At 35.5% G+C, this 114,820-nt stretch overlaps 8 protein-coding genes across 16 annotated transcripts; 5 read left to right on the plus strand and 3 right to left on the minus strand.

Annotated features, from left to right (window-relative positions):
• Positions 1–4,950: 4,950 nt before the first annotated feature.
• On the minus strand, positions 4,951–29,279 carry LOC128265685 (ELAV-like protein 2). 6 transcript variants are annotated; one of them, XM_053001869.1, is made up of 7 exons: positions 29,142–29,279; positions 27,460–28,448; positions 9,940–11,003; positions 9,191–9,235; positions 8,861–9,118; positions 8,218–8,461; positions 4,951–6,409 (listed from the first exon to the last, which is right to left on the minus strand). In XM_053001869.1, the coding sequence occupies exons 3-7, from the start codon at positions 10,136–10,138 to the stop codon at positions 6,085–6,087; spliced, it is 1,071 nt and encodes a 356-aa protein (XP_052857829.1). In that variant the 5' UTR covers positions 10,139–11,003; positions 27,460–28,448; positions 29,142–29,279; the 3' UTR covers positions 4,951–6,084. The 6 variants fall into 6 exon arrangements, with proteins under 6 accessions (XP_052857829.1, XP_052857827.1, XP_052857830.1 ...); XM_053001867.1 differs by lacking the exon at positions 29,142–29,279 and adding an exon at positions 28,920–29,063; XM_053001870.1 differs by lacking the exons at positions 27,460–28,448; positions 29,142–29,279 and adding an exon at positions 14,204–14,906 and having other exon boundaries at positions 9,949–11,003.
• Positions 29,280–36,572: 7,293 nt separating this feature from the next.
• LOC128265697 (protein YIPF1) lies at positions 36,573–39,408 on the minus strand. The gene is made up of 4 exons (XM_053001889.1): positions 38,816–39,408; positions 37,817–38,023; positions 37,657–37,749; positions 36,573–37,245 (listed from the first exon to the last, which is right to left on the minus strand). Exons 1-4 carry the CDS (start codon positions 39,275–39,277, stop codon positions 36,952–36,954), a joined length of 1,056 nt encoding a protein of 351 aa, XP_052857849.1. The 5' UTR covers positions 39,278–39,408; the 3' UTR covers positions 36,573–36,951.
• A 505-nt stretch (positions 39,409–39,913) lies between these two features.
• On the plus strand, positions 39,914–41,894 carry LOC128265684 (breast cancer metastasis-suppressor 1 homolog). The gene is made up of 3 exons (XM_053001865.1): positions 39,914–40,314; positions 40,385–40,629; positions 41,205–41,894. Exons 1-3 carry the CDS (start codon positions 40,125–40,127, stop codon positions 41,550–41,552), a joined length of 783 nt encoding a protein of 260 aa, XP_052857825.1. The 5' UTR covers positions 39,914–40,124; the 3' UTR covers positions 41,553–41,894.
• A 204-nt stretch (positions 41,895–42,098) lies between these two features.
• On the minus strand, positions 42,099–42,843 carry LOC128265690 (probable 39S ribosomal protein L49, mitochondrial). Its single transcript, XM_053001881.1, has 2 exons — positions 42,700–42,843; positions 42,099–42,635 (listed from the first exon to the last, which is right to left on the minus strand). Exons 1-2 carry the CDS (start codon positions 42,754–42,756, stop codon positions 42,153–42,155), a joined length of 540 nt encoding a protein of 179 aa, XP_052857841.1. The 5' UTR covers positions 42,757–42,843; the 3' UTR covers positions 42,099–42,152.
• Positions 42,844–44,196: 1,353 nt separating this feature from the next.
• LOC128265700 (uncharacterized) lies at positions 44,197–46,596 on the plus strand. Its single transcript, XM_053001892.1, has 2 exons — positions 44,197–44,584; positions 45,639–46,596. Exons 1-2 carry the CDS (start codon positions 44,416–44,418, stop codon positions 46,499–46,501), a joined length of 1,032 nt encoding a protein of 343 aa, XP_052857852.1. The 5' UTR covers positions 44,197–44,415; the 3' UTR covers positions 46,502–46,596.
• An 813-nt stretch (positions 46,597–47,409) lies between these two features.
• LOC128265698 (FAD synthase) lies at positions 47,410–49,981 on the plus strand. Of its 2 annotated transcripts, none has more exons than XM_053001890.1 (3): positions 47,410–47,607; positions 47,997–48,641; positions 49,436–49,981. In XM_053001890.1, the coding sequence occupies exons 1-3, from the start codon at positions 47,596–47,598 to the stop codon at positions 49,742–49,744; spliced, it is 966 nt and encodes a 321-aa protein (XP_052857850.1). In that variant the 5' UTR covers positions 47,410–47,595; the 3' UTR covers positions 49,745–49,981. The 2 variants fall into 2 exon arrangements, with proteins under 2 accessions (XP_052857850.1, XP_052857851.1); XM_053001891.1 differs by lacking the exon at positions 47,410–47,607 and adding an exon at positions 47,678–47,825.
• Positions 49,982–50,724: 743 nt separating this feature from the next.
• Positions 50,725–53,633, plus strand: LOC128265696 (atypical kinase COQ8B, mitochondrial). The gene is made up of 2 exons (XM_053001888.1): positions 50,725–52,342; positions 52,406–53,633. The coding sequence occupies exons 1-2, from the start codon at positions 50,895–50,897 to the stop codon at positions 52,956–52,958; spliced, it is 2,001 nt and encodes a 666-aa protein (XP_052857848.1). The 5' UTR covers positions 50,725–50,894; the 3' UTR covers positions 52,959–53,633.
• A 473-nt stretch (positions 53,634–54,106) lies between these two features.
• On the plus strand, positions 54,107–106,967 carry LOC128265695 (ABC transporter H family member 2). Of its 3 annotated transcripts, none has more exons than XR_008268904.1 (3): positions 54,107–54,836; positions 67,964–68,032; positions 106,497–106,967. XR_008268904.1 is itself a non-coding variant. In XM_053001887.1 (2 exons), the coding sequence occupies exon 1, from the start codon at positions 99,100–99,102 to the stop codon at positions 100,729–100,731; it is 1,632 nt and encodes a 543-aa protein (XP_052857847.1). In that variant the 5' UTR covers positions 98,971–99,099; the 3' UTR covers positions 100,732–101,110; positions 106,497–106,967. The 3 variants fall into 3 exon arrangements, 1 of the variants encoding a protein (XP_052857847.1); XR_008268905.1 differs by lacking the exon at positions 106,497–106,967 and adding an exon at positions 81,839–82,860; XM_053001887.1 differs by lacking the exons at positions 54,107–54,836; positions 67,964–68,032 and adding an exon at positions 98,971–101,110.
• The last annotated feature ends 7,853 nt before the right edge of the window (positions 106,968–114,820 follow it).

Consider the following 114,820-nt stretch of genomic DNA (forward strand, 5'->3'; position numbering starts at 1 on the left):
TTTTTTTGATTTGTTGTATCTTAAATGTTTGTGAAAATGAGTTGAATTCGTTTTCTATTTTTTTTCTAGAATAAAATATGCAAAGTTAAAAATCCATTAAATATTATTTTGTCTTTTAAAAATATCCATCTTTTAAGAAAATAATCTGCTTTGTTTCCACTTTCTAGCTGTCCACGGAAAGAAATGCCAGGTTTTTGAGCTAAATGAGCAAGTTAAAGCTTGCTCGAGTTTTCAATTGATAAAGAGTAAATAATTCAAAAATGCTTAGACAAAGCTAAACAAAAAACACGATAACAATCTTAATGTTTATATAATCCAACTAAATTGCTATTTATGTCTATTTAGTGAGACCTGCATAGTGGGTTTCCCTTTTAAGTAAAAAGGTTTCATACAGAAATCCATGAAAAAACTGAAAACTCCTTATGCCATATCCAAAGTAATTGTGGGAACCAAGAGCCAAAAGTGTACAGGTTCTCCATAACATTTTAATACAAAATACTGCGTGTAGTATTTTAAATTATGATATATGTTCAAATAGCTGTCCTGAGAGGACTACAACATACATACTCTCATGTACCTTAGGAAACTTTTTTTTTAGCTCATAAAGATACAAACGATATACAGGTGTTTATAGATGTGTAATGTTTTGATGCTGTAGAAGTCAGATATATATGATATTTATTCCACCCAACCAAGAACACTTACGTCGTGAATAAATAATGTTAACTGCAACAAAAGCGTTTGATTTTCAAATAACTGCGGAATAAAAACAACTTAATATTTGGTAAATTTTTCATTCAATTTTATTTCATTTTTTTGTTGATTTCCTTTTGTCATACTTTATTTTATTTTGTATACCATTGCTTGCCGGCTTTTTGTTGTTTGGTTTTAGTTTTTGTTATCGAGTTTCATTTGGATTTGGATTTCGATTTTGTTTTTGGTTTTTTTTTTGTTTATGAAAGAGCAAAAGAGCGTAGAACAAAAACTAATACATACAATAATATACAAATATAATAATAATTTACATACATTCATATAATTTATACGTACGAGTATATTAAAATTTTTGTTTTCATCTTATCGTTTTTGTTTTGCCATATAAGTTATATAATAATATGCATCTAAATTTGTGTCACCTCGGTATCATATTCTTCATTGTGTGGGTGGGTATAAGAGTGATCTGTTTGTGTCTGTGTTAGCTAGCTATATTATGGTAAATACATACAAATATGCGCCTATCCATTTAGATTTATTGGAAGAGACCTACAGGAACCCACAGTGGCTTAATTCAGTATTATTCTTTAATTCGCCGAGTCGTTTTAATGAAAATAAGTCAAATTATTCATCGAAGGTGCAATTTTGGCTTTAAAAAATTTGAAAATGATTTGAATGAAATATGCTTATGTTGTGAATTGAATTAAAATATCGACTCTATCTGAGAGTCAGTGAATCAGTTTATTTTACTTGCAGCTTTTTTTTTTCTTTGCTTATCTTTTATTGTTAAAAACATTAACAAATGTGATCTAATTTTTAAAAGAAACACTTTTCAGGTAATGTGAATTTAAAGAATTCGCATTAAAATGTTTTTTTTTTGAATCTGTGAGGAATAGTTTTCTGTGAGTGTAAAGTACTGACTTTAGTCATCTCTAGATTCATGCAGGCCTCTAATACATATATTTTATTTAGAGCTTGTTTTTAGCTGCTGGGTGATATTAGGTTGTGGATTGTGTGACTTGGAGGGTGTACAAATAAATTGAAATAGTTCTACTCAGGGGCTACGAATACAATATCGAAATGTGATTAAGTAAGCATATTTAAAGTAAGGTAAGTACATGGGTATGCGGTATATGGTTAACTAATTGGATAAGTACCATCGCAGGGTAATGCATAAATAGGTGCTGCCCTTGGATTTGCACGAAAAGTATATATAATATTTGTAAGATACGCTATAGACAATAATAATTAGCATACACAATAAAATGGATAATAATTAATTAAGTTTGAAGCTGAGTTCAGATTTTTGTTTTGATTCGTGATCTTGTTTTTGCACATATATATATATATATATATATATATATATATATAAATATATATAGTTGACTTACATATATATATGCATAACGGCTATCGATTTTTCTTACGCACAAAATTGATTTAAATATTTTTGCGATTTTTGTTTTAGTTTACTTAGTTACTTAGTTTGGTTTGGGCGCATTCCGTCTGACAAAGCGGCTACGTATATCTTCTTGTCTTCTCCTTATTGTTGTTTTTATTTAAACAAATTTCTTGAATTTTGCAAATCATTCAACATTTGGTTTTATTTTGTTTTTTTTTCGTTTAAGTCTAAAGCAATTTTCACTTTGACAACTGCTTGGAAAAAGTCCCTCGACTGCTTGTGATTCACTGCTTGGAAGCTGTCGATGTTCAACTTGCACTGCTTACCGTGTTTTTTGCCTCAGGCGACCAATTATTTATTTTTAATATCTGGTTTTTTTAAGCTTTTTTGGCCTGTTGTTTTCTCTTATTTATTTGCATAATCTGTCGCATGTTTTATCCGATTCTTATAAACTAAATTGAAGTTTCATATTCGCTAATTTGCATGCAATCTTGACTTAACTTAGATTTTGGTATCGATGAAATCGCCTTAGGTATCTAAATTTTAGTGTATATCAATAAAAATGTTGGAAGTTTATTTTCGGGTGTTGCTTCGGGAGGCGTTGCTAAGTCGCTTCACTTTTCACTTTCGGGTTTTTCGGATTTCCATCTCCAATATCTTCGTTTTTTTTGGTGTTGCTCTGTTTCTGTTTTCGATTCTGTTATCGGGGCTATATTTCATATTATCGCTATCCTGGCCATACAAATAGACATGTACATCTATATATATATATAAATATGTATTTGTTGTAATTAATTGTTAAATGCATTTCATGCTTAGTTGATGATTTTCATTGTTGGGTTCAGTTTTAGTTTAGCATTCTGCTGTTTTTCACTAAAATTAATATCGAAGAACCATCGCCAACTGATCGGTGTGTGGGTTTGCTTATTTCTGCGTGTGTTTTTCTTCGGCTTTTTTTTATTTGTGTTTTGCTGCATTAGCTTTATTTAAACTAATATGCTGCGGTTAATATGGTTTTTTTTTTTTTTGGTTTTTTCGGGTAAATTGTAAATTGTAAGTGGCGGCGTAAGTGCCGTGAATGAATGTGACCGAGTCGCTGAGTTGCGATTTGTACAACTGCGTTCCGTTCGCCTCCCTCCGTCCGAAATATATATATATATATATGTATATATATATATTGTAAGTCAGCATGGGCCAAAACAGCCAACTCGCGCCACATCTCTATATTGCTTTTGTGAATGACACACGCGCCTGCGCAGCAGCGTTGCGGCGGTTATTTTGCGGATATTACTTGATTACTTGATTATTCCATATGCCATATTGAGTATTGAGTAGGTTAACTAGTCGCCGGGTAGTGGAAAACGAGTCAGTGCAGAGTCGATCGATTGAAGATCGATTTTGAAGTCCAAACGGCAAAACTGCTTGATATTGCAGCACTGCTTGCGAGCAGTTCTTTTTCGTGGACTTCCGGTCTTTCTCTGATTTCTCGTTTGTAGGTAATTTTAGGTATTTTTTTAATGTATTTCACATTTTACTTTCCTCATATTCCTTTGAATTTCGTGATACCGCAATGGTTTCTCTTGATTTTCTTATCCTTGTGTATTTTTTTGTATATATCGTTATATATACTTAATAAATACATATATATATATATATATATATATATGTTTGTATGTATATATATATATATATTTTAATAAATTTTACTATAAATCTTTGTTTAAAAAACTTTACATCATTTATATTATATATTTAAAAATTTGGTGTTTTCAATTTGCGCTCGCAACTTACTCTTAGATTGAGTTGTTTTGCGTTTGTTTTCCTTGGTTTTCCCTAGTTTTAAAGAATGCTTTCATTTTCTTTTTCTTGTATTTTTATTTTAAATGTTTTTCGCCTCATGGCCGATTGCCATGTAGATGTGGCCTGACCCTTAAGCCCTAAAAACACCAAAAAAAAGTTTGCTTCTTAAAAAATGTTCATATCTGCTCTCGTTTTCTTGTCGTCAGTTAAACTACAGACACACACATTGATTGTTGGTGGACTCTACTAAATGATCTTGGATTTGGAAACTAGAATATCTGGCTAAATATCGAATAAACAAACTTTGTTTGAAATTTATATAGATGCGCGTACATATAGCTTGTGTGTGTGATTAAATATTTATTTATATAGGCGTAAAACGTAGTTAAAACTTAATTATACCTAAGAGAGCATTGAAACTTAGTTTGTATTTTAATTATCTTTTTATAAATGCGAGTGCTGTTGTTGAGTGTTATGGTATGTGGTGGTGTGTGGAGCGGCTTCCACGGCTGAAGTTCCGATTTTTGTTGGTCATTTTTGATTTTTCCTTCGTTCCAATCCAATTATTTAATGATCACTTCAACTGTGAAAGCGTTTTGCCTGTAATATTGCCAATTTTCAGGTGGGTAGAGGTTAGAGCTGACAAAACATCAATACTAATTGATAGTGTCAATGAAAATATCGACAATATCGACCATAACGTTGATCGTTAGGGTCTTGAAAATTAATATAAACTACGAAAAATTTGAAGATTAGAATACTCGTATTTTGAAGAATATGAATATCATAACAAAGCTATGTATGAATTGGTTATTAACAACCAAATCTTGTGCTTTTAATTCACAAGCGATTCTATGATTTATCGATGTTTTGCAAGCTCAAGTTTAGGTGTGTGTGAGTGTAGATATTTGAGGAAAAAAAGAAAACAAATTTTTGTGTTTTAGTTTTTTGTGTTTTTTTCTTTTTTTTTGCATAGTTTTTGGAATAAGTCACACATTTATTTAATAATAAATATATATTTTTAGTTGTAGCTATGTTTTTTTGTTTGGTTTTACTTGGTTTCATTTAATAAGTTATAATAATTATAAAAATGGAATAATAAGTAGGCGTAATAATATATAATTTAATATAATATAATAAGTTTTCTTGGTTTCATTTACTTTGGTTTGCACTTGACGAATACGAATACGAATCTTAGACGACGAAAAAAAGGTAATTAAATCTGGTTACATATATATAATAATGGTTACGATTGAGTGTGTGGGGGTGCTCGGTTTTTGGGGTTTTGTTGTTACGTTTGAAGAATATATCGCGGCTTTATCTTCGATTTTCGATTTTCGTTTCGTCTTTGAGTGTAAATCATGGCGAATCGAATTAAATATAAGAGCTGAATAGCACTAGAATTAATGTAATGTAAGGTAAGGTTTGCAAATCGAACACAAAATACAATACAATACAATATATTTATGCATATTCATTATAATAAGTACTTAGGTAAGCTGAGAGAGTAATGTTGGTAAATCTTAAATCAATAGACATTAAATCATTTGGTTAGCTTGTTTAAATACTCTGTTTAATTGAATATAATCGAATTAAATTACATATACATAAGTTAAAAAAAATAGTTACTATATATTGCGACTTAGATCATTTTCATTCATATTTTTGCGGTTTTTTATTCTTTATTCTTTATTTTTCGTTTTTTGTTTTGTTTTTTCCTTTGACCTTAATATTTTCATTTGTCAATTTATAGACAGTTGTCTTGTTCATCTTTTTTTCTAAAGTTTGCCTTAGTTTCTGTGTTGTGTTTTTGGATTGCCTCATTCAAGCTTTGTTTTGTTTTGTTTTTTTTTTTGTTTTTGTTTTGGTTGCTTGGTTTAGTTAATAGAACTAAATTATAGAGATGGAGATAAATCAATTTTCACTAAGATTTCATTAGAATTACAATCATAATAATTTCGTTTAGCGTACAAATCAAATGATAGACATCATAATTCGCGCTAGTTTTCGCACAATTTCGACTACACTGTCTCTTATCAGATCAAATAGTCAAATATTCAAATATTCCAATATTCAATAGTCAAATAGTCAATAGTCTAGGTTCGTCAAATCAAACAGATCGTGGAGTATTGGAAAGGTCTAGGTCTAGCCCAAAATGGCGGGTTCGCCTAAGTGGTCTTGGTCTTGTTAGTCTTAAAGCTGACCTGGAGCACCCGATTTCCCAGGGTGTATCCGTTCAGCGACTGGATGGCCACTACGGCCTCATCGTAGTTGGTCATGGTCACGAACCCGAATCCCTTGCACTTGCTGGTCTGCAGATCGCGGATCACCTTCACCGATTGTACGGCCCCGAAGGGTCCGAATAGCTGCCACAGCACGTTCTCCTCGGTTTCCGGGGCCAGGTTGTATACGAATATACACCATCCGGATCCGGTCATCGCATTTCCGGGCAAAATGGAGTTGGCCAGTAGGTCGCCAGCCAGCGGTGAGTACCTAAAGTTGAGTTGCGATTCAAGCCGGCGATGAGATAAACAAATTATGTTAGTTAATTGTGTATGTTGCGAAGTGCAGTTTACATCAATATTCATTTTAGGTACTCTCCTAGGCCCTTCTTGACACTTAACCAAATGGATTTAGATCGTTCGATCTCTGGGTTTTCAAGGCACATGCTGACAAACAACGAAAATGGGCCTATTCATATTCTGTTGATAAGTTTTTTGATAATAAAAATATATAAAAAAAAAGTAGGAACTTGTTAACGTTAATGGTTTGGGTACCTCCCTAGGCCACACCTTACATGCTGATTAACGAAGGTTAAAATACATATACATTTCAGTTTTCCAGGCCCTTTAGTTTTGGATCTATTTTTTTATAAATTTACACTAACAAATTTGAAGTTACTTCTGTATATTTATTAATTTTGTATACATTTTTCTATTTTAAATTGTTTTTGCTTGCTACAAAAATAGCAACTCTGAATCTTGACTGAAACTATTAAAAGTTATATGTTTATAAATTTTAAATCTATTTTTTATTAAAAAACCACCAATAAATTAAATTGAAAAAAATATTACGCCCAATTTATTATTAGTGCAATCTTAAGCTCATTGGTTCAGTAATGTCTAGACATTTTGATGTTGAATTGAACACGATGATTTATTATTTTTAAGTACCTTCCTCTCATAAAGAAATATATAAACAAATTAAAAATATTGTTAAACGGTTATTTGGTTCATTATTATATTCGGAAAAAAATTAAAATCCGGATATAAAACTAAACAACATACTGGAATCAATGGAAACTCTCACATGCAAACGAAAAAATTAAAAGCCAAAGCGGTGTAGCAAATATAACTAAATGAAATACGTAATTGAAATATATACAAACGTTGTATATAAGTATCAACATTATTGCTAGACATTTATATAGATATTTGAATATATTTTTTCTATTTTCAGCCAAATAAATAAATTAACAAAATAACAATTTGCACAAATAGCGTGAAAAGACCAAGATTAATATGTTCACCTTCGTAGGCCCTTGTTAATCGCTAACATAGGACTCTTTCCAATGCTAAAAATGATGATAAAATGTATTTTGTAAAGACAAAGAAAGAAAGAAAAAATGGAGCAACAAAATGGTTTATACAATCAATACAAATTAATTAGTCAACGAAATTGCAAAAACATACGTACATACCAAAGAAAAATGAAGAAGTTATTTATCGTTAACTTAACTTTGAATTAAGTTTAATGAAAAAATGTAAATGTATGCCCAGGATTCGAATTTTAATGGATAGGGCCAATGGAATCGGAAATGCAATCGGACCAAAATTCCTTCAATCCTTAATTACACTATGTGCATATAAATATAAATAATCACCAATATTATATACTCAGTATACATGCTCAAAATAATGCTGCCCAAAGCTTTTAAATATGCTGGTTTTTTGGTAAATAGATGATCTTTGGATATGTAATAAATGCGTTTTTTTCAAAGCAATATATTTTCGGTTCTTTTGTTGTATTTTATTTTAGATTTTTGAGTATTTTGATAAAATATGAACTATGTTTGGTTTTTTTTAATGTTTAATCTTATGCATTTGAATTGTTTTAAGACCAAATTATTTTATTTTTAATTTTGTAGTATTTTTATAAAATACCAACTAAGTTTGTTTTTTTGTCGGACGCTTTATATATTGGTAGCCTTTTTTGTGAGCATTAATCCTGAGCCTCAAAAACGGTTTGTTTCCCTATGAAAGTATCTTTAGCTAAAGATCTTGGGATGATTTAATGCGAACCTTATGCGACCGGCGGAGGGCAGAGCTCCGGCCAAACGTCTGGTGGCCGCTGCCGCCTGGGGTGTCAAGTAGGCGGTGAGGGGCGGGGCGATCTGGGCCTTGGCGCTATTGCTCGGATTATTGGCGAACTTAACGGTGATCGGCTCGGCATATCCCTTCGGGGTCTTGCCATTCAGCTCCTGGATGGCCCGCTCGGCTTCGTTGCGCTGATCGAAACGTATAAAACCGACTCCCTTCGATAGACCTACAAAATAATAGAATTAGTATAGATTATGATAACATTAATTACACATTAAATAATTTTTCCAACATCTATTTTTATATGTTTTAAATTTAATTGGTGCAAGAAAAACAAAAAATCAATTATGTTTCTTGCAATTATTACAATATATAATTTTAAAATAAGACCAGCACAACTTGAATAGCTCAAAAGTTAATTTAATCAAAGGATTATATTTCAAGTTATAAAAATCATCGTCTTATTGTAAATATGTATTATAAAATTGAATTGTGATTTTATTTTAAACTTAAATCAATCTTATAAGTTTTGCAAAACCAACTCCAATTCGTGTTATCCCAAACAACATATTTATCGACAAGGTCTTATAATAATCATCATTTCCATCTTTCAAACAAAACTCACCAGAAATATTATCACAGAGTATACGAGATGTAATTATTTTGCCGAACGAAGCAAACATCCCCTCCAAGTCTGGTTGTGATAGATTTTTCGGAAGACCCGATACATATAAATTAGCACCCTTAATAGATTCTGAGCTTGGACGGGCGTATGATACTTTAATAACCTTATTCTGCAAACGCAGACCGTTCAGGGTGTTCACAGCCTTCTCAGCATCCTCGGCCCTTACGTAATTAACAAATCCATAGCCCAGGCTCTGACCTATATCGAATCGCAAAAAATGGCAGTGGTTACTATACATAATAATAATAGACATTTAGTCGGTAAACTAACCTTGCTGCAGTGCCGGGTTGAGAGCGGTCAACGATGCTGGCAAGACTGTAAATAAATTAACACAATCTTAGTTTAGATGTTAATGTAGTTACTAGATAAAAAAGACAGCTAAAGAATAAGATATAAAAAAGAACAAAAACATGCTTGGTATTATTTTTAAGTTTTAACTAACTTTTAAAAAGGCAAAGAAAGAATATTTTTTTGAAACCCTTTGTGATTTTGATTTTTGGATACTTAAACAAAGGTTTGAAACTGAGTAAACGCATTGTTGTTTGCATTTTAGAACGCACAACATGCAAAGAGGTATTATAAATATGAATAAATTGTTTACACAGATTCAGATGTTTACAATTTTTATAGTCTTAACAAATATGAAAAATTAATAATGGACAATATTGTATGTAAAAATTCGTATGTTTTTGTAAAAGTTCCGACAAAAACTGAACTTCTTTTCGCTTTCACTTGCCTATGTTATATCAATTAATTTTGAGATAAACTAATTAATAATATTTATTAAGAATTTTTCTAAAAAATGTTGGTAGAAGAAGACTATGGTGTTTCCTGCATGGACGCTTTTTTTAAATCTTTGAAAAAAAAAATGATACCAGTTTTTACAATAATTTGCTTGAAATAAACAAAACTTTATTAAATGTAATAAAAAAAAATTCAAGGACAAATGAGCTTTAAAAATGCCGAACACAGTATCAGGTATAAAGAGTAAAATACTAGAAGAATTGGTCAATATTTACCCAAATTACCTGAGACTTTATCACGCACCAGTTTGCAACTCTCGAGCTCACCGATGCTGGAGAAGAGCGATCGCATCTCCTCCTGCGTCATGGTTTGCGGCAGATAGTTGACGATCAAATTGGTGCGCGACTCATCATTGCTGCCGTCCACGGAGCCATTGGCACTGCCGTTCTTCACTATGTCCATGGCGTTGGTCATCCTGATCCTGATCCTGCCCTGATTTAGTCCTTTCGGTTAGTCCTAGTTAATCTCACTATCTCACTTCTTGGTTGGTTGCTTTTCGCTTACAAGTTAGGGCTGCTCGTTATGTTTAGTTTTTGGATTTTGGGTTTTTAGTTTCGACTGCGCTTTGCACAAGTCCCGCGTTTTAGCCGCTGCTTTTATATATATCGGTTTTTGGGGGTTTTTAGATCAACTACGATCGCGAAAAAAATGTATTTGCTTTTTAAGTTTATGTTTAGAGCGTTTGCCTGTCTAAAACTTTTAAAATTTTATTTATTCTTGAATTATTTTTGTATTTTGTTTTCGTTTAGATAAAAGAGTAAATTTTGCTAAATGTGTTTACTTCTTCTTTTTTGCTTCTTCGAATTTTAAAGGTTATTATGATCTTTAGTTGTAGTTTTTTTGGTTTTGTTTTTCGTTTTCTTTGTTATTTTTTATAAAATTGCAAAAATGCAAAAAGATAGCAATAATTTGGGTTTTCCCTTTTGTTATACTTTTACTAAATTTGCGCTGGTTTTTTTGGTTTTATTTGACTAGAACTTAGCTTTGGTTTTCAAATATACATTCATATATCGTATATATATAGTTAGTTGTGTTATCCGTTATCCTCTTGTATATATATACCGCTTGAATATGATTATTCGTTTATGTTTGCTTTAAATTAATAGTAGTTGGTTTTATTTGGTGGTGTTTGGTTTTTGTTTACTTCTCCTCCTTTTTATTCTTGCCTCGTTTGTTTCCCTTCTCGTCTGCGGTTAAAAAATCTACCTCTTTTCCGGTGATCCGTATCTTTTCTTTGATAAATGATGGCTGTTCGATTGCTCGCTCGTTTTCACTCAATCTGCAAAAAAAAAGTACGAGGTAATGTTATGTTAAGAAATAATGTTTTTGTAAATTTATAAATATATAAATTTTAACTAATTGCCATATTTTTCAAAAACAAAATAATCATTTTTAAAAACAAAATAATTTTATGAAAATGTCAACAGTCATGGATTTTGTTTGAATAAGTTGTTTAAACAATTACAATCAAGTGCTGTCTTAATTAAACCATTGTTTCAACAATTTAGCCATTACATTAGCTACCCATGTATGGAGGGACAATATGTTTAGATCATTTCGGTCGACTTCACACACACAACTCATTAATTTAGCTGCTTACTTTGACAATCTCTTTCAATGGTAAAAGCACTAGCTCTTTAGCACTTTTTAGTTGAAAAACTTTTTCGAATGCTGTCTCATTTTCGCGAGCCATACAACTTGCCAATATGGGTGCTGTTCCGATGAAAAGTGCTCGATAAGCGCGTTTCACACACGACTTGGCAAGGAATCCGAGAGACTACTGTCACCACCACAGCAGCACAACAGTGCGCACCATTAGTAAGCACCACCGCCCCCACCCCTGAGCTAATGAATTCCATGGACAAGGGTAAGTCAACGCCGAAATCTGTTTATCAAACAACAAAGCGACTCGGCTGGAGTTTTTTTCACCGCTTTTTGTCAGCATAAAGTACTCGCCTAATGGCTTGGAATTTAATTAAATCGCTGTAGGTAGATGCGATATGTGAATCCTATGTGTAATGTCACGATATATGATATGAATCGAAAGATGCTAGCCCTGCATAATGGTCATTTATTGCTCCCTCCACAAAATTCGGAAGTGAACAATGGAACGATTCGCAAGGCAATACGCCAGAATCCAAATCGCATTAAAAAAAAATACGTGTCAAATGGTAACTTGTGTTGATTGCAAAACAGGGGAAATTCCCAGCACGTAATCATCCATGGCAGTTTTTCTTTGAACTTCGATAAAATCACATTTGTATCGGAGATTAAAGCTTGAATTTCGTTGGACTCCAATATGGAAATTGTTATTTTTTATTATTAGGCAACTATTTTTGAAGATTACTTTTATTGAGATTTGTTATTTTTTGAAACTAAAAACTTTTAGCGAACAAATTTTATACTTTAAAGCAAATAATATTTTACAAATAAAGTAAACTCTTAAAATAATATACAAATATTTATGCTTTTATTATATATCTATAAATATTGAATTTCCAAGCTCATATCCTTGTGGCTTAAATACTTTTGTTTCCAATTGGAATTTCTTTAGGGGTTGAAAGAGCAAAAAAGGACTTCCTAGATCCTGGCCTCCGGCATCTGTGTGTGCGTGTTTGTGAAAGGACTGCATTGAAAATAGGGTAAAAACCTGACGCGAAAAACAAACAAACGGGCCGCATGTCCTGCCATATAATGTCCTGTCCTGTCCGGGGTCGTTGAACCCCCGTGTGCCTGTGTTTGGGTTTTCTAGTTTTCAGCCCGTGTCTTTTCCACATTTCCCACACCCGTGTTTATTTGCCCTTTTTCGCTCTGTGCAAGGATCGTGGCACGTTAAATGAGGTTTGGGGGTCCCAACAGCTGTTACTGCGTTCGTTGAACCCAATAAAAGGTGCAACACTGGGTTAAAAGCAAAATGCACTGAGCGAAAAAAGGGGAAAAAATAAATGATATATGTTTAGCTAGGTCCTCAGCTAGGTCCTCAATAAATAAAACATTTATATATTATTTGATGTTATGCAGCATAACCAGTTTTATTAAAAATTAAAAATTCTCACCAAAGAAATTATGATGGATAATTCCATTTACTGATAAGTGTGATGTGATTACACTAACATATCCTATCCATCGAATACTTGATAACATTATTTTTTTTTATTTTAAAAAGTGATTTTTATAAAAAAAATTACAAATCTATATAATTATAATTTATAATTATAATTTTTTTTTTTAATGGGAGACCAACTGGCCAAATTTTTTTTTTTTCATTTTCATAAATAATAGTTATAAAATGCCATTACCTTTCTTGCAGTGTATTTAGGTTGGGAGCGAAATGAAAAGAGCACTGCACAAAAGGCATGGCGAACAAAAGGAAGTGCAGTGAAAATGCAGCGGGGCGACTCCTCGCCCACAAGGATGCAGGATTCGAGCCGGGGACATCCTTTAATTGCACAGCATGGCGTGACACTGGATGAAGCAAACGGCCCCCTTAACCCCCTACTGCCCTCACCCATGGACGTGAGTGAAAAGATGATGGCGGAGGAGAAGCGTGTAAACGTGTAATTGACACTTTTGCGCCGATATCTGTGACCTCATTTGCGAATGTGTGTCGGTTGGCATTTGTCGAGGGCCTTGAGGAGGGTCAGGATACACACATGACTCCTCAAGTCCCTGGAAGGGAACGGGGAAGTGCTTAAGCGGAATTTGTTTAAGACTAATGGGCATTTTTTTAAAGCTCACTGAGTGTTGAGACACATTTCAAGTTTTTCAACGAAAAACACTTCTAGATAGCACATGTTTTTATTATTTGTACTAATTTAAATTTCCCAATTGGAGATGTTATAATGTTTATATAGTTTTGCTTTGATATTATATATCCTTTAATAGGGTTTTTTTTGGACCGTACATGTTAATTACTTTTTTTGACTCAATTTCAAAGTCGAGTTTTTTAAGTTTTATAGTACAGTTTTTTTATGCAGGTACTATAAAAGCATTATAAATTATTTAAAAATATTTAGAAGAATACGCTTTTGAAAGACGTTGGTAATTGTTTATGCTCATTGATAAAAATTCTACAATTTTTTATTTGTTTTTTTGTTATTGTTTTTTTTTTTATTACTTTTTAGTAAGCTTGGAGACTTAAGTTATTTTTCAGTAAACCGAGAACCAACTGAAAACAAGCAAAGTAAAATAATTAAGATATATATTATTAAGTAGTTTTATTAATATTATTTAAGGTGACATTTAATTTGTGACATTTCTCCACTCGTTTGCGGAACCTAAAATATACTTTAAGTTCCTTTAGCGGCTAGAGCTTGTATTATTTTGCAGCGCAACGAGAACGAAAAGAAAAAAAATAAAAGCTGTCATGGAAATTTACAATGGCGCCCCCCCTTATCGATTTATTTTGGCAGGCGTTTGGCTAAGAATTAAATATAGATGGCTGGATAAACTTGATTAGATCATGGCATTACCACTTACGTGCTTCGGTCGCGGTACAAAATCGTGAAATTCTGCGAGCGAGTTGCGTTTGAGAAGTACCACTGTCATACAGTGGTGCGTGCGAAGGAAGGGGAGTTGGGTAAACTGACTGACTGACTATATAATAGATGTATATTGATTGCACAAAAACTTTCTTTCGCGTCGACTCGCTCGCTCTTTCTCTTTGGCCTGTACGCTCCTTTGTCCAACGATTTCCTGGCTAAATATATGAATATATATATATGGGATATATATATATATATGGGATATGGCCGATGGGATCTGGCGTAGTTTATAGTAGACACTCGAGGCACAAACTCGAAAAAAATGCGAAAGAAAATTGAGATTTGACTAGGGTCTGTGTGTAATAACAATTGCAATTCTGCCAAGTGCTCAGCGACTTTTCCAAGTGTTCTATAGAGATATTGCACGATTATCGAAGTCGAGTCCCGGTAATTGCACAGCTTATTGCTTTGTTTAGTTTCTAGTTTTTGGTTTCTAGTTGTTAGTTTTGGGTAAAAAACCGAGAACACAACAAATTCGTAACTTAATATACATATATAGAAGTATATATACAACACAAAAACCGGTGCAGAGGAGTAAAAAATTATAAATGAATGTTCTCGAACGAGAAACACAACCGAATGGAATCAAAACCGAACGAAAGCAACGAACGAACACGTACGACTGAATCGAATAGAGGAATACAGCGCCAGGACTTGGGCCTTAGACCGATATCTCTATATATATATGTGTATATGTGAATCTACACATATATCCTAGCTGGGCTGGCCGTATCCTTGCATCCTTGTCGCCGGCCCCCAAAAGCGGCAATATGCGCAATAAGGACGAAGCGATCCGGCGGAACGAAAGAGAGCGAAAGCCGCTACCACCACCGAGTATCCTTGCACCAGTATCTCCCTCTCGCTATCCCTTTCCCTCTCTTTCTAAAGTCCTGCCGGTACACACCCTTTTTGGGAGAGCGGCAAGAGAGAGCGCACACCGCACACCGAAAAAAAGAGAGAGCGGAAAATGTTGGGTGGGTTGCAAATCGACGAGGTGAGGAAACAAGAGTCCTTGCACTTAAAAAAAATTTGCTGACACTACACGACAGAAATTTCGGAAAGGAAATTAATCTTATTTAGTTCATTCTCAAACTTATAAGAAATTATTTAAAATTTGAGGAAGTCATGCTCTAGTATTCAGAAAGGTTATTGTTTCAAGAATTTGTTTTTTTTTTTAATTTCAAAGCTCTTGGTAACTAGCTTAAAAAAGGAACCGAGACTAAATCAAAATACACCTTTGTTAAGAACAAAATATGTCAAAAATTTGCAAAATGACAACTTTAATAGTTTTACTTATAAAGTTAACTAAAAGTAAATTCAGGTTAAAATTCAAAACTGGTCACAATAATAAGTACATTTATAAAATAAAATCTATTTCATATCACTCATTTGAGTTATTTAACTAATTTTTTATAAAATATTACTATAGTCCACATATTCCACACATATTGTTAATTCTCTTAGATCTGATAAGCAAAGAAAAATACCAAGAATTTGTCTACGTGTACATTCAGCTGTTGGAGTGAGCAGGAGTACGAGAACTTGACTCGATGTGAATGATGCAAATTATATCAGACTAAGATAATGGGACAGGACCCTCCCTCTACAAAAAAAAAAAAACTCGAGCAATGTTTTTGTCTGAGCTTGAATGAAAACAGGAAAAAAATAAAGGGATTTAATGGTCATAAATATGGAGCTTTGAAATATAAGCTAACGGTAAACGCACCTAAAATCGCATTTATAACATAATATATAAATTATCTGTTCATATTTATACATATTTATACATCAATTGATAAAATATTCTCTGTCATTAGCACAAAAGTATATTTTTTTAATTAATACATTTTAATATTATCATAAAAAGTATTTTCATTGTCTTCTTATTTCACCTAAAGTGGCATATTCGCTTACTTTTAAAGAAAAATATGAACATAAAAGTTTTTAAGATATATATTACTTTTTTTTAATAGTAAAGGTAAATTTACAGAACTGATAACAGTTAATAATTTTAACCAATTGAGTATTATTTTATATTTAAGTTTTAAGTAACATCAATGAGTATTTTTAGGATATGATTTTTTTAGGATTTAATAGAAAACATTTATGGATAAATTCTGGAAAAACAGACTCAGACAGGCGAACAAGTTTTTCCCTCCTGCTGGGCTTTTATTTCCCACCCGATTTCATTTTTTTATAAAGACAGATGCAGTGGGAGAATGAGAGATAAAGGGAGAGTGAGAAAAGAACAGAGGAAGGGGAAGTGAACTTTTTCGGGGGTTGAGGTGAGGCTGAAAATAAAAGGGAGAGCACCTTGCAGGCTAGGAATATTAATCAGGCGCACACAGACATACACTTGCCCCATACACATACACACACAGAGTCCTTTGCACACACAGCATCTCTCTCACGCACACAGGCACATACGAAAATTCCTCTCACACACACAGCTTCCGTGTTATAAATAATGAAATTTCAGCATTTCGCTTGACAACAGCAAAGGGAGTTTTTTTTTGGGAGGAGGGGGTTTTGGGTAGAGAGTGGGTGCTTTTGGGTGGTGAGTGGGTGGTGGGGTGGCTGGGCTGCTGCGAGATTGTCCTTTCGCTCGAGTTACAACCGTTTGCTTCGCTCTTTTTTTAAGGACTCTGTGTACTTTTTCGCCATGTTCCTAATTTTCTTTGAATTTCCTTTGGCTTACGTTTTTTCTTTTCCTTTTGTTTCTTTTTTTTTTTTACATAGGCTCTTGAAGATAATTTTGTTTATCCTTTGACCCAATTCGTTTAATTTGATGGGAGCTGATGATGATGTTGTTGCTTTGCTTTTTGCGTTCGTTATTTTTATTCTTTTATTTTTTGCTAGCCAGAGATAAACGGTTCCCAGTTGAGTTAAAGAAATTATAAGTGGGCGCTGGGGCGTGGCGTAGGCTCGGGATTTCCTCACTGATTATTTTTGCAAGGAAACATATATCAAACGACATTAAGGTCAATCCATTTAAAATGCATTTATTGGGCATAAGCCAAAGCAAAACAGCAAAAGGGCTTCTTGAAACTAAACAAATTTTGTATTTTAATTATAGCTACAGTTTTTTATATATCCTTGTTCTAATGCTATTTTTTAACACTTAACATAACAATTTAATGCTCACTTATTGTGCACAGTTTTATACTTTAAAACATTAAAACAAATGTAATATTCCTTGAATTAATTTGATGATATGTGATTATAAGCTGCAAAAGGGAAAGTTAAATATCGATATTTAAAAAAAAACCATTATATTATTATATAATTTTTTTTTATTGGTTTTATTGGAGAAATTTAACGACAAAATAAAAAGAGTACAAAATTCAATAAGCAGCTTTTGAATTCTTAAAATAACTTAAGGTAAGGCAAGGTAAAATTAGCTCCCTATTCCTATTTTTAGCTGTCCACATAATTCGAAGACGAAGCAAAACGCAGGTCAACCCTTTGTTATAAAAATGTGGACATATGTCTTCATTTTCGTAAAACATTTTCCAATTCTAAAGTATACAAGGATGTGTCAAAATGTTGTAAAACTTTCGGACAGCTCGTCCCGAACCTGAAGAACCCGTTTTCGAAGGGAAAGCTAACCCGTTCCCCGAGACAATAGTAAAATAACAAAAACCGAAACAGAACCAGAACCAATCGATTTGCATTTTCCCGCTTCCCAAGTTATGTAACACTTTCGTAAGGGAAATAGAAAAAAAGGGGGAGGTCCCACCACCACAGCTTTGCACCACCACCGATGTGATCAAGCATCATTATCCTTGCAGCTGCTGTTCAAAAGGATCTTGAACTTTGGTTCAGTTCGCTGCAATTTATAGCTCCTGCGACTTATTGACATTATTGTGATTTTGCAGGGGTTTTCCCGTCTAGAATTTCGCACATTTTCCTATGGTGGAACATCAGTTTTGATTTGGCACACACAGGCAGCGAGGCACTGAGAAAATGGTCGTGTAATCCCGGTGTGTAAGCCTCAAAGAGGGTGGTTTCGATTTGTAGCTGGAGAAACGATTTTCCAAGCTGGGGGGAAATGGATTTTCACAGGCAATGGCTTAAGGAAAAAATATGAATTTTATTTTTATTTTCTTTAATGTTCTGATAAAATCATATTTGGTATAATTATAACAAATAAAATCATAATCTTTGAAATTATAAAAATAAATTTAATGGAATGTTTGTGCCTATAAGTTATCAAATACTTAATCTCTGATATGTATGATTTAACCATGTTGGATTTCCATGGGTTCCTAAACTGGTTAGCCCCTTTGAAAGTGTTTTTGCTTTTATGTTGAAGTAGGGGTCGCCACGCCCCGGGGCGCTGTATTTTCGATTGCCATAAAATTAATTTGCACCCCGAATTCGCTACAAATGATCGGCATTGTTGGAGGGTTCAATGCACCCAGGCACTCAATTGGAATCGAGATTGGGATTGGAAATTATCCGGCGATTGCAGCCAGGTAAAGTGGTTCAAAGCATCCAATTATGCAATGAATTGCAATTTCTTTACAATAGTTGTATATAGAAAAGAAAATTGTGCAATAAATAATCAATGATTTATTGAAGGTGTGCTTTTCGACATGAACATTATGCTCAGATGTTAGCTTTTACATAATAAATCAATAAGAATCAAAGTTTGCTTTTTGACAAAGTAATAATTTAGCAGTTCAGAAATACGCTTTTAATTTTAATTTAATCGGAAAACGATATCATATAGCTGCCAGAGGAACGATCGAATAATTCAGCTGAAAATCATCATAACTTCAATGTTTTTAAACATATACGCAAATAAATCAAAATTTAAATGTTTTCAAGAATATTTCATTTTTGAAATAGCTGCAAGGGTATATGAACATCGGCTTGCCGAAGTTTGCTTCCGTTCTTGTTTAATTTAAGATTTGACTAGTTTTTGTAATTAGTTGGCAACATAAACAGTATTCAACCCTTGGCCAAGGCTTCATTAGGCCACCACATGTGTGCGGCTTGTGTCAGGAACGCCATCTTTCATATCCCATATCCCATATATCCTATATGCGTGTCCATTATCCCGACAATAAGGGTGGCCGGCAAATGAGACGTTTCCAAAACCACTCGTCTCATAATTGGACAAACGGCCAGTCTGGGGATAATTAATGCAGCTAACGAGTTTAAACGAGAATAATTCTCCTACCAAAAACAGAGTGCAGCGAAACAAAATTGAATACGTGGGTAGCAAAATAATAATACTTTATATACTATTTATACTTTAATATCTTCACTGCAAGATATATATTGATACCTAAATATTAAAAACCCTGAAGAAAAAATTTGTTTTAACTTTTTCAAACGCTGCCAAGCTTATTAACAAACTCCATTTTATCTGGAAAATGCGATTATTTTGCAAAAACTTGGGAAATAATAAATTCTAATTTGGACCTACGTTCGATTAAAAATAAATAGTGTTACCCCTCAAATTTGGCCACAATAAATTGGAATGTATCATGAATTCGAGTGCAATACGATAGCTGATCTCAAACTATATATACATATATATATATATTTGTTGTGTCTATGTATGTGGACCGTTTTGTCACCTGACCATTAAGAGATAAGAGGAGCAGGAAAAGCGCAGCAGTCCACCGCCACAAGGATATCGGAGGATAATACACGTACGGGCACCACCTGCATGCTGCCTCTCTCTTTCTCTAACACCCTCCTCTCTTTCTTTTCCTATATCTCTCTCTCCTTCTATCTCGCGTTTGTCTATGAAGGATGTTGAACTCTGACACAATGCTATATATACACGAACAACAATTGCCGGCCGGTGGCCAAGTGGTCCTGCATCCTGCACCACCCACTTGCACACTGAGAAAAAAATGCCGCACTCGAAATCTTTGTCGGTTCTATTAATGCAAGGCTAGTGCATTTATTTATTTTGTAGTCTTAATAAATAAAAATCCATCACGATCTTTTGATGCCACGTTTCTATACATTTTTATGAGCAAACGGATTAATTTTTGTAAAAAAAAATTAAATTTTATCGCAATATCATTAGAAATGATTTATTTTTATAATACAAGTTTTTTCAAAGATTTACAATTTTTGATTTCGAAATGCTCCTTTTTATATAATTATTTTTTTAACTGCATTCAGCTCCAAGTCCTTACCTCTCTCGAATTCTCTTCATATTTTCCTCTCTCTTTTTAACCGTTATTCCCTCTCTTTCCGCCTGTATGTGTGACTGGAGGGTATGTGTATTTGTGGGGCGTTGTTTTGATTTTCCTAGATTGCGCAATCCAGCATTTTTTTTATCCAAAACCAGGAAGCGAAATGCCAGAGAGAGTGCTCTCTACTGCGCATGTAAGTGTGTTCTCGTGAGTATTTTGTGTGTGTGTGTGTGTGTGTGTGTGTGTGTGTGAGTGCGGGTGGGTGGGGCATTGGGTGCTTACGTGGGTGGCTAAGTCCTGCGCACAAAGCGCGGAAATTGAATTTGCGGCAAAGAGGACCAGAAAATGTAGCAAAAAAAAAAAACAAAAAATAAAAGTTGCTCCATTGCATTCCATATGTATACATGTGAGTATATTTGTGTGTGACTCTCTTTTTAGGTTTATTTGCCTTTGTATGTGTAGCATAACGACCGGCTTTTGCTTTGCCTTTGTTATGCTGTTAGCACATAAAATGGTTTTTGATGTTTTTCCCTTCTCTTCTCTTTTTTAACATTTTTTTTTTGCCATAAATTGCAACAGATATGTTTTTTTTGTCTATGTGTTTACATACCATAACAAATGGTATTAGTAAGTACATATCTATGTTCTTTGCAAAAAAAAAAAAGAAAAAAAAAAACGAAAAAAGCTAAATCAGCTGAAAGGTAATGAATTTAATTGTCCAGGCAGACATTAACAGCAAAGGGAGATTAGAAAGAGACAAATAATGTCAAATGGAAAGGGACAGAGGATAGGAAAAGAGAGAGGTAGATGGAGCGAGAAGTGGGTGCCTGGCATTAATGTAACAAAATCAAGAGAAATTAAAGCTTAATTTACATAATTGAGACACCCTTTAAAATTTGCGGGTGGAACAACATTTCCGAGAAATTGATCAACACAAAATCCTGCTGAAAAAAAGGAATATTATGAACTTGGGCTATAACTATAATATTTGATTCCCTTTTAACAAATTATTAATTTATTAAATCAATAGAAAAAATCGCAGGGATAAGATTATTTAAACTTAGTTGTTTAAATATATATATTTCTGGCAATGATTTTAAATTTACACCTTGATTTTTATTTATTATTTATTTTTTGGGGGGTGGTATTTGGTTTTTGGGGGGGTGGTATTTGGTTTTTTGTTTTATTTTTCAATATTTAAATATGTTGAATGCATAAAATATTATTACTTGTGTACCAAGCAAATTAAGTTTTACTTATTTTTGTTGGGGAACTAAAAAGATCTCTGCTGTTATTTTTTAAATACAAAATGTACAAATTTGTAATTACTAGGAATCTCTTTTTTTATAATTCGTGGACAGATGTTCCCGTTAACCAAGCTCTTAACAAACCATGTCATAAAAACATTAACAAAATTGTATGGTTCTACTGCAGCTGTGACCAGAATAAAAAAAAACTAGCGTTTTCGCCATGACTCTTATTCTTGACTTTTTGACTTTTTTATGACTGGACTGCTAATGCAGCATTTTTTTCGTTAGAGATTACTTAAAGTAAGTCTTATATAAATTTAAGTTTTTACCAACCACCCTTGAGTCCAAAAAAGAGACATGAAAGTTCCTTCACCCGCCACCCAAACCAAATAAATGACGTTTGGGTGGTGGTGGTGGCTTTTGTTTTTGTTGATGCTTGCCAACTTTAAAATTGCTTTTTAGGCAGAGGTAGGGGCGACGCAAAAAGAAAGCAAAAACTTTTCTAATTAATTGTTTAGCACTTCATCTGTTTTGGAAAAAAAAAAAACCGCCGCCATTGCCTGTCAAAATAAGTGTAGGGATATATATGGCTCGGATAAGCGATATTGTGTTTGGTTTTTTACACATTTCGCTAGGTAACAGACTCAAAAAACTGGTCCCGCCTGTATACACAACGCCTGATGCTGAAATCCCCAAAATATCCCTCCCAATTTAATCCAACCCCTTTTTTTCGATGCAACCGGATGCTGTCCATTTCAATTATCGTACGCGGGGCCCTCTGGAGTGGTGCTTGAATTTTGAATTTTTACATCCATTGTGTATACCGCTGGCTGATTCGTTGTTTGTCAGTTTGTGAATATTTGATGCTTCCAAACGGCATCACAAACAGCGGCGGCATCGGACAAGAAAATGCTCTACCTGAACAGCTATACACTCAAAGAAAGGGATTCTCTTCATTAATTATTTTTTAAGTGTTTGTTATTATGTTAAGCTTTGTTAAATATATAAACAAACGCGAGTAAAAAATGCTAAAACGTAATTAAAAACTGGTTTCCGTACATTTATCCCTCTTTAAGTTCTAAGTTTCAAAGTTTTAAATTAAAATCATTACCTTAAGCTGGCGTTAAAAAAAATTTTAATGTTAATAAAAAAAATATTAAAATTTAATGTAAATAAATAAAAATGCTTTTTAAAAATAAAGAAGAAAAATAAACTTATATTTATGTTAACATATATTGGTCGCAAAATCCATAGGCAAAAAGTAAAACTGCAAAACTAATAATAAGAAACAATTAAAAAGGATTTAAAATATTATTTCTATACCCTAAGGTTTTTTTTTTTAATAGTAAATCGATGTTTCTTTGTGTGTAGCTCATCGTCCAAGCGCCTGAAGCTTAGCGCCAATTGAAATATTTGTTTATGGATCTTCATGTGGTCGGATTTTTTTTAACAACTTTTTTCGGCTTTCTGGTGGTGGTTCACTGCACTCTGTTTTTTTTTAGATAGCCGACTGCTGCACAGACAAAAATTAAGGATAATTTTATAAGTGACATAACACAAATACCGAATACTTCACGATTAGGGTAATTTAACATTTTTTGATAAATACTCTTTTGTTATTTTTAAATATTTATTATATATTTATTATATATACAAATTATTTTTTCAGTGTATTAACTGGCCAGCGGTGTTTTTCGAGGTGGTTGCTAAGTTGGTGACGGTGGTTCGGTGGTGGAAAGCACGATTTTCCGAAGTGCACTTCAATTGCATTAATTAAAGAAAAGCAAAAGCGGCTGGCAAATAAACTTTTATCCCCTTGCATACTTTTTTGGGCGGGGGCGCACATTCAAAACAACTTCTCAATTTCATTTGCAGACTCCGGGTTTCTGTGATGTGAAAATCCCTCTTGTTTGTTGTCAACCGAGGATTAGTTAAGTATTTTCTGTTTTGGGGATAATGCCTTTGGTAAAACAACACTGAAGTACTTCGGTTGTTCAGCAGTTTTAGAGTCTCGAAAAGTTCCTTTTAATAAAAAATTTGCCTTTCGAAATTCTTTGTCACTAAAAAAACAATTGAAATTTTTAAACTGAATTAAAAAAAAAAACACAAGTTTCAGTTCACACTCTATTATCTTATTTATTCAAATATTATGAATATAATATAAATAAAACAAGCAGACTGCATAGTTTAAATACTTTTTTTTTAATAATTTCGGAAAACGCCTTATCCAAAATAACTATTTGTGCAAATTCTGTATATGATTTATTGACAAGAAAAATTAAAAATGGATTTGAACATTTTACAGCTTAAACTATACCTACCAGTAATTAATTTCTCATGTGCACAACTTTCGGAAATTGATTTCAACCCCATTCCCATGCAATATGTCCGCGAAAATTAATCATTTTCCGTAAAGTTTTCCGCCTGCATTTGCTTGCCAGCTGTGTGTAATCTGTGCCATTTAACACTGCTGCATTTCGCTTTTCTCTGACTTTTCCTGGCAATTTCCCGCTGGGGAAAAGTGGGAGTCGAATGGCGGTGAAAAAGCAGCGCATGCGTCATATTGATTTTGCTTCCGCTGGATTTTGTCGATTGCTGTTTCCGGCTCGAAACTTCAAAGGGAAGCGTCCAATTTGCCAAAATACAATATCCGAAAAGGCCAGCCATTGATTCCCAACACACATCAAGGAGTTTTCCTTTAATTTCCCATAACTTTTGACCTGCTCAAATGGCCTATGAAATTGAAATACGTTGCTCATACGCCACGTTGTCTCCCGTAAAATTATCTATACAATTGAAATAAGATTCTCCTTTTTAGAATGCAATTGAAAATTAGGCGAACAATTAGTTCAGTTTTCCATTCATTGTTGGACAAAGCGGTATTAATGAAAATGACAACTAATGAGAGGCAATGGGATTTCTCCACGGACGGAATGCAATTTACTATCGTCCGGGAATTGCATACAAATTTAATTGACTAAAGAACACAACAATAAGCCCTTAAGGAGCTCAAGGAAAATCGCAAATGGAAACGCAGGAAGCCAAAAAGAAAAACAAAAGGGAAAATTGAGAAAGGAAAAAGAAATAAAAAAAACACAAACTGAAAAAGGGGTTCCTAGGATGCGAAGAAAACTGGAAAATAACTCTTTGGAAATTGAATTTCTTTCGCTGAAAGCCTTAATATTCTTGGACGCCGACGCGTTTTTGTTCGACGCAAAACTTCTAATAGAATTTCACTTTACTTCAGTGCAAGGCAGTATGCGGTGGGTGCGTGGGCGTGGCAACGCGTTTTAATTTACAGAATCCGCAAAAGAAAACTGGGCAAAGAATACGGCGCACAAGATGGAAAAGGAAAATGAAAACTCATCTCAAGATTTTTTCCCAAGAAAAGTGAGCGTTGAATGGATTTTCTCTCTATTTTACTATGGAAGCAACAGAGTGAAAGAGGGAATTCAATTTCTGACAAGAAAGAAAATCCTTTGGGCTACAAATTTATGCATAAAACTACATACGCAGTTGCAGTGAAATAAAAACTAAGCTAGATTATAAAATATAATAAAGAAATCGTAATAACTAATATTTTAAAAAAATATTAAATTATAATGTAATATTTTTAAGGCGATTTATAATTTGATGGACATATAAACATCATTGGACTTTAAAACATAAATATAAGGAGGTATAAAAACCTATAAACCAATTAACTGATATTTCGAAAAAAATATTAAATAAATTAATAAAATATTAAAACCAAAATATTAAATTTAATTCTATAGAGTACGTAAGTAAATCACAAGAGTTTCAAAATCATTTATAAAGATGTCTCTGCAATATACAATATATTTTAAGTCCGGAAGCCAAATGAATATATTACGAAAGACTTCGTTCTTATATTTCATTGCATCCATTTAGACACATTTACAAATTATTTTAAAACCACACCGATTTCTGCTGCCTTCTATTTGCCTTCTATTTGAGTTGCTCTACTTGAGTTCTGAGAGTATTTTATCAAGAGTCGCCATACTAATCTGGGAAACTTGTCTTAAAGCTGACTCCGTCTGTTGGAATCAGTCAGCTGAGGCAAATCCGATGGTGGGTGACCGAACTTGTTGGCGTGGGGATGCAGATACAGATGCTGGCGGATGGATGATGCTGGCGGGCAGTGGCGCTGGCATGGTGGTGCCCAGCCACTGGTGGTGGCTCATGGCCAGTTCCATCTGTTCGAGGGTGGATGGACAAGAAAACTGCAGGCACTCGTCCAAAGTTGTGCCAGCATTTACATGTTCGCCATATGCCATACATATAACAAATGCTATATGCTCAGATGCTCGCAGGACGATAAACATAGACAGACAGAGTGAGACAGAGGCTGCATTCTCAATTATATACGTATTAAATATGGATGCTGCAAAATATGCATTGTCAGTTGCCCAGTTGCCGTTTGTGATATAATCCAGCTCCACCCATCTCCAACCAACCACTAGCCCCAACTTATTTTAATTTATTGTCATCGCAAATACCGAACGTATTTCGACCTCACTCTCTAACATTTATATCTCGTTTGTCAACGAACAGTGAACTTTTTGGCCAAAGTTGCATTAAAATAATTGATTTTTACGAATAATTGTTACGATTGATGTCATTGGAGAATCCCTATAGAAATTTATTAAAATTTGTCAGATATATATAAGAAAAAATCGGGTTCACATTGACTTGTAAAATTTAACAATAATTATTTTATTTATTGAAAATCTTGAAACGTCATAGAAAAACGAAAATATCAACAAAAATTCAGCAACAATGCAAACTTGTTTGAAAGTTTGTTGATTAAAAATTGTTTTAAAAAAGAAATAATAGATTCAGTCAGTTACTCCTATAAATTTAGAATAAGTTGACAATGATAAAACATACGACGCAGAATAAGACATTCAACGACAACGTGACTGCCAATCGCGACTAAACAAATGCAATTTTCTCGATTAATTTGTGCCAATTTAAAAATCGATAAAAATGCAATGAAATCTGCGAGTGGGAAAATGGCGACGTGGCCATTATGTGATTGTCAGCCAAGGATGTGTGTGTGTATCTGTATGAATGCAATCATGGCTGCCGAGAGGGAGGGAGAGGGAATGATTGATTGAGAGGGGAAGGAGGGCAATCATCATCAATGAAACAACAATGCAATCAGCGAACACAATTAATGCACAAATTGCTTGTCGAAGAGCTCAAGTGTAAACAGCGATGCGAGCAAGTGAGATGGCGATAGACGGACTACCACGAAAATGGGGGAAATTGCAATTGAACATTTTGCAATTTTCGCAATTTCAATTATTTTGGGTCTATTGCTAGAAACGATACTTGGATAATCACCGATGACTTTTTCAATTATCTTTATATAAGTATTTGACTTTATTTAACTTATAGGTGCGAATACTAGAATTCTCAAATCGTTTAAGTAGACATTTATTGCATTGCTAACTTTGGAACTGCAATCGAAATAACAATTTAAGAATTTATTGTTGGGTCTATTTTTAGATATTTAATTAGCTTTCCATTTTACCATTCTACCGCCAACTTTAAAGCTCTAACATACAGATTCTTAAATGTTCAAAGCAGACAATGCTAACTTTGGAACTGAAGTCAATATAATTCACAATTTGTTGTAATTGTTAAATTATAGTTCAACAGGAAAATTGCGTGCTATACAGATTCAAAATTTTACAATTACACTGCCGGCTTATACATACAAATTAAATGTTTATGTAATCAAAACTCACCTTAAAGGTCGTTGTCCTTAACTGATATTTTCGGTTTTTATAAAATATCACTTTACAGCTGATCTCTGTCGATCTCGTTTTTCCTCACGCTTTTTGTCCTAAATCCGCTTTTGCACTTTTTATTCTTCCTTATTTCTTCCTTTTTTGTTTTTAGTATAATTCTGGTAGCTCAACGTTGGATTTCTCATTTAGTTTTCGTTTATTCCGTTTAATTTGTTATTTTTTGATTCATAGATTTGGCAAATATTTTGTTAACCGATTTGCTAGTTTTGCTTAGTTTTTGTTATCAAGGTCTTTGTTTAAAAATATTTCGTCGTCTTTTGAAATCGTTGGAAGTCCGTTTTTCTTTTTCTTCGCTTGTTCTTGTATAAATATTTATTTCTTTTAGAAATTCAAGTCTTTATTTAAATATTACTTTTGTTTAACTTCTTTCTTTTATTTGTAAATATGTAAATTTATTTATTTGCGACAAAAAAACACTTGCTTATGGTATTTTTGTTAGTTAATATTGAGTTTGGTGTTGATGTTTTGATGGGGCCTTTCGGTGCGCACTGCGCCTCTACCCAAAATTCTATAAATTCAGTATAAAACCTTGTGGTATATATGGTTCCTATAGGCTATAGATTGATTGGCTAGACACTCACCGACGAAGGTAATCAAATGTTATCCGACTATATAATATATTTGATTCTAGCTAGCGCACATTTACTCAAAACAAATTTATGTTTGAATAAAAATTAATTACAATATACTTGTTTTTTTTGTATTATAATATGTTTTGTTGTGTGGGAGAATTGCTTTTCCCTAACGAATTTGGTCTTTTATCTTTGTATCAGTCAACAACACAAAAATTAATGAATTGGAAAAGTTTGATGATAGTTGTATGCAATTTCTTTTATTACGATTTTGTTTGAGATTTTTTTGCTTTTAATTTTGGCTTTAAGTTGATTGCTGCCAGCAGACTTTTGTGTTAATACGCTCCGAATTGGCTGAAATGAGAATAGAAGCGTTAAAATATGGTTAAAAGTAATTGTGGTAATTTTTTAGTATCTGAAAACTGGCTACAGGTAATTAGGTCGATGCCACACCCTTTCCACACGTACATACATACAAAATAGATACACTGAAAACAAAGTTATATCGGAAATGTGGTCCAAAATTTGAGAGCTTTAATTTTAGGTCTTGTAAACTAACAAAAATGTAAAAAATTACCTGTATTTAAGGAAAGTTTTAGAAATTTTCGTTTCCAAATATGGAAAAAATTAAATAATACCATTTTTACCATAACACATAATACTCAAATTTATAAAAGCTAAATAAACTTTACAATTGCCAATTTTGATAACCAAATAGTTACAGCGAATTTCTATTCAGGGTTTTGAATAATCTATAATTATTTTTTTTAAATGCTGTTATTAATCTTAGGCTAATGTTTTCTTCCTGTGTAATAATGTACTCACTTTTCTTGATCTTCATTCAATTTATTTTTTTATACCTTTCTTCTCTTAGATTCTAACTTGAGCTCCAATTCTTAACCTCGGATTGAGCTTATAAAAGGGATCGAAATAGTTACGAAATGTGATTCTTCTGGTATATACCGCTTTGATCGCGGATCTTACACTCACACGCACACACACACACACACATATACAAAAATATATAAAAAAGTTAAGGAGACGTACTGACTGACAGGAAGAACAGCGGCGGTCCTTGAAAGCCGGTATTCCCCAGGAATATTTCGCTCTTTTTGCCCCAGCAAGTTTGCTTAAGTGCTCCTCCTTCCGCCTTCTGCTGGTCCGATCTCGAAAAACGTTTGCCTAATATTTTTTGTATTGGTTTTTTTTGTTTTTTAGTAGTAGTTGCTTTGTCGTACTACGGAAACAAGGAGAAATCATATAGCGACGCAAATGATAAATCATATGAGTAGAATAATACGAAAACGCGCTTAAAAAAGATCCGCGTTTGCTGGATGCGCCGAAGACTGCTTGACTCGTACTGAATTTTTCCATAACATGAGAGAGAGAGGCGCTTTTCCGCAGCGACTGCGACGCCGGCAGCGACGCCAACACATCCTGTGTTGAGACTTTTCACCGAAAACGCAGCACCTACAATTCAGACAGGAGCAGAGCTTTCGGCCCAGCTTTTCCCGCCCCTCAGCTCGCTCCTCCGACTTTCCCGGCTCCAACTCTCCAGGCCAGCGGAAAATTCTCTCCAAGCGCGGTTTCTAAATAATTTGAAAATGCATTTTCCCCCGACAACGGGGGCGTGGTAACGAGGTGCTATTGTAAATGTGTGCCAACAGCTCGTCGTCTATATCCCATGTAATCTGTGCAATTCAGCTGCTGGCTACCTCCAAAAACAACTGGACATGACACTTGGAAAATAGATTTTAGTTTTGCGTTTTTTTTTACTTTTTGAACAATCTTTTTTGAACCTTTTACCTTACTTACTTTCTCAAATACCTTTTACCTAACCTAGATCCCAAAAACTAATACCTTTTTTACTCTCAACATAATTCCAAAACGATTTCTAGCATGGACATTTTTATTTTTAAAAATGTTTTCCAAAGAACGGAAGAAATTGGTACATTGGGACATTAGCTTCACAAAACAGTCATTCTTTTAGACGTAGATGCACGCCTAATTAAGTTAAGTTACAGCAAAAAAATGCCTTTAAAAATCGAAGTCTTATAAATTTAAAAATATATTTTTCAATATTAAAAATATCGAAAATATTTTCTAATTTAAAAGCTAATTATTTAAATTAATTATAATTAAACTCAAATGGTTGACATATTTGTAATTACATTTTGGGAAAAACTATGGCTAGCACTGAATATTAAAAATATTTGTCAAATAAAATTATATTTAAAATTACCTAAATTATTTACGAAAAAAACCCCAATTTTACAACATATATTGCTTGTGTAGGTACAAAAAGGAAGGAACAAATTGAGGAAGAAGGAAACAAGTGGATGGGAAAACAGTGGGTGGGGAAATAAATAGCAATGGCAAAAGCGATTTGAAATTGTGCAAATGTTTGCATTGAGCTTCGGTGCATTCGCATTTGAAATTAATTGAAAGACTTTGTCTCAGCTGCCGGCAAACAGGATACGGGCGCTGAGAAGAGAGAGACAGCTAGATGGGAGCAGAAAGAGACGACAACAGAGCGAATATTTGCAATGCAATTCATGTTCAACTAAGGACTCAATTTGCTTAAATAGGAACTGAACAAATATTAATATTCACAAATGAATTTATAATGAGCTGCAATTTAACGGTCTCGCCATATAAAATTGCAATACAACATTAACAATAGGATAACGTTAGGTAGGCATTAAAATTGAAATAATAATTGATACCTAAAAACTTAAAATTGTATTTCAATAAATTTAAACAGGATAATTTGACTCATACTTTTAAGATTCATGCGTCATAAAATTGCTAGTTAAAAGGAAGCCTTCGCGAAGTCATTTTTTTTTTAGTTCAAGAAAAGTATAAAGATTTTAACATACACACTAGGTATAAAATAGCAATTTGCCATCCAATCAGTAATATAAATTAATTAAATGGTAAACATATACTTGAAGGTAAAGTACTGCAGTCCAATAGGCATATTTTAAACATTCAAAATAAATGACTTTAAAATAAAATAAAAGTTAAGCATAGATACATTTGATAGTAACTGCAATCTAATAACCGCAATAGTCTGTCTTCTGCCATAATTATTTATGTAAAGTTGTAATTTGCCAAACTACCAAGTACTTAGCTTCAAATATATTAACATAAGATGCATCCTCAGACGATCCCCTTCCGTTATCCCACTTAAAGTTGAGGGCTCCCTTGAAGTCATTTACTTAGCATTAGGGTCATCAGGGGCCCGCCGGCTTTTCAACAATTTTAATAAATTAAAATTAATAATGAAATTATGTGTGTGCAACCCCACTTCACCTCGGTCGGAAAATCTAAGCCAAATCCCGAACTGGATACATAGCTGGGATGGGATGTCCCGTATTCTAGGACGAAGGATGTGCAGTCGCCCTACCCCAATCGCCTCCCAAGGAAAGCTCTTCGCTTTTCGCGCTGGAAAAGCTCTCGTAGGGGCGCTGTCCCGCTGGAGAATTTTCCGGGCCGTGTAGACTTATCCGCCAAAACCGATGGAAAATGGAGCAATTTCTGCATATGGGCGGCGACATTCGAAATTGTGTCAAACTGGGCGCCGAACACGCCCCAAAAGCACGCAAACCGGCTGCCGGCCGGCAGATTGTCCGAACTTTGCCCACGTACACTCACCCGGAGATATTGCCATCGATATATATATATATATATAGATGGGCAGTTGGAGATGAAGATACAGATAGTGATGTAGATGGAGATGAAGACATCGGCATGGGTTGACTTTAAGACGGCTGCCTTAAAGCCAAAACAAATACGATTTCTGGCGGGGATACACCCTAAAAAAGAGTTTTTGGGAGGTGCTACTAAAATATTGAAATCACTTAGATAATATATATTCCTACATTTCAATGCAAACTTTTACACACCTTTTTTCATTATTTTAAAACTCTAGTGATTTCTGTAGCACTCAGCTAAAAAAAAAAAATTATTTAACTTTTATTAATTATTTCAATTATTTATAAAACCATAATAAATTTCTTATTGCGTTGTAAAATTTGTAAAAAAAAATTTTTTGTATAAATATTTAATATATAATATAACATTGAATTGATCCAAATCGCTTTCAATTGTAACTTTTCCATTATTTTATTTGGCTTTTTAAATAGAAAAGGCATTTTTCTCTTACTCACAGTAAATTAGAAGTGGGTTTTATGCAACAAAGGCTCCAAACGTTTTATAAACTACAACTCTTGATAGCATTGCGGCATAATTTAAATAACAATCACAACGAAAAATAATAAACCTAAGCTATTTTTTAAACATTTTCAATTTGTTATTAACCATTTACATTTCAATTCAAAATTCACTCGAAGCAAAAAAAAAAAGGTTTACTTATTAAAGAAAATATATTTAGTATTAAATAATTAAATAATTTTGTTCATGGTAGATAGGTGGTTGGTAAACAGTAGTTTATATGTCCAAAAATAGTATTCAAAGTTTGAACACCTTCTCAAATTGTATTTTCCAAAGAAGAAAAAATATTTAACAAGAAAACAAGTTTCGGGAACCACAAACAGTGGGGTCTTTTAAAAATTGATATCTACTATTTTTCGGGGTGTGTCGCCTGGTAAATAGGGGTCTTTGGAGTGTAAACAAGGGGGTGGAGATGGGTGATGGTGGGTTGAGAGGGCAGTGTGGGGCAATAGCAGGCTCTGTCACGTAGTCGTCCAACTCGTACGCAAAAGTTGTGCCAAGTTCTCAAGTCAACATAGGACTCCTCGCCTACTCACCCCCACACACACAGACACACACAGACACAGACACACACACACGCACACCACACAGCCACTTAATTGAGTGCAAGGGGGCGGAAAGGATGTGGGGGCGTGGCAGAGCACATCCTGCTAGGGTACGTGTGTGGTGGTGTGACCCCAGGATATTCAGAAAATAGATGGAAATAAGGACGAGCAGTCACGAAGGCGAAAACAGGGGAAAAGGATTGCAGAATTAACCCAATAAAAGCCCGTTACAAAGATCCCAAATAAAAACTATTTAACCAATCCCCTGTTCTTTAAGGCTCTCGCCACACACGAAGCTCCAGTGAGTCGAACGCAAGGGAAATAAATCAATATTTATACTTCATTTACATCTAGTAGATAATATCTACCCATCCCCGACGTCTTAAAATAAGTTATTTATTTTCCGATTTTATTCATTTTTCATTACTTGGAATCATTAAATTTATTAAATATAGATTTTTTTTAACATCCCGATGATTCAAGAGATGGCATTATAAATAAAATATATTTTCAGTATTTCCTTCATATTACTTTATTTAGGCACTGAAATAAATTATAAATGGGAAATGAAAAAATACTATTTACAAAATTAATAAAAAAGAGACAATGAAAGGAGAAAGTCACCCTATCGGGGGAATATGTATATGTACATGTAGCTCTTCAAGTCGGTATCTGATTCTGAAGCAAAGAGATGCGGGCTTCAACAGGTGCTCGTTGAGCCGTGCACTTACCAATTAGCATATGCACTTCTGCCAGCACCCCTTAAGTCCACCCCCTTAACCCCAGCCCTCAACCCCTCAGTGTGCAGTTCCTTGCCGGAGACCAAACATCCTCACTGAAGTGGCGTTTTAAACGCTTCAAATGCATTACGAGGGCGGCTCAAAGGGGTTAAGTCACTCTCACACACGCACTCCTACACACATAAGAGTACACAGACAGAAAATATGCTCTCTAACGTTTTTTCCAATAAAATTTAACAGACAAATAAATTCTTATTTGGGTCCAAAAATATGATAATGGCAATGGGTAATTTTTATTTATTTCACACAATCACATGTTAAAGATTTGGGGTTGATTAAAAATGTAAAATAGATAAACTGAACACAATAATTTACTATTTTACGATGCAAATAAATTAATTTTTTTAAATTTAAATGCTTATATTCAATTATAGTGAATCTGCTTAATTTACTTGGGTTAAAATTTTTAGACAAAAGCACACATTTAAATTAATACAAAATATTTTTGCAAGAAATAAAAAAAAAAAATTTGTATATAAAAAATTTACATTTTTCCCAGTGCACATATTTTGATGGAAAGAGCAGGTGAAGAGTAGTAGAAATGAAGAGCTGATGGGATGGTGTAATTGCTTCAAGAGGCAACAAAAAAGGAATCACACAACTCGCTGCACATCAGCTAATTTCACTCCCTACCCAAAAAAAGCCGTCGGACAAATAAAAGGAATAAAGGATCGAAAGAGCGAAAGAGCTAAGGGGGCGAAAAAAACTTTTAACAGCCATCGAGTGACTTCCGTTTTTCCGGCGCCCCCATTCACATCCACCCACTAGAATGCTAATCAGCTGAATGGCAAATCAGTTAATCTATATGCCACCACAAATCGATAGAATCAGTGGCCATATATACATTTTACCCAGATATTTATGCGTTGCGACGTACAGACACTGCGCGAAATCAATGTGGTGATGTTTGCCGTCATTAATTCCTCACCGACCGACGAATTTATAACAATATAAAAATTCATTTATAAAGATAGTAATATTGTTTAAATCAAAAGTAGCCAGCAAAGAAAATGAAAATTTTAAAATTAACTATTGCAATTAAAATATGTCAATAACGATCAAAAAATGTACTAGCAAGTCATTGAGTTTTTAGAAAAAAAATGTGATATTTCATTAAAAAAAAATTTTTTATGTTTGATATTTCATTAAAAAAAATGATTACTGATAGTTGTAATATGAGTATGTACGGATAATTTTGTCGTTATACTTAGGTTAATTATTAGTAAGTTTCTAAGCAATAAAATTTTGTTATTTTATAAATGCAATTGTAACATATGTGTTTACACATGTATATATATATATGATTATTTGAGAAAATCGTCAGTTAAAGAACAGAGAATTATAATTAAAGTGTGAGTTACACAATTTGCACCTGACTGTTCGCCGTGTCTTATTATTTTTGCAGCAAAAACTTGCTTGAATATTAAGTTCGGATTCTGAGATTAAGTATACGCCTCGTAGATCACAATATGCAACGCGTTTCTATTTATTTTTACCTTTAAGTAAATGCGTTTTTTTGCAGAGAGAAATCAGCAAAAGGTATGAGGGAGATGAGCGATATATAACCATCTCACTTGCATAAAAAGAATGAACAAAACGATGCGTTTTGCGAATATTTGCATTTGAAATTGAGAAATTTTCTCTCTATAAATGTGCGTGGGTGCAAGTCGGATGAATACATATATGCAAATATTCATACATGCACAAAGAGTTTTGCACCCACACATGTGTGCCATGGCGAATATCTGTGTAGAAGGGTCCTATGTACGTGAATTACATACCAAATTTTATACGGTATTAACAAAATTTCGCATAAATTTATATTTTGATGCCCTAAACAATAACTTAAAAATAAATACATGAAAACCCGTTTATAATGAAGCTGTCTTTTGTTTATTTTATTTAAAACTTGTTCACTGTGTTTTAACACGTTTTATTCTTTAAACCTATTTTTATCTTCAAAAATACACTTATAATGTGGATAGTCTCAAACAAACATGTAATGTTTTAAATTAATTTTACTTATTGTTTTAAATATATGTAATATTAATATATGATAAACTAATACCAAAAATTGGTTAGGCAATTTAATGTTCTTTGACTTTTGCAATTAAGATGAAATCTTTTTTAATTATATTATTAATAATATTTTGTGTTTTTTATTTATAAGATATTTAGCTTAATATAAATTATTTTTTTCTATCAATTGTAGGTCAAGTCCATTGTTGGTCATTTAATTTAAAATACATTTTTAATAACAAACCGAAGTGAAAGAATCTCTGTAAAATATTTGTAATTTATAATATTTTATAGAATTTGAAAATGCACCCTGTTCTCGACATCGTTCACTACGTCTAAAATTTCACATTGCTCGAATAAACACGCCAAGCGCATGAAATTCACCAAAAGCATGAACAACGGCAGCAAAAACGATGAAAAGCCCCCGCGATCCCCTATATTGCTCATACAAGCCTGTATATATAGGTGGTTGTGTATGTAATGACACTACCACCAAAAAAGCTGGCCAAAATACCGTGCAGCCACCCAAAAACAAGCAAGCCAAAAAGCAACCCAACTCCCCCAAAAAACTGAAAACAAAACAAAACGAAACCAAACTCAGCATCCCCTTTCCACTGCCCATTTTCTATTTCACTCCATTCTCTCAAAGGACCTTCCTCCATATGGTGATGTTGATGGGAAAAGTATAATTTATTTTACCCAAGATAAAGGGAGCCACAAAATATACCCATCATTCAGGAAAGGTAAGGGTAAACGGTACAGAAATAAGAAAAATATATGCTTTAACTAACTTAATGTGGCTCATTTAGCAAAAATGGATCAGATTACCAAACAACCTTAAACTACCATCCATAAAATCAGGCTAAGATAATAAGCAATTTAAGTACATTGGATTATATTTACAGTTTTTAATGATGGCATGATTAACATAGTCTTCTGTCATTCTTGGATCTACGACACAATTTTTTTAATTTTTTACTACCCCAGCGCAAAGTTTTAGATACTTGTTTTTTTGGTTTTACACGTATTTCTACCACTAATTTAATATTAACATACAGTCGCCAAATTTTATAGAAAGCCAATACAAAGCACAAGACACGGGCTGCTTTGGATCAGTTTTGGCAGGGGATTATACGTTGGATTTATCCTGGACCATATCTGGTTCTAGCATGACCCTCTAACGAATACAATATAAGGACAACTTAATGTACAACAAATGACGGCGACGGTGACGAACTGGCATCCGCGGAATGCTTTCTAGTGGGACTGGTTTCCGTTCGCTGCGGTAAGGATGGCCTCGGTCACTTTCAGGGCAGCCGGAGGAGCAGGCGAAGCTGGTGCCGGAGCACCTGCAGCCAGCCCCGAATCTGGGGGATTGTGAAAGAAGTAGAGCAAAAATCCGGCGGCCAGCACCACATGGGCACTCAGGATGCCGATGATGAGGAACAGCGAGAACTGCGAGTTGCGCAGAGCAGGCGTCAGTACGGCAATAAGAACAGTGCCCGAAAGCAAGGCGGCGGTGATTACCAAGATCCATTGCAGCAGCGATACCTGCAAGGGATTGATAGGCATTAATCTATTTCTAACTTTAATTCAGCCAAAGATAGCAAAGTAATAGGTACATTTACTCGATGAGCTACTGAAAATTAATGTTTATTCTATTCTTGTTATCTCTTTTACTATCAACTCAAAATGTAACTCTGTCTATTGTTTGTTCTTTTGATACGTTTACCGATCATGTAACTAGTATTAATCAAGAATACATTTTTATAAAAAAATGTTTTGCACTTTAGAGAATAATTTTCTCCTCGTACTTTACACAGGAATGAGCAGTAAAGCTATACTTTTTTTGTTAAACTTGAAAGAAACAACTGGTACTTTAAACGGCAACCCAGCTTATAAATGTTATTGCTAAAGCCTACACAGAAATTTCCTATATTTCCTTCACAGAAATGTCCTTACATTGATCACCCAGAGAATGGAGACGGGTATATAGATGGCCAGGCTGTATCCGTAGATGCACATCAGCGACAGAAGGCTCGGGGTGTAGCTGGCCTGCAAAAAGACGTGAATGTGAGCGAGATGGATGGATTGGATGAATGGGAAAAGAACTCAAGCTTACGCTTTCCGTTTCGATGGCGTCCGCCGCATCCACGGGCTTCAGGCTGTACTTGAACAAGGCCCACAGAACGGCTGGCAAGATGTTGGCGTACAGGAAGATGCAGGTGGCCGCATAGGAGACCAGGTGGAAGTTGTAGTGCCAGAGGTAGCCATCGTTCGCATGGTGCAAGTAGCTGGCTATGTTGCCACTAATTGCTATTGAGAAAATCTGAAAACAGAAGAAAAAACATTCATGTGAAATAAAAACGTATTAAGCAGAGTCAACCAAGAGAGAAGGATAAGTAATCCTGTACTCTAGTACAAGCATACAACAGTAATTGACAATCACATAAATACCTATACAAGTGTTTTATCTCCTAATCGGTCTATAAATGGTTTAGAATGGCTTTTCTCAATAAAATGTCCTAAACAATTCTCCATATATCAAAATGATATATATACTTTCAAATAAGTTCTTATTTAACAAACCGTCTTTAATTATTTACAAAGAAGTTAGAAATCGCTTAGATGGTTAGATCCTATCTCCCTAATATCAACTCTCCTGCCGAAAATGACTTCTAATTTAACATGAATTCATCTTAATTAATAATTTATGTTGATTGTCTTCGACGAAATCTCCATATATCAAAATGATCTATATACCGTCAAATAAGTTCTTATTTAACAAACCATCTTTAATTATTTACAAAGAAGTTAGAAATCGCTTAGATGGTTAGATCCTATCTCCCTAATATCAACTCTCCTGCCTAAAATGACTTCTAATTTAACATGAATTCATCTTAATTAATAATTTATGTTGATTGTCTTCGACGAAATCTATTATTTTGGTTTGCAATCATCTACAAAGACGGTTTGTTTCTTTAAATACATGCAAAACTTGAAAACAATTACCAGATTACTAATAAGTAACTATCTAAAGTTCCGAATTTCTATCTAATTACGAATTCTTAAGGTGTCGATCTTGTTGGAAAGCCAAAAGGTTGATTGGAAAACTACCAACCAGGGTGACGGTGATCCAGAAGGGACCATAGAGGTCCGGATTCTCGCCGATGTTCATGCGCAGATAGTTGCCGGCCGCCCGTTTTGGGATCATGGAGTTGGCGATCCGCTCGAGGACCATGTAAGTGTCGACGTTGAAGAACTGCTGGTAGTACTCGATGGTGAGGAATGAAAGCCGCGCCCCACCGCCTCCAGATCCGTCCTGCGGGGAGCTCTGCGGCTGGGATCCGCCGGGGGAGCCGCCTCCGGAAAAACCCTGGGCTGAGGTGGTCATGTCGTAGATTAAATCCGCCAGCGGATCGCCGCGTTGACGCTGTGCGTTGGCACCACCACCACCAATGGAGCCAATGGAACCGCCGCCGGAAGAACCACCGTGCGTCGGCGAATTAACATTGATTTGGGCCGGGGCACCGCCGCTATAGTCGCGGAATTGCAGCAGATCGTCGGCCGTGGGGGTCTCCATTTGGATATTAGTTGAACTACCTGATTTGGGGTTCGCTTATTGTAAATATTACACGTATTTTCCACTTGGCCCCAAAAATTTTGCTGGCAGCGTAAGTTTATCGGTTATCGATAGCTGGCCACTCATCAGCTGCGTTCGTCACCTAGCGATGGCAATGTGGCGCCAAAAATGGCTAGTTTTTAGCTATAAAAAAAGTGAATACATATATGTAAAAATAACATGTATCAAGTTTTGTTTATTTCATTCAAAAGAAAAAAAAATATATTTTTAATATATTTCAATAATAAATACATTATATAGAAAGAAAAATTATATAAAACAAGCAATGTATAGTGCAAAATAAGCCAAAAAGTTAAGGAAATAAAATAAATTTAATAAAACTTAGCTTATATTGAGACGTTTAAAAGCAAATAATTATAATTTAATTGAAAAAAATTAGTTTAAAACCAATGAAAAGCAAATTATGCATCAAAAAAGGTTATAAATAACTCATATTATGTTCGGTTGCAAAACAAATAAAAATACATGATATTTTCATAACTTATTTAAAAATAGCCATATTATTTGATAATTAAATGAAATCAATTCTAGCCATTAAACGATCCGCGTGCGCTTTCCAACACTGAATTGCCCACGCAGCGCTGCCCCACACTTTTTCGCTACAGCTCGCAAGAAATCGTAGTTTTTCACAAAGTTTTCCCCACTTTTCCTACTCTTTAGAGTTGCAAAATAAACAAAGCAAAACAAACATAAGTGCTTGAGTCGGTGAGCACCTGCAGACCGTCACAGAATCGGAATCCCCGCAAGAAAGGCGTGCAGCGAGGAGAACCGCCATAGCCCCGTCGAAATGCCCGTGAAGAATGGAGAGTCCGACGGCGAAGGCGACGTTTCTGGCGGAGAATCGGAGCACTCGAACTCCAGCCAGGCACATGACACCTCTGACGAAGAGGAGGCCAACGAATGCGACTCCGATGACTCCTCGGAGCTGGATGCCAGCGAAATCGAGCGACGGCGGGCGGAGCACATCGAGGATTTGTGTAGGAATTGCCCGGACTTGGCCTGCAATCCTCATCCATCGCTCATCCGCAATCCCTTTTTTTCTTTCAGTGAGCCTGGAACGGCAGTTTAACGCCCTGAGGGAGCAGTACTACTTCGAGCGAATCAATCTCATCGAACGACAGTTGGCCGAGGTGCGTTCCGGCCGTTCCGAGGAGTTTGTGCAGCCGCAAAAGGAGCTGGACAAGATCTATCGCACCAGGATCGAGGTGGCGGATGTGCTGCGCAAATACCGCCTGCAGAACATCGAGCACAAGTACCAGTCCGAGGAACAAGCGGCCGTCCAGCACTTTGAGGTACACTCGGCGCTTTTTGGCGCCAAAAATTGCAAGGCCAACTTGGCGATTATATTATCGCAATCAGATTAGCTTTCAAGGGGTTAATTCTCACGTTTATGTAGCATTTACTTGTTTGATGATTAATAATACTATCAAAAGAGAAAGGACTAAAACAGAAGATACAATTTTCCATAAAATATTGCAGATCAATAGATAATTCGTTTATTTCCTGGGTGATTATAGTATCGTAATTAAACTAGCTATGAATTTGTGGTCGAATTGTTTGTATTAGGAATTACTTTGACAAGAAAAACGCGTTGTTTAAGAAATTTTTTAGTAATTAAAGGAATTTGCTTGAATTTTGCAAATTTATTGTAAACTTGTTCAATTTCTTAACAAGTTGCAACTGTAATAGACCTCTGCTTTGACTTTGTTGAAGAATTTTAAGTGTTTTAAATTTTTAGGGTCTAGTTTATGGTGATAAATAAAATATAAATACATGAATTAATAACTGAAATGTAAAATGGGTTAAAAAGCATTAATATTCTAACTGAGAAAGTGCGAAAACTTTAACATCTCCCTTCCATTTGCAGAGCGAGAAGCACATGGCGGTGGACAACCTGCGCGAGGAGCTGGTGGAGCGCATCCGACGCCTGGAGGAGGACCGCCACAACGTGGACATCTCGTGGGCCGACTGGGGCACCGACAAGCGGCAGAGCAAGGTGCGCGGGCCGGGGCGCAAGAAGGCGGTGACCGTCACCGGGCCGTATGTGGTGTATATGCTGCGCGAGGAGGACATCATGGAGGACTGGACGATCATTCGCAAGGCCCTCAAGCGATCCTCCTCGTCGGCCACCGCCGGCACAGTCACGCCCACGTCCGGCGTCACCGTGGGCGTTAGTCTGGCCGGGCTGCCGGCCATGGCCGGAGCCAGCGGATAGCGGTGGGGCGTGGCAGCTGCATACGCCCGCCTGACGCGTACCTGACGGCCGCGGCCGAGGAACCAGCAGCAGCAGCAGCCGTTGACGTAGATGTAGTTGCAGCGATATAATAGCAGTAGCCGTAGCAGAGCTCCCCAGAGCCCGAACCAGACTTATTCTATGTGCTAAGTTGGCCCCTCCTTCCTCCTACTCCTTCCTCTAGATTTTAGTCGTAGGGCCTTGCGCACCACTCTCAGAATACAAATCCCCCATCCAGACGATGTAATTTATGCTTAACGTTAAGAGCTTAATAAAAACGAACTGCAGCCAAGTGGGTGTGCGGTCACAAAAAATCATATATAACCGTCAGTTGTTGTTATACATTTGTACATTTAGGTTGAAATTCAACAGAGAGGATGCCCAAGATCAGTTTTGGTCTACGACAGCATACAAATCACAACATTGGGCAATGCTATTTATTCTAAAGTGCATATGAAAGTAAACTGAATTCGACAATTCATATTGTTATTCAGCCTCAACTCCAGTGCAAACTAACCAGAAATCGCATTTAAGTCAACAGAATAGAGTTTATTGCGGCAAAGGGAGGACATCTGGGTATCTTTAGAAGCCCTTCTCCTTAAGATAATCCCGCAGGACGTCCACATGGTCGCCATGGAAGTGGATCTGTCCGCTCAGTTCGTTGATCCTTGTGGCGCAGAGTTTGCCATTCCGCGACTGCTCGACCACCGCCCGCAGATCCTTTTCCAGCGACCAGATGTCTCCTTGGACGCGACGCACCACCGTGATCCTGCGCTGGCCACGAAACCGGGTGTGCAAATATACCGGCACCATGTGATTCTTGGTCCTGGCCACAAAGTATCCAGTTTCCGAGCCGTTTTCCCTTTGCGGCCGCCAGCCGGAGGGATATTTGGGCTTTTCCACCGGCGATGGTACTGTTTCCGCCGGCAGCAGGCGCTCCACATGACGCCACTCGGGCGGATTGGCCACCACCTCGACATTGGGATACTTGTCCAGATCCTGAACTTCGCGGGATGATCGAAAACTGGACAAGAGTGCCGGTTGCATGTGCAACTGCCTTGTGATCTGCACGTAAAATGTAACCGATTTTAGGCATTTTGTTACTGAATAGTGCGAAATAAGAGCTTACCTGACTCAGCTTTTGGCAGAGGCCACTACTCAGCATCAATTTCCCGCTGGCTGCCATGTTTTTCGGTAGAATTTTAAGCGATTTCCCAACAAAATAAAAAACTAGCAATTCTATTACATATGCGACCAGCTGCAGTGTTGGAAACTGTGTCAAAATTATCGATATTATTATCGATTCGTGGACTTGGCGGGGAACTATCGATGTTTTTTAAAATATTCCCGCTCGTTAAGCTTAAAATTATTCATACATTAAAAATAGCGTATATATTATACACATAAATTATTAAAGGCGTATACAAATAACTAATCTATAATATTACATGTAGGTATAGAACTCCTTTATACAATTTAAAGAACTAAACTTGAAAGTATCGAAAAAGTGTTAAGTGTTTTGTACAGAACAATGTGCCAACTACATAATACATTTTTGAAGACAATTTTTCAGTAAGCTGGATTTTATTATAACTTTAATAAAACTTTATTTACTATGATATAGGAAATATCCATTAGTCATACCTATAATAGGAAAATGTATTTAAACTATATGAAAGATCATGCTTTTTATATTCTTTTGAATAAAGATCAATTATGAATTCAGTAATTTAACAATTTTTTAGCCTAATTTGTGTTTGCAGCACTTGTTGTCTTTGATTGTTTTTGCTTTCTTTGCTTTACATTGCATGCAACAAATGCAGCCTGTGACGTCATCGCAAAAGCTTTTTTTTATTTCGCACACACAAGCACCCGCACACGCACACACACAAAGGTTGCAAGTGCTGCATTTGCATTGCGTTGCTTATACAATTTTTATTGCACTGCTGCAGCTGTTGTTTGTCGTTGATTTTTTCGATATGCGGTAATAGCGAAGTCATCGGGGTATATCGAATTAGTCGGCAATTATGTATCGGAACTCATTTTGGACTATTTCTGAATTTATTATTATAGCTGAAGCATGCTTATTGTTCACACAATACCACAAATAAATAAATAAAACAAAAGCTAGGAATAAAATTCGAATATTTCTATGATTTATTTTAAGTAACCTTATATTCCATAATATAGAATTTAATTAAAGTATGAAAAGATCTTTTTAAAAATATACAAATTGAGATCTTAAAAAGATTATTTGAAAAACATTTCACCAAATATTAAAACATATAAAAACCAACTATTTTTAAGCCACTTAGAATTTTATGAGTGCCATCGATTTTGTTGGAAATCTTAAAAATGTGGAGAGATAATGGTCTATGAAAAAATGTCTTTAATCCTAATCATGCTTTCTATCATCGATAATTTCGCATTGATGAATTGATGCATCTGTATATGCATATTGCCTTTCAAAAAACCCTTTTGTTTTTTTCTGTGTAAAGAATTTGCTGGTCGTTAGACTCCCCTTCTGCCCTAAAAGCAATACCACTTGTTGTTGCTGCTGTTTTGTGACAGCATAAAGTGTTTGCGCTGCAGCTTTTGTTGCTATTTGCAATTTGCAATTTGCGCGCAGTGGGATTTTAACGCTCAGTTTTGGTTGCGCGGCCGCTGCGAGCAGTTGTTGCTGGACTTGCTGCGTTCGCCCCCCAATTTTGTTTTCTACGCCCCACTGTTTTCTCCCCCTTTGGTTGCGCCCCTGAACGCGTGTGGTTTACGTTAGAGAGAAAGAGAGTGAGAGAGAGAGCGAGCAATCTACGGCAATCGACGTGCAGGAGAGCGGGACGGAGGCATGTGCTGGGTCACAATGGCACGCAAGGACGATCCCGTTTTTAACGTGCGGTTCGTGCAATTCGTCGAAAATCAGCCCTGTTTGTGGAATTATACGCATCCGGGGTACAGCAAAAAGGAGGAGGTGCAGAGGGCGTGGCAGCAGGTGGCCAATGAGATCAAGGACACGGGTAAGTCTATATAAAACAATAACAAGAAAGAAAAACAAAATCGGTGCAAAAACAATCGCTTTTCCGCCTCATTCTTCTTCTTCTGCGCCGCCAATTGCGTGCTCAATTCGCTGTGCGTCTATGTGTGTGTCTATGATGCAAGCTTTTTTGTGCTGGTATGCGTTTGGATCCAATGCAATTTTTGTTGTTTTTACTATTACTTTTGCTTGTGTAGGTGTGTCACTGTGTCGCGCAGTTTTAGCTTGCATTTTGTTGCTGCTCTTGCGTTTGCTTTTTGGTTACTGTTGCTTTTGCGTTTGTCATTTGCTTTTGCATGGCAATTGCTGCACTTGTTGAAAATACACTCAAAAAAAAACTAGGACAACGATCTTTTATATTTGATTTTTACAAAAAAGTTTAACTTCTAAAATATAAGGTCTATTGTTCTTATAAACTATAAATACATTAATTTATATGTCTGATAATTTATGATTTAAATTAAAATCCCTAAACAAAAGATAGTTAAATATTTTATCTAATTTTCCAAACCGCCCCCGAACACAGGGTAAGGCCAGTCCATAAGTTTTTTTTTAAAGATTTCATCCGGCTCTTAATGTTATAGATACGCTTGCGATTCTTTTTAAAACCAAGGTATCAACCGTTGCAATCCTCTAAGTATATTTAAATACTTGCAACATAAAAATGACATTTTGTTAGAACACCCAAAAAAAATCTAAATATTTTTGTATACTTTAAATCAAAACTATTTTAAATAGCAATACCAAAAAGTTAAAAGTTGTTATAGTAAAATTGTAAAAAATATTTGGCTAATTCCATTCGTTATTAAGTGGCAGTATAGAAAATATATAAATATAAATATATATATGTATATTATATGTGTATACATAATATATAAATAAAAACTATTTCAAATTAAACGTTTTTTAGGTAAATCTTTAAAAATATTTGAAAAAGAATTCGTTAATACTTGCAGTATAGAAACTACATGTATAGTTTAATTCCATATTGATCTAATTGTACTAATAGTGAAACTTTTTCCGCTTAACTTTTTCAGTGCGCAACTGTCGCGAGAGGTGGCGCACCATTAGGAGCAGCTTCCTCCGATCCTTGAAGCTGGCTCGCACACAAACGGGCCGCGGCAAGCGCAAATACTACCTGTCCAAGTACCTGCAGTTCCTCATTCCCTACACCAAGTCCCGTTCCTGCCACAAGCAGCTGCCGGCGGGGACCGCACCTGGTAACAATTCCGCGGCTGGGATGGTGCTCCGAAAGCCAGGCAATACCTCCAGTGGCATGGCCATGTATCAGCAGGATCCAAATCAGCAGGATGATGACGAGGAGGCCAAGGAGAGTGACAGCGAACTGCCGCTGGATGTGCAGGTTTCCGAGGAGGAGGAGGCGGAGGACCATTCAAGGCGGGATACGGATCGGGATCAGAATCGGGATCAGGAACAACAGCAACCCACCGCCTGTCTGCCGGTCCGCCTTCAAGCCATCAAAGTGGAGCAGCCCTCCCTCAATCCACATGCGAATGCCCAGCTGGACAGGCTCGTGGGCCATCATCCGTCGCTGGTCTCAGTGCCCGCCGCTGCATTGGGTAACCACCTGGACTGGACGGATCTGACGCAGTGGTTCAAGGGCAACGCCAATGGCAATGGCAATGGCAACGGCAACAGCAGTCACCTTAGCCACCTGAATCCACACAAGTTAGCAACACCACCGCCACCGCCGGCCACGCCAGCGTTGGGAGCCTTGACCGGAGGACCCATGTCCATTCCTTCGCCACCAGATGCCGACTACTCGTTTCTGATCAGCCTGCATCCGTACCTTAAGGAGATGAGCGGCAAGCAGAACCGACGATTTCGCCAGAAAGTCATCGGCCTCATCGACAATGTCCTGGATAACATAGATGTCTAGTTTGGGAAATAGTCTACACAGGGAAAAAGTCATAACAGTTGGAACAGTGATAGGCATTAAACAAAAATATCATTCGAAACGGGTTCTTAAAACTATTTTAAATCTTAAAATCTTAGCTAAAACGCCCACGGTCGGCTTGTTATAAGCCAATAATCATATCTCAAGAAAGTTTAAATCGGTTTCAGGAATATTTTTAATACGATTATAATACCTCAAATCAAAGTAAAAATGTTGATGTTATTTGAAATGAAAAGTATTTGGCAAAAATATTTTCTGTTTCTACACAATGCAATTTAAAAAATTAAATTTGATTAAATTCATAAAATGTTTACATATTTTTTACCGCCGACCAATAGATTTGTACCTTTTAGTATAGTATATGATAGTTTTTTTTAAATTATTTATGTATCGATTTAATGTTTAAAATATCACGAAGTACAAAAACCCGAATTTTGTGATATTTTCTCTCTGTGTAGAAACCACGAAAAACAAGGACGCAATTCAGAAAACACGCCCAGAGTAACGCCAACAGTGCCCATTTATTATATGTGTAGAGCGTATTTTTATCGTGCTTTTTGTTGTTGTTTAACACACACAAACATCAATTTGTTATATGTAAAATAAAAATTTAAAAAATTGAACATATTTTGTAATTTTTATGGATTTATGATAAAGTCGAAAAATGGTAACTTTTGCATGGATAGAATAAATATTCTAAAGAGAGAGTTTTGAGGATTTATTGTTTCTTTATTATTATTAATTTATATTATGGTCTTATTTTAAGGATGTGTTTATGAGATTCGTTATTAGCGAGTTCTGGAAATTTAGCTACTTTTTCAAATATTTAGCTATTTATCTATCCTTCATCAATGTTATCGATAATTCTATTAAAACAGCTGATTTTCCGATAGACCCCGAAGCTTCGAGTATTTTTTGTTGTGTTCGCTTTGATTGTTGCATCGATGTTGAAAAGCGAAAAAAGGAAGGCAAATCACTGGCATGGAATTCCAATTAACAAAATGAAATAATTGCATTATCGTCGCTGCGGAAAAATAGTTAAATGTGACAATAATTGTCGAGGCAACAACAAATACATGCGCTGTTGGGTAAGTGTGTGTGTGTGTTTGTGTGAGCGCCATGTGTTTGGCTTACGCACGTGTGTGTGTGTATGTGTGTGTGTGTGTGTGTGTGTGAGTGCTTGAGGTTTTGGTTTTATTTTGCTTACTTTTTCGATACGATTGTGATGTAATTTTGGCTTGCTGATAAGCCAAATCAGTTGAGCGTCAACCGCTGAAGCATTTACCACGTTATTAACAAAGTTGAAGTTAGTTAAATGGCACACAAACACAATGTTACATAAAAACACAGCCCTACAAGTGCCCACCAACACACCAACATACCAACATACCAACAGATTTCGGCGAAAGTTTTTGTTTATTTTAATACTTTGGCTTTTTCCAAAACGCTTTAATTGCGATTTTCTTCACATCGACAGCTTGTGACGTCATCGTGCTTGCTGGCCAGGGCACGGCCACGCCCCCCGCTACCGTACCGCCCACTGAGCATCATGAACCAATGCCGCCGGACCACAAAAACCGCCACAACCAGCACGATAATATCCGCAAAAACGGACACCAAAAAGCATTTGTTTATGCAAAAAAGGAGCATGTCGAACGGTCCAGAGGATCCGCAGGAGCCGCTGGATGTCCAGCCTCAAGATATGCCCACTTTCTTTGAAATATCCCAGGAGGATCGGCTGGCAATCGAGGAAAGGCAACGGAAAGCCTTCGCCTTCTTCACAGAAACCCTGCAAATCTACGGCGTGGAGGAGCTAATCTTCTGCTTCAACGGCGGCAAGGATTGCACCGTCCTGCTGGATCTCCTCATGCGTTTCCTCCGCCAGGAGAACATCTCCAGCGGTGACATTCCCATGTTGTACATCAAATCCGGCGATTCCTTCACGGAAATCGACGAGTTTGTCCAGCGCTGCGTTCGTCATTATCGCGTGGAGCTGGTGGAGTACGAGGGATCCCTCAAGGAGGCACTCACCCACATGGCAGCCGACATGCCACGCATCAAAGCCGTCTTCGTTGGCAGCCGGAACACGGATCCCTACTGCCAGCACTTGGCGCCCATGCAGGTGAAGCCAAAGAAAACTCCCTACTTTTCCATTCAAAATTTACAAGATTTATTACGGAATAGATAGGAAATCCTTAGGATGGGTTCATGATTTATGGTTGCCAAAGAAATCTTTATCTACATGCAGGCCTTAATGTTCAAATACTTTGAAAATTATTTATGATCATTGTCACAATTTTAAACTTTCTAATGTTTAGCAGATTTTTGTAAATGAAATCTTTTTTCTAACGTTCTCTTTTATTTTAATAATAGTTATATTTTGTAAAAATCAGTCTCGAATTCATTAGTCAATTTTATTATTAAAGAATCATAAGCACTGCCTTTATTATCATTGAAAGTAACATTTTCTTTTGTAAATATCACTCTGATATGCATTTCTAAATGTCATGTTTCTTGTAACCTAGATAAGGGAAGGGTGTACTTATAAACGATACTCGTTGTGTTTAAGGGTCTGTGGCTTATTTGCTATCAAGCACGTCTCATTTTCCTAAGTAACATTTGAAAAAACGTGATTAGAATTTGTTGTAATCAAATTTAAGCTACATATGAATGCCCTTCAAGTATTAACCTTTTTTTTTCAGTACCTATTAATTGATTTTTGCGAATCTCATAAGGTTAATGATTTTTTTTTTTTGTGGCAATTAGTCACCAAAGATAATAAAACATTTGAAAGATACTAAGTCATTTGAAAAATAGAAGTACTTACATCTTTTAGTTAAAATTCGATGTTTACATTCCCATTTGTTCTTCATTCAAAGGCAGTCTAATACTTTATAATTTCTTTCCTATTTCCAGCCCACCGACAACGACTGGCCGCCGATGATGCGTCTGAATCCTCTGCTGGAATGGAGCTACCACGACGTCTGGCACTACATCCACATGCACTCGGTGCCGTACTGCAGTCTGTACGATCGGGGATATACCTCGGTCGGTAATCGATCCAATACAATTCCCAATCCGCACCTCCGACACCTCAGAGATCCCGATTCCCAGTGCGGCTGTGATTCCGATTCCGGCTGCTCCTGCGATCCGAGTGGCTATCGACCCGCCTGGGAGCTGGACGATCCCGCCCTGGAACGTGCTGGTCGCCTGCCCAGGAAGTAGGACACATGGGCATGGGCAAATAAAGCGCTGTGCCAGTCGCATGGATGTAGTGCAATTGAAATAGCTTAAACTCTAGTTAGTCACAAATTGTATATATGTAGATATATTCGCTTGTGATTTGGATTTCGGTACACATACTTAATCTAATATTTTTTACGACCTAAGCTAGGCTGCTGAATAAACGTGGGCTCTGTCATCGGGCCACTTTCAGCAGGGTTCACTGTTTTTGTGGCGGAATATGCTGTTTACATATGGTGTCTAGCTTTTATGGCTATTGAGTTTTAGGTCGTCAAAAACGCTCTTCTTACTTTACGAGTAACGAACGTGAATTTTACATTTTGAATCTTGAATTGCTAACAAAAAATTAAATGCTGATAGCTAAAACTCAATTAAATGAAAATTATTTGCATGTTCAAAATTATATCGTCGTTCTTAAAAAAAAGGCTTAAAATACATAAAGTTATGGTTATTAAAAACAAAAGGAAAGCCGGGATAAAGGTAAAAATAGTAAAATCGTACTGAAACAGGCAAAAAAGCCAGAATTAACTTAAAATCGCGTTTTTAACAGCTCTGCCACAACATCGCTGATTTGTCAGCACTAAACTGTTAAAACGTTTGGAGTAACAGCTTTTAACCATAACATAGCTAGAATAGCTGGAAACTCTGTCCTGCTGGCATGTTAAAAACCAAAATCGTTTGAAATCGCTGTTAAGTCATCACTGCCACTGTTAAGAAAGGTAAAAATCGCCCTTGTGTCAGCTCTGCCACTGTTAATTAAGCTAGAGAAGCACTTAAATGATGCAGCTTCCAGTCTTAAGGTAGCTACAAATGCAATAAAAAGCTGATCTGCCAACTCTTTCACTGTTGCTTTCATCTAGAAGAGCACTAAATTGCACTGCCAATTTAAAAAAAAGGTTAGAAAACAGCTTTAAAGCTTTCAATAAAAAAAGCTGATGTGACAAATCTGCCAACCGGACAGCTGATTTCGCAGCTGATTTTCGGCGCATTTTCACAACATTGCGGGCTTCTTTCGAACATTTTGCGATCATTTTACTCGATTTACGTAATCCGGAGCAGATCGTTGTCGTGGTGAATCACCCCGGCGCGAAGGCGAGAGCTGCAAACCAGTATTGCCCCCCTCCCGCTGGCCATGTCACGATCCGCCCAAGAAATGCTGGCGCTGCTGCGCGGACTTCAAATCGTGATGGAGGCGTGTGGGCGCGAGCATCTCGCCCACGGTCGTCATCTTTGGAGCAACTCGAGCATTCGTGAGCTCATCGCCGCCAATGCCGAACACACGGCGCAGCTGGTGAGGAAATCTGGTCAAAATCCCACCGACGAATTGAGAAAACTGCAACTGGCACTCCAGGAAACCGGCGAAAGGGGCTACGTGGTGGCCAAAGGCATCTGTTCGCTCCTGGACGCCAAGGTTAAGCTGTCGCGCAAGGAATCGGGCACTTCGGAGGCCAGTTCATCGGCATCGGCCAGCGTCACGAAAAATAAACCCCCCTCCACGGTGCATAATCACAGCAACTGGGACGCCGCCAATCTGGATATATCCTCCATAACGCTGCAGGAATTCGAGGAGATACTCTCGCGCAGAAACAAGGATCGCAGTGTCAGTCTGCGCACCCCGGCCACCAAAAGCAGTCAGACCAAGATGGCCCAGGGGCCGGGCAAGCCGACGGATGCGGGCATCATTACCCAGGACACGGAGTATGTCAACAATGTGCTGCGCTTTGTGGCAGGCGCCAAGGCAAAGGATCAATCAGAGCCAGAACTAGAAGCAGAACCAAATAGGCAGCCCATAGATGTGCCCGCACTGAGCCAGGTGGCCAAGCAGCGGAAGGTGCCGTCGTCGCGCATCGGCAGGATGGCCTCCTTTGGCGGCCTGTTCGCCGGTTTGGGCGTGGGCACGCTCAGCGAGCTGACCAAGGGAGCCCTCGGCCTGGGCGGATCCACAACGATGCGGGAGGCCCTACTCAGTCCCGCCAATGCCGAACGCATTGTGGACACGTTGTGCAAGGTGCGAGGAGCTGCCCTGAAGATCGGCCAGATACTGAGCATCCAGGATTCCAGTGTGGTGTCGCCGCAGCTGGCCAAGGCCTTTGAGCGGGTGCGCCAGGCGGCGGACTACATGCCCGACTGGCAGGTGGAGCGGGTGATGAACACCCAGTTGGGGGCCGATTGGCGCCAGCGGTTGAGCCACTTTGAGGCGAAACCGTTTGCGGCCGCCTCCATTGGCCAGGTGCATCGGGCCAGGCTGCTTGATGGCATGGATGTGGCCATCAAAATCCAATATCCCGGCGTGGCCCAGAGCATCGAGAGCGACATCGACAATCTGGTGGGCATGCTCAAGGTGTGGGACGTCTTTCCGCAGGGCTTCTTCATCGACAACGTGGTGCGCGTGGCCAAGCGGGAGCTGCAGTGGGAGGTGGACTACGATCGCGAGGCGGAATACACGGAGAAGTTCCGCCAGATGATCGCCCCCTATCCGGAGTACTATGTGCCGCGTGTGGTGCGCGACCTGACCACCTCCAGTGTCCTCACCACCGAACTGGTGCCGGGCGTGCCGCTCGACAAGTGTTTCGACTTGAGGTGAGCGTGTCAGCATCTCCATTGCCAATCGATCCTTATCTAGACTCTTGCAATCTCTTGCAGCTACGAGCATCGCGCCCACATAGCCGCCTCCGTGCTGAAACTCTGCCTGCGTGAGCTGTTCGAGATCGAGTGCATGCAGACGGATCCGAATTGGTCCAACTTCCTGTACGACGCACCCAGTCGCCGACTGATGCTGATCGATTTTGGCTCGACTCGCTTCTACAGGCATGAGTTCATCCGCAACTATCGGCAGGTGATCATGAGTGCGGCGGAGGACAATCGGCAGGGCGTGCTGGAGATGTCGCGCCAGATGGGCTTCCTCACCGGCTACGAGACGAAGCAGATGGAGCAGGCGCACGTGGATGCGGTGATGATCCTGGGCGAGATCTTTCGCTACGACGGCGAGTTCGACTTTGGCAGGCAGAACACCACCGAGCGGCTGGCCGCCTTGGTGCCCACCATGGTGGCCCATCGACTGTGCCCGCCGCCCGAGGAGATCTACTCCATCCATCGCAAGCTCTCCGGGATTTTCCTGCTGTGCGCCAGACTCAATGTGCGCATGAACTGCGTTCCCTTCTACAAGGACATCGTGCTGGGCAAATTCAAGGACTAGTGAGGACTTGCTCCGTCCAATCTCTTTTGCCAAGTAGCAGAGGTAACACTTAAGGGCGCTTTATTTGTGAATGCAACTGGCTCCTTTCTTTTATTTTTTATCTGTAGTAGTAGTAGTAACACTTAAGTGCGCTTATATGTAAATGCAATTGGCGACTTACTTGGTTGTATTTGTTCTGGGAGTCTTTGTTCCGAGGAGATCCATGAAACAGCCAGTGGACGTATATTAAAATAAAAAAATAACACATAACTAAATGGGACAAGCTCTGCAGTTAGGAATGGCATAGCACAAAAGTTGTTAAGCAAGTGTAAATCTAACACTTGGTATTTTTTGTTGCCACAATGGTGAAATACATTTTTTTTAATTTTAAACACAAATTTGGGTCTGTAAATAGGTGTTAATTAAAAAGGTTCATAACAAAAAAAAAAAACAGTGTTTAAAAGATTATTTTGTAATTATATTAACAGATGAATATGAAATATATTTTAATATAGTTCATTAACAAATATTTTAAAGGTGGAATGTGTTCAATTTTACTTGATTATGTGTAACGAATTCAACCACTATCGTCTCTACATTAAAGAGATCTTAAAAAACCAATAAAAAACCTTTGGTTTGTTCCTTATTCAATCGAGTATTTCACCCACCGAAAAGTATGCACCTAAATATTTCCTTTATGAGCATCTGAATGATTTCAGAATTGAAATTGAGAGTTCTAAACTGTTTTGAAATAAAAAATACCTTGTTTACAAAAGCAATGGGTTTGCTAATTAAATTTTTCATTTTTTTAATCTTAGATAGTTTATAATAAAAATATTTACATTTTTAACAGATAAATAGCTGCCATGGACTTGGATTATTTATATATGCCTTATTTATCATTTATCTAACGTGTTTTTTGAAAACTTTAAGACCACATTTTCAAAAAACAAGTTATAATTTAAATTTATCTGAATAAGTACACTAAGTACATTTTGCTAACATGATCAGGGATTTTTTAACACCTTAACTTAAATCGGTTTCTATTCGATTTACAAGAATTTCAAGATTGTTTTTATTTAGTGCAGCTTAACATGACCATTTGTTTTCTTTATATCTAGCCAACATGATCAGGGACTTTTTAACACTAACATGATCCTCCAGTTAAAAAGCTTATCTCGTTAACCAGGGCGACGGCGTCGTATGGGTAAAGAGCACATGAAAGAGCACCTAAGAGCGCGAACCGATGCGTCAGAGAGACGAAAAAGCACTAAGAGAGCCAAACGAATATCAGCAACAAATTGAATTCCATTTTCATTTTCATTTTGTGTCGGCGGTTAGCAGCGTGAATATCGCACCGGAATCAAAAATGTACGAGAAATAAAGCAAATATCAGGGATGACAAAAAAGAAAAAAAAACGAAACTGCTACCGGGCGTTAATTATTTAATTGAATAATGAAGTGCTGGTGATCGAAGTGAATAGGATAATAAATTGTGCCTTTTTAGGATTTGTTTTTTGTTGTTTTCCAAACATACTAAATCATTCAAGTATTAATTGATTGCAAAATAGTGACATTTCATATTGTGCGCGCGCCTTTTTAAATTATTCAAACTTACGCGCGCCTCTCTCTTTATTTAACTTGAATTAATGCTATACTTAATATGATAATACCATATATGATATTGTTTTTTTGTTGTTTTTGTTGAGAGTGCAGTGCGTGTGTGTTTGTGAGGAAGTTATAGTTTAATGTTGGTTAGCTTCAATTGTCGAGCAACAAAAAAAAAAAATAAAAAAATAAAAATAATAAATAACACAGCATCACAGCAACACAGCAACAACAAAAGCAAAAAACAACAAAGCGATGCTGATTGATGTCACACACACCACAAAAAATAAAGTAAGTAGCAGACAATTGGATTTGCATGGCGAAGAAGAAGAGCGAAGAGCCGAGTTTATCAATGAAAGTGAACTGTGGGAGTTGTTCGTTTTGAGTGTGTATAAGTATTTACACACACATATTTATTCATATATATATATATTTATATATATATATATATATATATATATATATATGTATATGTGCAACCAGTGGTGCAGTCAAACGGGGGCTTTAGAGGTTATTAACCCTCCCCCCCATCCCCCCCCCGAGTGTCTTATATATAAGTATATCGAAAGAATATACATACGCATCTCTATTAAATTAAACATTTTATAATCAGAAAATTAAACGATATTCAAAGGGTTTTTCTAGTACACTAATTCATAGTTCGCTATAAAATACAATAGTATATAGTATCAGAGCAAGAAAAGTATATAAAAATAAAAAATCTCTATAATAACGAAGATTTAGTTATCGCACGATAAATATATCAAATTATATAAAGCAAAACTATGCATATATAGTTAATATTGAGTGAACTATAAAATCAAAAAATGTTCCAAAAATGTCGATTCCAGATTGAAAAAATAGGTAACATAGTTTTTGGATCGCAAACATCCTCCTCAAAAAATTGGATCTACGCTAGTGCGAGAATTAAATTAGACGTCCTCCATTATTCCATTATTGTAACGATGCTACGGGGGGAAAAGGAAAAGATTTGAAGTGGAAAATATACAACAAAATAGAGGGAGAATGAGAAAGGGTGTTAAGAATTGATAACAAAATACTTGGAAACTGATAGGCTGACCTTTGTTATCCAACCAATTGTGCTTACTAATCGAAGAGGCCAGAAAGTAAGAAAGGATTTTTTTTTTTATATTTTTATTGTTTTCATTGGAGCTATATGATATAGTCTTCCAATTTTTATGAAATTTACACCGTAAATCTGATATATTTACTATATGTCGAAGAACTAAAAATTAAATTAAAAAACAGCAAAGTTATAATATTTTTAATTTATTTTTCCGATTGTTCCTATGGGAGCTATATGCCATAGTCGTCCGATCCGGTTCGTTCCTTCTTATGTATTACCTGCAATAGAAAGCCAACTTTTGGGAAAGTTTCATGCAGATAGCTTTATACCTGATAGACTAGTTTGCGTAGAATCGGACTAACAGACGGACATGGCTAGATCGACTAATGATGCTGATCAAGAATATATATACTATATATATATATATATATATTTATCACAGCTTTGCAAACTTCTGACTGAAACTAGAATTCCCTCTGCAAGGGTATAAAAACATAGTATTATTAAGAACTAAATCTTTTGTAAAAATTATGTTTTATTGGTTAAGAAAATAGTTCTTTTAATGGAAAGTATTTCGATTTTCGATTCCATTTCATTCAGTTTGGTTAATTTGTTCATCATTAGGTATTTACATATTTGTTTAAATATTTGTTGTCTTTCTTTTTGGGCGCTATCAAAGCACGTTGAAAACGTCTTAATTATATATGGATTGGATGAATAAACTGTTCCATATTCACATGTATTGGAATGTGCGTGTATGGGGTATGTATATGTATATATACTTCTTGATATATATATATATACATATATATATATATGTGTACTGTCTACTTATATGTATGTTCAGAAATGCCGTTGCCAGCAGCCGCTGCAACAACAACAGCAATGGGAACCTTTTGATAATCATATCACGCAGTCCACTGATAATTCGCATTGTATTTGTTTGCTGTTGTTGTTGCTCCTGCTGGTTTATCAGCCCGCTCTCCCTCCCTCTCTTTATCACCGCCTGCCTCTCTCTGCTCGTCTCTTTCGATGGCTCTCTTTCGCGATCACCAGGTCTCTTTAACGGAATAATAATAAAAAGACACAGGCAACACAAAAAATGTCTAATAGTTGATTAATAAATTTAGACTACAGTAGATCCTCATCCAATGTTTTCATATCTCAATAACATTTTCTATCATATTCCGATTTTCTGCGATCTCTGCGCGTTATTTTGCCGTTATCTCCGTTTCCCCGGACTAATGGAAAGTTTCCAGACTGTGTTTACATCGGGCGGGATTATGGAGGGGAAATTATGGTTTTAGACCCAAGGGAAATAAAAGATCCCTGGACAAATAAATTTTAGATTCCAGGGAAATTTAAGATTGCTGGATAAATAAATTTGGCACTCGGTAGGCTTTTTGTTCTTAAAGTTTATTTATGAAATAAATAATAATTGCATCCAGTTTCCAGACTGTGTTTACATCGTGCGAAAATATAGAGGGGGAATATTGCGGTTTTAGGTTCCAGGAAAATGTCAGATTACTGGACAAATAAATTTGGCACCTCGGTAGGCATTTTGTTCTTTTAACTTTTTTATTGAAGACATTCGGGTGCATTATTATCCAGTTTCGAGACTGTGGTTATAATAGGCGGGATTATGAAGGGGAAATTATGGTATTAGGTTCCAGGGAAATTTCAGATTACTGGACAAACAAATTTGACACTTCGGTAGTTGTTTTGTTCTTTTAACTTTTTAAGAATGAAATTTTAGGTGTGTTATTATTCAGTTTCCAGACTGTGTTTACATCGGGTGGGATCATAATCCAGTTTCTAGACTGTGTTTACATCGGGCGGCAATATGGAGGCGAATTTGAGGTTATGGGTTCCAGGAAAATGTCAGATTACTGGACAAATAAATTTGGCACCTCGGTAGGCATTTTGGGCTTTTAACTTTTTTATGAAAGACGTTCTGGGTGCATTATTATACAAAAACATTTGCATAAATGATTTTCTGGGTACATGATCAAAAAGAGTTTGGTTTGTTGATAATATGCTTAAGTAATGTAAGAAATGCCATAAAGCATTTATATGTGCATCAAAGTTGTGCCTATATACACTCATATGTTACTATAAATGAAAGTTAAAACTTCTTTCGATATATAAACAATGTGAAAACTATATTTTCCGATATTAAAAATATTGTATGCATTGATTGCACAAACTTATCCCTATCCTGCGATTTCCTCACAAAGAGATGGAATGCCAAAATGGAATGAAAAATTAAGCGCAGATGAAAAAAATGATTCGAAACTATTGTGTAATTTACATTAACGAGCGGATGTCGTTGGCTTCTACTATATAATGAACCAATTACCCAGTTTGTCTCTTGATTCGATTGCTCTGCAGGCACACAGATACAGATACAGATAGAGATTCAGATACAGATACAGATACAGATACAGATACAGATACAGATACAGATACAGATACAGATACAGATACAGATACAGATACAGATACAGATACAGATACAGATACAGATACAGATACAGATACAGATACAGATACAGATATAGATAAGAAGATACATCCACAGGCCCGCAGATACATTTGTATGCTGTTCTGTTTTGTGCTTTTCGCAAAGTGACTGAACGAGATTTTTTGTGGCCGCGCTGCTGCTCTTCCAATTCCAATTTCAATTCCACTTCCAATTCCATTTCATTCATGTTGAAGACACCCACTTGAATGATTATGAGGCACTGCAGATGCTCACACCAACGATTACAGATCCAGATTCCGACTCAAATCCAGATACATATACAGATACAGATAGAGATACTTTTACAGGCGCTTATTTGGCCATCGTCAAGTGACGCTTCCGCATTTGCCGGTCACCCACGTGCCAAATGCTTCAAATATATTAAATCTCAGTTCTCGAATCTCAAATCTCAAATCAGTGCCTTCCCAGAAACGCGGGCTCCAAATTATGCGATCGCTAGTCGAGTAGCGGCTGCGCTGAATGCGATCGTAGATAAGATATTCCAAATTTGGGCAGCTTTATTGGGCATTATTTTTCTTTACAAATATTAATCAATTTTAACACTAAATTCTTTAAAAATGTTACCTAATTAAACATAGCTGATTCTTCATTAACAAAAAAATGTTATTGAAAAGACAAAAGTAATGAGGGTACTTTTTATATTACATATTTTATGTTACATATTTTAAAATAAATAAGCGAACAGCCAGAACTTATAAGCTTATTGCCAGTTTGGACTGCTTATGCTTTCAAATATTTTGCGCTTAAATAATATTTACAATTTTATTTCTTGGGTATTTTTTAAATAATTGTATAAAAAACAATTACAAACCGAGTGAAAAGAATTTTGAAAATAGGAAATTAAAAAATAGTATGATAATGACAAGGTGGTTCTTTATTTCCTTTTTAATAAAATTATTGCACATTTCAATTACCTAAGTCAATAAGATATTTCAGAAATTTATAAAATAAAATTTAAACATACTTTAAACATTGCTAGATAAATAAAAATAAAGAACAATTTTTAAAATAATCCAAAACTAGACACAACAACTATATCAATTTATAACTCACATAGCAAATGTTTATTATAAATCTTCCATCGAAAATTGGTCTGTTTCGAAAAGTTTTCCATTCCATTGAAGATAATTGAAACTTCTCAGTAACTTTTTCCATTCAGCCGCATGTTTGTTTATTTATTCTGGCTCTTAAAAGGAAAAGTTTACCAATCGGATTGAGATGTTGTATACGATACGATTGCTGATCGGCATTCGGACACAAATTGACCATCTATAATTGCTGGGTCTTGAGATGAGGGGATCCATAATTGTGGATTTCTTGGGGCTGCGCAATGGCAGTATATAATTGCTTGCAATCGAAACCTCTGGGATCCTTCAAACTAGTATTAGTTTGTGATTGGTAAAACTATAGTTGCAATTTCCTCGGCTTCGGTATTCCTCTTGCATATTCATGAGACCTGCAAAATGATACCATCACACACGTACTGGTTGCCGTACTTTTCGTTGCCGATGCTTGTAATTTTTTAATAACACTTAACAAACGCCTTGGACTTGGCATGTAAATTGTTGATAAATTATGTTTTTAATGGTGCCTTGCCGCTGACGTTGTCATTGTTGTTGTTACTATTATTGTTGTTGGTTTATGTGGTCAGATAACTGGCGCCAAAGATACGCAAAATAATTCTATGAGAATGGTGTGTACGTTAAAGCGACTTTTTGGTACCTCTTTATTTTTTAAAAGAATAAAATCCGTAATAATCAGAAGAAATCAAGTTATATATAATTAAAAATTATTTTAAATAATACAAATAATTGGCGTAAAATAATAAAAAAAGGTAGTTTAGAAGTTATAACAGGTTTAATTCATTAATTTTATAATTGTTATCTAGTGTATTTCTTAAGAAAATGTATAAGAACCAATTGATAAACAATTTATAGATTGCCAAATTCAATTCTTTAAATATGGCAATTAGTTTGGCGCCTTAGGAATAATTATATTTTTTCTACGAATAACAAAGCTTACTGATAAATAATAAATTCGCCGGAAAATGCATAGTTTTGATAAATTAGCCAATCAATCCTGCTTGATACCACCGACTTCTTTTCCCACTTACCATATGCTGTCTCAATTTTATAATTTAATTCCCATAGATGCACAAATCTGCGCCTATGTGTGTATGCTATAATGTATACAAATATATCTGCTGATCTGTGCTGGTTAAATGGTAAATATGTTTTGTTTGCATTTAAGCGCACCAAGAAAAACAAACAAACGAAGCTGAAAACAAAACAAAACGCGATATTATTTCCAAAATATTACTTAGAAATACTAATAACAATAAATTGGTTTTTGGTACGTTTTGTTTCAGCCAATACGTTTTAGATTTTCATACTTTTTAGCTATTGCCGCTGGTGTTGCTTTGGTTTTTTTATTATATTTTTTAACAGCAAAAAAATTTATAAACAATGAGGCACTCAGGTCTCTTGCAGAATGCTCGTTTTTTTTTGCCCTCCCAAATATTGGGCAAAAATTAAAAAGATCTCCATTGGCAGGCTAAATCATCTGTTTGATTGCGTTGAAGTTCCGCTGAGCTGGCTCATGCTATAATATATTTTTAGTCATCACGAATCTCGTTCGAAATTGTTACGATTGTCGTTCCTTTCTATTAGTAAATTGAAGAGTTGTTTAGCCTTGTGTTGAATATAATTTAAATATTTATAAGTTTTCAAAATATTTGAGATTTTATTCAGTAAAACAAAAGAATAATGGTGTTTTGAAATCACAATGTAATTTAATGTAATATTAAATACTTTTTTTGGGGTTTCCAACAAAAAATATTGAAAATCAAGATTTTCCTATTTGCTAAAACGAAAAATATGTTTAAGGCAAAAAGACTAAAAATATGTTCTAAATAAATTTAATAAATCTATAATATTTTTTTAAAAATCTGTGCTCAAAATCACTGTTGCATCGGCTATTCGAACCTAAACCTGATTGCCCGCCTATGTATCACATAATTGACTGCATTAGCCTGTGAGCAGCCAACAGATGGCACATCACATGCAATCCACATACCCCCATACCGTACTATACTAAAATCATACTATACCATATCCATATTATACCATATCATCGTCCTCCGATCCTCCGATCCTCCGATCTTGCGATCTTGGTGAACTTGAGCGCATTGCGATGTGCTCATATATTTCTGCCGTTGAGGATGGGAAAACTCGTTATTCGTTGCATTCTTCGACCGGCGGCGTCATCGATGATGCTGATAATGATAATGATGATCATATTAAAGATGGTCATGATGCAGTTCCAATGGCATAAGCCCGGCTCGATGATGATCGCGATTTGCCTTGGCATAACGCAATGCCAAAGCTGTTGTGCCGGTTGCTGCCTGCCTGCCTGCTTTTATTATATATTTGTATACCCTTGCAGAGTGTATTATAATTTTAGTCCGAAGATTGCAACGGGGAGACATTTCCGACCCTATAAAGTATATATATTCCTGATCAGCCATAGGAGCGATCGAATAATTGAGCTGAACATTATCATGGCTTCAATGCTTTTAAACATGCACGCATATAATTCAAAATATAGATGTTTTTAAAGAATATTTAATTTTTGCATTAACTGCAAGGGTATATGAACTTCGGCTTGCCGAAGTTTGCTTCCTTTCTTGTTTTTCTTTTGTTTTCTTTGTCCGGACTCTTGTCTCCGGGATTCCGTTCTACAGACGACCTTAAGAGGGGGACTTGGGAGGCCAGTCGGTAGACTGGAGCAAACCACATTTTGTATTTCCTACACCTGCCAAAAATTTGAAGTAATTTATTAAACATTTTAAACAAATTTATGTATATTATATCGTTTAAATTTTTTATTACGTATTTGAGGGAAGTCAAAGTTATATAAACATTTGGTTACATGATCAATGTTGTTACCTGAGTGAAGATTATTTTTTTAATTCTAATACAAATATATATTTTATTTGGGATGTAAATGCTACACCTTTTTTGCCAGAAAATATATTATGGTTTTTACTGCTTTTAATAAAAAAAGTTTTGTTACGGGCGATTACTCATGAAAACTTGATTCTTATTTTTAAAACAAAGAACCTTTCTGTAAAGTAAAATTAAAGTCAAACAAAGAAGGTTTTTGTAGGTCACAAATATTTATGAATCATTTGGCTGCACACAATCAAAATATGATTTTCTTTTAATAATTATATATATGAAAAAATGCAGAAGATGTAAACAAGTATTTGTATTGTTTTCAGAGTCTACTTTATTTCTTGGTTTTAATGTAATGTTTTTAATGTAAAAGAAATAAGAAAATAAAGTTATAGAATATATTTCGATTAACTTGGATTCATGAAATATTATCTAGGCAAAAATGCAGAAGATGTAAACAAATATTTACATTGCTTTTCAAAGTCCACTTTATTTCTTGGGCTTAAAATAGTGTTTAAAATGTTAGAAAATAGGAACATAAAATATATAGAATATATTCCGATAAACCTGTATGCATTGAATATTCAATTAGAGTTTCGTATTTCTTTCTGTGTATTTTATGCTCTTCGATCGCCCAGCTCCACATTGCGGACCTGTTGCCGCATAGTTTTTGGTTGTTTTTGCCTTTTTCTCAACCGGTTCGGTTTGGTCTGTTGCTATTTTCGTGACTCTGGATCGGTGCAGTCTCCGCTGGAAATGCGACTTACATAAAGTGAATTCATATTTACACGTTTCTAATATTGCCAGCGTTTCCAGCATTTTTAGCATTTCGCTTCTGATTGTGCCCAATTATTGAAGAGGTTCGTGCGAAGGCACTAATTTCGCTATAATACCAATGAAAGTTCACTTACCGCCTTTTAAGGTCGTTCCAAGGGGGCGGTGGGTGGCTGGCGGCGCTTCTGGGGGACTGGCTTTGACTCTTAATTACGCCCGATCGTCCCATATCAGTGCTACGTAATGAAAACAAAATATACAACAAGGAATGTATAAAAAGTCAACCAGAAAAACGTAATAAATTGATAAGGCTCGCCAAGCGAAAAATTCAAATCATTTTTCGAAAGAGAACGAACGAAAGATGCGAATGTAAAGAGAACTTAAATTATTCTTGAATATTTGAAACAACATTCACCCCTGGAGGATAAAGATTACAGAGCTCAGGGGGTTACATAAAAACATAATAATGATAGAGTTGACATCCATATAACATACAGTTGCGGTCAAAATAATAGTAGTGCCACCGCCCCTTATCTTTTAATGCTTGTAATTGTTATATTTGTAGTCAAAATTTTGCCATGATTGACTGTTCTATTAGAAGAGACTATATATAGTTGAAAACAAAAGAAAGTTTTATAATTTTAAATTATTTTATAGGCAACATAATCCTTTTTTACTGTAAAAATTTTGTATTTTGGAAAATATTATTTTTTTGCTGGATTTAAGAAAAAAAAAAGAAACCATAATTTTTCGAAAAAGAAACCCAAACTTAATAAAATGCTGATAATTCATAATTATTGAAGTAATAAGTCTGAGCTAAAAAATAAATTTATACGACGCGTGAGCTCTTTGTAAAAATATAGGTATTAAAAGATTACTTTAGATTATGAGGTCTTTGCTTTTGAAATATCCTCAAATCAAAAATTTTCAGTGCATCGGCTTAATTGTTGCAAGAATAGTTAGGTAATATGCCTTAATATAGTAAAATATTTTCACTTTTAAGGACACAAAATTGTATAATTTTATAGAATTATATATGGATGCTTAACAAAAATTATTTAATTTTTCTCTAACTCAAAAAAGCTTAGTCTATTAATTTAAATCATATTTGTGAATAAAATTTTGATTTTAGTGATTTAGTGATTTTTTTTTAAAACCACCCATTTGTGGGACTACTTTTTGATTATTTCCCCTTCTTGGGGTTTTTTTTATCTGTTCAAATAGTGTAGAACAAGTTAAAATCACCGATGAACTTTAACATCACTCGTTGGACTTTGCCCGCGAGCGAGAATAACAAACAAGTACGGTGGTCATGCCCATAGAAGAGAGTTCCCAAGAGAAAGACGCGAAGAGAGGATCGGGGAAAGAGAAACGCACCGAGAAGAGCCAGTACAAGTGCAAGTTGCACGTGCTGCGTCTTAAGATCCCAAGATCGAAGAGAAGTCCCCAAAGAAGTTGGCTTAAACCAGCCAAAACCGGCTGCCAAAAAGATGATAAAAACTAAAAAAGAAAATAAGAAATAAAAAATAAAAAAGAAACAAAAGAAAAAGAAAAAATAAAAAAGTAAATACACATGACATTATCAACGTAACGCGGCGATGGACTGTCAAAAAGTCTATTCCAAATTTAGAACAACTCCACCGTCGTTCTCCCTTTTCGTTCCCCAGACTTCTCCATGGTAGTAATATTATTCGGGTGTCAGAGACCCCCGTGGCCGATAACGTTTTATCAAACAAATGTTTTTTTTGTCGCCGACATGTTTGCGATTCAAATTCGAACTAGCTATATGGATTCAGTACATAGTGAATAATATCTGCGTCGTTAGATGCGTCTGAAAAGCGTTTGTGATCTAATAAATCCATGTGATAAATAGGAAACTATATTTTGAAAAGGTGTTGAAGGTGTCAATTTAATCAGAATTGGTTATTATTTATACTTAAATAAATAATACTCAGTTTTCTTTATAGTTAACAAAAAACAGCATTTTTTGTAATATACAAAAATATAAAAACATTTATTTCTTTTTCAATGTCTTACACTCACAAAAAATGGAATAGTAAAAAAAAATATCTGACTTTTAAATTGAATGTTACAAATTTTAATTTATGTGGAAAATATATGATCTAAAATAGTTTATATTTAATTTAAATGCATTTTATTTGAGTGAAATATGGCTTAAGTTTAAATTTAATTTTCAGATATTTAAATTAAATTCAAATATGTTCCAATTATTTTTATAGGAAATCGAAATATTAGAAACAAAGATAATAGGAATATGCGAATGAATTTAAATAAATTAAGGGGATCTGGAGCTGACCAAGTGAAGGTGTAAATATTTGCGTAATGTCACGAATAGTCGAAACTGAGATAGAAGGGCTTATTTGATGATCTCTGATGTTTACACCGACACTTCAAAGCAGCCGACTCTGCCATGAGGAATATCCCCAATAAAGAATAATGATATAGATATAGACAAAGTAATGGATAATGTGTGTGGGAGGTGGCAGCAGGTGATCTCGCATTCTTAGGAAATGTTAACGCTGTTTGCCGTTGGCAACAAGTTGTCAACAGCTTTTGAATAACAGGTTCTGGAACGGTGTTTGAACAGTACTTAATTTGGGCCAAATGTTGGGGATCTTTTTTTTCTTTATTTCACTATTGTTTGCGCCACACAAACACCTCCCAAAGATAATGGATTCGGCTGGGAGATTCATGGACTATCATCGGTTACTCAATATATATTGAATCTTTAACCAACCAATTAGTGACACAAAACGATTTGGTCGTAAAAAAAAAAGAATAACATAATAATCATAAATAAAAAATTAAACCCCAGAAGTCTGGATCGCACATGCGGACATTCAATTGATTGTGATCAGTAAAAAAAATGTGGAATTCGGCTGAGCGAGAAAAAAAAAGCTAACACCTCTACGCTTGCTTTATCATTTGGCTCATTTTGTCAACGGCTGAAAAATACGGCACGAATAAAATAAGCAAATACGAACTGACGTCGCTACATGACTGGCATTATTTCGCCCTAATAATTTGCCCGACTTTGGTTGCCTTTTTTATTCAAATGCGCAAGCGCAAAGTCGCGTGCCGCTCTGGAATCGAAGTTGTATAATGCCCGATCCAATGCGATCTCCAGATCTTTAGCATGCACAACATGTTCCAACAAGTGCCTTGGCATTAATTCGTAAAAAAAAACTAAATTCGCAAACGAAATCAAAACCCAATTGTCATTGCCAATAAAATGGAATCGCTACCAAAAAAAATTGAGCTTAAGGAAGTTCTCAATCAAATAATCAACGTTACATAAAAAAAGTGTATTAGCTCTATTTTTTTTAGCAGTAGTTTACAAAATTCAAATCCAGTTTCGGATTCTGATTTAATCCTTAATATTAAATTAAATCAAACATTTTCTTCAAATTGTAATAACAGTCTGCCCCACTTATTTAGCTTTCCGTTTATAAAATCATAGCACTGAACAATTGCCATCTGTTCACATGTAAATTGAAAGCGTTTTCCAATCATTTGCCTTTGAAATGATTTAATAACCCAAAATTCGGTCTACCTTTTTCGCCTTTGATGCGTTAAACTCTCCAATGACTAGCAGATGATGATAATAATTATGGCAAGCCAATACCAACACGCATGTCATTCGACTTGACCTCTGGTGGTTTCTCTGTTGGCCACACCGGGATTTATCGGAACAAAGCCATGTCCTTTCTAAATTTTCATTTTCCTCGCTGCGAGTGTGTGAGTTTGTGTGTGCTTGTGTAGGTGACGTTGGGGCGGTTTGTTGTTGCAGCCCGGAAATGGCAAGTGAAAACATCCAGCTCAATTTGATTGCCCCGGGGATCCGACTCAGTTGTGATGTCGACCAAAGAAAAGGCTACTAATACACCTCACTAAATTTTAAGCTGAAAAAAAAAAATTGTGATACAAAAAAAAACAGATAAAAACTATACCCCTAGGATATATACACGATATGATACAGACGGCCTTAAAGAATAAATGGAATGTTCATATATATTTACGTTTTAAGCAAAAATAATTTTTTTGACTTACTAATTAACAATTAAGATTGCATTTCTGTGACTATTAAGCAAGGACATTTTTGTTTTCAATTACATTTATTTTGAGTTTTTAAATAAGATGCCCTAAGTATAAGTATATAGGTATATGTTTCAAAGGATCGTCTTACAAGTGGAAAATTTTGTGATACAAAAATAAAACAAATTTATTTTACATGTAGATTGGGGTCTCATTACCTGAGATTAGGATTAGGATTTTAATTTGCATTTTGGATGCTGGCATACCAAATCATATTTAATGTGCTTAAGTTCCAAGCTTGAAACTGTATTTTTTTATTTAGCAGGATAAATTTAAGTTTAAATTTAATTTGCTTCTCTTGTATGATAATATTTTTAAAAATTTTAGCGGCTTTAAATAAAGATATCTAGTTTCATGGAATAGAACATTTTTATGCATACAAAAAAGCCTTGGCCATGTTTTTACTGTATTAAGGGGATTTTTTGGGTTTATCGATCTAGTCCCTCATATTCCGCATTCAGCCCATAAAGCACAGTGTGTATAGGTATGTGCGCCCATATAAATGTATGTACAATAGATATAGATATACCTGAGCAAGGTACTCACTGTGTGTAGAATAAGCCACAACAATTAACAATTGAAATTGATAAGAAATTTTTAATTACGCCGGCATCGTCGCACTCGCCGAATGGCAAAGGCGTTTTTCTCTGTTTCCCTACATTTTATGTTTTTATTTAAAATTGTATTTTTCTGCTGTTTTTGTTTGGTTTTATCTGTACTACTGAAACGTTGGTCTAATTACCGAGGGAATTATAGAGGTCTCACCTGAATTACCACCCCCAAAAAGCCCCCATATCGGAATGTGTGCGATAATCAAGCTGTTAACATATTGTTTACATTTTCGATTGGCTGTAACCATTAATCAAATAGAATCGATACCTATTTGCACACTTGTTGGGCATTGTAATCACACTCAACGTTTTTGCCTTCCTTTTTTCAGTTATCACCTTGAAGGGGCTTATCAATTTTGCCAGCACATAAAGATGTTATCTTGGAAATTAGTTTAGAGGTGAGTCAATCGATTACATTTATGAATAAAGCCTTTTTAAATGCCCACGATTTGCTATTGTATATTCATATTCGGCTGGCGAAGGAGGAATATATACTCTCTCATACCAAGTAATTCGAAAGTGCATAAACTCAATTAAATAGAACCCATAGTATGATCAGCCCTTAACTCTTTGAATACGAAAGTTTTCGCTTAACTTGTCTTTGGTTTTGGTTCACCGCCTTCGACCACCAGTTAAATTGAGTTTTGCGGTTCGAAACCCCTCTAAACTGACTTTGTAATTGCGCGCGGACAAAGTAATTAATTAAGTTCGGCTAATGCATACGTTAAGTAAGTAAAACCCGCCTATTGACATAGTTGCGCCCACAATAACAGCAAATACATTGAGTTGCACCTTAATATACCCATTTATTAAGGGCGTAATAGATTTCGCTTTGAATACGTCTGATTAAGTTCTCACTTCTGCCAGTGAGAGATGATGGCACACCCAATAAATATAACAATAAAAGGTGCAAAACAACAGCCAGATGATTCTTGGAAAAATTATATAACAAATTGGCTAACTGATTGCAGAAAAAATTGTAAGTTTAATTTGCACTATAAATATATATTTAAAATATAAATATATTTTTATAGATTCTCAAAAATTATTAAACATAGCAAAGGTTTTAAGCCTACTGCTAAAATCGTGCGAAGATTACTTGAAGTTAACTTATATAAACACGTTTTGTATGGGAAAACATTAAAATATTAGATATTTTTATACCCTTGCAGAGGGTATTATAATTTCAGTCAGAAGTTTGCAACGCAGTGAAGGAGACGTTTCCGACCCTATAAAGTATATATATTCTTGATCAGCATCACTAGGAGAGTCGATCTAGCCATGTCCGTCTGTCCGTCTGTCCGTCTGTCCGTCTGTCCGTCTGTCCGTCCGTTTATATGCAAACTAGTCTCTCAGTTTTAAAGCTATCTGCATGAAACTTTCCCAAAAGTTGTCTTTCTATTGCAGGTAGTATATAAGTCGGAACGAGCCGGATCGGACGACTATAGCATATAGCTCCCATAGGAACAATCGGAAAAATAAATGAAAAAAAATTATAACTTTGCTGTTTTTTAATTTTTTGTTTAGTTCTTCGACATATAGTAATGGTAAAATATTTCCGATTTACGGTTTAAATTTCATCAAAATCGGACGACTATAGCATATAGCTCCCATAGGAACAATCGGAAAAAATAAATGGAAAAAAATTATAACTTTGCTGTTTTTTAATTTTTTGTTTAGTTCTTCGAGATATAGTAATGGTTTAATATTTCAGAATTACGGTTTTAATTTCATCAAAATCGGACGACTATAGCATATAGCTCCCATAGGAACAATCGGAAAAATAAATGAAAAAAATTATAACTTTTCTGTTTTTTAATTTTTTGTTTAGTTCTTCGACATATAGCAATGTTTAATTATTTCAGAATTATGGTATAAATTTTATCAAAATCGGACGTCTATAGCATATAGCTCCCATAGAAATAATAAAAATATATAAAATAACTATCTAATAATTGAGCTGCAAATAATCATAGTTTCAATGTTTTTTTTTAGCACATACTCAAGTAAATCATAATTTAAATGTTTTCAAAAGTATTTAATTAATGCAATAGCTGCAAGGGTATATGAACTTCGGCTTGCCGAAGTTTGCTTTCCTTCTTGTTTTTTATATATTGTTTTCTCCACCCTCTTATTTAATCATTTGTCATAGCATTGCACCGAAGTTTTGCCATTGTTGTCGCTGTCTTTGTGTGATGTTGCTGCTGTGTTGCAATTTGTGTTGGTGTTGTCGGTTGTGTCTGTTGCATTGTTGTCAGCGTGGGGTTGCGTGTGGGCGGAAGGTTGGTGTGGCTGAGGGGGTGTGTATGGGTGTTGCATGTTGCACGCACACACAAACAATATCGCCCCCCACTTTGTGTCCAGCACTCAAGTAAGCAGGTCAGCGGTTCTTGCGGTTTAACTCACTTCGAAAGCACCACCACCGCCCACCAGCCATTTGCACCACCCACACTCCAACTCGGTCAACGTGTGGCTTAGTTCAAGTTCTCCCAACCCAAACCCAAGCCCAAACACAAACCCAAACTCAAACCCAAACCCAAACCCAATCCAAACCCCAAAACCCAAACCCCAAGCTTAAAACCCAAATTCAATCCGCTATTATGCAATTTAATTCGCACACCTATCGTGAGCTTAAAACAGAAATTGATTTTTTGTTGGAGAGTCTCGAGGTGTCCAGGTGTTGGTCATACAGAAAGCAAGAAATCAATTTCAATTAACCAAATACATATGCCAGCAGACCGTACAAGCAAACGAACCAATAAATAAATAAATAAATATGCATGAAACAGAAAACCTGCAGATGAAACCTGAGAGCTCGCACTGAATCCGCATCCGAATCCTTGGACCGTCGTCGTCCATAAATTTCCCAACAATTCGCAATGTTTTCGTTTCTGCAGAAAAAAACATGCTGAAAATAATGTTACTCTCATAACAAATTCGAAAATAGGTTAGGTTTTTAAAAACTATATTTTAGTTTTAAATTTTGTATTATCTATTTAATTTTTTTTTTTTTTTCTTATCGAAAAAATCGATTTTTTAAAAACTTAAAATTTAATTATTGGGTTTTTTTTTATTTTACATTTAACATTTTTAATTTAAATATTTTACTTTACATCATATTATTATTTATAAGTCACTTTCGGTATAGTGAACGTGATTAAAAGAAAATTAAAAGCTTCAGTTTTTATATATGATAATTAAATTTGCCAAAGAATCAAAATTGAAAACATTTTCAAAATAGAAGCTCAAAACAAGGCCATTTCTCCTCAATTGGGGATTTCCTTTATTCCCTTGTCTATTTATGTTAAAGGGGGGTTTTGGGAATGGGAATATGGGACACAGTTTCTCGCGGTGTGCGGCTTGTTGACTTGCCCCCACTAATAATTGCCAAGACCGCGCGAGGAAAGGCAAACAAATTTACAAAACTGGCAGTCCGTCCGTCTGAAAGTCGGTCCGCCATAGTCAGCAAGTCTGGCAGTTAGCGCCTCAGTCGACGGCTACCGGAAAAGTCACGTTTTGCATTTTGGTTTCGGTTTTTCAGCCACCTCTGGCCCCCTTTTCCCGCGATTCTCACTTTCCTGTTTGTCTTGATGCGCTGTAAGTGACAGATGAAAATACCTAGGGAATATGGGTGGGATAATAAAGCCGCTCATAAATATTACAGACACTTTGTTAAAATATTTCAATTTTCTCTAAATTTGTTTAAGTACGCTTCAATAGAATATTTTGTTAACTGTATTTTAGCACATTAAAAACCAGTCCTGTCTTTTACTAAATCATATTTATGCTGCTTATAATTTTGATAACCGAATTTAAAGGGGATTTATCAATCTTATTTTTAAACAATATTTTGTTGTATTCCTTTAAATGTTTATTGTTATAAAAGAGGCAAAATTATCAAAAAAAAAAAACCAAATTAAAAAAAGACAGGGTATGTGTGGAAAAAAGAAATAAATAATAAAAAAAACTCTTAGACACAAATGTTCTAAAAAAAAACTTTACCAAGCTAGTTTTTTATATTGATTAATTTAATTTATATAGGTGTTGTCGAGTTTTAAAATCAAATATAATACTTAAATATAAATTTAAGCCATAACATAAATGATTTGTTTAAAATTTTGTCTAACTTTTGTGCTTTATTAGGCTGACTTATATTATTAGCCTGACTTATATGTTAAGCAAAGGTATGGTTATTATCTTTTTGAATGGAAATATATATTGTTTGCTTAGATTCCAGGACAGGGTATTAAGTAATGCAACCATCCTAGCTCGAATTTAGCATCCTGCTTGTCGCACTTTTGATTTGTTTACCTTTTCGAGATGCTCGGATCGCCAACGCGAGTAAATTTTTCCATTGGCGTTGATTTCGAACATTTTTTATTGCACGAGCTAGTATGTGGGTGTGTTTGCATGTTCATCATGAACAATTGAAAGGCATAAATGTATACTATGGTTTGCAGATAGCTATCTTTGCGGAAATATGCCAGTGACAACATTGCGTATGCGCTTTTTCTGTGCCACAAGAGATGCAATCTCTCTATCCGGCCATTCAATTGTGATTGCTGCAAAAAGGATATTGCAGGATGTACATATGTGCATGAGTTTATGTGTGGGTGTGCATGTGTGAGGGAAAAAGATGAGGTAGGGTGGAGGGGTAAGAGGGGTAATGCAGACAAGCAAAACCCGGAATACCGAGCTCAAAAATGTTGTGGCCCAAAAATGTTTTGACTTTTGTTTACTTAACTGTAAAAGTGTGTAACACTGCACCCGTACAAACATGTGTGCATGTGCTTTAGCAAAAATATGTAGTAAGTCAAAGTCAAAGAGCGTTTAATTTGGCATTTTCCCTGAGCGATTTGCTTCGACTGGGTTGCAATTCCGGGCAATCATAGTATACAGGCAATTCAGGGACTTTTGCAAGGATGTATTCCCTTGACTTCGATTTTGATAAGTCCTTGTGTTCATATGTCAGAGATTTCATACTTTATATTCCTAAATTGTATGCAGATATTTGAATTAATTGAATTTGAATATATTTTGATTTTTAATTTGTGTTTCTTATTGACTACTATAAATTACGACTAACTTTTTTGTGTTTATAAATACAAAGACATCCTTTAAATCTCGGGTTTTAGACTGTTGAACGTGTTTCTCCAAAATCAAGAAAAAATAGCTTTAGATTTGTTAATTGTATAAATTCTTCTGTACTGTAATACTGTTATACTGTTATACTGATCTGGTAATTATCACTTTATCAGTTTTGGAAGAGCTAAACTTGCTCTTTATTATTTTACTTTTGGTTAAATTCCCATCTGCACGCGAAGCAGGTGAAATATTGTGCCAACAACAATGAAAGCATTAATTGCCGACACTCACACTTGCCCCCGCACTTACCCACACACACATAGTCAAGGATACAACTAATTCACTCACTTTCACATTTAAGGAAACGAGAGCCGTGACGTTGTTTCGGTTAATTTTTGCTGCCTTGTCATAGGACATGCAAAAAGGTATTTTAATACATGTCACTGTTGGGTTGCTTGTGTGTATGTTATTTGAGTTAATGTTATCAAAGATTTGCTTTGTTGTGGGTTTGACAGTGAACTTTTCGATACGATTTTCCCCTGACTAAAAAAAACCCCAGTAAACATAATTGTTTCGTTGTTTTTCAGAAAAAATATCTGTGTCTAAGCTTTTCGGCTCTGTGGCTCTCCTATATTCAAATTTCTTTAATTTATCTTTTTTAAACATAACTAATAAATTTTTAAAGCGTTTTTTTTAAACTGGAAGAAATGGTTTTTTCCATTAAAAGCTCTTTATTTTGATGACTGCTAGAGAAATGTACACATTTTTTAGTGAATGAAGATAATTGTTGAAAATATTTTGTACTGTTATTCAAATTCATTTGAGCTTCGTTTTATTTGCGTCGTTGAAGATTTCTTTATTTATATTTAATTCTTTTGGTGGAAACTTAAATTTTCGGTCAATTTATTTTATCCTCTTGGAAAAGTTTATTTAGAAGTTTACTGAAGGGGATTTCCCCTTTTATTATATCCTTAGTCTTCCTTTGGGTAAAAGTATGGGCATATGTACATGCAGTAGTTTTTCCGTTTCGGACATTTTCATAATGAATAATATTTTGTTGTTTTGGTTTCGCTTGGCTTTGACATGGGTACACATTTGGCCAAGTCAAATATTTGTGTGGGGGTTTAAAGTTCATTGCATTGTTTCAGGGCCGCCTTCTTTCCCGTTACTTTCCCCACACTTTTCCGGCACTTTTACCCACACACGAAGTCCCTTTTTATTTGCCTGACCCACGAAGACACACAGAAAGTGGCGTTGTTGTTTTTCTCCTCTCTTACCCTTATTATTTTTGTAGTCTTTGACCGGGCTCCTTTCTCACTTTCACTTGATGGCCTGTAAGTCGTATATATTGCAACTATCTGACCTCTGACCCACGAACACACCCCACGAACACACCCCACGAACACCACCACCTCGCACCACTTGGCGGTGGGGGAAACACTCACATGTAATGCATTTTTAAATTTGCATGTGCTCCACCAGGCCCAGGCAACAATGGCAGCTGTTAGTGTCTAACTAGTTAGTTAGTGCCACATTGAAGATGGTTGCCTTGCCACACGCGAAACAGACCCCATCCCCCACCGAAAAAAAGAACAGAAAAAACACAGTGGAGTCCGAGCGAAAATTCCTTTGCAGACGGAGTAGCTTCTTAAATATTTAATAACATTAATAGCGATTTAATGACACCACTTTATATAATTTCTAAACAACGAAGACACCTAGAAAGTACCATTCGCTATACTGTTAAATATTTTATTTGGTTGTTTGAAGACTTAATTGGTTGCTCATACAATACAAGGGTGTAAAGTTTTATTTAATTGCAACATTTTTATTCATTTCAATTCTACAGATAAGAATCAAATCAAAGCAACAATTTCTGTATTAGTTGACACTTTTTACCAAATTTTAATAATCATTGTGAAAATATAAGTAGTTAAAAATAATTGAATTGGTGGAAATCGCTGTCACGTTGTTTATTAATTAAAAGTTTAAATAAAATATTGTTAATTACTAGAAATTTCTTAACACCCAGCTTATTTTGTACACTTACTTGTTTTATTGGGCATCTTAAATAGTGCTTGCAAAATTATGATGAAATACCTGCAACCATATTCATATAATAATTGTACATAAACCCTTTTCTTTCTTTTCGAATAAAAGCTGTAACTATAATCCCTGCTATGTAAGTTCCTAAGATATTTATAAAGCTGTAACTATCTTGTAAATATTTCGGACAATATTCTCCCAATACTTAAATGCTTTAAATTTGTTTAATATAAAGTGAGAATATATTCCTGAAGGTGACAGCATATTTTGCCGAGCAATTTCCTGGGGCTTTAATTTGAAGTTTTCTCCCCTTCTCTAGCAAAACTGCTTTTGGTGAGTCCTTAGTCGCATTATGCATATCGCAAGGAGGAAGGTCTTGCCTTTGTCTGCTTTATGCATTGGCTGTCATTTGCAACCACTGTCTGTGTGTGTGTGTGTGTGTGTGTGTGGGAAAATATGGTGGTTGGGCAGGCGAAAGTGAGCGGGTATTGCATTTGTTACAGGCAGCAACAACATTGCACTTTGACTTTAACGCTGTTGCGTTTTACTAGGTCAAAAGCAACGTCACCGCGTGCAAAGGTCGCCCTCTCTCTTTCACACCTGCGCTACCTGTCTTTTTTGCTACCTCCGTGTGTGTATCTCTGTGTGTGTGCTAGCGTGTTAGTGTGTTGTGGCAAACATAAATATGGCGCATGGGTGAAACTGTTGCGCCTTGCTCCTTTTTCGCTCCTTTAGCTCCTTACTAACAGCCTTGCATAAATCGGTATTTCTCCATGTGTTTGTGTGGTGTGCTAAATTTCACACAGCTTCTTCCAGCGGGACTTATAAGCGTACAAGAAGCGCATCTAGAAGGATAGCCGTGGATGCCACTATCCCCAACCGAAATCGGAACCCTTTGGCTCCAAAACACACGCGGGTGACACCAAATTAGAAGGTGGTCTAGGGGTTTTACAAGGGGGAGAGAATGACATTTTCAGACTCGCAAAATCTGCCAACAGCAGCGAGTGACCTAGGCCGTTTGGCATTCTTCCTTAAATTATTTAATAGCTACATTAAATTTTCCAAATAAATGAAACAAATCCTTATCTATGTTGTTGGAACTTCAGTTTTTGCAGTTAATATAAACTTTGTCGAGCTCTAGTATATTTATTAGGAAACCTATCCTTATAAAATTGTATGAAATCGGTTAAGCAGAACTGAAAATAAAAAACAACTAAAACGACAAATAGTGAAAGTAAGAATATTAAATTACTCACTTAGTTTTAGAATTAATTAAAAATGTTGAATGCTTGATAAATAATAACGGATATTATAAATTTCTGGAAAAAAAAAATTTTCAACTTACCATTTTCTTATCCGCGGCATGCGAATTATTTAACAGACTTTTCCCATTGCATATATCCAAATCAAGAGCAGTGCTCGCTGATTTCTGTCGCAAATCTTTTGGCAACGCACTTTATGTTGGGCATCATTTAATTACTGCACCTTCGCTGCTTCACACAAATTTATTTTTGTCGCAACACGTATCTGGCCTTTTATCCTCAATATAATCAAATCGAAAATGCGCTCATGTAAAATTCAATAATTTCCGTCCACTAACTTAATTAATTAAAGTTGCAAGAGTAGCAATATCTGGCCATCAACATCATATCAAACAAGGGAACCCGTATTGCATACAAAAATAAACAAATAAGAGAGCGTGACCATAGGTGGCTGTGCAGCATTCTTTTTATCCTGGCAAGTAACCCCGACAAACAAAGAGGAATAAAATGTCAAGGCTCTGGCACAGGATATGAACAAAATAAGAACTTCATTCTCGTTCATTTACTCAGATTTCTCAGATTCCGGTTAAGCCTGCAAGTGAAACTGAATGAATTGCAAGTCATATGCGAAATATGGGTTCTTTTGAGCGAACTTTTTCAGACTTTTCCAGGTAAACGAAGAAATTTCTTTAAAACTCACAGAATTGTTGGGAATTTAAATAACTTTTATGTTAAACTTGGACTAAGGAATGTAGAAACTAAACCGAGTACTTAGGCTATGTGAAATTAATAATGCTAGTACATATTATCACTTTTCATTATCATTAAAAAAAAGTAATGCTAATTAATGAACTACTTTTGGGAAAAGTAATACTAATGAAAAACAATTCATTACTTTTCACAAAAGTAAAAGGTATAATAAAAAAATGTAGCTATTTGTAAAAAGAATCAACGATTTTACAAACGTTTTTGCACAGAAGTAAATTGATTTGTTAAAAATCTAAATTTTATTTAATAACAAATAACAAAGCTCTTTCTCCCATACTTATTTATTAATGGCTTTTTGTGTGTTTATTATTTAAATATAATTATTATATCCAATTCACCCATCAAACTAATAATAAATTATGCATAATCTAACAACTTTTTCCCTTTTTTCATCCTTGCCGTTTGGCCACTAATCCGATTTCAGTTTAAATCTGCAATTCGCCTGGTTTCTTGTTTGTTTAGGCGCGGGAGAAACATCCCGGGGAACTGGGGAAATAAGGGGGAAAAATGGGAAATGGAGAAAGATGGGGGAAAAGACACGATGTGTCACCAATCATTTGTCATATCAAACTGCCACATATGCGAGGTTGTGGGTGGTGGTGTGTGAGTGGGTGGCTGTTGAAAGGAAGACATGATAAAATGGCCGCTTAGGCGCTGTCAGCGGTACAAATGCAAATACCCAGGCGCACAACTCCTCACACAGACTCTGACAAATGGGACAGTGACGAGCAACAATGTTGTCATGTAAATGTCTTCATTTTTACAGTTACATGGGTTTTTCTTTTTTTTTGCACCCCCCTTCCCTTTCCCCTTCCCTATCCCCTTCCCTTTCCCTTTCCCCTTCTCTTTCCCCTTCCCTTTCTCCACCCCCATCCACACACATCAAGGCCTATCAATCATATGCAAATAAGCGATTTAAGCCAGCCCCGTCTAATTGCCATCGATTAGAACTTAGGGGACGGGGGATATTTTTACACTCCAAGCGATTTGCGTTTCATCGACATCAGTCAACTGACTTGTTAATTGTCCGGCATTGCCATCAATTTAATTTACAATCTCTAATTATGCTTCAGCAATTTGTATTTGCCTTTTGCCACGGCCGAGCATTTAATTGAAATGCTCTTTGATTAATATTGCATACATTTCCAGTCGTTAAACATGTTTATCTCTAGCACGTTTCTAAATCAACAGAAACTAAGCTGCCAATTTGGGTTGAGTTCGATATGGATAAAAAGTTTCTTTCTCACGCAGATTTTGTACAGGAAGAATTATTTATTTTACACTATTGTTAAATATTCATCATTTTATTTTCTGTAAAAAATTTGTAAAAATATATATTTATTAACTTTTTATAATACATTTTTTAAATAAAGCACATTTTTCACTGCTTAAAGTGTATACAATACATAAACAAATTTAAAATATTAGACTTTGATGTTTGTCTTTTACCGAAAATATCGTATTGATGTTTGCTAATTTTTTTGACTTTGATTTGATTTGATTGGTTTAAAGGCGATAAGAACCACCTCTCTGCCTAAAGTTCGATATTGTGCTCGATTTCGATTTGATTGCATTTGCGATAAGCCGATTGACAATTGACGTGATTGAGACGCTTGCAATTTTATTTTACACTAATGTCCAGTATTTCGCCCTCGATGTCTTAACCGTTTGTTTTTTTTTTTGTTTTTTTTTTCCGCATTTCAGCTACCGTTGATAATGGGTTTGATGGAGTGCCCGACTGGGTGGGACATTTATTGATGACACTACATAGATAGGATAGCTACTTGTCGCAGCGACGACATTGCGTAGTTTTCGCAGTCGCCTTTTGATTGCCGTTGATTAATTGGCGGTTGTTGGTATCGGTCAAAGTCGAATCGGATCTGCCACGATGCCACGCAGGTTTCCTGTTATTTCGGGTTTAAATTCCAGTGGAAGCGAGGCTGCACTAATTGCCAATGCCCCAGCGTGTCGGTCTTTCACGGCATTCATCTTGCCACAATTTCCACATTTTCCGCACCTTTCCTGTGTGCTCTGCCCCCACGTGTTCCCTGTACTCTTCTCCGCTTTATTATTGACATTGGCAGCGCAAATATTTGGGATGAGCCGGAAAGGTGTCGACCACAAAACATTTGGGAAACTTGGGCTAAGAATGGGGGATTTGAATCGATTTCGTTTATATCTCGTACTTGGGTATTGAACCTTGAAAAGCTGGTATTTCATTTATAATAGTAAAATACTTGTATTTATATTACTTAAGCATTTTTATTTATTATTAATTCACCAATAATTATAACAACAACTGATTTTAAAAGAAATATCCATTATTTGTCGTCATATATCAATAAAATTTAAAATTATTTATTGTGTTAATTATTTGTGATTATTATTCATCTTAATACAAGAACTATTTAAATACAATTACTGCATTAGTAAGCCAAACTATATTTATTAATTGATTGTAAGATGTATTCCGACATAATTTATCATTAACTTATTGTAAATCCTTAAAAATACAATCAATAAGATAAATAATTACAATAAAAGCTCCAGGAAATTGAAAGAAATTGTCACAGCCCAATATATATATATGTATATATATATTCAACCTTATATTTACAATAAATTGGAATAAACTGAGAAATGTAAGCAACGAAATGTTTGATATAAAAATAAATCCAAACATTTTATAACCCTCATTATGGGCTTATTTGAAGTGAAATACCCCTTTTTATTTGATGAACTCATATGCATTTGACAAAGAACAAACTGCGGGGGATGGTGAATATGTTAAGTATTTGGCAAATATACATATTCTCACACAGCCACGCATAAGCAAACATATACGACTACGAATACGGATACGAGTACACCTGTGTAAGGGAATCCAGTCAATGAAGATTAGGGCGACTTTTTTACGGTTTCATAATCCAAAAGGAAACGCTTGAAGTTGTAACTAGACCGCGATATTTCGTGACACCCCCCGGCCAGCATAGTGGATACCTTTTCTTTATTTGGTTTGCAAAAGTTGCTGGGGTGAAATCTGAAATTGGTAGTATGGATGGGTGTTTTGTCGCCTTTGGGCAAAAATGCCATTTGACATTTTTGCCACCTTTTCAAATGCGTTTCGCGTTTCTCATTCTCTCTTCCACTGTGATTTGCCTTTTTGTCACATTAAATCTTGTTTATGAAGCTTAAGAACTTTATTTCCGCTCGATTAAATTGTCATAATGGCAGGCTGGTTATGTTCTTTTTGGTTTTTTTTTTTTTTGCCTTTCAAGCGTTCAGTTTTCTTGCTTTAGAGTTGTTTTTGGACTTTGTTTTACCTTTATTTCAGTGGAACCCCTTTCGCCACTTTGGTGCCAAGAAAAATCTGGCAAAAAAACAAGACAAAGTTGGGTTGTGTAACTCGAGAATGGAAAATTGTTTTAAAACTATTAATTATGTGATTATTTGACAGAGAAAGTATTTGAGGTTTTCAGACATTTTTTATGGCGTAATTTCAACAGGTAAAATTAAATCATTATTTTAGTACATGCAATAAATTTGTAACTTTTTCAATACTTTTTACTAATTTTGAATGTTCAATTAGTTATTCTAAATTTGTTTGTACTCATTAGGAAATACTTTGCACCTGCGTCATGCCGGAGTTTATTTTTCTGTTCGGTTAAACAGAAATATTTAAATATTTAAACAGCCAGAAATATAAAGATAGACTTCAAAGAATAATGTATTACATTTCCTAAAATGAAATGTTGAAGGAAACACACGGGGCCATAAATTTAAGGTCACGAGTAATTATTTAAAGTCATATTTACATTTTATTTAAGAAAATACATAACAAACCATATTTCCATGGCCTTAAGATTTTTTTCTGGTTGCAAGGGTATAATAAATAAAACAACCGTGCAAAATTAAAAGGAAACCCATATTAGCTTCCAAAATAACTTTGATTGAGTGTGATGAGCATGGAGAGGGCTGTCATTGTCGATTTGGCTTTAGTTTCGGTTTCAGTTGATGTTTGAGGTCCTGTTTCCGTTTCTGTTTCCGTTTCCTTTTCCGTTTCCTCGGAAGCGGCACAATGCACAATTTGCATCAGTTCGTGCATAAAATTTGAGTGCTCATTTTGCCAGCAAGCCATGTCCTTCACGTCGATTATGTTACTTTCGATACCAGGCTCTAGCCAAAAGCAACCAAAGTACCCTTGCCATAATCATCGGCTGGCAATGGGTATTGGCATGTTTTAATTAAACGAAATTGCTTGTATCCCATTGATGGCTTAATACGGGTCACATGTACGCCTATCGGTACACACGACAGTGTGTGAGTGCCAGAGTGCGACTGTGTGTGTGCGTCTGAAATATTCACTTAAGCGAACAGCAAGAAGGACTCGACGAACAGGACGAACAGGACTAACAGGACAGCATAGAGCATAAAGCACCAGGAGCAGCCAATTAATTTGGTGACAATGCGAAACACTGGCGGTCGCAGCAGCTGCAAATTAACGAATTGGAAAAATTAACAAAACAACTGGCTAACGTGAAACTAAACGGACAGACAGATGCAACACAGCAGACACTGAACCATATTAGTCAATAATAATGTGGGCCTCGTCGAGTCACATGTATTTCAATGTGAATTAAGCAAAAAAATAAAAAATTTCGCAAAGCTCAAAAATGGATATTATATATATTAAATTACCATGTAGGAAGTGTATTTTAAATTGAAACTCATGTGGCTTATGTGCATGACAATGCTTTTCGTTGGAATTAAATATGGCAATTGCAGGAATATATGTATAAATGTGGGGATAGCTTATTTATTATAAAATGAAAATATATGTGTTTATAATAAATTATCTTGAAATCCATATATTTTTTTTTTTAATTTTTTTTAAAGCTTATTGCTACATTTATTGGTTGTATAAATTTTAAATCTAAGTGTACAAATTATTAACGGTATTTATGTACTTAAAAAGACCATTTCATGTGTAATTTTTATAAAAACATAAATCAATAACATGGCATTGTTTTCTTCTTTTTTCAGGTAAGCTTGTAAAAATGCTCCAATACTGCAGGTGAGTTTCGGCTCGAAAAATGTACGCGAAGCGTTTTGCAAAAGCTACAAAATCAACAAAATACTCAGGTCATTCATAATTTATGCATATAGACACCGCATTTTGGCCGTCGAATTTTCCAAATTTTCCAAGAGCGGAGCCTGCGATGATAAGATAAACTTCTACACTCTTCGTCGCCTTTTGTTGTGCGTGTGTATTGTACTTGGGGCATTGTTGTAATGCCATAACAATCAAGTGAAATTACGCTAAATGACACGCTCATTACGGGCCCTGCTTCCAGGGTGGTTACTGGGTGATTCCAGGGTGGTTACCGGGTGGTTACAGGGCAGCAAACCAAAAATCATTGCCTACTTATGAGCGTCTCAAACGAAACAAGGGGGTTGCCCATTTATTATTTAAATAAAAGCAAACAAATAAGCGCTCGAAAAACGCTTCATAACACTTTCTCGCACGCACGCACACATACACACAGACACACACAAACACGGGAAGCATTTTTTGCATATAAAAAATGTTCATTATGTTGTCAAATGAACAATAAAATGTCAATGCCGCCTCTTAGCACCACTTTCTTTATTTTCCCATTGTTTGTCTGCGAAAAGAAGCAAAGAGCAAAAATAAAAAATAAAAAACAAGAAGGAAAATTGGAGGAGAATCTGTGACAACGCTTTAAACGGTTTTATTGGCTTTTCAAATTGGCCAAAGGCCAAGAATATTGTACATAAACCGGCAGCAAAATTTATATTACGCAAAATATGCCAAGGCGGACCAACTTTGCTTTGACCAGAAGCTTTTGAAGTTTTCTCACTAAAGTCCCTTCCTTCCCTTCTCCCACTTTCACCTCGAGTTTCTTCACCACTTTCTCCACCTCTCGCTGGCTCCTGTTGTTGGCAGTGAAAGTGAAAGTAAAGTGTAATTAGGTTTGTTTTGCGTGGCTGTCTGCAAATGAAATGCTTGATGGACAAGGCGAGAGAGGGCGGCTGATTATTATTATCATTATTATTATAATTATTATTATTAACATTATTCTTATAATGACCCCGGTCCATCAAATTTAAATCAGGCATTGGCCAAATATTTTAAATAATAAGGGAACTGCGAAGGCAGAGTGTCAAATACCAATTTAACATAAGATTGTAATTTATGTACCAAATGCACCAAAAGAAATCGTAACAAAAATTATCAACCATCCGTTATATTGGTTAAAAATAATATGAAATTGACTGGGGTGTGTCCTATATGTTAGATATCAAAATGAAATACAATTATTTTTGAAGAAGTAGCAAATCTCTTAAATTACAATCTATAAACAAAAATTATTATCAATAATAATTACAAAATTTTTTTAGTGGTGTTAACAAAAAGACTTTGCCAAATAATGATGATAATCTTTAAAAAAAAAAGATCAATACAAACTACAAGCACATAAACAGTTCTAAATATTCGTATAACATTACTAATACTTATTATATATTACTTAATCGCCTGGTGTGAATCGAAGTCATTTGATTGAACCTCAAGACCAGCGCCACCTATTAATGCTGCTATCGTTCAGATATAGATAAAGACATCAACAAATATTGAAATCCGTTGATGGCTCACCATTGTCTGTTTGCCGATGGCCAAGTGTCGACTGCCGACTGCCGACTGTTATCGGCCATAAATATAAATAAGCAAGCCAAAGTGCTTAGCACTCATTGCGCCATTGCGATACCATCAAAGGGTATTAAAATCCAAGACCAAAAACAAAGGAAGAATACCGCCGCCCCTTATGCCAATTCTAGGGGCTGGTAAATACGTGGGGAAAAGGAAAATCCCTGCCTTCATTGCCATTCAACCGAGTTCAGTCAGTCAGTTAATATTGAGTGAGCATATAATCTGTTAATAAGCATTTTATATGCCAAAATAATTTGATTTGCATGTTGGGTCTCGCATTGGATGTCGATTTCTGTCACGAGGCCTTTGATAAAGGGGGTGGTTAAATGGCGAAATGGGAAAATGGGAAATCGGTGGGCTGATGGGCCGGGGGAAAATGGTGTCATGCTTGAGTTCATGTAATTAACACGGAGACGGAGTTTACGGCGGAATCACAATTTTCTTATGTGCCTGACAAGACACTTGACGCGGCCTTATTACCGTATAAAACTCAATTTCATAGGGTTCCGCTGTTATCGCCTTTTATAGGGTGTTTGAGTGTTAAGTTCATTGGCTTCATAAACAATTGAGGAGATACGAATAGTTAATGTTGGGGACGTTTCGCAAAAATAAAGAAAACACGAATTATGTCCCATTTTACCCGCTAGTCTGATTACGCTGTTTTGATTTGGTGTGAATTTTTCACTTTATAAAACCTAGATAGACTGCAAATCCAATCAAATATTTTCTTTTGTATTTTAGCTGACTTGAATTAACAACTATTATTTTATTTAATTAATAATTGACTTCAAGAGGTTCCAGTGCTGCCAAGCAAAATGATTGCTTAAATACCAGCAAGTCTTAGTCCAATATTATGGCTTTGTTAACGATTCAGTGGAATTGATGAAATGCACACAGAAAAACTAACGAAGATACAAAATACAAAAAATAACCTGGACATGTGTGTGCTCAGCAAATTTCGTTTAGAACTGTTTTATTTGAAAGTTAAGCCGACCCCGAAACCCCAGCACGATTGTCATCTGCATGCCAAAAACTGACCCAACTGACTGACTGACTGACTGACTGACTGTCTGACTGACTAACTGACTGACTGAATGAATGAATGACTAACTCACAAACTGAGTGAGTACTTAAAGCAATGGTAAACATTAGCATAAAGCTGGGCTATCATTTCTAAGTGCGTGCTTGTTGTTGCCATGTCTAGTGTTTCTCCTGCTTTTCCTTTCTCAATTTTCCATTTTCTTGCTGTTGCCGCTGCTGTTGTTGCTTTTGCTTTGCCTCTTATTTTAGCTTTTGTTGTTGCTGCTTAGGCTGGGCTGCGGGGAATAAGGTAAATATCAGCTGGCACACGAGGACAGCCAGCAGCGAGAAGCCACGAAAGCGTCCTCGTCCTCGGTGGCGTCCTCGCTTAATCACAGGTGTGCAACAATGGCCACAGAAGCGCCAACAACAACAGCCACAACACAGCCAACCATAGCAACACCGACCAAAATTAAAATGGATATGTCAAGTGAGTGACCAAAGAAATACCCTTTCATTTTATCTGTTTTTAAATAAGCTATAGATAAACTAGGCTAACAAATTAACGGAACAAAGAGTACCAATCAAATTAAAAAAAAAAAAATAATTGCATGGGATATTCTAAACAACTATTAATTTTTGTTTATTTTTGGAAGAAATTCTTTTTAATTTGATTTAAAAGCATTCTTGGTACTTAAACTTAAATATTTCATTATATTCTAGGACATATTGTCCTAATGGGCTCTTGTCAGGTTAATTATTTTTACCTAATTTTTTTGGTTTTTTTTGGAAATTGCGAAAGTTTTAAACCAAATATTTGCTGCCTTTGAAAGGGTATCAAAAAAGGCAAAAACAACAGCACGAGCATAAGGAGCATAACATGTGAAACATAAGCAGGGTTCCTATTCCCTCATTCCTTCTCTCGCTCCCTTTCGCGCAGGCGCCAGGAGAGCGGGAAAAGCTTTTGGTTTTCCGCAAATGTATTTTTTTCTTTTTTTTTGGCTAGTTTTCTTTGATTTTTTCCGACAAGCATTTTATTTTAGTATGCATTCAATTTTCTTTTTGCCTTTCTCAGCCTTGAAAGCTCAGGATGTGACAGCTTTTCCACTCTCTCTCTCTCTTTCTCAGCTCTCAGCTGACTGGATAACCGTTATACGATGGCTTTTCACAATTTTGAAAACGCTCGTTTCTTTCAGTTGTTGCTTCACTTCAGTTCTGTTCAGTTCAATTAAATTTTGAAGCGGTTGGTCTGGACTAGATTTTCTGAAGAAAAGTGTTTTTCTGAAAATCTCACATCATTTGTGTTTTGTGTGTGTGTTTTCTTGCCACTAAAGATATATATTTGTGTGAGCTTGGGAATATATTTTTTTTAAAGTTTTTGCTTATTATATTTATTTAGATTTTTTTTAGCTACAAATAGTTCAAGAGGTTTTTTAATTAAATACACCAATGATTGATTTTGTTGAAAGAAAAAGATTTTTTTTAAGCCTTGTGTTTCATAAATTAAATTAAAAGGCTTCAAGTTTCCAAATGTTCAAATTTCAAAAATCGTTCTAAATGTTGCGCCCAAGAAAACTGGCCTAAGGCTTCAAACTGTGATACTTACATATGTGGTATAACAGTGAAGGACTTTCCAAGAGCCGGCTTTAAGATGCCATTTTTTTTTACTCCAATTTTAATTAAATTTTAAAAACAATCAGAAACATATTTTTTTGGTCCCTTAAAAATCTCAAAACTTTTCTGAAGCCTCCATTTTCAAGCAAAGATTTTTGAAAAGCCTTCAAGCTCAACAGCCAATTAAGTGAAAGCTTTTCGCACAGTTTGAGGTCTGCACTTAGGACACTTTCACTTGCCGCAGCTGTGAGCGAACTCTCCCAGCTTAGGCTCTCGGACTTTATTTTGATTCGGAATCGAGTTCGGCTTTAGCTTCGGCTGTTGAAATTGGTCTCGGGTATTGGATAGTACGTTTTTGGGGTATGCAAACTCATTTTAGCTTTTGAACTCAGTCAGTTCAAATTTACCAGCGGATTTGTGCGGATTACAAAAACTATTCACACGCTCACATGCGCGCAACTTACATATATCAGTCTCTCACACAAATACGTACCATCAAACATACATCCAAGCACAGACACACACACACACCCAAAAACACACACACACACACGCAGCAGCGGACTGAAGGTCCTAAAACGAAAGCAAACAAAACAAAGCGTCGGCAACCAAAAAATCTTAATGGTGGGAAATAATTGATATTGTCTGGCAATCGTTGTTCAATATCGCAGTCATATCGGATATTTAAATTGTTGAATTTTTTTGCGAATTATTTTCTGGTGCAACCACAGTGCGTATGTGTAATATCTGATCAAAGAGTGATACAACAGAAAGTGTGCGAGACCAGCGGCATTATCATCGGTCAGAAGGCGGACAAAAGACAGATCAATTAAGGAACTGCATTCGGAATCGAAATATCCAGCGAAACCATCGTCCAAAATCTGTCTGTTGGAAAGTCAGGCAAGTGTCCACACTGCGTATGAAGAATTTTTATATGCATCTAACAATGATATTTCCCCTTACATTGCGCCTTTGGTTTTCGGCACCTTTTTTTTTTTTATTTGGTTTTTTGTTTTGGTCTCCGCTTTGTTGGCCTTTTGTTTGTTGGGGTTAAAGGCAAACAACAGAAATTAACAAAGGCGAGGGACGCAAACACAAACGTAAGCAAGAACGAAAACAAGAATTACAAGTCAAGTGCTGCGGCAGTTCTAGATTCCAGTATGTATGTGTGGGAAGCAAGTCTTTTTGCAAAAAGGATTCAAGGAAATCAATGGAAGTCTTTTTAAATCTTTAAAAATTAAAATTCTTAAATGGATAGGATTGTAAAGCGTATCTTTCTACTAATAAGTCAGTTTAAAATGAACATTTTATGAAGCTCTTAGCTTTAGATCATATATAGTTTCAGGGATCCAGTGATTGATTTTAATATTAATAATTTAATATTAGTATTAAATGTAGTAAGAATATACTTTGAAAAAAAATTAAATATTGCCGGTGATTTTTGTGTGCTATTTATACGAGCAATAAATGTTAATATTTACTTGGCTGCAAAATATATATGATCTTTTTTAAGATACTCAAAGAATTCTTTTAAACATTCTAAAGTCTTATTCAACCCCATCGGCTTTTGTAAAATGTCATTAAGACTCTCATAACATTTTCTCATTCATTTTCGTTGTCAAAGGCTAAAATCCGTAGACAAAGGCATGGTATTTCCCAGAATGCCATTTGCTTTAGCTTTTTGAAGCGCAAATAATTACAAATAATTTGCATTTTGACGACGGAACCAGGTTGCTCCTCTTTTATTCGCAAACTCCCTTTATGGCTGATGAGTTCTTCAAACTTTTTCATAATATTTTTAATGGTTTTTCCACACTCTGCTGCTGTCGATGACAGGTCAAATGAATAAAAAAAAACTTTTTTACAAAATTGATTTAATCAGAAAAACTGAATCTATTATGTCTGCTTGCCATTCATTTTGTATTGTTCGGCATTGGGTTGAGCGTGTGGAAAATATGCAATGCACGGCATATGAAAGGTTGTGATTATGTTCTCAAATCCATATAAAAAGGGGGACATTTTGCGTGTTTTAGTGGGTGTGTGAGAGCGTGCTATTAAAGGCCGCAAATTGTACATTAAAATACACATCATCATTACACACATTTTGGTTCATAATTCTTTTTTTTTCAGCTCTTATATTTTTCCTTTTTTTGGGTCAGCGCTGTCAAGAGCAATCAGAGACAGGCTGGGCTTGGCCACTTAATAATCAGAGCACACTGAAGAAAATGTTGATTTTAAATAAGTTTATAATTTTCTCCGTCGACTAGTTGACCGCTAAAAACGAAAATTTAAAAAATATGCCCCTAAGAATCAATTTCTGAAATAAAAAAATGTATTTATTAATCTGATGTATAAACAATCAACAATACTGCATGTCAAATTACTCCAACCTCCGACTTCAGAACATGTTTTATGCATTCCGTTATGTAAAGCAATGTATAAAGCTTAAAATAAATTAATATTTATTATTTCTTAAGTTTGTAGTCTGAAATAGAAAGTTTAAAAAAGATCATTCGATATTTAGTTTCTGAAAATCTGTTCAGTTTTGATACTAATCTGGGTTCGCCAAAAGTTTGTCATTGAAATAAATATATATTTTTTACCATGTTCAGGTCCTTGTAAGCCCCACTGTCAAAAACCCCTTGTAACACCCTGTCGGCGTTCCATTTATACCCCTTGCTTTTGGACAAGCCTTTGACAGGCATGTCATTTAATGTGCGCCTAAGTGTAGGCTATAAATTTTTTATATGCATTTTAACGCATTTCAAGTTATGATTTTCCGTCAGTGCCCCGACGCTCACACTCATACACACGCACACACACTGGCACATAAAAATTTCATTTGTATAATGAAAAGAAAATGCACACTTTCATATGTGTGTCTCTGTGTGTGCGTATCTGTATCTAAGGATAAATGGCAACCACTAGTATTTCTCTATTTAGGCTGCGGTTTTAGCTTTCTAGTTTCAAATTTTCTTTCCTTTTGTTTTTTTTTTTTTTTGCTCAATTAATGGTTGGCCAAATTTCGATTTGCAGCGACAATCGAACGACTCAATTGCAACAACCCAGAAATGCCTAAATTTGATTCAAATTGCTAGCAGCTACATTTTGCGTTTCAAACACTTGGAATTCGGTTTTCACTAAAATTGTGGTAAACCACAGACTTTACCAAAACTGATTAGGATTTGTTTATATTGTTAAGTGAAAGAAAAAATAAATTAAAGAAAATTATTTTAAAAGTTAGTTATGGTAACTTCCAAAAAAAGGGAAAGCTTTTACTGAATAAAGAATATTGAGAAAGAGGGTCTTAAAATTTGTAACATTTACATTTAAAATTTATTTAAAACAAAATTCCAAATTTAAGTTTAAAACGGTTTACGGTTCTAGCGTATGAATTCGCTCCCGGAAAATACATGTAAAAATCTAAAAGCCGGAATAGAGGACACAAAAAGCATAAAAATTTAATGAGACCAAGGCGGGCCCGTAAAGTTAAGACCCCGATTAAAGGCAGCAGCCCAGTATAAAGTGTCACCTTAAGAGGGAATCCGATGCAATCAGCTGTTGGCATCTATCCACGCTGCCACTGCGCCCCCCGGTGGACACTTGCTCCTCCGGTTTCATTAACTTGACACATAAAAGCTTTCGATCTCCTGCAATGATAGTTCTGCTTTTCCGACCAGCAGCAGCAGCAGCAACTGGGGGGAAAGCGGTGGAAAAGCCTGTGTGAAAAGGTGACCCGCAAAACGTACTCCGCACGATTTTCGGTGGGTGCTTATATGTACATATGTACTGATGCGTACTTGAGCACCTATAAATTTTTATGCATAAATATTAATAGGTCCTGGGGACTGGGCCGTGTGGTCTCCGATGTTCTTGAAAATTCCACTTTACGGCCACTGCCCGTGTTGCTGGGGAGCTTGTCAAGCCCATAAAATTATGGAAATTTTCTTGCCCTTTTCCGGCCATTAGAGCGAGAGAGCAATGCTGTGTGCCGTAGACAGAGACCGCATCATCATCACCGATTGACCATTGAAATTGAGTAACTTGCTAGGCATTTAATGTTATGGCATCCTCGTGGTGTCACTTTTCCCCGGCTCTAAAAGGGTGTTTCGGGGATATGGTTTGACTCCTTTCCCTTCCTTTTCCTTTTCCTTCCCTTCATTTTTTTTTTGCACCTGTCTAAAGTTGCGGCTTGCCAAACTTTCCAAATTTCCCGGCTAACAAACAATGGCAACTGCCAATCAAAAGTTTTCCATTTGTTTCTATTTTGCGGCTCACTTCGATTCGCCACCTTAACTATACATGCTTAGGCACTGAGAGAAAACTGTGACATGGCGAAAAATATTCTAATGTTCTCTAACCGCGCGGAAATACTTTTGCCTTCATAAGGTTTAATTTTTAAATTTTAAAAATAAATATTTTTGCTTCATTAAAATTGTATTTTCTATTAAAGCTTTTTTTTCCTAATAAGGAGGTTTCAAGAATATAATCTTTGCAAATATAATAAATCTATAACTAAATAAATAACCTTAACTAATATTTAATCTCTTAGATAGTTTCATTTATAGTTCAACTTTTTAAGTTGATGAATCTAGAATGAATCTAGAATCTAGAATCTAGATGAATCTAAATTCTCAATATTTTCAAAAATAAGTAAATTAAATTAAGGCGGTTAAATTTTAGATGAATAAGACAAATATAAAAAATCTGTGTAGAGTTTTATATAAATATATATTTCTTAGAAAATATTTAAAGGCTGTTAATGCCTTGATGAACTGATAAATAATGTAAATATTTCACACTTATCTAAAATGATTTCTCTCAGTACCCTTCTTTGAGTGATGCCAGTTGTAGTTACGCCCCCTTTGACAGGTGGGCGTCATCGGCTGGGCGAATGATGGTGGGGGTTGTGGGGATGAGGGGGCGTGGCCGAGGGCGTTGAGTCGCATTGTCATAAACTTTCATCGACGTTCGCCTGCGAATGCAGCAGCAGGGCCTGTCAAGCGTGAATTTTCGTGCCAAAGATAATAAATGACAAGACCAATAAGCAAACTACCTGAAACGAAACATCCGTGGCATTATGATTATGGGGGGACATGTGATGGACGAGTGGGCGAAAGCGGTTAACTTTCGAACAGAGCAGTCATACAAGTGCGTACAAAGTTTTGAAGCTAAAGTAGTTATTTGCAAAGGATGCTTATGCAAAGACAAAAGTTTCCATCGAGTATGTGCAAGCCGCGTACTCCCAAATGAGCTGAAGAACGTAAAATGCTTTAATTGCACACCCAGAATATTTCGCTTTCATTTGCACACACTTTTGCGATCTCCAGCCACTCACACAAATTAGTTTTCAGAGGCTCTCGAATTTAAAACTTTTCAAAACGAATATGTATAATGGGTAAATTTATTGTTTATTATAGTTGGTCGTCTTAATTGCATACATTCCGCTAACAAAGTTCTTTCCCTCAAATAAAAGTGTTTATTAAAATATTGAAACTAAATAAACTACTCTCCTGAGTGCCAATTTAAAATAGTTTTTTGTTTATTCACAATATAAAGAAATTGGTTTAAACTCAATTTTCAACACATAATATTTGAAAATACTGCGCAATTTGAATGTGCTTTCTAATGTTAAGTGTATTTTTTGTAATATTTTTGAAAGAGAAAACAGATACGCAATATTTTTTAAAAAGCAAATATATATGAAACCTACACAATTTGGCTTTTGTGATCTTTACCTCAAGACCCTTACATTTTCTTTGAAATTACAAGGACAATATAATATATATATAATATAGGCCTGCGCCCACGCTTGCATATAATACATTATATGTACACATATGTATATATATTCGCATACATGAATAGCTGCCTTTACCTTCTCACATCAGCATAGATCTACATAAGTAGAAGGCAAAGACCCGCTTCAAGTTAATTACATGCATCAAAAACAAAACAAAAACGGGGACTCAGCTCTGTGGGAGAAACATGCAAATTTTCTTGACAACGCCGCACACACACACACTCATACAAACTTACACACACTCACACCCACCCGCACTTTTGTGTGTGTGTGTAAGAGGCGTCATGCTTACATTAATTTGTTGATAAATTGCGCAAAAATGGGAAAATAGGTTAAAAGCTCTCAACTGACGACGACCAAACCATAAGTTTCCCTTCTAAAAATTAAGCCACAGAAAGAACCAACGAAAAAAAAAATAATAAAGCAGAAGATTGAAACCGAAATCCAGATAAAGTCGCCTAAAGAATACTCTGTCCTTTTGAAAGATTCAAAATTGTATTTCACTTTTTTAATAACAAAATAATTACATATATGTATGTATTTAAAAAACAATTTTATGCACATCAAAGTATTTATCGATATTTTACAATTATGTACGAAATAATTTTCAGTTAAATTTAATTAATTGAAAACAACATTTATTATCTTTTAAACTTAAATAAACAATAATTTTGGTCTTATTACTTAAAATATAATATATAAAACAGAAATGAAATTCGCCAACGTATAGTTTTAAATAATATAATTTTCAGTGCTATTTTACGTTTTTTTTATCGAAAATTTAATTAAATGTTTTTTCCTAATGCGTTTTTAAAAATGGTTTAGGTGTGTCCCTTGATTTGGTTTCAACCGAGCTCATATCTTCCATAACCAACATGACGAGCGCTTTAGGTTATGTTTATCTCCCGTTTTTTTGTTTGCTGTTGTTAGTGTAGGGTTCTTTTTTATTCTTGTTTTTATAATGCGCGAAATTAGCAAAATAATAAAAAAAATGGCACAAAACAAGGTCGCGCATAAATAATGAGAAAACAGCGCAAGTTGTTCGCTTCGCTGGCTCTCCATGTGGAGCAAACTGCATGTGGTGGTACAAAAGCAGGTTAAGAGGTGGGTCAGGCCAAATCCGGTGGCAGTGGAGGGTTAAGGGTAGGTGGATTGTGCACTCGCATGAATTTATGTCAATTGTGGATTAGGCGCTGGCATTGTCTGTTTATTGCCAACGGTTTTTGGTTTTGATGTGTGTTAATTGTGAGCTTGCCAAAATGTTTGTTTCAATAATTTGAACAAGTTGCTGCACATGGAAAATAAATTGGCCACTTTTAATGTTTTTGACCAAAATAGGAGGAGTTTAATCGATTGATATTTATTTAATATTGTAATATATTTATGAGCTTTTGTCAAAATTACCGACCCTATATTTGGATTTTGTTTAGAGTTTTGTTTTACCATTACTTTATTAAAGTTAATTTATTAGAAACCAATTACTGCTTAGTTTATTGGCTTTATATATGTTCTTGGGCTATTTTAAATCCAAAACTAATTAAATATTATTTGATAATCTATAATTTTGTCCTTTGTTTGTTTATATAACTGTTAGAGCCGTGAAGCATAAAATGGTTTCCGTCGAAGGCAATTATTTTATTGAAATGTGGTGATGGTGGAAAGTGGTCGTTGGAAATGGAAAATGGCGAGCGGAAAATGGCCGATGGCAAATGGCATTGCATACTTAGTGGCGATCCCTGCTGTTCCATGGGATCCCACTTCGTTCTCAGGCATTTCTTAATGCTAATATCATTTTCATATTTTACGCTAAAAGCATTTGGCCACAGCAAAAAAAAAAAAAAAAAAAAAAAAAAATAACAAAAGAAACAAACACCAGAAACAGCTCATAACATGCTAAGCAAAGTAAACAGAGATGGGGCGAGCGGTTGCGAAAGAGAGGGATAGATCGAAAGTCTTTATTTAAAATGTCATTAGCTGTGAATGGCAGCCATGTTGCCATTTAAGCCATTCTGTAAATAACGTACGGAACGTCATGCAAATGTTAAAACCGCAGTTGCATTTGCCGGCTGTCAACGTTCAGGACATCCTAGAAAATGGCCCACAACCTCCCAAAAAAAAAATTGTCACACCTACACCAAGAAAAAAATTAAAAGCCGAAAATAATTATGACATGACGAGTTAATATAAACAATTATATCGAAAGGTTATATTAGTTCAATTTATGTACTTTAAAAAAATCCTTTTTATAAACCCTATTTTTAACACACTTTGAAAATTTAAAAAACAGTTTTTATTTAGGTTTTTATTGACTTACCATATCATAAATTTATCAATCTCAAAATATTCTAGGTGAACAGTGTCTGGTATTAAGAAAGATTTTACTGCACAACTTTATATTTTTTACTTAACTAGGTATTTTTTGAGTTCGGCCTATCGTACCTATGGGCGTGGCATTGTTTATGTGATGAGCAGAAATGTTTCCGAGAAAAACCGAAAAATCCATCTCCATCTCAGATATGGAAAATGTAAGATTATTTGGCGTCTCGCAGGTTTTATCTGACTTCTTATGCACAGCTGCATCAAGAAGTGCATTAAATTCGCATTGCATAGCGCACCGCACAGCACACATACGCATAATGGCATTGATTGTGTGGGTGGAGAAAGCTCATGCATGTATACGTCCACTTGCACGTGTGTGCGTTTGCTGGGCGTGTATGTGGGTGGGTCTAAATTATTAAGCACCTTGGACGCATGCATGACAGAGGAGGCCCCAGAAACACTCAAATTGAAAGCCATAAACTCGTCTCAATGAAGGCCAAATGAGTGGAGACACCGAGTAATGGTGCAAACACCTTCGCAGCTTTCTTTTCTGGCAGTTGGAGAGCTCAGCTAATGATTCTCAAAGCTCTCCACCTTTATACAAACTCCAAAACATATAAGGAGTTCAAAAAGTACCTATTAGAAAAGATCGTTTCTCTAAACTTTATAAGGAAAAGCATTAAATAAGAAGTAAATGTACTTTCACCTTTTTTCAATATAATATAAATTTCTTAAGCATATAAGACTTAGGGTTAGTAAATATGCTGCAAGCTTGAAGTAATTTCAATTGCTATAAAACATATTTTTGAATTTGATTTTCGGTTTGGATATCTTGTGCCACTTTTAAGTCTTTTGAGTTTTTTGAAAGCCCTTAGCTATGGCTACCTCATTTCGTTTCCAATTGGTATGGCTATGTATATCTGGTTATAGTTTTGCACACCCAAGTCAATTAAGACCCTTGATGTGTTTGCCCTCTGAAGACTATAATGATTAGATAAACATTAACATTCACAATTACAATTATGGACACATTCACCTGGATTGCAGTTCATCGCCTTCCGCCTTGGTATTTATCCTTGAACGTGAGGGTGAATACGTAACCGTAACCGTATCCATGTCCGCCTTTATTTTGTTCAAATAAGCAATCAATGTTCATTATTTATAAATGTTTGTTAACCCTAGCATTTTACGATATACCCCAACCCCCAATTCTTCCTTACTTTCCCCTTTCCATTTCTTTTTTTTTCTTTTCTTTTCTTTTCATGTCTTTACATTTCATTTCCTTTCCTTACGTTTCTTTCTTTGTTTTGTTTTCACACTATTAGCCCTGACGCAAGTTTGTCTTGAGGGCAATGAAATTCACTCGAAAGGATTGGCTCGAATCCTTTTGGGGGCTTAGCAACAGTTTACTTCTTTAACAGGAAAGAAAGCTTTCCTTGGGAACAGTGCCTTACGAATTGAATGAGACCCTAAAATAAATGCCAACCATACAAAAAAATATGTCCATATCATATAGTTCATTTAAAATAATACTTAAAGATTAATAACACTATACAGATGACATATCTGTGTTAAACACAACAAAATATTTTTTTTTTATATTTTGTGACTAATTAAAGTTTAAATTTCTTACAAAGTTTTGTTTCTTTTAATAGGATTTTACAAGAGTTTGTTTTTTCGGTTGATTTACTGTACTTCATTTTATTTGCATTATTATATCATATGTGATATATATTACTAGATTGCCGCTAACATGTTTATATTGCATTTGGAAATTTTAAAATGGTAAACTTGCCATGAAAAATCCGCACGACTGTCAACATAAGCACTAATTAACTCGCAAAATTCTCTAGCGTTGCATTGCATTGCGTGTACGTATTAGGCAGATATAATTGTCGCCCTTTAGTAATTGAACATTTATTTGTTTTCGATGCAATCCGTTTGGCTTCGCAGTGGTTTGACATGCATTTATATGCCGCTCAATTAGTGAGTTGTACAAATAAACAACAAAATGCGACAGAGAGTCCGAATCAAATTGCATTTCGAGTGCGGACAGTGGCATACATACATTTGTGCAGGCGTGTGGAAATTATGGTTTTATTATTGCCATCGGTATGCATATCGCTATCTCTATCTCCATCCATATGGCTGTCTCTTTTGGCCTTTGCACTGCTGCGCGAGAGTGTGTAATTTAATTAATTTTATAATAGCCCTGCCAGTTACACAACCGAACGCAATAAACCAAAGTCAATAATATTTATTTATTCCATTCAGCAGCATTTTGTTTATTCTAAGGTCGCTGAGGGAGTTGCAATAGTATTTCAATAAATAAAATATTTTTAAGGCCGATTTTTCACTTTTGTTGTTCGATTTACAAATCGGCCAAAAACCATTTTAGTCTTTGAATTCGATGGATTTTGTTACATTTAATTAATTAATTAATTAAATGAAAGATATTTGCATGAAAAAGAGCTCTTAGGCTAAAACAAGTACAAATTGTAATGTTAACAAATTTTTACTTACTTGTTAAAGTAAAATTTAAAGTAAATCTAAAGCAAATATAATAAAATTTTTAATCTTATGCAACAGTTATTAATTTTTGAACTAATTCAAAAAAATATTTACTGGAACTTTACATAAAAAACCAAAACATATATTTATTATGTCTTATTTTTTCCATTCTAATCATTTACATTGGGATTTAACCGAAAGTTGGTTAAAAACTGCTTTGGTTTCACTGAATACTGCGATTTGCCCCGAGTTTCGAGTTCTTCTGCCCGTTTCATTAATAAAGTTAAGGTTAATTGCTGCCGAGCAAAGTTGAGGCGAAAGTTTATCGAAGTTTTCTCGTAAGTTGATTGATTAGTACCCGTGGTCGGGGGCCAAACTAATTTTGAAACAATAAAATAAGTCCGGACAGGCAGTACAAACGATAATAATTGGCCTGGTATCTGTATTTGTTTTTGTTTTTTTTATTTGCCCTGTCTTTTTCTCGCATTCAATTTGCAATTGCTGATGCAACCGAAATCCTCTTTCTTGCTCTCTATGTTTTTTTTTAAGCCAAACTTCTTTGCAACATTAACTAACCCGGCGATGTTCGTTTAAGCCGGAATGCAAATTGACTTGTTTCCGCTGCTAGCCGTCTCTCTCACTCACCGCCTCCAGCTGTCTCTTTCAGCATTTGCCATCTCTCTCTATTACTTCCTTGAGCCATCTATTATGTAGATGGCATAAAACAAAGAATAAGCCACCTTCCTTCGCCTGGTTTCGTGGTTTTTATTTTCCCCTTTTCACCTAGCTCTCCTCTTGTTTTCCCTTCTTCATCGTAGCTGGCCTCCCCCCCCCCCCCACTTTTGTGCTTTTCCTTTTAGACCGATTCCGTTTCGCTTTTTTCCTCCTTTTCCGCGCCAGCATTTGGCTTAAGTCTTGCAATTTTGAGCTAATTCCTGCGACGACGAAGCGCTTTCCCCTCTTTCCCCACTTTCCCCCTTTCCTGATTTCTCTCTCAGTTTTTATCGTTTAGTTGGTGCTTTATACACTGGGAAAAAATGTCAAAATTACTGAAAGACAATTAAGGCATTAATATAAAATCTATCTTATTTTGCGGCTTAATTAATTTTCCTCAAAATAAAAGTATTTTAGCTGACTTTGGAAAGTATTATAAATTAATGTTGCTTGCTTAAAATAAAAAATTTTAGATGTAGTTCGGTTTGGGGTTTTCCCCACCCTAGAATTCTTTTCTATCGAGTTTTGAGTGATTGTTTTACCTAGTGTACTTAACTCACCTTCCATGAAATGCAGGGAACAGAGCTAGATTTATGCATTGCCATGGTGCTACGCTGGTTTCCCTGATTCCTTTCTCTTCCTTTCTCTTCCGCCACTGCAATTTAAATCCACGCACCCGGCAACGAAATGGGATTGAAATGGTTCCGAATGGACGGACGGATACCCCTATATTGAGATTTATTGTCCCCTTGCTCTAATTACAATAAGACAGTGCCACTGCCATGTTTATTTCAATCTCAATTTGAAACCCATTCCTGATGCCCCCGTGGTGCGCGACGAGAAATTCAATTTAAATTACTTTTTAATGTGCTGCTCAAACACACACACACACACAAAAAACACAAAATAAATCCCAATGGAAGACTGGAAAATTGTTTGAAACTGCATTTAATTTGGGTCAAACAGTGTCCTTTTTGAAAAACCCCTGCAAAGAAATCCCAAAATGGCCAAGGGGCACATCTGTTTATTCAGATATTTTGTTTGAGTATTTGCTCGAAAGGTTTATCTGCCTAGTTCCCATACTTATTCAATCAATGGTGATCACCTGATTTAGGCCATCCTAATTAAGCAGAAAATTGTAATTATTTAACTTTGCGCAGCTAAAGGCAATTGTTCCTCTTTTTAAATACTTTTAAATTGGGTAAATGCTATGGAGCACTTAAAAAATTAAATATTGAAGAATGATGTTTTCCATTTAAAATGAGACATTTCTTGTGCCAAATCAAAACAAATATAAGTCTTATATTTAATCATTTTCGTAAAAAATTATACAATTTTTAAATGTATTTATTTTTGTCTCAATATCACTCATACGCACTGTTGCCTCAGAATAATAATAATAATAATTTGGGAATAATTTAAGACTTGGATTCATTTTTGTAATTTCATTTGATCGAACAGTCACAGGAAAAGCATTCATCGGCAAACACACTCACACCGACAATCCGATACCGAGCCCAATTTCAAGGCCCAGAGGAAAACAGAGAAAATACGTGGAAAATATAGGGGAACCGTATCCGCCACCTGGATAACATGTCCTTAATCCGCAAGTCGACGATTCCGCAGCGGGTCAAGCTCTCGCTGACGTCCCTTCATGATCCGTGTTCTCGAATGGCGGTGCGCGGAAATCGCACCTCCATTCGTCGCATCCAGTTGGCACACAGTTGCTTGCCAACGGTGGCCAGTGCCTCATTGGAAACGAAACCCATAGTTGGTTCATTGAAGAAGCAACAGTTAGTGAATTTGAAGGAAGTTAGTGATAATGATAATGATAATGATAATGATGCTGGCATCAGCGAGGGTAAGGACAAAGACCTGGTTTCCCTGCGAACGTTGCTGGAATTGGTGGGGGGCAAAATACGGCAAACGGATATCAAATTCCTGCGCTTCCTGTGCAGCGATCATCGGATAATCTATGTGCCATGTCGCCTCATTTACCGCCACTCGGAAACGATGCGCCAACGGGGGGCAGTGGAGCAGCCCATCAAATTGCAGTCCATAAGCTCGACGACGCTGATCAGGGTGATCGTTTGGATGCACCAGCAGAGCGAGATGGAGATGGCAAGTGTAATAGGTGGGAAGAGTTGTGCCAACAACAACAATACGATAGGCAAAGGCGAAATGATAGCCAGTCAATGGGAAAAGGAAAGAAAGGGCAACGGAAATACAAATGCCAAGAACAATCGGGAAAATCGCAGTGAGATCACTCAAAATTATGGTTCCAACACAAAACGAAAGCATGCCACAAACCCAAATAAAACAAATTGTAAGAGCACAATTAAAAAAAGAAAAATTGAGAATGATCAAAGTTGTAGTGGCTGCCATACAAGCACAAATAATAATAACAGTGAAAAAACCGGCCCAGTTAAAAGTATAGTAAATATAAAAAATCAAATGTGTAATGTATGTAATAATGGCGGAAAAGGGAAAACTATATGGACTTTGGAAAATATTGTAAGCGAAACTCAAAAAGCTAGTGAATGTGAGAAAGAAACAAATGAATGCCAGGAAGAAAACAGTAAAAACATGCATATATCTGAAAGGCAAAATAAGCAAAGTGCGAACGTAAGCGAAAGTGGCAATAAAACAAATAGTGGGAACAGTGAGCAAGATAATAGCGTTGGAAAAGCAAATAAAAATGAAAATACTGGCTACAGTTTGTTTGCAATCAGTGCCAAAAAAACAAGAGTTAGCAGCCAAAAGCTAACTAAAATATGTGAAACCAAAGATGAAAGAAACGAAAATGAATACATAAAAAGTGGGAGGAGTGAGAGCGGTGTGCCATGTGATCTGGATGCCAAAAAAAATGTATCTGGATTCGGGATTAGTTTGTGGGAGAAGCAATTTTTGGGCAACGAACTCTGCCAGCTGATGGAACTCATCCTGGCCGCCCACTGTTTGGGCATCGACGCCCTGACCTCCCTCGCTGCGAACTATTTGAACGAGCTGATGGCCCAAAGTACCCGCTCAGAACTATCAACCATGCTGCAAGTGAGCACTCGTTTGGCGGAGGTGCGACAGTCTCTGAAAAACCATCGTCCGCTGATCACGGAGATCTTGTCGCAGGTCGATCACAGACCGAATCACCACTACCCTGCGAGGATGGCTTCTAATTCGGTTGGACTTAAACCTAACACCCGACGAGGAGAAGGGCATTTACGCTAAGACAGCATCGATCCGATAGAAGAAAGAAAAGCGCTCATTGGGCCACCAAGCCAGTGGCTCCCTTCCTCTGCAATGCTTTAACCCCACGGCTTAGGCCAAATAACTCTTGTACTGTCTTCTTCGCAATTCATTTTGACCATCTCTGCATATGATTCATAGTTTGCTTTATTTAATTGCGAAATAAATGCGTGGCCTTGAGTTGGAAACTGCTTGGAAGACACACGGAAATTTTGACTTATCCGCTGGTTGGTGAAAGGGGAAGCAACTTACTCGCGACAAAAGCTGCCCACAACAAACATGTTGATTAAAGACTGCACGGGAAAGAAATACGTTGTTTGGAAAAGCCTTTGGATATTATTTTCTATTACTGTGTTACACAGTAAGTGTGTAACTAAGTCACCGCCCTTTAATTTTATTAATTATTAAAACCATAAATATTCTTTGTATTTTAAATTTAATTTAATTGCCAAAAAAATCTAGCTTTTAAAGATCATTAAGTTTAACTTTTTATTTATTTTCTTTGTATTTAAACAGTAGAAACAAGGGCTTTAAAGAAATAATATTTTGCAAAAAGCTTAGGAGGAAAAGTAAATGTGTTGGACTTGTGTTTCTTTTATAATATGCTTAAATATATTTATATAAATTTTTTTATTTGTTTGTTTTGCTTATAGATTTTTAGGCTGGAATGTAAAGACTCTCAAAATGCTTAATTTTAAAAATAAAATGTTTTGAGGAGTTCAATGATCTCTGAGATCCTTTAATTTATTAAAACACTGCAGTTCACCGATTTGTTCTCACTGGGCTGTAATTAAGGGTAAGACTTGCTAATGTTGCAATGGGTGGTGAATGATGTGGCTATCTGAGCCGCACCCACGACTATCCCCACACCCGATGTGCGGCAATTAAGCGATAAAATATGCAACAACCAATTATGCGCACATTAAATGGCCACGACCAGGTCTTTCCGCCATCTTCCGTCAGATCAATGGGCTGAAGTTGAGGTTCAGGTAGTACCCCATTTGTTCACCAGCTATCCACTTTCTCCCTCGCTTTCTCCCCTCACTTTCACCACCTCTTGTTCAGATACCTCGTTCCGGTTCTCTTTTGGCAAAAGTTTTTGTACAAGTTGTTTGGCTTGCTGAAAAGGTCATGCCGCATTAATTTTAGATGGCATTGCCGCGAGTTTTCAAGTTTTTAGCGACTTTGCACATTAGCCGTTAAGCAGGAGGGGTAGAAAGGACAACAGGACGGGCCAACAGGACACTAGCCAATGTGGCTAGCGCCTTAAGGAGATTTCTGCGGTGCTAATGTTTTTGGAAAAGTGGCCAGAAAACAAAGTCTTTTCCTCTATCAATAGCACTGCAAACGTGTGGCCTTCTTATGTTTACTCCAAGTTTTCTGCAGTTTTTCTCAAATGCTTTTGTGACGTTTTGTGCGGTTAATTTTTAATGGGACATTTTTCCTTGGGTTCCTGTTAGTTTTTGTATATATTTGGAAAACTTTTAGAAATCATATTCTTTTGTAAATATGTTTTGAAAAACATTAAGTAACCAAATTAGTTTTAAATATAAGTGTATTATTATGGCTACTTTCCATGAAACTAACTATTTTCGTAAAATAGCTGCTTTATGGATCGACTGTCTCTGTGATAGACCCACGAAAATCCAATTCGCGTGAAGTTCAAGGACCCTTGCCGACTGTTTTATACGTAACTAAAATTATGGAGAACAATATGAAAGACGTCGGGCAATGCAACAAAGGGAAATTTAATAGACCTAACGACGCCATCATAATGAAGCTATGGCAAACACACGCCCATGCACACATGCACACATATACAGTGCACACACATGTTCCGGTATCAGTTCGTAATGTGTGTGTGTGTGTGTGTGTGTGTGTGCGGAGCAGCCATTTTTATTTCAGTAACACGCATACGCCCCGTGGTATGGGTTTTTTGTTTTGGTGCCGCACATCATTGTCGTGGACGTCGTCGTCTCCTTTTGTTATTGTTGCCAAATCGCGTGAGCACCTTAAATGCCTGAATTTATTCGTGACCCGCAGGAAAAGTAAAGAATGAACTTCGATTACTTTTTGAGGCAACAGGTTGATCCGCCAACCGCCGTCCGTCTGTTTTCATTTTGATATCATTTGCTTCGTTTTTGGCCATTGCCGCTGCTAATGAAAATCCACACGAAACTTGTAGACAAGTTTTTATTCTCATTACACTCGTAAAGTTTTTGGGCATATTACTTTCCCCAAGACTGCCATACCAGACAGCAGACGTTTGAGTTAAGAATATTTTGGCACTCCATCTTAAATACACTTCATTTTGAATAGTTTGCACTGGGGGGTCTTAAATGATTTAAATTCTAGATATTTTCTGTCCTAGAAGTATAATATTTAATATTTTTTAAGATTTAGTAAGAGTTTCTAATTTTTCGAAAAAGCTTGGAAATATTTCTATAGAAAAAAATTTAGCTTCTTGGAAATATATTTATTATTTATTTTTTATCTTTAGAAAATATTATATTCTTCTTCAGACTTTTATAAATTTAAGAGGACTTTAGATATAATATATATTTTGTATAAAACTATGCCATCCTCATTATTTTATTCTTATTTCTTAGTTCTAAGTTCTGATTTATAATTTTCTACTTCGATTGCACTCGCGTTTTCGTATCGCTTTTCCCCGTGCTTGTAATTCAGCATCGCATTGTGCCATTTTCAGCAATTTAACATTTGATTTTTCTCGTTAGCGGTAATGTTTAGCAGTTTGGTGCTATAACTACCCCTTAGCCCCCTGGCTTATTCCCGCCCCAACGCTCTTAAGCCGCAACTTTGATGAAGGAGAAACTTTTGTCTACCGCAAGCAAAATGAAAATCGTCCATTGAACTGTGGGCTTGGCCCAAGTCGACGGCCCCCCTCTGTCATTTAATCCATTTCAAAGTTTTCTGCTCCGCTCGGCTCTGCTTCGCGCACCACATTCAACAATGTTCCGTCTGTCAGCGCAACGAGTTCGGTTGATTCATCGCGACTAGCAGACATGGCCTCGCCTCGGAATCGTGTGGGCTCCCTTGGGAATAGGAATAGGAATGGGAATGGGAATGGTTAAGGGAATGCGAAAAGGAAGCAGAGCAGCTGTCCCACATATCGAGCACCAAATCTAGTGGATTTCCATTAGGAATCACCGGATTATCCAGTTTAATTGATTAAACGCAATTGCGAGATTAAGCGAGAAGGGACTGCTCGCTCGGATGTTTTAACTTTTCGAATACATTTTAAACTGTGACCACAAGGATTCAAACTCTGTTGAAAGTTTTCATTTTAATACAGTAGGGAACGGCAAAATACTTGGCCAAAGTTTTAAATAATCCCAAATTTTTCAAATTGATATATTTCGCAATAGAGGAAAGATAAAGATCTTAACGGCTTACCTGCAAACATTTTTTTTTATTACGCTTTGTTGTATATAAAAACCCTACATGTTTCTTAAGATTTTTTTTATTGTAATATGGCCAAAATAAGTAAAATCCATTTTTTTTCAGTTTTGCCATTTTTAAGTGGGTTTCAGCTGCGAATGCCAATTGATGAAATAATTTTGTTGCATTTTTTGAGAATTTGTCATAAATTAACATATTCATAAACATATTAACATATCCTGATCAAGAATAAGTAACGTGTATAAATATGATAATCTGTAAATGCCAAATTTCGGTTCATATCTCTACAGTTTTAAATGTACATCAAGTAAAATAATGTTCTGATTGCGGTCCTTAACCCCTTAACATTTTTATTGTTCTGAAGGTTTGTAGTCTGTCTGTGCGATTAACGTGCAGCAAAGCTCATTTCAAATGATTTATTGAGTGCTGTCTTCCCTCCGTTTTTCCCCCCACTGACCATTTCAATTCAGTGGATCATATTAAGTATACGCCCCGTGTGACCACAGCAACAACTGCACATTGTACTTAATATGATGAATATATGTTGGGCGAAAATGATGTACATATTGGGCGGGGGGAGGGGCATAAAGTTGAGTGGGTGGGCAGGGTTCTCGTTGTCGTTGTTGAGCTTGGCCAAGTGGCACAAATGAAGGCAGCCGCTCAGTCAAGGAGAAGTACAATAACAATAATGAAAAAATAAAAATAAAACAGCAAACAATGAGTAGCAATAACAAAAAAAAAACAACAAGTGAAGCCAATCAAACAGTCAGCGGTTGTCAATTAAACTTAATTATGTTGTACAGACGAGCACAGGCGTTGCAAGATGTTGGCGACTTGCTACGACAGCAGCTTTTCACCTCCCAGATTTCCACGCCTCTAGGGTAACCCCCCACCCCTCCCTCTTTCTAGGCCATCAAAACTGCGTGTAAATTGAAAGCTTTAAGAAATCTAATTGAGCGTAGCAACAAAAATGGATGGCAAACAATACAAACTGATTTGATTTCCATGGACGGGGATTTAGTTGAAAGCGCTCGATGATTCCGTTAATCGTAGACACAAACATAAATGACATTTTGTTTCGTTGCTTTCAAATCTTTCGTTTTCCCACCCAATGACATAATAAGTTGTAAGTAATTTATTTTGAGTTGCTTTTAATTTGTATTAAATATGTTAAAAAAAGTTTTAAATATATAAAATGTAAGTTACACAAATATTGCTATTAAATTGAATCTAGAAAAAATTATACTGGGTATCAAACGAAAATTAAATCAAAAATTAAAAAAGCTATAACAACTATTTGTTCTTAAGTTTTTAAATTATATAGACAACTCAGCTTTAATTATCACATAGCTAACATCGTACTAAATAAAGCGTTTTCAAATTGGCCATCCTTGCGAATCAATTTTTCATCCAATTTAGTACTCATTCCACCGCTTAATCATAGCTGACCCTTGTGGTTTTCCTCGCCTTTCTTATCAATTTAATAGTTACCTTCGCCAATAATCGTCTGCCACGCTACCGCCCCCGCTTTCCACCAGTTTTTACCATTTTCTCGTCTGTGGAAAACCTGCAGTCGTGGCGCCAGGACTCGCATTAATTAGGTGTGGGCGCTGACCGAACCGGACTAAAGTGCTGGGGGCAGTCAAATGCAGGGACTACGGAACGGAAAATGGTTGGAAAGTTGGTGGGAAAAACGTTGGGGAACCAATAAATAATAAATGGAACACACAAATCCAGGCGCATAGCCTCATATGCATTTTGCATGCGATTGGCCACTAAATAAATAAATAAATTGATTTTATTTCCGCCTTAATTGATACACACGTATATATGTTGCCAATATGTTTTTGATTTATTTATTACACGGACCCAATCGCTGGCCGTCTTTCTGTCATGATAATTGCCGTAATTGTCTCTATAAATTAATTTATCTCATACTCAAAAGGCCTTTTTACTTACACATATATTAATGTACAGGCATTGTTATTTTGAAATTCAAACTGTTTTGTTTGTAAATACCGTTTTCTCTGATCAGTAATGCAAATTTACATAAGATTAAATTGTTATCCTGGTTTTTAATGTGTTGTTATTACTAATTATCTCGAAGACTGAGTGGCATATTTACTCGAAACCAGAAAACTTATAAATAATAGAAACATTAAAATAAATTAAAGTATTTTCAGAAACGTTTGATGAATTATTTACTTGAATTTAAAAATGTTATCCTTTAATATTAAACAATTAATATTTAATAATTAAATAATTTCCAGTTGATATTGTCAATCTAATCAAGCTCTTTTCTTTATTTCTTCTATTTTTTACAGGTAAGCAGGGTGCAAGAGGACATATATGAGCAAATGAAGGAATCTTTAAAGCTCGGGGCTGGATGAAGTCTCAGCCTAGTTAAACATCCGACGCTTATCATTCAGACCGAAAACCTACGTCCCCCAATATTCTTTTGGAAGGCCACTTTATGCTGCCCGCAGGCAGCTTCCCCCGAATTAGCTGCCATGAAAAAATTGACATTTATTGTTTTTAGAATTTTTATGAGCTCCGCTCGAGCAAACGGAAAGAAATAACCGGCGGAGGGAAAGCGGGCTGAAAAAAGCGTGCTGGAAAAGCCAGAGATCAATAGCCAAACGCTTGGCACGTTCCTCGCCAAGTGGGCACGAAAATTGTTTCACCAAATCACGCATACGACTGACTGGTAGCACAGTGCGTTTCATGTCTGTTGTGTGAAACTTTGTGAGTTTAATAGCTTGCCCAATAAGTCGTGATAATTATGATTAAAAGATACCATCAATGAAATTGTTTGACAAGTGAATTCGACACTTACGATTACAATATGATTACACTACTAAGTGTAATGATATCGTGCTTTTAATATTATCTTTATTGATTAACAAATTTGTTTTTTTTTTTGTTTTTTTAAGAGCTATGAAGTTTGAGCTTATAGATTTAAATATACTTATATTTATTTTTTATTTATTTATTTTTTTTGGTTTTTTTCTGAATATTCGGTTTAATATATTATATATTACTTAATTGGAAGTGCAATTCGATAAGGACTGTATGTCCTAGAAGCTAGCAGGCCCTTTCATTTCCAGCTGCTGGTTTTTAGCATTATTTTGCACAGCGAAATATCACGCATACGCAGTGTGCGTTGCGCCATGTAAAAACCGTTGCCTACTTTTTGGGGCCAAGCGAATGCACGGCTTGGCCTTCGCTTTTTAAGGAGCTTTTTGCGGCAGCAGCTTTGATTTAGTTCACTCAAATACCCACACACATACTCACGAACACACACACACACAAAGAAAGAGGGAGACAGCAGGACACGTGGATTTGCGAGCTAAAATTATATTTCATTTTATTTGCAAGCGTTTTTGCAAGACTCCCGCTGAGCCAAAAAAAAGGAAAACCCTTTGCCGGGTCCGCTTGCCTCTGCTGTTTTTTATGATTGTCTTGAGGATTTTCGTTTTACATTTGTATGAATTTTTAATATGCCAAGGAATATAACAACAACGCGAGCCAAGAAGCCAAGAAAGCATAAATATCAAACAGCCAAAAGCGGAAAAAAATCGGAATCGGAATCGGAATCAGCATCAGCGTCAGCATCAGAATCAGAAACCGACAAAAGCAGCTGGGATAGGCGGGGCAGCAAATATAAAGATAAAAAGGAATATCAAGCCAAATAAACCTTAAGGACATTGTAATATTAATTCAAACGGACATATACAAAAGTGAAGCAAAAAAGGAAGCACACATTCAGTAACTTGAAACGGTCTTAAGGCCTACGTCCTTTTTATTTCTTTTGTGGCTTATAAATGCCGCTCCCACACAAACATACACACACTCGCAGACAAATGTATACATGAAACTTGAATTGTATAGAGATAAAAATCTGCCAAAATTTTCACAAAGTAATACGCAGGCCATAGATTATCAATGGTAGATTATGGGTATTTAGAAATTTTTGTAAATTTGTAAAATTTAAAAAAATATACTTGCTGTCAAATGAAATGTTCTGTTTTCTCTCCTTTCAAAAGGTATGTCCTTCGCTATGAGCAAACAGAGATTTTAAAATCCACTTCTTGTTTTTGCCAAAGAACAGAATTTAATAAGAACACAGAAAATTCTTTTATTATTAGCCCAGCAAAATGTGTATTTAAACGCTTGGTGTATTTTATTCTCCACTTGATTTCATTTATGTATTCTCCTCGCGAATGTTCAGCAAGTAAGCGAATTTTAATTGCCTCCATAAAAAGAGCAAAAGCGGGACAGAATGTTTTGTGGCATTCGAAGCATGGAAGCTGGCTCAATTGTTTGCCTCTGGTTGGTTATTTAAGCTGCACATAATTCAGCACAACTTGTACATACAATAGGTTAAGCCATATAATACAAAACAATGTTGCCCCCATTTTACGCCATTAAAAAGGCTTCAATTCTTGCCATAATATAAAGTCCATGCAATTGTATCAGTGAGTTTTGTAATCTTTGCAATCTAAAAAATCTTAATTAATCTCAAAATTTAAATAATTTATTATTAACAATATTCACGACTTAACATTTGAAATTCAGCTTAAGAATCTTCAATTTTGTTGACGTTATTTCCTAGTAAAAGTGCTTTGTTGCGTTTAAAAAGGAATACAAATTTAAGTATGATTTGGGATTATCTTTGAGCGCAAGACGACCATCGCAAGAGCCTCCAAGGCAACTGATATGAGGCTTTTTATACAGAACTTGCCTTGTATCCTCGCATTATACACACATACACTCGCAAAGAAGACATTTTTGCCAAAGTATGCAATAAGGATAACCATTTCCCCAGACGCTTTAACTGACCTTACTCAAGTGCCACACACACATTTTAAGGGGATGGAAAAAGGCCTTGGTCTTCTTTTTCTCCAACCCCTCGGAGAAGTTTTCGTTTTTAAGGCAGCAAATTCACCAACAGAGCCCGATGAAGTGTAAGCCATAATGCTATTAGCACATCCTTGGTATTTTGTAAAAAATTAAAATAAAGTGACCGATGAAAGACAAAAGTTAAAGCCTTATTTCGTCGGATTATTAAAACAAAAGAATTAAAATTAAAATAATTTATTTGGGTAAAATTAAAAAAAAATAAAATTACATGTTTATATTATATGCGCATTTTTTCGTTCCAGTTCCAGTTGCATTGAATGCATTGACTAGTTTATTTAAATTTCAATTTTCTTATACAAACATTTTTAATCAGCTAATCCGATCTATTTTTTAATTTCCGAGTTTCGCGCCATCTGCCAATTTACACTTGCATACTATTGTGAATTACATATGTTTTTTACGCATCCCAATGTTTTGCAGAAAAAACTGCAGTTTTTTTTATTATTTTCTATTAGCATAATTGAAAAATCAAATTTAAATCACATTGCAATAAATTCATTGGAATGTGTAATGCAATGAGCTGAAGATTGGCAATGGCATGCAAATGAGGCGATCTTTTGGAAAAAATTCAAATAAACCACTGATTAACTGCCAAGGTTCTGATGTAAACAAAAAATAAAAAAAACCAAAATAAAATCTGTAATTAAAATGAGTGGAATTTTATTTTGAGTTTCTTCTGCTTCTTTGCGTCATTATTGCGTTAATTTTAACCGACAACCCGCTGTGGTTGGTGTCACAGTTATGGCGCAAATCACACACATTAGCGGCTTTTTAGGCCAAAGTGGTTTGTCGTTTGCATCCAGCAAAGTTTTTATCCGGCCCCCCGTCATTTTCCCACTCCGTTTTTCCCATTTCATGTCTGTGTCGATTTACCACCAAAAGAGAATTGAAGGCGAATCGATTGGAATCTTACGCTGCGTTAAATTTTCACCATCTTTTCTTTGCCAGCCTTAAAGAGAGTCATATATTTCAAAGAGTCCTTTTGTTGTAACCTGTCCAACATTAGACGTATAGCCATAAGAGTGACTGTTTTGTAAAGCTGCCGACCTACACTACCCATTCACATTCGGTTTAGATAAATAAATTTTTTTTTTTGATGCAAAAACCGATTTTTAAAAATCAATTTTTTGAAAAAATTAATTTTTGACCAATTTTTGCATTTTTGATAAGGGTGGGGGTCATCATTTTTTTGAAAATTTGCCATTCGATTGGGAATTTAATGACGAATTCACCGAGGTATGACATTCCGTCTTGTGGCCATTACTTCTCAGCGTTTTGATATAAAAACTAAATTTTAAAGTTTTTTTTTGGGGCTTTGGAGACTTGTCAAAAAAACAAAATCCTAAAGAGTCCTTTTGTTGTAACTTGGCCAAAATTAGACCTATAGCCATAAGAGTGACTGTTTTGTAAAGCTGGCTACTTATACTACCCATCCACGTTCGGTTTAGATAAATAAATTCTGTTTTGGTGCAAAAACTGATTTTTAAAAATCAATTTTTTGAAGAAATTTGTTTTATGACCAATTTTTGCATTTTTGATAAGGGTGGGGGTCATCATTTTTTCGAAAATTTGAAAATATGAAAAAATTTTTAACTGTGAACGCCATTTTATTGGGAATTTCATGAAGAATTCACCGAGGTATGACATTCCATCTTTTGGCCATTTCTCCTCAGCGTTTTGATACAAAAACTGATTTTTAAATTTTTTTTTTGGGTTTTGGAGACTTGTCAAAATATCAAAATCGTAAACTGTCCTTTTGTTGTAACTTGGCCAAAATTATACGTTTAGCCATAAGAGTGACTGTTTTGTAAAGCTGGCGACCTATACTACCCATCGACATTTGGTTTAGATAAATAAATTTTGTTTTGGTGCAAAAACTGATTTTTAAAAATCAATTTTTTGAAGAAATTTGTTTTATGACCAATTTTTGCATTTTTGATAAGGGTGGGGGTCATCATTTTTTCGAAAATTTGAAAATATGAAAAAATGTTTAACTGTGAATGGGAATTTAATGACGAATTCACCGAGGTATGACATTCCATCTTTTGGCCATTTCTTCTCAGCGTTTTGATAGAAAAACTGATTTTTAAAGTTTTTTTTTTGGGTTTTGGAGACTTGTCAAAAAAAACAAATTCCTTAACAGTCCTTTTGTTGTAACTTGGCCAAATTAAGACCTATAGCCATAAGAGTGACTGTTTTGTAAAGCTGGCGACCTATACTACCCATCCACGTTCGGTTTAGATAAATAAATTCTGTTTTGGTGCAAAAACTGATTTTTAAAAATCAATTTTTTGAAGAAATTCGTTTTATGACCAATTTTTGCATTTTTAATAAGGGTGGGGGTCATCATATTTTTGAAAATTTGAAAATATGAAAAAATTTTTAACTGTGAACGCCATTTGATTGGGAATTTAATGACGAATTCACCGAGGTATGACATTCCATCCTTTGGCCATTTCTTCTCAGCGTTTTGATAGAAAAACTGATTTTTTAAGTTTTTTTTTTGGGTTTTGGAGACTTGTCAAAAAAAAACAAATTCCTTAACAGTCCTTTTGTTGTAACTTGGCCAAAATTAGACCTATAGCCATAAGAGTGACTGTTTTGTAAAGCTGGCGACCTATACTACCCATCGACATTTGGTTTAGATAAATAAATTTTGTTTTGGTGCAAAAACTGATTTTTAAAAATCAATTTTTTGAAGAAATTCGTTTTATGACCAATTTTTGCATTTTTGATAAGGGTGGGGGTCATCATTTTTTCGAAAATTTGAAAATATGAAAAAATGTTTAACTGTGAACGCCATTTGAATTGGAATTTAATGACGAATTCACCGAGGTAAGACATTCCATCTTTTGGCCATTTCTTCTCAGCGTTTTGATAGAAAAACTGATTTTTAAAGTTTTTTTTTTTGTCAAAAAAAAACAAATTCCTTAACAGTCCTTTTGTTGTAACTTGGCCAAAATTAGACCTATAGCCATAAGAGTGACTGTTTTGTAAAGCTGGCGACCTATACTACCCATCGACATTTGGTTTAGATAAATAAATTTTGTGGTGGTGCAAAAACTGATTTTAAAAATCAATTTTTTGAAGAAATTCGTTTTATGACCAATTTTTGCATTTTTGATAAGGGTGGGGGTCATCATTTTTTCGAAAATTTGAAAATATGAAAAAATGTTTAACTGTGAATGGGAATTTAATGACGAATACACCGAGGTATGACATTCCATCTTTTGGCCATTTTTTCTCAGCGTTTTGATAGAAAAACTGATTTTTAAAGTTTTTTTTTTGGGTTTTGGAGACTTGTCAAAAAAAACAAATTCCTTAACAGTCCTTTTGTTGTAACTTGGCCTAAATTAGACCTATAGCCATAAGAGTGACTGTTTTGTAAAGCTGGCGACCTATACTACCCATCGACATTTGGTTTAGATAAATAAATTTTGTTTTGGTGCAAAAACTGATTTTTAAAAATCAATTTTTTGAAGAAATTCGTTTTATGACCAATTTTTGCATTTTTGATAAGGGTGGGGGTCATCATTTTTTCGAAAATTTGAAAATATGAAAAAATGTTTAACTGTGAACGCCATTTGAATTGGAATTTAATGACGAATTCACCGAGGTAAGACATTCCATCTTTTGGCCATTTCTTCTCAGCGTTTTGATAGAAAAACTGATTTTTTAAGTTTTTTTTTTGGGTTTTGGAGACTTGTCAAAAAAAACAAATTCCTTAACAGTCCTTTTGTTGTAACTTGGCCAAAATTAGACCTATAGCCATAAGAGTGACTGTTTTGTAAAGCTGGCGACCTATACTACCCATCCACGTTCGGTTTAGATAAATAAATTCTGTTTTGGTGCAAAAACTGATTTTTAAAAATCAATTTTTTGAAGAAATTCGTTTTATGACCAATTTTTGCATTTTTAATAAGGGTGGGGGTCATCATATTTTTGAAAATTTGAAAATATGAAAAAATTTTAACTGTGAACGCCATTTGATTGGGAATTTAATGACGAATTCACCGAGGTATGACATTCCATCCTTTGGCCATTTCTTCTCAGCGTTTTGATAGAAAAACTGATTTTTTAAGTTTTTTTTTTGGGTTTTGGAGACTTGTCAAAAAAAACAAATTCCTTAACAGTCCTTTTGTTGTAACTTGGCCAAAATTAGACCTATAGCCATAAGAGTGACTGTTTTGTAAAGCTGGCGACCTATACTACCCATCGACATTTGGTTTAGATAAATAAATTTTGTTTTGGTGCAAAAACTGATTTTTAAAAATCAATTTTTTGAAGAAATTCGTTTTATGACCAATTTTTGCATTTTTGATAAGGGTGGGGGGTCATCATTTTTTCGAAAATTTGAAAATATGAAAAAATGTTTAACTGTGAACGCCATTTGAATTGGAATTTAATGACGAATTCACCGAGGTAAGACATTCCATCTTTTGGCCATTTCTTCTCAGCGTTTTGATAGAAAAACTGATTTTTAAAGTTTTGTTTTTTGTCAAAAAAAAAACAAATTCCTTAACAGTCCTTTTGTTGTAACTTGGCCAAAATTAGACCTATAGCCATAAGAGTGACTGTTTTGTAAAGCTGGCGACCTATACTACCCATCGACATTTGGTTTAGATAAATAAATTTTGTGGTGGTGCAAAAACTGATTTTTAAAAATCAATTTTTTGAAGAAATTCGTTTTATGACCAATTTTTGCATTTTTGATAAGGGTGGGGGTCATCATTTTTTCGAAAATTTGAAAATATGAAAAAATGTTTAACTGTGAATGGGAATTTAATGACGAATACACCGAGGTATGACATTCCATCTTTTGGCCATTTTTTCTCAGCGTTTTGATAGAAAAACTGATTTTTAAAGTTTTTTTTTTGGGTTTTGGAGACTTGTCAAAAAAAACAAATTCCTTAACAGTCCTTTTGTTGTAACTTGGCCTAAATTAGACCTATAGCCATAAGAGTGACTGTTTTGTAAAGCTGGCGACCTATACTACCCATCGACATTTGGTTTAGATAAATAAATTTTGTTTTGGTGCAAAAACTGATTTTTAAAAATCAATTTTTTGAAGAAATTCGTTTTATGACCAATTTTTGTATTTTTGATAAGGGTGGGGGTCATCATTTTTTTGAAAATTTGAAAATATGAAAAAAATTTTAACTGGGAACGCAATTTGATTGGGAATTTAATGACGAATTCACCGAGGTATGACATTCCATCTTTTGGCCATTTCTTTTTAGCGTTTTTATAGAAAAACTGATTTTAAAAGTTTTTTTTGGGTTTTGGAGATATGTCAAAAAAAACAAATTCCTTAACCGTCCTTTTATTGTAACTTGGTCAAAATTAGACCTATAGCCATAAGAGTGACTGTTTTTGTAAAGCTGGCGACCTATACTACCCATCGACATTTGGTTTAGATAAATAAATTTAGTTTGGTGCAAAAACTGATTTTTAAAAATCAATTTTTTGAAGAAATTTGTTTTATGACCAATTTTTGCATTTTGATAAGGGTGGGGGTCATCATTTTTTTGAAAATTTGAAAATATGAAAAAAAATTTTAACTGTGAAAGCCATTTTATTGGGAATTTAATGAAGAATTCACCGAGGTATGACATTACATCTTTTGGCCATTTCTTCTCAGCGTTTTGATAGAAAAACTGATTTTTTAAGTTTTTTTTTTGGGTTTTGGAGATTTGTCAAAAAAAAACAAATTCCTTAACAGTCC

Source organism: Drosophila gunungcola, unplaced genomic scaffold (genome assembly GCF_025200985.1).
Source record: "Drosophila gunungcola strain Sukarami unplaced genomic scaffold, Dgunungcola_SK_2 000147F, whole genome shotgun sequence".
Lineage (NCBI taxonomy): Eukaryota > Metazoa > Arthropoda > Insecta > Diptera > Drosophilidae > Drosophila > Drosophila gunungcola.

Coding starts and splice junctions, on each gene's coding strand:
- LOC128265685 (XM_053001869.1), bottom strand. CDS start 10,138: ATGACCAACGCCATGGACATAGTGAAGAACGGCAGTGCCAATGGCTCC. Junction 8,462..8,860: donor ACTCTGTGATAATATTTCTG/GTGAGTTTTGTT, acceptor ATTATTTTGTAG/GTCTATCGAAGGGAGTCGGT. Junction 6,410..8,217: donor CCCTCCGCCGGTCGCATAAG/GTTCGCATTAAA, acceptor ACTCAACTTTAG/GTACTCACCGCTGGCTGGCG.
- LOC128265697 (XM_053001889.1), bottom strand. CDS start 39,277: ATGGAGACCCCCACGGCCGACGATCTGCTGCAATTCCGCGACTATAGC. Junction 38,024..38,815: donor TCTGGATCACCGTCACCCTG/GTTGGTAGTTTT, acceptor TTCTGTTTTCAG/ATTTTCTCAATAGCAATTAG. Junction 37,750..37,816: donor ACGCCATCGAAACGGAAAGC/GTAAGCTTGAGT, acceptor GTCTTTTTGCAG/GCCAGCTACACCCCGAGCCT.
- LOC128265684 (XM_053001865.1), top strand. CDS start 40,125: ATGCCCGTGAAGAATGGAGAGTCCGACGGCGAAGGCGACGTTTCTGGC. Junction 40,315..40,384: donor GGAGCACATCGAGGATTTGT/GTAGGAATTGCC, acceptor TTTTTCTTTCAG/TGAGCCTGGAACGGCAGTTT. Junction 40,630..41,204: donor CGGCCGTCCAGCACTTTGAG/GTACACTCGGCG, acceptor TTCCATTTGCAG/AGCGAGAAGCACATGGCGGT.
- LOC128265690 (XM_053001881.1), bottom strand. CDS start 42,756: ATGGCAGCCAGCGGGAAATTGATGCTGAGTAGTGGCCTCTGCCAAAAG. Junction 42,636..42,699: donor TCTGCCAAAAGCTGAGTCAG/GTAAGCTCTTAT, acceptor TTTTACGTGCAG/ATCACAAGGCAGTTGCACAT.
- LOC128265700 (XM_053001892.1), top strand. CDS start 44,416: ATGTGCTGGGTCACAATGGCACGCAAGGACGATCCCGTTTTTAACGTG. Junction 44,585..45,638: donor CAATGAGATCAAGGACACGG/GTAAGTCTATAT, acceptor TAACTTTTTCAG/TGCGCAACTGTCGCGAGAGG.
- LOC128265698 (XM_053001890.1), top strand. Junction 48,642..49,435: donor AGCACTTGGCGCCCATGCAG/GTGAAGCCAAAG, acceptor TCCTATTTCCAG/CCCACCGACAACGACTGGCC.
- LOC128265696 (XM_053001888.1), top strand. CDS start 50,895: ATGTCACGATCCGCCCAAGAAATGCTGGCGCTGCTGCGCGGACTTCAA. Junction 52,343..52,405: donor GACAAGTGTTTCGACTTGAG/GTGAGCGTGTCA, acceptor AATCTCTTGCAG/CTACGAGCATCGCGCCCACA.
- LOC128265695 (XM_053001887.1), top strand. CDS start 99,100: ATGTCCTTAATCCGCAAGTCGACGATTCCGCAGCGGGTCAAGCTCTCG.